This window comes from Myiozetetes cayanensis, unplaced genomic scaffold (genome assembly GCF_022539395.1).
Source record: "Myiozetetes cayanensis isolate MyiCay16 unplaced genomic scaffold, myiCay2020 scf1, whole genome shotgun sequence".
Taxonomy (NCBI): Eukaryota; Metazoa; Chordata; class Aves; order Passeriformes; family Tyrannidae; genus Myiozetetes; species Myiozetetes cayanensis.
In genome coordinates this window covers 121,683,545-121,796,543 of record NW_026086604.1, presented here as the reverse complement: position 1 = coordinate 121,796,543, position 112,999 = coordinate 121,683,545, and the positions used below count along the sequence as shown (strand labels likewise).

At 39.4% G+C, this 112,999-nt stretch overlaps 3 protein-coding genes across 4 annotated transcripts; 2 read left to right on the top strand and 1 right to left on the bottom strand.

Annotated features, from left to right (window-relative positions):
• Window positions 1–2,911: 2,911 nt before the first annotated feature.
• LRRC72 (leucine rich repeat containing 72) lies at window positions 2,912–20,522 on the top strand. Its single transcript, XM_050334328.1, is given in 9 exon segments — window positions 2,912–2,921; window positions 3,557–3,665; window positions 6,982–7,051; window positions 9,473–9,554; window positions 10,771–10,884; window positions 15,169–15,258; window positions 17,209–17,373; window positions 18,587–18,614; window positions 20,130–20,522. Coding segments are annotated over 9 exon segments (831 nt in total). The 3' UTR covers window positions 20,293–20,522.
• A 1,149-nt stretch (window positions 20,523–21,671) lies between these two features.
• ANKMY2 (ankyrin repeat and MYND domain containing 2) lies at window positions 21,672–44,373 on the bottom strand. Its single transcript, XM_050332800.1, has 10 exons — window positions 44,186–44,373; window positions 40,902–40,966; window positions 34,297–34,435; window positions 32,388–32,486; window positions 30,183–30,343; window positions 29,099–29,313; window positions 27,879–28,014; window positions 25,986–26,114; window positions 25,437–25,578; window positions 21,672–23,213 (listed from the first exon to the last, which is right to left on the bottom strand). Exons 1-10 carry the CDS (start codon window positions 44,250–44,252, stop codon window positions 22,990–22,992), a joined length of 1,377 nt encoding a protein of 458 aa, XP_050188757.1. The 5' UTR covers window positions 44,253–44,373; the 3' UTR covers window positions 21,672–22,989.
• A 203-nt stretch (window positions 44,374–44,576) lies between these two features.
• On the top strand, window positions 44,577–98,595 carry BZW2 (basic leucine zipper and W2 domains 2). Of its 2 annotated transcripts, none has more exons than XM_050332786.1 (12): window positions 44,577–44,729; window positions 62,774–62,838; window positions 69,277–69,453; window positions 70,555–70,658; window positions 73,937–74,002; window positions 80,587–80,722; window positions 83,428–83,537; window positions 85,157–85,327; window positions 85,800–85,946; window positions 90,062–90,200; window positions 96,362–96,484; window positions 98,138–98,595. In XM_050332786.1, exons 2-12 carry the CDS (start codon window positions 62,781–62,783, stop codon window positions 98,164–98,166), a joined length of 1,260 nt encoding a protein of 419 aa, XP_050188743.1. In that variant the 5' UTR covers window positions 44,577–44,729; window positions 62,774–62,780; the 3' UTR covers window positions 98,167–98,595. The 2 variants fall into 2 exon arrangements, with proteins under 2 accessions (XP_050188743.1, XP_050188734.1); XM_050332777.1 differs by lacking the exon at window positions 44,577–44,729 and adding an exon at window positions 48,386–48,404.
• The last annotated feature ends 14,404 nt before the right edge of the window (window positions 98,596–112,999 follow it).

Below are 112,999 nucleotides of genomic sequence, written 5' to 3'. Positions count from 1 at the left end.
GATGTTTAGTCTTTCTTATTTGAGGTTTCTATTTGTTTAAAGCTACCTAGCTGAAATGGAAGCCACCCACATAATTTTTCCAAGAAAATTAGATATTTGCAATATAATACTTGTACTGTAGTTCCATTCCTCCATCATACATACTACATCTAGCTTCAGTGGTCTGAACAAGCAAAGGCATGCACATAATTAATTCCATGAGGGACAGCTTATTCATATATTTGCACACACAACTCTTGCTCTTTGTGTATCAGTTGCATATAATTTACAATGACTATTTCTGCTAACTTGAGTACTTTGTGTAAATTAAATTCTAAATAAAGCTCCAAGTTTTCAGACATATTTTTTTTGTTGCTTGATCAAACATTTTCTATTGTCCTACATGCACATGTGTGCGTGCACACACACATACTGGAAATGGCTTTTTCTATTCTTCAGCTTGTGCTATGCACTAAAATGGTTATAAAAATAGCAACATGGCAACGGTTGCTTGCACATGTGGATGTCATAAACATTTTGTGTTCCTTTACAGCCAAATTCAATTCAAGGCACTGTCGCAGCAGTGGGCCTGCTCCAGGAGCCGGCACGGGAGAGGGTCTCTCAGGCACCAAGGTGATTTGCAAGTTGCAAGGGAGTAACACATACGGTGTGGATTAGCTGTAAATTAAACACACAAGTGTTTCCTTTATAAGTGACATATATATAGGAGGAATTTCTTCACATAAAGGGTGATTAGACATTGGAATGGACTGCCAGGGAGGTGGCCGAGTCACCATCCCTGGAAGTGTTTAAGGAAAGATTGAACATGACACTTTGTGCCATGGTCTCGTTGACATGGTGGTGTTGGATCACAGGTTGGACTCAATGATCTCATAGGTCTCTTTAAACCTAATTGATTCTTTGATTCTATGATTCCTGGGGCACGATGATGGGTCCTGTCCCCCCAGCCGTGCCCCACCCTCACCCACCGCATGGCCCGCGCTCCTTCCCAACACATATACATAAATGCACACAGAATCTGTGCTTTAAAAAAAAAAAAACAACCAAAAAAAACCCAACCATACAACCATAGGAATGTTGTTTGAAAAAAAAAAAAAAAAGCACCCGTTTTCAGGATTGTGAGTAAATATGACCCAAGGGGCTTCCCAGAGGTATCCCAGTTCCCCCCAGCTGTCACCCCCCAGGGCCTCCCATCAGCCCACCCTGGCCACCTTCCTGAGCCCCAGCTCCCTGCAGAGGTGCCCCTCGCTCACTATGGAGCTCCTTCCCCCAGCACAAGGCCGTGCCTCGATTAATGCCCAGGCATGGGCTCCCATTTCAGTGTTTACACTATATTTCTACTGTGTCCAGTTCTGGGCACCTCAATTCAGGAACAACATCGACATGCTGGAGTGTGTCCAGGGAGAGGCAAGAAAGCTGGTGAAGGGTCTGGAGCATATGTCCCATGAGGAGCAGCTGAGGGAGATGGGGTTGTTTGGCCTGGAGAAAAGGAGGCTCAGGGCTGACCTTATCACTCTCTACAACTACCCAAAAGGAAGGAGTAGCCAGGTGGGCATCAGACTCTTCTGCCAGGCAAACTGTGACAGGACAAAAGAACAGTCTTCAGCTCTGCCAAGGGAGGTTTACATTGGACATTAGAAAGAATTTCTTCACAGAAAGGGTGATTAAACATTGGAATGGACAGCCCAGGGAGGTGGTGCAGATTCTGCCTCTGGAGACGTTTAAGGAAAGTCTGGATGTGGCACTTAGTACCATAGTCTAGTTGACATGGTGGTGTTTGGTCATAGGTTGGACTCAATGATCTCAGTGGTCTTTTCCAACCAAACTGATTATTCGATTCTGTGATTCCAGAGGTTCGATGAGTGTCCTGTCCCCCCCCAGCCCTGCCCACCGTCTCCCACTCCGCGCCCCGCGCTCCTTCCCCGCGGCCGCCCAGCACGGGGCTCTAAGATGGCGGCGGCTGCTGCCGCCGGCAGGCAGGTGAGCGGGGCGGCCTCTCCCCTTCCCTTCCCTTCCCCCGCCCCGGCTGCGCCGCTCCCCCGGCTCCCTCCCGGAATGGTGGCCACCCCTGGCGCGGCCCCTCGCAGCCCGCCCAGCCCGGGAGGTCCCTCGGCCTCGCCCTCCCACTCTGCCGGCGGGGAGAAAGGGGGAGAACTCGGCACCGCCACCGCACCCCCCAGGGGAGGCGGGCTCGGTTCTCCCGCGGCGGCGGAAGGGGTTCGGCTCCCCCGACCGCCCCGGGCGGCAGCGGGCGCGGCTCCTCCGAGGGAGCTGGTGCGATCCTTCCCAGGCACCGCGGCACACCTGAGCTCTGCAGCCCCGCCGGGGCCGCCGGGTCCTGTGGCGGAGAGCCGGGAATGATCGGAAAAGGGCTCTAGGGCGGGGAGAGGATGAGATCTCTCGTAACGCAGTATGCAAAATACAAATTTTTGGGCATAGCCTTCCTGACTTGTCGAACGCGGAACCTGAGATCTCTGCTCTCTGGAGTAGCTGTGCCTTCCCCATTGGCACTCCGCACTCGCCACCAGTGTGTTCCTCTGTGCCGGGGACAGACATCAGCATACTTGGGGTGTCGCTTTTCTCCAGAGGAAAAGCAGCTGCTTTTCTCCAGAGAACACTTGGTGTTCCCTAGGCAGATTTTGCCCGCGTAGACAGAAAACTACAGCCATTTGTCCCAGGTTTTCTCCCTCCGTGACAGCTGCAGTCCGGGAGCCATACCGAGTGCTGGGCAAGCGGCACTGCCCCACGCCCGCTCTGTGGAGCAGCCGCCCTGTGTGGAGTCCCGGGAGTGCCTGGCTGTTCTGCTCAGAAAGTGCCACAGGTCCCGCTTGTTTGCAAGTTAATTTGTGTACATTCAGTGTGCCCAGAACACACTGGAGTGGCTGTGCAGCCAGTACAGGCCACTCTCGACATGCCTGTTGGTGCTCCCAAGGCAGTTTGTTATTTGTAAAGTTGTATCAGTTTTGGGGTTTAAACAATAGTGATCCTAATGGTGTTAGGCCTGATAGCTCATGTACAAAACCCATTTCTTCTTATACATAAGATGCATCATTCTTTTGCTAATGGGTTTCACTGGTGTTAAAAATTAGAACACATCAGTATATACTCTGAAAATAAAAATGGTGTCTACAGTTTTTCAACGTTTAATGTACAAGCAGTGTTCTGGATGCGTAATTTTAGAATGTCATGCATATAGTAGAGTTGCACAGAATGAAGTTGCAACTCTATTGCAAAGTAAACAGTTTCATGTTTATCACATGTATGGGTTTGGCTGACCTGAGTGAGAAACCTGTCAGCAGTCACCATACATTACTTTCTCACTTCATGTCTAGCAACTGTGATCCTCCACAGGAAAAGAAAATCAGCGTTAAGTCTAGCGTAATTGTTGGAGTATTTTTATCAATTTAAAATAGACACTGCCAATTTAATGTCTTTATCTCCCTTAGACTATATTACAGTTTGCAAGGTGCTGTGATAGATATATATTGTTTTTTGGTGTGCATATTACTTTAAGCACTACGTTTGCATATATTGTAATGAATCCATAATGATGCAGTATGTTATACTGACAAATGTACTATATACTGCTAGGCACTAGAAAACCAGCTGAAGATCTGTGGCTTTAAGAGCAACGGGGATGTTATAGGATTGTATCTGGCTAGACAGTAAGTAAAATATGTTTCTCCTTTTGACTTTTGCTAAAAGAACACACAGTAAATTGTAACCTTTCATAGTGCTTTCTGTATCAGATACTTTCTGAGCATTCATTTATATGTGAAATACCAGTAAAATGTATTTGTACTTGGTCCATACATGGACATGCTCACAGTGAAGCACTTAACAGCCTCAGCTCTAGATACACCATCCATCTCCAGCAACCCAGAGTTGCTCCAGGGTCTGTGAGTTCACAGAGTTGTGCATGAACTTCTACTACAGGAGCAGAGGAATGAGGCTTGATGGGCTAATCTCTGCCTGTTCTAACTGGCTTGTAAGGCGGGCTGGAAGGACTATCAAGAAGGCAAATGTAAAAAACACAGAACCTGCCCAGTCTAAAGACTGCCAAATTTCTGACCTCCCTGAAGAAATCTGTTACTGCAACAGCGAAACTCATTGGTAGCACCTTTGAAATTACCTGCATCTCTACTGTTAAGAACTGAAGGGAGGGCAGGGCAACATGAAGTGAATACAAGCACAAGAATGCTTGTTTGGGGCAGGCAGTACTGATCACAGAGCTGATCTCCTCTTAGAGCTTTATGAAATAGCTTGAGATGTAGGGCAGATGAGGAGAAGAAGCCGTGCTGAGTGAAGGAAGGCAAAGCTTTCATGAAGCTGTGGGTGATCTAGGTTGATAGAGGTGTATGTTGTAGTATGAACACGCTGAGAAGCTACCATTGAGGGATGGATGCATGACAGGACACACTTCAAAGTTTTTAGAAAGCGTGCTTTGAATTTCTGGCCAGGGCATAATTCCAAGTGTTGCATACCTGTTTGCAGCCTCGCAACTGCATCTACTGTTAGTACAGATGATATCATGTATGGAGAACCAATGTAGTTTAATAATTCAGGGACAAAGTTTTCAAGGTCCCTGGGTCCACTGAATGAAGAAAAAAAGGTATTATGGAATTTCAGTGTTGTCTAGCCTGTTTTTACTGGAAATCAGGTGGTATTGAAAATCTAAATGAGTCCAGTAGTATGTTTGAATTTCTTATCACATCTCCTGATTTACACTGGGAAGGTATTTGATGCTTTGTAAAAAGTAAACGTAAAACATGTAGTTGCTGTCAAATTTCTCTTAAATAAGTATTTTAGAAAGAAGAAAACGTGAAAATTAGGGGGAAAGTTTAAATAATGAGAAAATTACAAGATACCTATATATTCTAACCAAGACAAAAAAATTACCATAATGCATATGCGTAAGAGAATTAAGACTGTGGTCTTATTAGGCACATTTTCTGATTTTAAATGCTTGAATGTATGCCCTTGCTGTCTATGAAATATTTTTTTGTATAAGTAAAAAGAAACTTTCAGATGGCAGATATAGAAGTGATATGTCTTCCCATGAAACTATTTTGAGACAGATGATGCAAGATGGCTTCTTTGATGATTGGAGAGAAGTGAACTTCTTTTATTCTATACCAACTTATTTAAACTTGAACTTCAGCCAAACTCAGTATCAGATCATGCCTCCTTAACTGTTGGTTTGACATATTTTTCTGCTCGCTGAAATAAGAAAGTGAAAAAATAATGATTAAAGTCAATCAAATAAGAGGGAATGAGTTTATATTTTTAAAACTTTATTCTTAAAGGGACACGAATCAATGTAAATTTGGACACTGAAAGCTGTCATCCTAGGAAAACTGATTAACTTAGCAGTAGGTAGAAAAAGAGAGCTGCAGGCCAAAAAGGATCAGTTTATAAAAGACATACAAAGTTTCGAAGGCATCTAGAAAGGGACAGGCTCTTTTAAAATGTTAGAGGAATTAAGCTCTACCTGGGGCAAATTAAATGCCTTAAATACTACCAAAAAAAACAGATCAAGGCTTGGAGGGAGTCAAAATGAGGCTGTTACTAGACAGGGAGTAAAGCCAATTGAAATGTAAACCTGTAAACTAGGTGTAGAATGGCAGTGACAAAGAATATGAGGAAATTTTGGCTTTGCTACCTGAAAAGTAGTGCAGGGGTGTACAGGAGAATTAGATAGTAGCTCTGTAAGAGCTCTGTATGTCCTGTCAACAGTCAACTGCCTGTCTGTGCCACTTGCAGTAATGTCTTTTCTGGTTACTTGTGACAATAGACACAAAAGTGTGTATTTGCAGAGTTAGTTTTTATGGATTATCTGAAGAAGGTGAATAAAGTGTTTAACGAAGTAACAGCATGGGATATTCTGACTTTTAGAAATAAAGACATTAAATAAAGGACACTAAAAGTACCGCACCTCAACTTCACAGGGTTTGCTTTTGACAGACTTATTATTTTCAAATGCAAGATCAGAAAAGGTGTCCACCTTCCCTTTGTCTGTAGCTGGAGGGTGTGTTGAGAAAAACAAACAAACAAAAACAACATGGGAAGCTAGAGACTAGGCTTCACAAATAGAAAACAAACATGGTTTTAGGCTGATGATGTGAGGTTAATTTTTATCCATTCTGTTAGTTCCTTCTGAAACACTGGTCCCAGTCTTGCAACCCATTAAAATGCACAAGGAAATTTTTATTATGTCAATTAAAATTTGTCATATAAAGGTCATCTATAATTATTCTAGTGGAAATTAAGAATATTTATTTAAAGCAATGAAAAATAGAGATGAGCAATTAATGAAAATTACTCAGCAGCTCAGTTATATTCTGTGTAATTTGTTATTTATAGTACACTAACAAGCTCAAAGTGCTAGATACACAATTAAACAAAAAGCCCTACTGGCACATGGGAGAGTTTCAACCTTAGCGGATATACTAAGTTTATGTGAGAGCAAGAGAGGAGTGAGAAAAGGGCAAAGATTTTACAATATGCACTAATATGAAAGATAATAAGAGATATGCTTTGATGTGCTTGTGACTGGCTTCTGTTGGCTTCTCTGGGACTGTGGCTGGGCAATCCCCACTGCACCTTCAAAGCAATTTTCCTTTTAGATTTGTGTCCCCAGGGTGCCAAATTTCTCCTCCGGTGTTTTGAGCAGGATTTCCAAACTGCAAAGTACATAGCATTCAGACTCCCTGAGAAAATAGATGCTATTATGGAAAAACAATTAATTTATCACTTGTTTTGTTCCCATTTCTTTACCACCTACTGCCTTGTTATGCTTGCAAACGTGTAGAGTGCTTACACTGTCTCTACCATCTTGTTCTTTGTGTCTTTCTCTGCTATAACTTCTAAGGAGTGTACCTTTTTAGTCTTTGTGTATTATTTATAAAAAAATTAAACAGTTTATAAAACTATTAAGCACTCTTGTTAAGAAATTTGTCACTCTTTCTTTTCTTCCACCAGAGGACTAAGAAGTATCCCAAGTCTCTCACAGTTTAATAGGTTAAAGTATTTGTGGCTTAACAACAATAAGGTAATAAGATATTAATTTAAAGAGCAGAAAATGTATCTATGCTCCTTGATTATTATTTTGTAATTTTTTCTAATGTAAAGTATTATATAATTGTGAAGCTAATAGATTATTTTTAATTTCCAGGCATATTTTACTGTCAAATGTGAAAATATATATATTTTTTTTACATTACAAAGTGTAAGCTGATATATTTTCCTTTAGATTCACATCAGGTTTATAAATGGTGTTTATTTAAGAAGCTGAAGTTCTGTGCTAATTCCTTAGCAATAAAAAGAAAGCAGTTCCCAGTGTAGGTGGTGTACCCCGCCTAGGAGAGCGGCAGCTCCTGGAACAGACCGAGGGGTGATGTGGCTGTAAGATGGGAGTGGACAGCAGTAAACACGTAGCTCTTGTTTCATGCCCTTGCAGACATGCAGAGTTTATTTCCTGGCAGGTAGTCAAAGTGAGGCTCCTGTCTGCCCTCATGCACACAAGGGTGACATAAAACTCTTTGAAATGAGCTTCTCCCTGTGCATGGGAAGCAGCACTGGAATTCTCAGGATGATGGGATATCTGCTGCTGTTAACACAGGTCGTTGTGCCACCTAAGCTTGCTGGATTTAGATTTCCAGGCAAGCGGTTAGAGTGGGACTACATGAATTTCTCTTGTTTGCAATGGAGTGTATGGCCCTAAATCAGCTACACAAGCTATCTGCCTTACTTTCTCCATCTGTGCAAATCCAGATTACAGCATTTATTATATCTTGTATGGGTTTTGAGACAATGTTCTGTCAAAATCTTAAGGCAGTACAGTTTCCAGCCAATTGTAAGCATGTTGTATGTTACACAAAATCATCTTGACCAGTAGAATTATCTGATTTAGAAATCTCCATATCCAATGCCAACCATTATTAAATGGTTGAATTGAATCTAAATTTTCACCTTTAGCCACTAGTAATTAAAAAACAAGAAAAATAATAAAACCCTAAGAATTCTAACCTGCTTTGAACTATCTTATTTTACAGTAGTTTACATGACTTTCAGAGTGAGCTCAACTTCTTAAAACACCAGAGTTGCTTGGTCAGGTAAATAAGTAGATCTGTGAGCAGCAGAAAAAATAAATTTACATTCCATGTCTCTTTGGAGTGTGTGTATATCTGCTGCCCCAGGCTAACATCAATTATATGGCATCTTATGTCAACTTCATCAAAAGATCTGTGGTTATCCAACTATTTTCAAAAAAAGCAAGAGTATAAATACATTAAAAGTCTGAACACAGATATAATAAGGCTTTTCCTTGTGTTTCTAAAGGACATTAAAGAATAAGAAGAAATGGCCTGATGACTAAGCAGAACTAATCTCGCTGACCATAAAAGATGGATCAATCTGATTTTTGCCCGGATCTCAGTTTCCTACCTAAGCAGTTTTTCTATTCAACTTGAGTGGAGAAGCCACTCAGTGGCTTTTCTTCAGAGAAGTTTCACTTAAATGCTGTGATAGAGGAAACATATTTTTCTGTACTCAATAGTTTTATCACAAAAAAAGTAAATTTCAGGTGACCCTAAAATCAAAACTTGTCAAAGATAGGGAAACAGCACTATACAAGTGAGTGGAAATACGTCTGCCTTATGCTCTTCCTTCCAGCTTTCAGATACTGTTAATGCACAGAGCAAAGCACTTTTGTTTTAGCATCAGTGGCACAATTCAAGGACATTCTCCCACTAGCAAATTTGCACCACAGAATTCAAAGTAGTGTCAGGAATAAAATTTCACTTGATGTTCTTGCATTTAAACTGTAGGATAAAAACTTGGGCACCATTAGTAGTTTGTTATCTCACTGCAGATACTTTACCTTGCACTGGAGGCACTGAGCTCCAAGCAAGGGGATGTGATTTCATAGGGACCAACAATGACTCTTTATGGGAATACATCCATGCATATTATTTGTCCTGTAATTGTAATTGATTCTCTAAATCTGATTAAATGACATTTTTGGAAATTTAGAACAAATATGTGCTCTTTGGACCAGCTGGTCAAGGAATAATTTAAAAACCAGATACTGGATTTATTCCAAGGATATGTTTCAGGAATATCCTTAACCAGCATAGAATTATTATGTCCTACAAGGGTAAATAAAAATTATTTCAAATGTAAATAGAAGGAAAAGAAAATGTGAAAGCCAGTCATTCAAGGAAATCTGTTTCCAAATAAAAATACTAAATTTGTAGTTCAAAAAATTAGGTAAGGCTGTACTGCAGGTATTTGATGTGTAATTAGTATTTCTAATGAAGGTTCAGCTGTCAAGAGAATCCTTAAACCAAGTGTCTTGAACGGAAATATAAGAAACTACCTATAGTTATGCAGTTTTCCAGAGACCATGTTTATAATTCTCCAATATTACATTTAGATTGACATATAAAAGTTTACCTAACTCTAATTTCAGATACAAGATTTAACTTTCTTGATCAAAAACTATTGCTTGACTGAACTCTACCTCAACAATAATGAACTGACAGATATATCAGGTACCAATATTCCCTTTTTAGGTTGTTGAGCAGAGGCCTATACTTTCTTTTCTGTGCATTGGCATTAAAATTTAAAAAACTTGATCATACCAAGTAACTTATTGGTTGAAAGCTCCTATTTATGCATAACAATACATGTTAAGTATTACATATTTAATTGTGCCAGAATACTTGAGTAGCAGTAAGGTGGTACATTCATCGTGGTCTAAGAGATGAAATGTCATTCACTTTATGTCAGGCAACTGTAAAATATTTTTGATCTTACATGCACATTTCGCATATTGAGAATTTATAACCAGAAATGTTTTGCAAAGTTACTGCCAAACTTATTTTATTTCAAAATTGCATCTGTCTTACACTTCTATTTCAGTTTTGCTTGTTGTTGTAGATGAAAGTGGCTGTACCAGACTCCTGAATTTGTGAACAAAGAGGCCAAAGCATAATAAACTTCTGTATATTTTAGACATTTTAAATGTTAATACTTTATTTTTCTCTGTCTCTCTAAAATGCAGGGATTAATGATGTTGATTAGTTTCTGTGAGATTTTCAGAAAAATTAATCTTCAAAATACAAACATGGATAAAAGAGACAATACAGATGATAACAAAATGTGGGTAAACACAAGGGTATCACTTATAGGGAAACATGGGTAGGAAATATTGCCTAGAATTTGGAAAATGTGACATCCAATCCTGATGTGGTGTGAGGATGTGAACAAATAGCCTGAGACAGCCACAGCAATATTTTGTAATAACTTTTTAACACGTTAATTACTTGAAACTGAACTATTTTCTAAGGAATTCACTATTTATTATTTGAGAGGCAAAGGGTAGTATTAGTGATATACTATTGTGAGTCAAAGAATTAGGTCAAGGAAGTGAATTAATCAAGGATTACTGGGATATAGGAGGAAGGAAGGAAGGAAGAAGAGAGGTTGCAGTTGATGCTGATTTGTTGATGCAAGGGTAATGTGGGCAAATGGAAAGAACTGGAATGAAAAAAGGCCTGTGTTTAAAGGATGTGATTTGAAATATGAAAGGGATATTGAATATCTCTAATTTTTTTAAAAATTAATATCTCATGCAGTGTGTTACCAAAAGCAAGCATAGATAGATAACTAAAATATCAAATTCAGTGTGCAGCATAACAAAATAATTATCTAATAGAAGCAGTCTGTTATGGTGAGAATGATTAATTATTTTTCTTTTCATTTCAGGTGCTCTGAAACACTTATGTTCATTACAGATTCTGTTTCTTCACAACAACGAGTTAAAGAAACTTGGCAAAACAGTGAAGGAATTGAAAGGAATGATAAGCTTGCACACTCTAAGTAATACCTTATTTTGATTCTGCAGAAGAACTTTTAGTTTCTTACCGGGATGTTTCTAGTCTGTTTCTGCATCATTTGCCAATAGCTTTTGAAACTAATTATCAGTTTCAACCAAATTTGACAAATTTGAAGAAAGAGATCTCTAGGACATGAAAATTCCACAAAGAGTACCTCAACTGAGAAAAAAAATGCTAAGTGAGTTCAGAAGTTAACTCTTTTTGGCCCCTGACTAGCCAATATCCTGGATGAGTAGCTTGGAGGGTGTCAAAGCAGTTTACTGCTGCCTCTTTGTAAGGTAACACAGGAGTACAGTGAGACTGTTGTAGAGGTAATGTTTAAAAATAGGTGTTATTGTTGTTGAGAGTGTGAGTGATAGGTCATAGAACCCAAACTCCTGCCTCGTTAATTCTGTTGTTTATAGAACTCCCTCTCTGCATCCCTTTGGCAGACTGTGGATTTCTAGAATCTAAGAATAAATGCACTTAGGTATTCTCCACAACAACATTCTTATGTTAAGTGGCGTATTTTCTGATGCACTGGCTGGAAGTGAAAACAGCGCCATCTTGAAGTTTCAAATTAAGTTACACAAGACATTGTTGACGCCACTACATTACAATGCAAGAAATAGCCTCCAGGGAAAGTAGGATTATGTGCTATTAAGATACTGAACATGAAAATGCAAGCAGTGTTTTCCGTGGCTCCTAAAGGAATGTCAACACAGGTCATGACAGACGCTCAGTACTTGGAGAAAACAGGAAACGATTTTCACACCTTAGTGACAGTTAAGGAGGTGAATGTCACCAGGCCATAACACCTCCTTAAGCATTCAGAAAACTGAATGTCTGATTGTGGGAAAGGAGAATATGACTTAAAAAGTACACTTTTAATTGAATTTGACACTGGGCCATAATTAAAAAACAAATAAAGTGTTTAGGAAGACAAAGTGTCAGCCAAATTATATACAAGACAGGAAAAATAGTCCATTTAAGAATGCAGTTGTTTGAAGTGATTAAGCAAAGTCTGGACGGACATCCTATGTATGAATGGTGCAGTCACTTGAATTTAATGTTAGCCCTACAAATTAATAAGGAGCTTCAACAAGCACAGGAAGTTTGTTGTACTTGTTGCAACCATCTGTGGGAAATACATAGCAGATAGTTAAAGTGCTGCTGAGTTATTATGAATGGCAGTCACAAAGGCACAGTGAAAACTGGGTGCAAATTGGACTGCCCACCACCATAGAAAAGCGTTTGAAGGAGCAATCAAACAATATATAGAATATACCAATCTACCCTAATTAAAAAAAAAAAAATGTTCAAAGATTTGTACAAGAGTAAACACTAACAGTGGAAGAAGCTTAATAATCTCAATAACCATAACTTTAAAGTAATTTCTTCTTTACCTTTGCAGTCATGGAAAAATTGTAAATGGGTTTGTTTCAAGAAGATTTAATAGTAATGAGTTCTCAAGTTACCAGTACTCTATTTATTTCATAAAATGCACTGTCATATTTGAAGTAAATTACGTCAGTAAATGAACAAAATAAATTTTAAAAGTCTTATCCTATATATCATATTACTATATAATTTCTATGCCTCCTTGCAATATTAAGAAATATGAAATGGATGCAGAATTTGCATTGGGTAGCTTTGAAAAGGGCTGTGCCCAGAACTAACTTTTATAAAACAAAACCAGTGACAGTTCTCACTGTTATGAGGTAGATCTTTTTTATTGCGAGACAATCTGATTAAAAAAAACCAAAAAAAAAAAAACCAAAAAAAAAGCCCCAAACACTTGCTAGCCTTCAGCTGAGCTCCTGGATGCTTAAAAAGATTTTATAATTTTGTAGCTCTTGGGGACAACAGAACTATTAAAACACACTATTAGTGTTCACTTCAGGAGTAGCATCCAGCTGCCAAAATGTTGCATTTCTCTTCTTAAAGTCTCTCTTGTGATTTTTAGCCACTGCCTGCACTGGATGTGTAGCAGAACACCATCCTTCACCTGGCCTTTAGGGAAGACACTCAGCTTCGGAAGATTTACTGCACGTGTTGCTCACAACTGCAGCCTTTGGGAGACACGGAGGGTTTCTTTATGGGCTCACCTTGTATTCACGTCTCCCTTTTGGAATCCAAGGTTTTTGCTGTGTACTCTGTAAATTGTCTCAACTGATTTATTGCACTCAGCTGATAACATCCTGCTGCTAGACCTCAGAAAACTCTGTTCTTCACTATGTTTCTGCCCCATGTGGCATAGGCACACTGTTTTCCTACACTCCAAATAGAGAAAACAGACAAAACCATGGAGGAAGAAAGCATTATCCCTAATTTGTAGAAGTAAAACTGCATGACCTTGACAAGAAAGTAGATAGCTGAGCCAGGAATTAATCCCAGATGTTTTGTAAAACAAGACCATCTTGATCTGTTCAATGGCTGGATTTAGTGTAAAAATAAGCAAAAAAATTCACATTCTATAAAAAACCCCTACAAATCAGTGTTGATGAGGAGGGACGTGATCCAAGTAGCATTCAGATTCACAAGTGCTTAGCATCAGTCCTGGTCTGTGCCTTGGAAAAATCTTTTTTGAATCTTTATTTCATTCCACTACCAAACATATCTATTTTTAGAGATCTTTCTGAAACATTTTTCTCTCTGGAATGCTATTGCATATTTTCTTGTCTCAGGAACAGAACTATCAGATATATGCATAATATTCTTTCTGATCAACACTTTCTGGAAAAAAAATAGCTATGTACTACTTTGTTCAGTAAAAATGGAACTTTCTTTTGCTGCCACCTTGTGGGTTTCTTACTAATTTTAAGTCAGTGACTTATAAAAATTTGTTTAAGAATTAAAATATTTTAAGTTCTCTTCTAAACACGTGAACAGGTGTTTTCTGTGCAGGAGATACCAAAAATGCCTGTTCCTGCCTTACTGCATCCTCAAAATAACTGCTAAATCCCATCAAGCACTGACCTCCCTTTGGCAGTCATACTTGTCCTGAAGAAAATGTAATGGCATTTTATAGTTTAGAAATCCATGTGGAATATTTTCAGACTTTTTTCTTCTTCTAGTATCTCTTATTTGCTTCTGTAGTGCCATCTTCCTCCCCCCCAACTGCTAAAATTACATATAACAGGATTTTTTACCCTAGAGTGAGTATTAGCTACAGCCTCTCCTCAAAAAGAGAAAAGCAGATCCGTGCAGCAGAAGTTTGTCAGAATTGTAGCAGAATTGTCAAAATTATTGATTTTAAGATTTTTTTTTTCTCTCCTCTGATCTCAAGGTGGCAGCCTCCTGATTATTTTTACTGTCTTAGAATAACAGCATTTGGTAAAAGAGAAAAATAGAATTATTATGTCTTTCATTTAGAAAAAAGCCCCACCCTACAACACTTGTTTGTTTGTTTGTTTGTTAGCTAACCTGGAAATAAGGCAGTTTCTATTTTAATCGATCCTAGATATCACAGTCATGAAATAAACTGATTTGGCATGTCAGCTAGGTAAGTGTTCCACCTCTGGCAAAGCAGCAGCACAGGATTGATACCTGTCTCTGTGTTGCAAAGCTTTGGCTATACAGGTAAAGTGAACCTGAACATAAGCATTCTTGTCAAGTTGCTAATGGTCTTTTGTAGCTTAGTATCTCAAGGAAAGCTGCTGGGGACCCATGTTCTGAAGAACTTAGATTGCATTAAACATTTTACTCTTAAGTTTCTTGAGTTTTCAAACTCATCATCTGTCAAAACATCACAAGACTGGGTATTTTATATTGTGTCTATGGGATAAAGCACCTTGATATCAGCTCTGAAAAAGCCTTAGGTGTCCTAAAGCTCATCTGATTTTAATAACTCCCTCCCCCTACAACTTTTATGTCTTACCTTTAAGCTGTCACACTCAAAAGACCACTGTTATTTAAAATAAACATCAGCTAAAAATACATAAGAAAATCAAAGGCAAGCACCTAGTGGAGTTTTTTTCTGTATATCTTAGAAAACAGAAAAAACCTCAGAGGTTTGGAGTGCATGATGACACCTTTACTCAGTTCTTGCCTGTGTTGTTTTGCATGCTCTGCAATAAGCCAACTTGAAGTCCATATTTAGTTATTTCATGCATGTAAAGAGATGGTGCTTTGTTTGCCCAGAAGAACAATTTGAATTTGATAATATTTTGTACAAAATCTTTGGCTCCTAGTGATCTTTAATTTTCTTGCCTTGCAAAGTTTTTGTTCTTTCGCTGGGTTTGGTTTTTTTGTGATGCTGTTTGTTTTTTGTGTGTACATTTTGCAGACCTATTCCAAAACCCTCTGGCATGTGATCCAGACTACCGGCTTTATGTGATTTACATCCTTCCTTCAGTTCAGCTCCTTGACAGGAAGTGTAAGGATTGCTTTCCTCTTCTCACAAAGCATTGACAGTTGCTTTTGATTTTAATCAGTTTGGAAAACCAGGTGAAATTATCCTGCCTGTTCTTTTACATGCATTTTTTGATAAAGTGAAAGATCTAATGAGCAGATACCCATTTTTTGCAAGATTTGTCAAGTAAATAGAGTTTGCATGGCACGAACAGTTCACTTTGTCAAAGGCTTTTGATTTCTCTCTTTTCAAACCGTGTATGCTCTTCTTGCATCTTGGTCTATTTGGGTAAGACAGACAAAAGCCTATGCTTAGAAACATGTACATACATTTGTGCATTCTTACTGTCGTATTCACATGGGTGAGTGTGTTTACTTAGGTATGGATAATATCCTCAGCCAACTACATGTTTCTGTACCGTTTAAATATGCACATTTCTTGATTAGGAAGATTCAGGCCATGCTTTCAAATATAAATATTCATAAATCATCGTGAGCTCTTTCACAGATTGCCTATTGTAAATTCTACAGGAAAAAAATGTCTAAAGAATAGCCAGATGTTAAATCAGCGAATCCATAAACATGTCACAACAAACCCAGAAAATCACCTTTGGCAATTTTTGCCTCTGGTGTTGGAAAGCTATGTGATTGGCAGGAGGACTAAAAATGACTAGAGAGCCCTGAGAAGGGGGTTGATTCCCGCCCCAGCTCTACCTTTAAGAAAGTAGCAAGGAAAAACAGGGCCATCTTGAAAACCTGCTCCCAGTCTCTAAGAGAATTAGGACGTAGGACTTGAGCAAGGCAGATGCAGGACATCTGCAGGTGCTGGAAGACTGTGCAGCTCTGTCATGAAGGAGAGCTGGTGGATGTGCCACAGGATGTGCCAGGGGTAGATGAGGAGCTGCTGGATCTGACCACGTGGCCATTTGCTTACACTGTCAGTTTGCACTGGTACCTCCAGTCTGGAGTATTTGGTCTCGTGTTACAGCTGTGCTTAACACGTCTGTCAGACTGTGTTACTAATGATCACTTTAGACTGGGGAGTGATGAATGAAGCTTAATGTACTGAAAAATATGTGTTGCATTTACATGTCTAGAAACACTTCCATAAAACTTCCTGGACTTAATCTCCTAAATACAGTTCTACTGTAATCAGTCCTGGATTAAGCCTTGCAATTATTTGTATCAACCTGTATCCTGGACTACCTACTTAGTGAACTATTTCTCTAACATTACAAAGCTTCTTCACCATCTGTGGAACGTTACCACAGCATAGTCCTGGCTGTCACCTTTACACGAGACATGTGCTCACACCTGTTACCTTCAGGCGTGACTACTGCAGTTCCTTCCTAATTGGTCCCCTGGACACCATGACTCCAAAACTTCCCTGCATTCAAAATGCTTCTGCCAGTTACTTGTTCTAAAGCTTTAGCTCACTTCTGTTCCATAGCTGAAGTCCTGGATTAGTATAAAGTTCACATAATTGAAGTTACCATCCCCAATTTGATTTGACAACCTTAAACTATTTGTTTAAAATTTAAAATTATTTTAAATTAAAGTGCAAAACAGGAAAATTTCCAGCTTTTTTCTTGATTGCACTCCTAGAGTTTTCTCTGTAATTGACCAGTGGGAATTGAACTGGCCTTAAACCAGGATTTGGTTTTGCTATTCATAAAGAAACTTGAAAATCTTTACTGACTTCTGCAGTAGATCTCATTTAAGTAGTAGAAAAGTCTAGCTTTTTAGTTTATTGGTTTAAAACTTGTGATCCTACTGCACTCAAAATATTTTATTGTACAGGGCTTCACTCTAAAGCCTTAGAAAGTATCACTCCGTGTTCCCCTTTTGAATTGTTGTGAAATGATGTAACTTACACTGCTATGGTTACAAAACTCCCGGCACTAAAAAAGTGAATCACCTTTTGCATGCTGCCTTTTCAACTGGTAGAAAAAATTTTTTTATATCCCCTTTACAGTAGTTACACAAAGAGAAAGGGAATCAGCATTTCATCTTTATAACCCTGAAAGGTCTCTGCTCGTGCAGTCCATAGCTTTTGGGAAGAGAGTAAATACACCCCTGGGGGCTCCACTGGGATCCAGAAGATGCATTCAACCAGCCAGAAGACTGATAATGCCCTCAGGTATTTAGAATAATAGAAGGAAAAGCATACATTTTAGGTGATTTTAATTAGAAACAGGGTTTTTTCATTCATCTGATAAGAAGTTATTGGTTTTAGTAATTAAATATAAATGCATCAGGAACTCAACCAAATTGCTTCGTAAAATAGTAGTAGCAGCAACAGGAAACAAATGAATCCTTACACTGAGAGTACTGATGAGCAAATAAATTCTAATCACTCCCTGTAGTTACAGAATTACCTTTAAAGACAGATGAATAATTAAAAAAAAATGTTTCCCCAGTATGTGTCTTGTGTTTGGTTTTACTTTTATTTAATTTAAAACATCTCAATACACTTCTAGACCAGTGACAGCATCATAGACTTTTGATGCCCTCTAGTGCTTTCATAAAATAATCTCTCAAAGAAAGTATTTTCTTCTAGTGTTTTAAATTTTATTGTAACTAGTTTTATAAGCAGATTCCTTTTTAGGCTTTCAAAGCTGAGAATATTTTAATGATGTCTTATAATAGCATATAAGGCAATTTTTAGAGTTCTTAAAACATTCAGATCTGGAAGACAGCATGACCTTGGCACAAGAAAGCAGGTGAATACCACCAGGAACCTTTTGACATGTACTGTATCACAATCCATAGCAGACCTTGAAATCACACACAATCTTGTCTGCTTTTTTGATGTTTAAGATAAGAAAAACAATATTGTGCATAGGTGACTGAAAGAATAGCATTTTAAAAAGTAGTGTAGATGAAGTTTGGAAAGTAATAAAATACCAGCAAGTTTTTTTAAATATATGTATCACAATAGCAAAGCTGAAAACAGTGTATTTACAGTAATTTTGGAGAGGTTGGGAAAAGGAGGATATTTGATAATATTTAATAATTTATTTGTTTTGCTGATGATTATCAAAGTAGGTGTACAGTTGTCCTGATCTCTGCTATGCAATCATTCACTTAATAGAGACAGTGGCATCATTTTCTGTGAAAGAAAAAGGGCATGGAAATGTATGCCTATGGGGAATAAGAACTACATAAACTTAAAAAAATTCCAACAGGTACTTGCTCCCACAGTAATTTAATAAAAGGTGATCTTAAACATTTCAAATCATCTGCTAGTTTTCAATTAATTTGAACATGCAAATTAGGATCAGGATGGTAATCCTGAGCTACTCAAACTGCTGTACAGCCATTAATATCTTAATTTGAACTTTTTGTTATAGGTTGTGAATTTGCAGATAACACAAATAAGTAAGTAATGTTTTTGATTTATTTTCCTTTTGTCACTCTGAAGCATTTACTGAATTTCCTCTTCTGGTGCCTAAAAAAATACCCTAACCAGAGAAAACATCCAGTAAAAATGAGCTTTCAAGAAAAATGTCAGGCCTTCGTATTTAATATAGTTGCAACTGTATACTATTCTGATGAGATAACCTACCTGCTGGTGTCTGAAATTTAATATTGAAAGGTATTCCACGTTTGGAAGTGGGTGCATACAACTGCCATTTATTTGTAAGATCAAATACTGATCACTAGAAAAAACATGCTCTAAGTATTAGAGCATCAGAATATCTGTTCTGTATTATGGCCCAGAAAACATTCTCCTGAGTGGCTGTTCAAAAATACATTCTCTCTGAAAAACATTGCGACTTGAAGAATAAAACTTTTTTAGTCTGTACTTGATTTTTTTTTATTCTTTCCAGTTTCAAAATCATGGAAATAAATGCAAAACTTACCTCTGTTATCTCTGTTGATGGAGGCAGGAGAAAGGTTGCATTTGATGTGATGACACTGCAGATGCAATCTTTATATGAGTAAATTTACAGACTTTAGATGTCAGGCTTGGTTTTACTTTCTAGCTTTACACATGAAAAGATTTGAAAGGAAATAATAAAACCCTACATATCCTATGTATCCTTTGACAGTACTGAGTACAGCTATTTAAAATCAAGCTAATCTGTGTTGAAAGATTAATTCTTAGCTGCTTTCAGTGGAGTTAGCTGTTCTCATTGGTAGAATGGGTGTACGGCTTCCTTGAGTCTTATTTATGTACGTGCCAAGGCTTTGCAAGGTGCCTTTTCATGACCAAGTGCATTAAACTCAGTGTTTATAGTCCTGGGGTTCATATTAGGTGTGTCTACAGCCACACCTCTAAGAATTAAGTTCTTTTAAGATTAAGATTTAATAGTGTATCTGAGTTGGAAGGTTTTGGTCTAACACAAAGTCCTCCTCAATCCTACACTGACGCGCATCTGCCGCTTTCCTCTCCCCGACTACAGCTGTGGCAGGATACAGGAGCAACACAAGCTCACAGTGTGCTGGATTCAGAGCTTGGAGAAGGGAGATTTGCCTGAGGGCTAGTTAAAAGATCCACAGCAAAATAAATGTGCATTTGCATTAATTGGTATCAAATTGCTTGAATCATGTCCACTGAAGCAGAGCACTAAAAGTACACAATTATAATTTTTGTGGGAAAAAACTGAAAAATATTGTTTTGTTGCAATTTAACTATAAATGTATTTTAAATAATTTATACCTGATTTTTTTCCCATTAGAATCCTCTGATTCTGACCTTTTCTCATTTTGTTTTGCTTTTCTGAAATTTGGTAAAAGAAGAAAACCTTCTGAAAATTTTAAATTTTCAAATCCTCAGTGTTAGTGTCATCATGACTGCCAGCTTCACTTTCTACACTGTGTGTTGTATGTTAGTTCCAAAGTAGTTTGGAAACATTCAGATAATGGACATTTGCTGTGTTCTTTTTGCAGAGTACCATTTGAGAACCCTGAAGATGCAATTTTAGTACGGGCAATGACAAGATCTCTAACAGAATTTTCCTTTGTGGACTGGAACAAGGTAGCCACCTGTCAAGAAAGACGTCTTCAAAATAAAGCAGAAGCCCTTGAGAAGCTGACAGTCCAATTTAGATGAGTCCTTTCTTCCTTAAGGAAAAAACAGTTCCTCTAGGGTGGAGCCCCATAAGTAGGTTAACACCTCTATAAACAAGTACATGACAACATGCATCTAATTAAATGAATTTCCAGAAAAAAACCTGTGTAATATAGTGAAGAATTAAGATAACAAATGAAAAATGTCAATGTTACAATAAAAGTTGCTTGAAATGCAATTCTTAGCATACTTTTGTTATCAGAAATACTAAAGCTAAACTGCATGCTAATTTTTAAGAAACTAAGGATAAATATTTTAATTGCTTATAGTGCTGGAGAATTAAACTTATCGTGTTCTCTAACATTAATTTGCCTTCTTCCATCAAAATAAAGATATGAGAAAGCAACCATTAAGCTCTTCTCATTTCTGAGAGGCATTCAAGTTTCAATTGGCTAATTTGTGTGCTGCTTGAATGTGCCGGAAACTCCTAGTCATATGAGGATATGCATTTGATCCCAATATAGTGGATCCATGAGCTCTTAAGCATAGTGATGCCTCTCTCTTGTCTGTGGTTGCTGATACTCTCCCAGGATGCAGGCCTGTGCTCACTTGTCATTCTGGAGAGACAGGACTTGCCCAGGACACTGCCCCAAGACTGCTGGACTGGTTTAACTCTCTTTTATAAGCACGCGGGTCACATGGTGCTGGAGCATTACACCTGACACTTTTGGCTTTTAAACCTGTTACCAGTAAGGAAGCCAGTGGGAAGTGTGTATATTGATGGAAAATAATACATTTCCTCACATATTTATCCCTCCATTCTGCCACAGGCAGTGATGCCTTTTAACACATCAAAGGCCTTCTTTAGCCTGTGACTTGTCCTGTGAGTCCATCCTTCTCTCCTAAGTTACCACAGAGCCTCAGAACAGTCTAAATTGGCAGGGACCTCTGGAGATTATCTAGTCCAACCCTCCTGTTGAAAGCAGGTTAGAGAAGAGGGTGTCTGGTGGCCTGTCAAGGGCAATCAAATATTTTCAGTGAGTGAGGCACCACTGCTGAGAGAATGAAAGTTGGATTTGTGCTGTGGATTTTAGCACACTTCCAAAACCCTGACCCTTTTGCCCTGAAGGGCTGGCATTTTCAGAGACTCCTTGAAGAGCAACACATCCCTTTGGGCCCCAAATGCTACATATGGAACAGGGAACCAGCAGCACTTCTGCATTCCCAAACCCAAGAGTGGATGGTGACTACAGCATGACTCCAGATCTAAGTTCCAGGCAGGCATCTCTTGCTTGCCAATTGTCACAAACTTAAACTCGTACACTCAAGCTATGGGAGGTCCCTGAATGTCACATGAGAACGTCACCGTGTGTCCCAACAGGTGTTACAGACCCAGTAAACAGAACTGTCACACAGACCCCTTCTTTTAAAAAATTTCCCTTTATTCTTCACAATCTGCTAATCCTTGAAATTAAAACACAGGTACATTCCCTGCACAGGTGCATTTATGTATCCTCACTTGTACAGTTTTCAGAATACTAAACAAAAACTTTTCACATATTAAGTAGTAAAAAAATTAATAGCTTTTTCCCTCTGTTTTGAGGAGGGTCCTTACTCCTCCAGCTAGAAGAATATTGCCATGTTCAAGACACCAGTTACTCAGCCAACAATAAGACAGTCTCCAATTTTGCCATCCTTATGCAGCAAGTGATATTTTCTGTTGTGCAATTCCCACGGATTTCATGAGACACAGTAATAAATCTGAGTGAAAAGCATAGTTATTAAGGGAAGCTATTTTCTAGATCTGGTATTTAGCTGAAAGCCAAAGTGAAATCCCAGCTGTATCAATGCACACATGAATTTCCCCATCTGTGACCAGGTTCAACATGAAAAATATTAAGCATTTTTTACATTTATGAAATAATTCATTAAGAATTCATAAGCAACATCTGAGTGTACTCTAAGTTATTTTTACCTGAAAACTGATTTAGAAACCATTAATCTCATCAGTCAAAATACTTTGAGTCATTCTGGTCTTCCCTTCATTAGACTTTGGAATATTTCTGACCAAACCAATAGTGAAATAATACTGTTGAAACACAAATTTCACCATCAGCTTGAGACACCTGAAACAGTAGTTTCATTTACTAAAATTGCCACAAAATAGACACTATTATTGTGCTCTCACTAGCCAAAAATATTTACAGTAATGCCATGAAAAGTTGAGAGTTCAGATGAGTATCTTCAGAAGTTTAACTGCTACTGAATTCCTTCATATAAAGCTTGCTAAAGTGGTGAAAAAAGGCAATTTAACAGTTGGTTTTCCAGTGCTTTTAACTACAGATCTATGTACTTGCAGGAAGAAATACTTAAATTACAATGAAAGTAAATTTTAGGTTCTGAAAACATGAATAATCCAAAAAAAAGCTTTTCATTTTTCTCTAAGTGGTTCATTAACCAGAGATACTCATAGAATTTCACTAGGCTTACTGCTGGTATACATACAGATGGATCTATGCCACTCTAGCTTTTAGCAGATAATAAATACCTATTTTGATAATTTACAACAGAATCTGGAGTATTTATAGACAAAGTAGCCATTATTTCATCTCATGATGAACAGAGACATTCTGTCTTTCAAAGGAAGTCTTGCATAAGCCATGATCTAAGAACTCAGACATGGTCAGCATAAAAAATGTTTAGTACCCTTGAGAATCCTCAGTCCCTTCCTACCCTTTCTTACTCCTCAGACTCTTGAATGTTCTGAAGATTAATGTCAGCTGAGACAGTCTCACTTTCCAGTGGACTTTCAGGGTGCAGGGCTAGTGCCTCCATCTCTTTGGTAATTTCAGGTTCTTCTGTTCGGTCAGTAGGATTATTTGGATCAACTCCTTTTGTAGGATCTGGAGCAGGATCTGACTGTTGTTCGCTTGTAGAACTACTCTCTACTAGTTGCATTTCATCTAAGCAGAAGAGAAATCACACAATTAATAACTGAACTCATTTGCAAAGCAAACATTTTCATTCCTGAAGAACAATAAATGGTAGGACACTTTGCATCAATTACAAATTATTAATTTAACCAAACTTCATGGAAAACAGACTCAAACCACTAAAGTTCTGTTTAAGTTGGTTATATATATATAAAGGTTACTCTAAGTAACCCTACCTAAAGCTCTCATTAATTTATCTTCAATTTTGCCACACTTCTTTTTTAATATACAGAAGAGCAGAGTAGAACACTACAGTTATTTTGACTTTCAATTCAAATGTGTTTATTGACACTATTCTTGCCATAACCTTTTCAAAGAATGGCTGCAGGCTGGTTAAACACAGAGTGCAGGTGAGTTTGGTTTTTAAATAAAAAAGGCATGTATGTGACTACGTAGGAAGCATTTTTGCATGTAACAGACTGAAGAAATGATCTGCTAATAAACAGTTGACCACAATGAACTTTGGCTGAAGTGAGTCATCCTAGAATTAAGAACTTGACTGCATGGAATGGCATCAGCTATCGTACCTTTACTTCTCAAGCAATGTTTTTGGAGGAAAACCATTGTTAAATGACTTTTTGCCCTGATTCTGCTAAGTAGGGCTTGTGTGCTAGCAATTCTGAAAAGCACGAGGGAAAAGCCTAATTGAGACCAGGAGCAGTTAAATCTTGGTTTCTTCTTGTTATAATTGACAGTCAGCCAAAAATTCTGTCACAGCCAGCCACAACCCTGCCACAAGACCGTGGCAAAGCCCTGCCAAGGCCTTACATGGCTATGGAGCTAACGGCATTAAGCACAGGCTGAAGTGTGGACTTCCTTAACACTCGCCCTTGTACACTGGAAACTCTTAAACTCTTGGGTTTGCCTGTAGTTGCAGCTGTGGCTTTTTTTTTTTTTTTTTTTAATTTTTAGTTTCCTTATGTACAGTATTTTAGGGGGTTATTGCTAACTTTCTGAAATAAAATTGTTGTTGATATGAAGTGCTCTGAGACAACAGCATTTATGAGGTGACCTGAAGCTCAGATGAATTCAGTGGTTTGCTCATAACACATAATCTGATAAGGTCTATAGCGTGCTGGCCATACACCTGAAAAAGTTAATGAAGATTACCATGTAGACAGCGCAGTAGCAACATATCAGAAAATGTTAAATTCCCTTTTTTGGAAGGGAGGGAAAAGAGCAATCCACCAAGATCCTGTCCTTCCCTCTGAAGAGGATGGCACCTGGCCACCAACTCCTTCAGTAAACATGAACCTGCACGTGTGTGTTTGTCACCAGTGCGAGGCATCACTGCTCACAGCTCATTATGTTTTGCTGTACTGGTATGCAATATAACCAGGGATTTCTAGTAACCTTGCCTCCAGCTTCTACAGTCATCCTGATGCCATGCAACAGCAGCTCTTGTTATAACAGGATCATCACAGGAAGCTGTTGAAAACTGCAATTACTACTAATTTATTAGTATTTGATGTCCTACTATAGTCTTTTGAGTAGAGCTGAAATGAATTGTAAGACAAGTGTGATTTGCTCAAGGCACTTCTACAATCCCTAAAACAAGGGAAGGAAAATCCAGTAAGTCTAAAAGAGAAAAAGTGATTTTTCCTATTATTTCACTTAGATAAACATTGCATCAGACTTGAGTTACGGGAGGTGGCAATACAGCGTTTTTCCTGTTATTAATTATTTGCTTCTTGAAGGGAGAAAACCACCATGAACAGTTTAAAGACTAATGCTTGCTTACTTCACATTCTAAGTGCACAACACAACTCAATACTGTGATTATGAAGAGAAAGTATTATGGTAGAATTAACAGTACATTAACCTTTAAAACTGGAAGGATCAGATTGCTTGCTTATTATCCAACTTGCCCTAACACCTCCAACAACACATAGAGCAGCACAAAACTTCTGCATGAGCTTGATTAAAGATCTGGATTTTGAAAGAGTGCAGTGTAATTCAGAATGCTTTAGTTGCAGAATCCTGTATAACTGTAGTGTTAAAAACCAGGATTAGAATGTACACAGTGTATTGTAAATTGAAGACTAGAATCCCAGCAAACGCAGGCTTGCTGTTATGTTACATCAAAGATTTTTCTCCCAACCTCAGCTGTTACAGTTTTAAGACCTGTTAAGTTGCTCTATGTGGTGCAGTTAATGCACAATTAGCTTCTGCAAGCAAACTAAAGATTCTAACCTTTCTTTTGCTTCTTTTCTTGTTTCTTTTTCTCTTTGGCAGCTTCTAGTTCCTGTTTCTCGTGAATTTCCTTCAGAGTCTTGCAGACTTTTTTGTGGGTAAACCAGTGTATTTTCTGGCAGTTCTGGTCACAGTACATCACCTGAAAGTTACCAGAGTTATCAACTAATTTTCATGCACTAAAAAAATATACAATATTCTTGCATTACTTAGTACATCAAGTTACTCTCTATGTATAGCACTTACGGGTATTTTTAAGCAAATTGTAAGGTCATATGGAGTCATTCTAACCTATGTAAGAATCTATAAAGAACAGTTTGTTTTATTAACTCTAAACATACAGAAAATTTACTCTTTCTTCATTCTTAAGCATACACACTTGGAAATCCCAATACTCCTACACGTGAATTTCAAGCATCCTTCCCAGAAGTAGATGGCTTGAACATTTTCAGTGCAGGCACCCATGCCACTCCTCCTAAGTCTACACAGGAAATAGGCAACCACTCAAAATTCTTAGCACCTCAATGGCACTATTTTTTGGATTCTTACCATTTTACATACTGAACATCTTTTGTCTGCTCCCTTTCCCCCACAAGTTGTACAGAATTCAGCATCCACAAAACCCACTTGGCCAGTAATCGCTTGTGTAAGGACAGAAAAAGCTGTAGGGTCAGAGCCCTGAAAGACACGACAACAGGTGGTAATGAGATTAAAAAGAAGCACTGTTGCAAACAGGGACACACAAGGGAAAAGCAAAATGATTGGACAGGCTTCTGTCTCACTGAAGCTGCTGCAGCAGCAAGAACATAAAACTAAATCACAGAACTTCACAGAACTTCAACTAGCATGCACAACTTGACGTTCATATAGTTAGGTAAACTTCTGTATATGAAGTTAACTTAAGCCCTCAGCTTCTGTAGAATTTACTCTGTAACTTACAAATGATACTATTAATGAAGTCAGTGTTCTTTACACACAGTCATCCACTTGTAGATCCTATGAAGCAGATTTCTGCAGATCGGTCTGTGCTGGCACATACAAAGATGTTTCACTTGCCACTGATATACTGTTGTGCACTCAGATGCTACTTGAAATGTTCAAAACAATTATTTGCATATTACTATTTAGATCTTATTTGCAATTCTTCCCATGCAATGCAAGCAGTAGGATTTAGTATATTTTATTGGTAACCATAAATTAAGACTATTCTTTTGGACAATAATGTAAACATTAGAGAAAAAAAATGCCAAGTAAATCCTTAACCAGCTCTAAGTAAATCCTTAAACCATTAGACTACCATGGAATATGCACAATCATAACTCCTGCGACAACACTGCGATGCCCAGACTGAGTCCAAGTACTTGTGCACTGACAAATGTCAAAGGCTTCCCACCAAATAAAAATTATAGCCTCTCCTCCTTTCCAGTTCTACATAATGGACAGAAATCCAATGGAATAAACAATCATTTTTTTAAAGGCAGAAAAGGCTGCAAGCTCTCCTAAGTGAAAAGGGATAGGAAGGAAAATGTTTGCTCTAAAGCAAGTCATAATGCATCACGATGGCTTATGTTTTCACAGTGTTCCTGGCTTAGACAAACAGCAAAAATTGCACTAAATCTCAGGATATTTTAGCAGACCTGGAGCCACTTAAGATGGAGGCTATTTTTAATTTACTCAGCATAATCCAAACACGTTGCAAAATCATTCCACTTCCCCAGCATTTGTGGATACAACATCTCGCTCTCAGAGACCAGAAAGAACATACTTGAAAAAAAGAACAGTAACTCTTGAAAAATTTATTACGAAGTAATAAGTAGTACTATAGTGTAGTGTGTTAGCAAGAGCACATGAGGAAAACTGAAGTTAGATTTTTTACTTGTAATTTTGATTTCCTAATTTAGATATACATGTTGCTGCACATTGCATCATCCTGCCTCTCTCTGTGATAAAAGGAGCCTCACAGAATGTTTTTTTTTCTGCTATCATATATTACCAACTTTTTGTGTACAGTGGAACTAATGAATGCATTAAATCTAGGAAATTATTCAATCTTAAACTGAATTTAGACATTGTGAAAAAGAGTGCAAGATAAGCTTCATCTGTGTCTGAATCTACAATTCCTAAAAGTGAACTGGCAGAGAAAAACTGAACAGATGTCCCAGAAAAGAAAAAAAAAAAGCTCTGAGACAAGAAACAAATGGCTTCAGTTTTCTTTAAAAGCTGAGGTGTTTAAGCATTCATTATTGGCACATACCAGTTGAAGCAGTTTAGAACATTTTCCTGCAATATGTAAATCAAACTCCAGTTAGCCATGAAGTTCAGGGACATCAAAAACCTGGGCTTAATATAACACATTGCAGAAGCTGAGAAGAGAAAAATGGCTCAAACTGAATTTACTATGCAAGGAGCTTAGAAAGCATTTCCTTAATAGGAAAAACTTACTATTTCAACAGGAGCAATACTTCTCACAAGCTGCTGGAGCAATGTAGCTTCACAGTAAGGAAACTTGCGGATACTTTCTCGAATTAGCTTCTCTTGATACACAGGGAAACCATCTTTATCTCTCCCTTTTAAGAGACTAAATTTTTAAAAACCCAAGTAAAATAAGAAATCACAGAGTAAATATTCAAGAACAAACACACAATATGCTGTACTCTGCCCTCTTTCAAATTATACAGAACTATTACTCAAAATAAATTGGCACCTTCATACATAGAGGTGTCCAATGCAAATGAAATTATTTTTATTCTAATGCACAGTCATTATGAAATACACAATTAATAAATGTATGCTCTGCAACCACAACTTAGTAATTCAACAACACAGAGAAGAATAGTAATCTACAAGTAGACTAGGATCTACATCTGACTAAAATATCAAAATGCTTCGTGGTGTTTAAAAATAAGCATTGTAAGAACAAACACTGACAAATACACAATACTTTAAAGTGCAAAGTCTGCCTTACTTATGTTTAATAACATGCTATAGTCCTAAACACCTCTGTATTTGTCTGGTTTGCTCCTACTTTTTTATATGCATCACTAATAAACTATTTGATTTCACTACATGAAAGCTGACTCCTTAATTTATTTTCAGAATCACACACGATTTCAGTAAAACTCCACGGAAGTCTATGGGGAATGTGATCCTTCTACAAGCTGGGTCACTTTCTTTGATATTTAAGATCAGGCAGCTAGTTTTGTAACTGAGTAGATTCTGAAGATCTGCCTAAGTGATTTAAGAATCCAAGTCTCTGGATCCAGTCTATGGGATTTGCAGTTCTCCATTGTTTAAGTGTTTTTGAAAAAAAATCTCACCCTCTATGACTGCTGGAGAGCAAGATGGCACAAGAAATGCTTCCAGATGATCCACATCAGACGTGGAGAAATTCTATTTTCAAGCCTATCACTCCCCTTTTTCTCCATCACATGTTGCTGCCTGCTGCTTCATTGCGTATGTGAATGCCAAGCTCTAACCAGTTCCAGCAGAGAGCTGGAACTCTAGGAATGTTTCCTTTGTACCCAGGAAAGGACAGTGTCACTTCAAACACAAAAAAGGGAGTCAGTGCCACCCTGAAGTAAGTGAAACCGGGATTATTTTTTTCGGTGTCTGTAAAGCTGGTGTGCACTTGTGCCTTCAGACCTCTCTGTAGAAATACACACCTTTTAATTAGCCCATCTAGTTTATCCTCTCGCTCTTTTAAAAATGTAATACATTTCTGGAAGATGCAACTGATGTAGTGCATTTTCATAGCAAGTACTTCATTCATATCTTTCTGCTTCATACATTTCTCACAAATGAGATCCAGAACCCTGTAACATTTCTGCAGTGCTTCTACTTCGGCCAACAGAGGGTTCTCTTTTACCAGCAACACGATCTAGGAGAGAGATTGAAGAAAATGTCATCCAGTTAGGAATGAATATTTTTAAACTTGTGCATTAGCATTAAAGCTTATACAGCTCATTGTAGCTAAATTGCAGTGGAGTTTCTAATATCCCTCTACTTCCTTCTTAGGCAGTCTTCCCTTTCTTTTTTTCAGTCATTATTTAGTATTATTATTCAGTATAATGTAATTCACAGGAGGAAACAAGAGGAAACTGTATGGTCCACTCACTAAACGAGCTGCCTGTCTGTTATGTACCACAGACACGTCATTGGCAACTGTTGATAAATTCTAGACTTTGAATGGCAAGCCTGAAGAACTTGTATTTTAATTTAGGTGTATTCATTTCTCTGAACTACACTGGAGGAGCAAGCAAAAAGACATTATCTTCAGCAAATGCCCTGCAAAGTAAAAATAAATGTTCTCTTGCACATACTTTCAGAAACAGCAGCAGGGGTAGATGTTACTATGGCAAACCAGTGATGAAGGTAGGAAGATACACGCTGAGAAAAGCATTGAGAGAACAATGAGATTTTGTTAAGACAGGAAATTGTTCTGTATTTTCACTTCAAGTGGGGCTAGGAAAAAAAGCCAAAAAAGAAAGCTATTTATGGTTATTGATGTAAGAAACTCTCTTCACTTAAAGGTGTTAGTTCAAGATTCTCATGCATACAAACACCGAAATAGACTAATTTTTTAATCATATCTAAACATTGAACCTGATTCTTCCTCATTTCAGAAGCCTGTGAATTAGTGGATAATGCTTTTGATCTAAGTTGGACTATCAGAAGAGCTGAATGCTTCCTGACACAAAGAAACAGCTCCCATGCCAACAAACACATACAATTTACGTATTACTCCACCTTAACGGGATGCATGTTGGTAGTAGTAATAATTTTATGCAGAGGGCCAGCTAATTTTACTGGCAGTTTTGGTTCTTTATCTAAGCCTTGTGGTTTAGTATAGTAGTCCAGCCTTTCACGTGGAAAGAAGTTGTTGATGACGGTCACACAGTCATGTTGACCTAAAGGCACACAAGAAAAAAAAAACCACCAGTGAAATAATAACCAAAAAAAATACCTAAACCCAAATCTGATAGAAGCATTATAAGTGAGAATCACCCACAAAGGAGCTTTGCATGATATACTCTGCACTGAAAACAGGCAACTCTTGTCATTCTTTCATGTGTAGATTTAACATTCAGCAAGTCTAACTGACTGACTCCCAGCAGGGAGTGCCCTCATGAAAATCCATTTTGAAAACTCTATCTCCTTCCTGCATCCTCTTTCCCTGGTAAGCCAAAAATTAAGAGAATAGGTATTTCTCCCCCAAGTTACACCATACTAGTAGTCTCATACTGGTGTTAAAATTTTTCAAGAGAAGTTCCTCCACTTTGTACTTTTAAAAATTAATAACATTTGCATTGAGACTTGTAAGTTTTCAGACCCGAAACAGGTAGTAGTGTATTAACCTAAAGTGGGAGAAGTTATAAGAACAGAACATGCTTAAAATTTACCAAAACTAAAAGGACTGTGATGAAAGAAACAAGATGAGAAAAGTTACACCCTCTTGTTTTCTACTTCTGACTATATGATGGATTACTTGGCTCCAGGGAAAGTAAAACTTATCTTCTTTAGTTCAGGACCACATTCTTTAAATTGACTGATTTGTCTTGGCACTAATCCTATAATCAGTACAAGACACAGCCAATCAAATTCCAGCATTTAAAATCCTCAACTCTTTTAGAAAAGACAGTTCTGAGCTAATAGAGCACAGTGTAAAACAAATGACAGGGGAAGAAGTATCCTCACTTCCCACACACAGACAGATGAATTAATGTTGATTGGACAGAGAATAAAAACCCAACAGTAGTAGATTGCAACATTCAGACTTTTACAGAGTAGTGTATCTCAGAATGCCTGAAAATATTTATTCTACCTTGGTGCTGTGATGAGATTTTAAACAAGAACTCTCCAAAATTATGTTGGGAGATAATATTCCCCACTCACTATTAACTCCATCCAGCACCACTCTGGAAAAGACTCTCCAAATCCAAAGTAAAATTAATAGAAGTAAACTCGAATCTCAAGTGAGCAATGCCACCCTTTTCCTCTTTACAAGAACAGAATGAGATAAGATGGAAATTGAAACCTAGTACTAAATCACTACTCAAGGAAGTAAATCTAAATGGCAAGATAGGCTCTTGAATCCAGAACACCTAAAGGCCTTGCAAGGGAGTTCTAAAGCATTGAAACACCATGAGAACGTTGTGTTTGAAAGAAATTACAGGTCCTCATTTTTGGGAAGGCCACCTGAACAGCAATAGCCGTGTCATTAAAATGACTCCACTTTGCCTCATAATATTTTATCGATTTTCCTTGCTAGAAGTAGAGAAAGAGTGGAACATTAATCCAGGAATCTCCTAGTACTGTCAAGGTGGGTAAAAAAAAGTAAAAAAGGTTTATAAAAACAAGAAAAATAGACAAGAAAAAGAAACATAACAACAGAAAAAAAAGCCTGTTGCATCTTTTGTTGGGGATAACACTGCATACTGGAATGAGAAATCTTTTATCTTGTTCTAGTGAAGTTCAGGTCAATAAGCAGTGACTGTCTCAGAACAGGTTCCAAGTCTTCTCCCTCTCCCAGATGCTGAGGGAGAAGGGCAGGTAGTGCCTCCCTGCCACCACACAGCATGCAAGTGGCAAAGCTCAGACCAGAGTTCCTCAGGTCATTCCTTCCCACAAAGCTCCAATTAGACACTTTGTACTGCACTTCAGACACCCCCAATGTTACCAGCTTCCTCTTACTATTTCCAAAGTGGCAACACTGCAAAAACTTACACACTCGAACAGCAGCATCTGTTCTCACAGGTAAGATCATCTGTGTTTTTACAGGCAAGGGAATAGAACACAAATTGACTCTTATAGGATGAGATGTGGAATAAAAAGGCCAACAACTGTGTTAGTTCAGAATAGGTCATTAAATAATATTTCTTCAACAAAAAACATCAGAATCTAACATTTTACTTCTTTAGGAATTTAGGAAATGATAACAGATTTTCACCTTACCCACAAAAGCAGCCATCTGAGCTGCTGTCCTTCCCACAGAGTTGACAACATCAGTTTCCGCTCCAGCCTCTAACATCATCCAGGTGATTTCTTTATTTCCTGAATTTGTAGGGAAGATACAGGGAATGAGTAAGGATAAATCAGAACTTGTCATTATTTATGCTTTAGAAAAACATGGACTGAATTTCTTAAAGACCGGGCATAACACTGAGGGAAATGAATGTTCTTAATGTCATTATTTAAAGACTGGATTAAGAGAAAAGCCCAGTGCTTATTTATGGTTCCAGAGGGCATAACTCTACTCTCTGTAATGCCCATTCAGCTCCCCATGGAGCTTATGGGACTCGTATGTGTGTAGCTACACTGGAGCTCGGTCTTTACGGATAGCAGTATACGAGGCAAATTCTGCTAATCTAGTTTGACAGTTCAACTACATTTGCTATTCTGAGAAGAAAAACAAATTCAGGATTATGATGTAGCAGGAGCACAGAGAAGAGAACAGATTGTTCCTTTCTCTACAGTGGGAACTGGGTGTTCAGACTGGGCTAAATACCAAGTAAAATGCAGCTAAAATTTGATGGGAAGATTAGATGACTTAATTGGTGCCCTTCAGAGACTAATAAGGACACTTGCCACCACTTGTGTTCCTTCTGCTTTCAAAGGTATTCTTACTGTATCAGTTTTAGTGTGGTGCTAAGGACAGAAAAGTGAATATAAAAAGGGGGTGGTGGATGAAAATGAATGTTTCTGGTTTAAAAACAAAGTCATTGCGTCAGTAGCGCTCATGTACCTTGTGTGCTCACAGATAACAGACCTTAAAGTCAACATTCAGAAGCGTTCACACCCAGGATGACAGGTTAAAAGCTTAGCTGTGAGAAAATGGTAAAAGTCCAGCATTTTCCATAAAGCTGCAGTCATTTAACAACCTCAAAGTGTTTGTTTTCATCTGTCTTCTGCAGCTCTGATATTGCTCAATGCCACAGAACATTTCCCAAATCTTTTTACCAAAGTTTCAGCAGAAAAGCAATCTGATGATCCACTTAGGATTCAGATAAACACATAAGCCTTTCTTTCTTTTATACTTAAGATGAAAGAAAGCAGTTTAAACTCTACCTTCCAGGAAATCTTACTTCCTTAGAATCTCATTTTTGGGAAGAGATAAGTGGCCTAGTAAAGAAGATACTTAAAATAACTTAATATTCCCAAATCTAATCTTTTCCCCAGAAGGAACAATGTTTTAATGTACTGTCTTTTTCTCACTCAAGGAAATAACTGTTCCTGTCATCAGGGAAAAAGGAGGAAAGCTGCAAAACACCATTTGAGACAGGAGAAGTTATGTACAGCTATAAGCACTCTCATAAGAAGAAAAAATAATGCAAAAGGAGAGGGAAAACTAATGTGGGAAAACATGTTTTTGAAACTTACTAAATACATTCTTAAAAGCCCAGAAGATAATGGCAAAAATAATGTAGGAGAAAGACAAAATTTGAAAAATACTGGATTGGTTTGAGAAGTCTCAAATATTACAAAAAGCTATGGATTTGTAGTGCTACTAAGGCAGTCTGGTGCAGCAGCTTTTTCATTGTAACACAGTGTAAGTAAACCGAATGTATCCCACTGCACAAGAAGACTGTCACAGAAAACTGAATTTTGGGATCTGTAACAGACAGGACAAAGACTGAATGCCTCAAAATGCAGAAAAGAATCAACTTTTAAATGAGTCTGAACAGTAGCTCTCCTGTTCTACTGTCCTCATGATTCTACTGGTCCTGACATATTGCCACGGTTCACATAAGTAACAGTAAACCTGAATAATAAAAGCCTATCAATATTTCCCTTTAAATTATTAATTTATGACAAATTAATCGATGTCATAAAACCCAGTGACCCCAGTTCAGTAAGAAGTTACCTGAAAGCCCAGCGAACATCAGGGCAGTGTATCCATGCTCATGTTCATTGCAGTTCACATCAGCTCCGTGTCGCAGGAGCAACCTGCACATGTCCACCTTCCCCTTGTAGGCTGCGTGCATCAGAGGGGTCATGCCATGCTGGCAAAGCAAAGTGGAAGCAAGGAGCACACAAAGAAGAATGTTACGTCTCTTGATCTTCATACCACTGATAATTTTTACTTGTACAGGCATGTTCAGTATAACTACTAAAGCCTCACATAATATTTAAGTTATAAAAACACTCACAAAATTTTCATAAAAATATATGGTTACTAACATGAAGCAGATTTGCCACTTTCAAGTCACTTTCCTGATTATGCTGTGCTATAGATTTGAAAACAGTGTTGAATAAATGAGAACCATTTACTGCCAATTTCTCATTGGCCTTTTGTGTAAGACATTAGTGTTAAACACAACTAATTCTTCTGTTAGCAAAAAAGGCTTGTTTTAGAGAACTTGTTAGGTTCATACGTGATTTCTTTTTTCCCCCTGCTGCTGCTTGTATGATAAGCAACAAAAAATGAGGAATAGGCTCTTGTTTTAAACATTACAAACATTTGCAGTTTCTGAAACCCATCTTCCTCATCTTTAGTCAAGATTACTGGTAATTGTGCTATCCTCCTCTCCCACTTCTCCACCTTTCTGGCATTGTGTCTATGATCAGCGAGAGCTCTGAAAGCCCTTGTGCAGATACAAACTCTCACTGGGCTTTAATAAGCACAGCCTCAAACCTTGCTGTTGATCAACTGCTACGGTACAAAAAAGTATTTGCTTCAGCAGGGCAGGCACTGAGGTTTTATTGGAGTTGTGCTGGTGTAATTATAAATGTAAACCTGGGCAAACCTCAGGGGAAATTTTCAGAACTAGGGTGAACTGTGAGTGCAGGCTCTCTCCCTCTCCAAGGGCAGGGAGAAGCACATTTCTGTTTGAGAAAATTGCATGACATTCCATTTTTAGAATTTAATATGCTTTTTCCAATATGCTGCTTATTTTCACATAGCATTGAGTTAGGATTCATGTTATCAGCCAAGACACATTAATTGCCCAAGAACACTCCAAAACTGACTACATGGGAGCATGCTTTAGTTTGTTCCTGAAGGAAATCAGAATGGCATTTTGTTCCTTTTTTGCCAGTCAAGGCTGGGTACAGGAATACACTCATGCACACCATTACTGCAGCTCTGTAAATGCATGGTAAGGTGATACTTACTCTGAAATAATGTAATTGTCAGTTTGAGCCTCAATATATTCCTTGTTTCATTTTACGATAGCATAAAACTTAACTGAGTTTACTTTATCAAAAAAATTCTAAAGGTGACGGAAGTTGGTAAAGTTATAATTATAACAATTTTGAAGTATTATATTTTCATTATTCTCCATCCTAACTGAAAACAATAAAAAGTGATTACTTGATGTTTCATATTCTAGCAACTCAAATAGCTTGGTAAACTGCATTATAAACTGCCACTGAAGAAACAAAAGACCTGAAGAGATCACTCCACGAACATGAAAAAAATTGGTTTTGCTAGGTTTCACTTGGGATGCCACAAATGCTAAGACTTCCTAATATATAAAATATACTATATGACATTTCATTATGTTACATCAACAGCAATTTTTAGGGGCCAATCCCATAAAAATGGGAGTCACAGCACAGATTCGCCTCCTTTAGCAGCACAAAAAGGCACTGCTGTAAGGGGATACGAACACAATGTGGTTTTTGAGGAGAGAAGGAATTTTTAGAAAACAATTACTTAAGTTTTGTTATATCTCAAATACCAGTTGTTTCAATTAAGATCTGAAGATTATAGGACAAAGGAAGGAATTGGGTTTGGTTTTGATCATCCCCTCTTCCCAGAAAACTTTTTTTATAATCCTTTGATTCAATTTTGGAAGTGTCAGGCTGTGGTGTGGATCAAAAAAATGCATCAAGTAGAAAATATGTGGACAGTTAACAGAAAATTGGATGTAAAGTCACACTAATATCAGCTTTGCACATTCACAGCAAACAAAATAGGGTCAGGCTAGACACAACCTTATCCGAAATAGCTCAGTGTCCTGTATTATGTCCCTACACAGAAACTGAAATGACGGCAAATATTTTTCTAATCCTGAATGTCAAAGACAGGTCCAACAACAGTATGTTTTCTCACAGATGACATTGGGATTGTCAATACAACACACTTATAAGACAAAACTAGCAGATGGTTTATTAAGTATAGAGATGAAACAAATTATTTATCGTTCCACTATGGTATATCACATGAAGAATTCCAACAGCTACTATATAACATTTTTCTGACCAAAATTCTGGCCTTTGAACCCCATTCCCTAGGACAAGAAGGAATCCTTCCCAGTTTCTAATTTGTTTTGCAGGGATGTTACATGGTAACAACTCCAGTCTTCTGCAGGGCTGCTTCCTGCAGGCAAGATTTGGAAGGCAGTCAACAGTCACATGCACAAATAATTTTAGCTACAGCTATGTATGAACTAATTAGAATATGAAATGCCGTTCAATGTTGATAATAGCTTTAGTTCTTCTGCTTTACAGTCATTCTGCTCAACTGTTGGTTTCACATCTGTAATGCATTTGATTCCTCTGATGATCTTTCAGTTCACCTGAAAGTGATGAAAAGCTAACATCTACATCAGTCACCAACATGAACTGAAACCAGATAATTCTTAATAGCTGTTGAATTTTCTTTGGTTTGCATATTTTGAAGTACTATGTAAAAACCACCAAAAGACACAACTCTTTCTCCTCAACGAAGGCCCAGGATCTGGGCATTTTCTGCCATCATAGGATGTTCATGATGGAATAGCAAGATAGATTAACTGAAGAACCCTCTGCTGAACATAATCAGTACAAGTAAAGCTACACACATCTCAGACGCTAATAAGCAGGCCACTGCTATAATTCCTGGGAAGTGTTCAGTTCTGTAATTAGCATATAGAAGGGGACTGTTTCTAAAAGATGTATTACAGAGCTAACAGCCGAATTACCAAACTAGAGAAAAAAGTAAAGCTGCTAATGCCAGATGATAGTTCTGTATATAAGAAGATTATGAATGACCTTATAACTATTTTAAATACAGAAAAATTGTGAAGCCTTTTCAGGTCAAGCCTCTCTGCTTGATCTGCAGAAAACAGGGCACAGTAGTACTACAGTGCTCCTTTGCAGCCTTGACTGTCAACATGACCAGAGGAAACTTCCATGGCTAGAAAGCCCATGTGCTTCCTCTAGCCTATCTTTCTGTATGTAATAATCTGAAATATCTTAGCCACGCACTGCAAACGGATGGAGTTAAGTCAGCAAATCGCCAATGTGAAGTCACAACACTATTAACAAGCTCTGCCCTCTCAGAGGAAACAAAAGTTCTGAACACTTTCTTCCATACTAAGTTTCCAAATTAGCAACCACTCCACGTGAAAGAGGACAATAAAATGACTAAGTGGGATGCATTTAAATTAAATATATTGGTATTTATTTTGCATTAATTTCCATAGCCCATCTATTTGTCCTAATGTTTTAGGATACCTCAGCTTAAATGTCCCTGAAGTTTTAAAGTTGCCAAGCTGTTAAAAACCAGTTCTGTGAAAGAGCTATTATATTTCTTTGCTTTCATAAAGACCGGGATTAAGCCTAAATACCTTTTCTTTCTTCATCTATCTAAATCCATAAAGAAACAACAACAGAAAAAATTATTTAGTCAGAAAGGGTGCTGAGAAAAAACAGGACTGTATCTGCTGGATACCTCCAGCCTTCTGGAATATGGCCATTTGTGAAACTCATTTGAATAAAGTGATCTTATTCTGTGTTCCAGTGACTTATTGCTGCCAGCAGAGCCCTGCAGATAGCAGGAGGTGAAGGGTGAGTGAGTCTTGGCACAAGGAAAAGCAAGCAGACTTAGACTAATCTTTTATTTTTAAATACACATACCAACAGCAGAAGCAATGCTGAAATACAGCATCAAGCTCATGCCTACATTTTTGAAATAAGAAGCTGAAACAAATGGAAAGGATTTGGAAAAGAACCACAATTATAGCTCAATTGCTGCAGAAACATAACTTTAGGCAAGATACTTAAAAGGTCAGTGCATCTGGAAGATGTTAAAATGTGTCTTGGTCCTTGTCTAAAGGTACATAGAGAAAAGACAGCTGATTGTCAGTAGTTTTTAATCTAGAAGAAAGCAGATCCAAGCAGTTAGAATATATGGTCAAAACAAAAATGAAAGGAACAGCTTATGTGTTTATTTTTTTAACATTAGGAAGAACAATATGTAACAGCCTTTTTCTGGATGTGCTGTGAATTTTTATTAAATTGTGGAAATTATTAAATTGTGATTGAATGCTTGCTGTACCATAACCACAACTAGAAGAGAGAATTACATTAAAGATGTGCTCATTCTGTGGATTCTCTCACTTACAAAGGACTTTAGGGATGGAAATGAGTTCCCAACTGAATTGTGCTCCCATTTCAATACCAAAGCATTCCATTTTCAGGGCTGTTTCCTTACTTCTTAACGTTAGTAAAATAAGTAACAATAATAATATAAATATTAACGTGAACTTCAGGATAAACAATTAAGGCCACAGAGAAAAAAAGTAACACCTGATGCACTGAGAGCAGTCTCCAGGTGTGGTGATGTTGAATAACAGATGAAGGTAATGTTTAACTGCGATTTCACACACTCTTACTTTTGTATAGATATTTGAATAACACATTGGAGCAAAAATGGCTTATAATAGAAAAATTCTAAAAGTTGAGGTAAGATGACTGATGGATTTAGGAATCCTAAACAAATCTGAACTCCTTCCTGTTCAACATGCATGATTACATACCACTCTTGGGAATAAAAAGGAGATGGCAGGAAGTCCATTGCATAAACTTAAGTGCCTTGTATTTAGTCAGATGTGAGCATTAGGCAAGTATTGTTAATACTATTTCTTCTTTAACAACAGCTCTGAGCATAGCTCAGTTATGGTTTCTATTAATAAACCATATCCTCTTGACAGTAATCCTGTATGGTGCACTAATACTGCATCAAGGGTGCAGTCAGCAATTCACTACAGGAAAATCTTTTAATGTCCATATCATAAAACACGCTTGCAAACATACTTATATTGTATCTTGGGTTCCTGAAGTTCACTGTAAAGCTTAGTGTGACGAGTTTGTCAGAAGCTTATTGGAATTTATGTAGTGGAAATTAAGGTTTAAATATTTAACTGTTATTTAAGAGCATTCAGCAAATGGATCTGTTGGCAGCACAAAAAAGGCTAGCAACATTCCATGAAGATACCTGGTAGATTAAGGGGCAATTTTCCTCCATTCAGAATTCATGGGACCACATCCACAATACCCTGTCCAATTCTGGGTCTACCAGTGCAACAAAGACATGTATAAATAGCAGTAAATTCAACAGAGTACCAGCAACACTCGGTGGGAACTCGAGCACTTGTGTGGTGAAGAGAGGCTGAGGGAGCTGGGCTTACTCAGCCTGGAGAAGAGATGGCTTTGGTGGAGCCCAGGAGCAGCTGGCCAGAGCCAGCAGGGAGGTCACTGAGAAGACAAACCCTTCTGTTATGGTGGCAGGAGGGCAAAAGACACTGAGTCTAAGTTGAGGTTCTGACATAAGGGAAACACATTTTCACCAGAAGCACAGTAAGGCAGTGGAACAAGTTGCCCAGAAATACTGTGCAGTCTCCATCCTTGGGGGTTTACAAGGTCAGACAGGACAAAGCTCAGAGCAACCTCATCTGACCTTGGAGCTGAAGCTGCTCTGAGCCAGAGGCTGAACTAGAGCCCTCCTGAGCTCCCTTCTGAAAAAAACTCCCTTGTGAAAAAAACCACAAAGTGACACTTGAATTAAGAAATTACACACGGATTTAACATACATGATGGGGAATTATGGTTTTGCTTGCATGTTACACTTCTTATTAGTGCACACTTTAGAAAAACATTGTAAAAAGGAAAAAGAAGATGAAACATATGAACATTCCACAAGGCTCCTTTCTCCATGAACTTACTCCCACCATCAGGCAACACTTACTTAAGTATTTTATCTTATACATGTCCATCACACCTGCCTCTGAAAAGACTGTTTTCCCCTTTTGATCTAGCTATTCACTCTCTCAGTATGTTTACGGTTTGGCACAGATGGGGTTTTGGGTGATGAGACCAAGCACAAGATGGGGGAAGGTATTCTTTATCCCCACTGTCTGCTGCAGAGGACCTACAGTTTGGTGGAGGTGACAAGAACCCAGGGACCACCTGCATGTTCTTGCTGCAGTATTTATCTTACCTTACAGACACCAAAGTCCATGCTGGAAATTGAGAGAAGATACAAATAGTGTAGTACTTTAAGTAAAATTAATCTTTAAACTTTCTTAAAAAAAACAGTAATAACTCCTCAAAGGCTCATTATTCCTCAGCTGCAGTCTGGCAATATCTTCAGAATAACTCTGACTTCTACGAGTCTGTACAGCAATGATATTTAATAGGAAGGCCTTCAGACCTAGTATTTTCCTTGCTAAACTCAGCGTAATGCTTATAGTTTTGCTGTACCTCATCCAAGCAATTGACACGGACATTCTTGCTTCCCAGTAGTCTTCCAGCCTCATCGGTGTTTCCTTAAATTTAAAAAAGGAAAAAGAAAAAGACAGAGATAGAAAGGGGAGTGAGAAACAGAATAACCTGAGAATCAAAAGGAAAACTATAATTTCCATTCCCCATTAGAATCAAAATCTTTGTAGCTTAACCACTTGGGATGTAGATCAACCACCCATAAATCAACTGCACTTGGTGAAGAGGCTTAGGAATAAACAGTGTTCTGTTCTGAAAGTTAAAAGGCAAGAAGTCACAACATGAACGAGAAGTCAGAGAGCATGTACCAGAAGTAAACATTCATTTTTTGTGAAGTAACTGATCTACATAAACAAAAACAGGACACTAATACGTCTCTTCATAAACAGCACCAGAATAATTCTGAGTGAGTACAAAGACGCTGAGCATTTTAACACACTTTGACTTCTTTGGGAGCATCTTATGTCTAAAAGAGTTATCTAAGTTCTCCCAAAAGGGAATTATTTATAAGACTTTCTGGTCTGAATGAAATATGCTTCATCATTTACTCACATCACCTTTCCTGTTTAAATTTGAAATTTGCAACATATCATCACTTCCCAGGTCCACAAAAGTGGAAGGAATTTGCTTTTGGTAATAGAGCATAGAAGTGGAAAGGACAAGGGTCAAAGTAGCTTGATCACTGACATTTCTAAAAATTGCCAAATACATAAATAGACTAAAGTCTTGAAAAAAAAAAACAAACCTGCAAGGAAAAACAAGCTTCAACTTTGTATTTTCAATTTGCTACAAGAATCTTTTTGCTTAAGCCACAGGTCTATGAACCTTATTTAAAGCCCATTGAAGGACAATTCACTTAATATCAACGCAGCTTCTACAAGCATTCAAACAAATAGAAATGAAAGAACATTCAAAGACTCTGAGTTTGGGGAGTTAAATCTATTGCAAATTAACAGAAACTTCTGATCACTGAATCAATCACAAGCACAACTCTTTCAGCAGTGGTGTGCTTAATAAAGATAAGCATTGCACTCCTCATTTTAATGACAGGATTCATGCTTATCTTCACTACATCACAAGGAGGTGCTCTTCCAACAAATTTTCAGCAAAGCAGCTCTTGCAACTTCACTTTTGGCCCAAAACCCCATTACAAATAGTATCAATAATTTTTTTCATCAAGCTTTTGGTGTGGTTTAACCATACTACAGGTTTCTTTCTTCCTTTATTATTAATTAATTATTTTAGGGAAAAAAAGACAATCACCTGAGTCATCTCACACACTTGATAGAGACCCAGTCAGGGAACTGTCAAACAGCCTACTCCCCTAGACATATATTTATTCTAAACATTGGGAAGCTTCTTAAGACCTGGAGAAATTTTCCAAAAATCAACCCAGCAAAAGAACGAACATCAGTAAGAGCAAGTCTTCAAGGGGTGATCTTCAAGTAAATTTCAACACAAGCAAAGCAAAGTTACATTTACAAGTCCAGAGTTCTCAAACACTGAAGGATTTCCAAACGTGACACTGAACTGCTGGAAACCAGACTTCTAGAATTGTCTAGAGCTACAAGTTGGAGCCAGGCTGCTCATGGTGGTGCATGGTAGGAGGCCAAGAGACAACAGGCAGAAGTTGACAGAAAAGGAAGCTTCAGACGGGATACACAGCGAAAAACATTTTCACTACAAGCCCCAGTAAAGCAGAACAGGTTGCCCAGAGATACTGTGCAGTCTCCATCCTGGGAAGTTTTCAAGGCCTGAGAGGATAAAGCCCTGAGCAATCTCATTTGACCTCACTCTTAATGTGTTTTGAGCAGGAGGCTGGCCTAGAGACTTCTGAGGTTCCTTCCAACCTGATTCAGCCTGTAACTGTAATCATAAGCAATCAGGTAAGTTAGACAGAAGTGCCTGCAAGACAAAGGCCTGAAACTCTGATTAAAGCGTCTGATTAAAATCAGACTAATTTTGATTCACGATAAATTCATTGCTGGCTGTCCTATGCCTATGTCTCTGACATGGAGCAACATTTTAATATAACTGAGAGTGAAGCCTCAAAACTACAAATAAAATTTCTTAAGGGTTCAGTTTGCCTGAAAACTACATATAGAAATGCATGGGACACATCAACTGTTTTTAGCTTACCTTTAACTAACGATCACCAATCATGACTTTAAAAATGCCATTTGGAGTATAACTATTTAGACAGGGCTGTGAAATTCAGGAAACCCAAGTGTTACAACAAGTATGACAGAAGGCATGACAGAAATCCCCCCAGCAATAAGCATGTGTGCCACATAGTGCAGTGAAATCATGACACTTGTGTGAAATGCAAAGCCAAAGAATCACAGAATGGGTCAGGTTGGATGGCACCACTGTGGGTCATCTGGTCCAACCTCCCTGCTCAAGCAGGGTCATCCTACAGCACATTGAACAGGATTCTGTCCAGATGGTTCCTGAATATCTCCAGGAAGGGAGACTCCACTGGGCAACCTGTTCCAGTGCTCGGTCACCTGCACAGTAAAAAAGCTCTTCCTCATGTTCAGGTGAAACTTCCTGTCCATCAGTTTCTGCCCGTTGCCTTTTGTCCTATTCTGGACACCACCGAGAAGAGCCTGGCCCCAACCTCTTGACACCTTCCCTTCAGATACTTTAGACATTGATGGGGTCCCCTCTCCTCTCTCTAAGAGAACAGAAATAAAATAGTATAAGGCATAAGAGGTGCACAATACCCTGGACAAGCTCGAGTTCTGTTAATTTAAGAACTACCCGTCTGCAAGGACATCCTGCTTTGACAACTACACATCGGGAAAACCGTACAGCGGGCTAGAGGACCGGATTACCCCCAAGAAAACTTTTTGTTTGTTTTTAGCAGATTGGTTAACACTAATCATTAGGCAAATGTCAACAGGCAATACTAATATGATGTAAGCTTTCCCTGGCAGAGCTAGATCCGCCCAGATGAGCTTCCCCAGCCCCACTGCACCGCACCTCGACCCTCACTGCATTCCCTGCGTGACACGGGCCTGCCTGAGAGGGAAGTGGACCAAGGAAACAATCCTCTTCCAGGCAGGGAGAAGGGTGGCGGGGTGCGAAGGCGGAAAGGCAGGCGGGGCCCGGCGCGGAGTCCCCAGCGCGGAGCGGGCCGGGCCGGGCCGGGCCGGAGCGGGGGCAGCGCGGCCGGTAACGGCGCCCCACGCGGGAGCCTCCCGGGGCACGGCCCGCGGAGCTGCGGCCCAGGGCCGCGAGTGGCGAGGGCCGGGCGGGCTCACCTGTGGCGATCACCGCCAGCAATTCCTTCTCCTCCGGGCTCAGGTCGCCCTTCCTGGGGGGAGCCATCGCGCACGGCAAGGCGGGACGGGCCCGCACGGTGCCGGCAGCACCTCCCGAGCCCCCGCCCGCGGCACCGCCCCCGCCCCGCTCCTCGCGGCGCCTTCCGCCCGCAGCCCCGCCCTGCCGGGGCCGGCCGCGGGCCGAACCATTCCCGCCCGGGCACGGGGGGCACTGCGTGCCGGCCGCCCCCCTCCGCCGGCCGCCCCTCTCGGCTTTACCGCCGAGAAGGACCGCTTCGCTCTTTTCCCTCATTTTCAACTTGAGAAATGTGTTCTGCTTTTCTTTCGTCTCCCTTTTTTCGGTTCTCCGCTACCTCCCCTCCGTTTCCCCCCCCTCCCGGGGAGGCGCCAGGAGTGGTGCGGGCGGGCGGAGGCGCCCGTGTGTCAATGTGTCCGTCCTTCACTCCTCCATTGTCTCTCGCCGCCGCTGCCGCCGCCGCGCCCGCTCGCCCTCCCCGCCCCGGACCACGCAACCACCCGACAGGTGCGGCCGGGAGGGGAGAGCGCCAGGCGGGGGTCGCGCCGGAGCCCCGCGGCGGCGCTGCCCGTGGCCGCGGCTGCGGTGGGGCAGCTCGGGGCGGACGGGCGGGCGCGGCGGCCATGGCGGGGCAGGGCGGGCGGCGGCACAGCCCCGGTGCCGGGGCAGGTCCGCGGGGCTGGAAGCGCCGCCGTCCGCGGGTGTGCGGGGCTCCCGCACGGGCGGCGCCGCGGCCGCTGCGGGAGGGCGGCGGTGCGCGGTCTGGTGCCCGCCGGCTCTTCCCTCCGTGGTCCTGCTTTCCTGCCTTTTTAAGGCATCGAGCTATGGGGTAGTGGTTGTTTTTCTCCCAGGCAGGAAAAGCGGTTTGTTCGGCTGAAGCGGCCGAGTGGAGCTGTGGCTGTGCCGCGGCATCGTGTCTCCGGGAGGAAGCGAGCGTTGATGGATCGGGAATGGAAGTAACGAGCTCGGGGTGTTCAGAGCGGTGCCTTTTGTTGGCGCCTTTCTAAAATTAAACTCTCGGTGGAAAAATGATCTTTGTTACGGATCCAACTTTCCACTCCTCCAGCTGAAGCTCGGTAGGCACTAGGACGATCCTGCGGATCTTCTCTAAGGGACAGAGGCTGAGGTTTAACATCCTTGGTTTCTACCTGTTTGTACCAGAGGGAAAAGCTGGACCCTGATACTTGATGCTGACTTTTTACCCTCCTTTGCCCTACTCTTCAATTGATATTTTTTGTATTCTTTCTTTTAAGGAACGCGGTTTTTTCCTGTAACTGATTTTTGAAGGCATAGGTTTATCAGCAAGTTGATTGTTTTTCTTTCCTTAGTAGTTGCAAGTCAGCTCGTGGTTACTTAGATAATGGAAATTCTCTCTCAAATACTAATCTTGTTCTGCATTTTGACATCTGTTAATGGCTTGACTGACTTTCAGAAATTGTGAAGTCCCATTGTTTGCTTCCTGGTTCAGAGAAGAGCATGCTCTGAGTATAGTGGATCTTCTTAACTATTGGGGTACAAAGCCAAAATGTGATACACTTCTATGTAAAAAAAACCAGCAAAATTATGTTTTCATGATTTTAAAAATCATGGAAATACAGTATCATACCACCGCCTAGTTTTACTTACATCAACAAGTGTAAATCACAAGATACGTGTACATATTAAAAATTGCTTTGTACTTCAGATTATAACAGATTCCCTTGAGGATTTTTTTTGTGGCAAAACAAAAATACCTTGAAGGAAATATCCTCAAAGCATTGCCTAAAAGCAAAAGTGCTTTTAATATTCTGATCCAGAAAAATATCCCTGTGTGGTGCTAACAGAAGTCTGTCACTGGCTCAACATGAAGGCTGAAATTAGGGTTTAAGTGTGCTTTTGTTGGTTCACAGCAGGTGTGACTTTTACCTGCTGTGAACAAATTTGTGGTATTACAGTGCATTGATAATGTCTGTGGCACTATTAAATAACAAGTGCATTCAAGCTTCCTTTCATATTCCAAAATAACCTCCCCAAAACCTGTTGGGCATTCAATGTACAAAAGTATGCATATTACATTCCCTTTTTTTAAATATGAAAATGTCAGTACTGTCATTGCACCCTAGCTTGCAGAGTGAACAGGCAAACAGTTTTTCCTTGGCAGCGTCGCTGGAGCTCACTTTGTGAGTAAGGCTGCAGGAGTGCTCCATCTGCAAGGGTAATAAAATAACACTAGTTAAAAATGTTGCTCGCTCTTACCTGTGGAAGGACTGTATGACCTTCAGTCCTGTAATATGCAGGCATTTCGCAATCTTTAGTTCATCCTTGTGAGATTGTGATGAGGTAATAAAGTGGTGTTGCCTCCATTTTGTGAACATAATCTGAAGCATGGAGGCAACAAGTGATTTTTTTTTTAAGGCAGTGTAGGGAGTGAGTGCCAGGACAGGGAACTGGAACATGAAAATGTAGGTTCTGTACCTTTGTGTCTTGGCCCTTAATGCATTTTCTTTTGTCTGTTGCATCTGTTTGTTTTACATATTTAAGTTGTGGGTATTACTGTTTGGTAATTAATAATTTACATTTTGGATATTACAGAGGGAGAAGGGAATGTTAACCTCACTGTGACTGAGGATGTTTTTTAGATTTTAAAAGATACGTGTACATATTAAAAAACCTCTTATTTCCTTATCAGGTGATATATGTGATACATGTGATTTGTGAAAGCAGGGACCAGGGGTGACATTTTTCCCCGGTGGTTTGCTGGTTCTAGTGTGTGCAGGTGTGTTAGTGGGGATTGGTGATGGCTACTGTTAACAGTGTATAGGTGATCCTAAATGCCTGACACTTTCTGCAGTTGTCAAGAGCAACATTCATGCAAGAAAATATCAAGGATTTCTTTAATTAAGGAACATTCCTTTTTTAGTGAATGTACAAAACAGTAAGCTTTTCCTTGGATCGAACTGGGAGAGAAGAGTGCCTGTGCCCTGGAGAGTGACCATGAAACGCTCAGTCTTTGGACATAGAGGAGAGGAAAATGAAATGTTCAACTGGTTGCACTGGTTTTAAGCTGCTTTCTCTCAAATGACCAACCTTCGCTTGTGTCTTGGAGGCTTGTTAGAATTATGGCTGTGTACTTTGCTGCTCTGTTAATGGTAGCAGGGGTCAGATATCCTGTAGCCTCTTTCTGTGCCTGGGCCTCTCAGGATCAGAAACCTGGTCTGACCCACTACATTTTATCTAGGGGAAAGTAAACGAATAGGTCAAACAAGTACTCATGTTTCTGTGACTTATTCTCCAAGCTTATATCTCACTGGGTCACAGCTAGGGATTTCCTCAACAAAAAGTGGTGTCTCTGTGTTTACCTTTGTATTTGATAGCCTGTGGTAGGTTTTTTGAATCTAGGTAAATTGTGTGTATGCATCATCCTGTGATTATAACTTTCATGATTGCTTGAAAGAGGACCTCTTTTTACTTGTTTTTGAACTTGCCACTTCGTGGTTTCCTTTGATCCCTTAACCTCCAGTTCCTGTTTTGGGAGACGATGAGTCCTGTCCACCCTTGACACGCAGTCATGCCTTGACAGAGCTGTATTATCCCTGCCATTGTCTTTTCTGAAGCTGAAGTCTTAGGATTATTTAGTCATTCCTATGTAAAAGCCATTTCATATGGTCAAGTGCGTTTTTGTGAAATGGTTCTGTCTCTTGCATGGCCTGGACTATAGGAAATCTCCTTTGAGTGGAGCTGAGCTTTGCAGACAGACCCCCACTGGGTTTTGGTCCTGCTGTCTCCAATCCTTATAACTATATCCTGGCCAAAGTTAAGAGGATCTAATAGGATTATTCATTTAGATCAATTCAAGTTCATGCAAGTTCAAGGATTTTTTATTGCTAAAAACATCCTCTGTTTTTTCCTCTCGGATCTCACAAATCTGTGGATAGGTTGCTTCCCCCCTCCTTATACAATTGGCATTGTATAACTGACTTCCTTAAGTATTTTTATTTTATTTTAAGTGGAGTTTTTTTCAGATTTCATCTGGTTTTGGATCTCAGCACAGCCACTTGATCTTTAGTGTGATCTGTCAGCATTGCTCAGGCATGTTTGTACCTGAAGGTAGACTATAAAAAGACCACAAAAGAGTAACTGAAACTGGGGAGCACCCGTACATGTTGGAACACAACTGGTGTAACCACAACAGCTATACACAAGGTATGCCCATAGCTAAGATGTGTACTGAGACATGGATAGATATTTTCATCTGCTGCCCATTCCCTGTGGGACCTTGCACAAAGTTAGGCTTTCTTTACACTCTGCAAAATCTGAGTTATTCTTATGTCAGATGGAGATCACTTACAGTAATTGCAGATTCATGATAGCAAACTAGCAAGATTTTTGGTTTTAGTCAGCCTGTAAGAAGGATGGATTGCCTCTGGTGAGAATTAGGAGTGAGTACAAACAGGTCCGGCAAAGGAAATACTAGACACAGCCTGGGACTGAGAGGTTGGCCAGGGATACAGGAAGGAAGCATCTCCTGTGATGTCCTGAATCTCAAGGAGTTACACCCTTCTACAGCTCCTTCAACTACCACAGGCAGAGCAATTAAATATGGCTTTGGGGTTGTAGTCCCTTGTAATAACTACTATTTCATCTGTTTTCCTTACATGTGTTTTCATGCAGAAAAAGAAGTATAAGCAGTTCAACGGTTTGTAATTTGCAAGCTAAAGTAATCCTTTCATTTTAGGTTTTGTTTCCATAAATAAAATCCTCTAGTTCTCTAGAAATGTCTTTAAGAGGGAAGATTCATTCAGTGCATTCACATTAAACCTTAGTAATTTTTCTTCTGATAAAACACAGGGTTGAAATCTTGGGAAAATACTACTGAGCGTTAGCAGATACAGGGTTTGTCATTTATTTTCACTACCATTTCATCCATTGAACAATAGAAAATTAGCAAAACAAAGTATGCTATTTGTTTTAAATGCTGAAGAAGTCAACCCTCTAGAAAGAAGAGGTGATGGTGAGTTTCTTTTCAATCTACAACCTTCTCTGTATGTACCAATATTGATATGAGTTTGGTATGAGTCTTTTTGCTATGTACCTCTCTGAGGTCTGTGTTGTCAAGTCACTTCTGTCTTAAGTCTACTTTGACTACATTGTCTTAATATGTGGTTTCCTGTGTCTGGGACCTGAGGATCCCAAAACCATCAGCCAGTGCTATGGGAGCCCAGTTTTGTGCTGTTGAATTCCATATTCTACCAAGATGTTTGTGTGTTTTTTCCCCTGCATTTCATGTGGAAAGAGGCCCCAGTCAGGGTGTCCCCAGGGCCACGTGAATCTTTGGCTCTGCCCTTGAGATTTATCATTCTGCACATCAGTCTCAGCTCCCTGCACAGCATATGGAAACACCTGCTGCTTCTGTGCTCAAGCACATGTGCAAGGTCTTTTGGCGGGTTTTGGGTTTGGTTGTCTTGTTTTGTGGAGCTTTATTAGAAGGCTTCTTGAATTCGAGAAAGGGAAAGCATACTCATAATTCTCTAGAGGAGCCAAGGGAAGGCCTTTATTTTGTCAGTTTTATTCCTATTAAAATATTTATTTGTGTATGCTGAAAAGTGCCTTTATTCAAATGGGCCCTACCATCAGTATGTCAATTTATTTGCATTGCTGTTGTGCCTCCAAGATCCGTCATGATGATATTGGGCTGGTTGTTTAGTGACCTACGCTGCAGAATTACCAAGGCATCGGACTGTCAGGTCTCTCCTGTGAGGAAGTTGGGTGATTCTTGAACTTTTATTTGTGAGCAGTGGTCCCCAGCTCCCTGAAGCTAAATGTGTCAAACCAAAGCATTTCATGAGTAGCCTGTTTGATGCTAGGATTAGTTCTAGTGCCCTTCCTAAGTTGTATTTTGTTTCGTTGGGTATAGGAAGGCCTGATTCTGTCCCCATTTTCCTTTGTTCTGTCAGTTTAAACAGCTGTTGACCTTTTCAGTGGGTATCAGCTCTGCAAAAGCGGTGTTATGGTATGAGGAGACAATGCAAAAAAGTCTTGTGAAGCTGAGGGAGAGCAGAATGTTGGTGATGGGAATAAGAGCACTGTCTTCCTAATGCCATGTTCCCCATTTATTATTTTCAACATACTTGTTACATTATTTGTTTATAATCCCAATATAAATTACTACGTTTCTGTTGAAAAGTAGGCTGTTACATTACTGAATAAACTACCTTAATTCGTGTGCTTAACAATTGGTTAATAAAGGCTCATATCAACATATTCCTAATCTGAAATATCGACTTTATTTTTGAAGCATTGTCAGAATAGCAAAAACACCCCCACCTATTGCAAAGCCCCCAATTGAAAGTCATATTGAATATCTGCTCTCTTCTAGAATTAAGAAGAAATTAATTTAGGTTGGCACTTCTGCTGCCTTTGCATTTGTATCCTCCATTAGCAAAGAACATATGACAGTTCAACTCTACACAGAGTATCAAATTAGGAAGAGTAACATTTGAGGCGGGATGCAAAGGTGTTGGCCTCCATGACCTTTAGCAGTCAGTTCATTGACTTGGAGAGTTTGGCTGTGTCCATGATTGAACAACTCTACACTTTGGGATTTAGCATCAGTTTGCTTTTTAAAATTAGAAGGTTTTTTTTATTTTCCTCATTATATGATAGATGCAGTAGCTGTTAACAGTTTTTCAGTTGTTAAAGAGCTTCTGTTCCTTTTTAAAGGACAGGCAGTGTAGCACTGAAAGGTGTGTGCCCCTTTTCCACTGGAAGTTGGTGTATTTTGTAGAATGTTTTTCTAGATTGACATTCAAGAGCCCAAGGTTAACTGGCATATCCTTCTGAAGCCTCAGAGAGACCAGCTAAGCCTTTCATTGTGGTTTCTCTGTCCAGAAAACAAAAATCCTTTAGCTGTCTCATTAGTACACCTTTTAAATTCTTCATATCTTACATCCTCATAGGAAGTGAATTGTAGAAATCTAACATAGCTGTTACTGGAGTTCTTGCTCTCCTATGTGTAGATAAATATGCATACACCTACAGATACACATTCCATGGAAGCTTTATTGTGTTATCTGCAAAGTAGGTTGCTGATATTGGTCTTTCCAGTGCATGAACAGTGATGCTGCAAACAAGGAAATAGATTTCCCTATTAATAGTGTCAAATAGCATTGTGTCGAGCTGACATTGATACAGTCCAAACAACCACAAAGTGCACAAGTGCTTTCTCTGAAGGAAACCAGGCTGTCTGGCATAGTGATGTTTTATGCCCTTTAGAATAAAGATACTAAACCTATTCCAGTTAGAAATCCGTAACTCCTGCAGTGATGTTGGCTTCAGAAACTGGGTTGGGTGTGGGTGGGTGGCTGTGGTCTAACACTGAGCCTATTCTCACAGCATATTTGGGGTACACTGGATTTTGCAACTTCTCGGCCAACAATGAAAATTCTGTGAATCATTTCTGAAAGATAAACAAGCAAGTCTACTGGATTAACTATAGAACTGAATAATATACCAGTAGTAATTGCCCTATGGTAATTTTGGGTAGGTAACTAAACTCTTAACTGTGCCTGAGATCTTTATAGGCGTCACTGACTTTCACACAGATGGCCAATCTGCAGGTGTGAAATTTGATCTAGTTCAGATATCTGAGAAGTGCCTAAAGCTGAAGTTGTGAAGTTGTTCACCCATTTCACTCTAAGATGGATAAGTAGATTATTTTAGACTAGCTATTTTCTGGAAATGTTTGTGTTTCTCCTCATTTTCTGGAAATGTTTATGGTTCTCCTTATGGTGAAAAGAGGCAAGGATTGCAGGGTCAGACTGAGGTGTCTGTTGCCGTTAATTTTTAAAGCTGGGTCAAATGCACCCCATTTTTGGGTTCTGACAGTTGGCTGTTTGTTTGAGAAAAGTGGATATGGGTTTTGGCTTAGCTGATTGCCTTCTGAAATCATGGACAGTGAAATAGGTAGTGATCCTCAAACCCAATAGTATCAATTAAATTGCTGGGTTTTGTGTTGAACTGAGCTGACTGACGGCTGTCCGTGCTTCCATTACCAGTGCGTGGGCACAAAGTGCTGCAGTGTATCCAGCACTGCCTGCTGGAGGGATTTGCTGCCCCTGTGATGGAGTGGGGTAAAATATTACATACCTGCTCTGATCTACACCTGGGTGAAACAGATGTCTTAGTAACTTCTAGGTTCTTGTGATGTGATTATGCTGTTAGGAGATGACGCTAATACTGGAAAATAGATACAAATTATTGATGCAACTGGCTAGTTACTCTATTTTTTTCTAGCTCACGTCATTTGCACTGCTACTTAATTTCACTTCCTTCCATGGCAATGTTTCTTAATTCCGATATTTTGGCCGCCTGTGTGTATAAATGTATTTTTGAGAACCGAGTTTTCATCTGATTGCAATTATTATCAAAATTGCATATAACTTTTTGAGAAGCAAAACTATTGTGATGCATTCATAATAACCATTGTTTGCAATGTTGTGTTTAAAGATAGACTGTGAGTTCCTAGGGTTTAGTTTGGTGGAATTCAAAGTCTTCTGAGTCTTGATTACCAACAAAGACATATTCTTGGGTTTATACATTTATATTTTCAGGTAAGTGTTGCATTTAATGTCAATTATGTCTAGATAAAGCGTGGAAAAAGATCAAGAAAAGTGAAGTTGAACTGTTAAAATTGAGAGATATGCTGCTTTGAGCACTTCTGTGTCTGTGCTTGTGTACCAAAATAAGGGAAACATGATTGCTTAGCATTTGAGTTTTTCATTACCAAACCAGGACTGATCTCCCTGTCCTGCTATGTGAATAGTGTCAGAATCCAATACTCTCTGATCAGCGTATTTTAGATATTCCACATGTGGAAGATGTGATGTTCAGTATCTAATTTCATCACCTGGAGACAGTTGTTATTACATGGGATTTATGATTTAGCAGAGTAATACAGATAATGTTGAAAACATAATACAGTTGTAAATGCATGTAACAAAGTAAACCAATTGCAATACACAGTTCAAGCACAATACCAATGTGGTTGCTATTATCAGTCTCTACAGTGCTCACTGGGCACAATGCTGGGCATCCACAATCCTTGGGAAGAAATACTGGGGGGTTGAATCGCAATGTTCTGTACAGACTGGCTCAAAGCTTTTTGCTTTCATCACTGAAGGTAACTAGTTTGAATGTTTTCCCTCATCTTAGAAGAAGCAACCTGAAGTCCTCCTACAAAACTAGCGGTACAACAAGCTGACGCAGGACAGTCCTCTTGGCATTTTTGTTTACTCATCTTCCTCACCTGGCCTTACTCAGTTGCCATCCAGCTCTGAGTGCTGTTGCCATAATACACCCACGTGGAGGATGCTGTCATGGGCGAGTAATGCTTGTCTTGTGTGTTTGTGCATTTAAGAGAGAACCTTCTCGTACCAAAGCTTGGCTTACTGGGAGAAATTTGCCTTTGGTGTAGAGTTGCATTTCTGAAAGTGACCTGCAGTATTGGGTAGGTGTGAAAATAAAAACAAAACAAACAAAAAAAATTGGGGAGGGAGGAGAATGTGGTGGGATAGATAGATAGATAGATAGATAGATAGGAGTCTTCATTTCTTTCTTTCATGCCCTTGTCAAACCCACAGCGATTTTCAAACTTCGAAGGTTTTATCATCCCTGTTTTTAATAGCCCTTGATAGACTCTTCTTCTATGAATTAGTCTAAGAGCTTCCAGGCCTCCCACACAGAGGTGAAGAAATGCCTCTCTGCAGCAAGCCTGCGAGCGCCAGGTATGTGAGCTGCCAAGCAGTGGGTAGGATAATGAGTGCCCTCTCTGTGTGCTCTGTCTGTAATAGTTATTTTTCTGACTCACCTAAAAAATAGTTGATTGTGTAGGCACCGCACGCCATGTACTGTTGGGTGGGCTTTGTTTCTTGTTTTTCCCAACACCTATTGGATATGAATCAGTATTTATTGCCATTGAATTTTCTTAGCTTGATCTGAGAGGAATTGTACCCACCACTACCTCGAAAATAACTGCAGGTTGAAGCAGTCTGAGCACTGACTGCTTTATTCCTCACTCCAGGAATTTGTTCACCAAACTAGTGTGTTCTGTCAAAATGTTCAACCTGCTCTGAGGAGGAAGGAGTCACAGGGACCATGGCACTGCTTTTGGGATGCAGAGTGATACAAGTCAGTGATAGACTCCTTTTTTGTCCGAGTGAATGCTGCTAACAGCATGATTGCTGTTAGCTGATATGTTTGGAATACTTGACGTGGTGCAAAGCGTTGTGCCCTTTGTGTCATCTCTTCGTGCCAGAAAGATCAGAATTCAGATATCTGGAAGCTGATTCAATTTCCTGTAGGTAGAAAACTGTGCGTTACCTTGGTGAACTCCTTGCACCATGCTTTGAAGAAATAATTAGGGGGGTCTAAATTGAAACTTGCTTGAAACAGTTGTTCTGTCAAAGCCAGGGCCTTCACCATGTGCAAGTGTGTAGGAGGTGCTGGCTATTAATACATCCCTCCTCCAATTACTGTATTTAGTTCATGAAATAATAAACTGTTAGCAACTGGGAGGCATTGCTTTCTGGAGAATGCAGAGATTGTATTTATTTATTTTTATTTTTTAAGCTTAGCCCTTGTAATTTTGAAGGCAGTTTCGGGTTTTCAGGTGCTGCACTGCTGTGTCCTCCTGCTCTTGTTGCAGTGGCCTTTATTACTGAACTGTTTCGTATTGTCTTGTATCTGACAAAATTCACTGCTTGGAATGAAGCTTCTCTGTTAATTCTTTTAACATGTTTTCTTCCAAATACTTGTTTTTATTGGTTTATTGGAGACCTGGTTCAAGGGGACCCTATAAAGTAAAACTCCATTAATGATTTTTTGCAGGTATACTGTGAACAGTGACTACTATAGTTTCTTTGCCAAACGTTAACGAAGGCTTGAGCTAAGTTGCAGCAGTACCTTTTTAAAAATATTTTTGCAGAATTTCAGCTGTACCATTTTTCCTATGGTGAAATCATCTCTACTGCAATTGCTGAGACAATAATTCTTTTCGGGATAAACAGGACATCCAATGTCCCTCTGAATTCAAGAATCCTGTTCTAACATTTACACAGTCCATTGAAAGCAGTGTCTTGTATAAGGAAAAAACCTTGTTAGCTTTGGAAGAATATTGTCTTCCTCTTGTTTTCTCAGTTCACCTGACCCGGATCTCTGCCAATCCTTTTTATCTCCTTCGTTTTCTAAGAGGTTTTCCTGTTGCCAAGGCATGCAAGCTTGGAGCTGGATGACTAGCCATCACCTTAAAATGAATGTTAATTGGATATGAATTGATCTGTAGCAATACCCCATCTCCATTATCTCAGCCTACTCCAGTTAAGAGCACAGCGCCTAAGAGAGCTCTCAGCAGTGAGAAAAGCTCCTACTAATACCTTGTCCTTGAAGAATTACATCTAATTCTTCCTCTTCAGTTGCTGAAAGAAACCTTGTTACTGCAAGACAACATTATGTGTGTCCGCCTATGTGATTATTTTCTTGACTTGTATTTCTACCTGTCAATTATTAAGATTTTTTTGGTCTGTTTTTTTTCTTTCACTGACTGTGCTATGACTTTTGCATTTTTCATATGGTTGCTGGTTACAACACAGAGAAGTCCTTTGTCTCGGTGCTTCACTTTACAGTTCTCTTGACATTGTGAAGTGCATCTGGAGTGCTTCGGGAGTCTTATTCATCTGAGCCACTTCTGTAGAAATTTTTAGTTAGTGACCTAAAAAGTACCCAATCTCCTGAAATAGGTGCAGTGAGGTGGATCTCTAATGCAGTGTGTGATTGTGCATTCCTTAATGGCAGTGGGAAGTAGGATTTTTTGACGGTTTTTCAAGAAACATCTTTCTATGCATCCCAGTTTAGCAGTTAGGTGATGTGATTTATGGTGCCAACTTTGGTGAGTTTGTCTTCTCATTTTTTTTCTCAGCTTAGAATCGTGGAATTGTTTAGGTTGGAAAAGACCTGTAAGATCATTGAGTCCAGCCATCAACCCAGCACAGCCATGGCCCTCACTAAACCATGTCCTTAAGTGCCACATGAACACATGTTTTAAATACCTCCAGGGATGGTGACTCTACCACTTCCCTGGGCAGTCTATTCCAATACTTCACACCCCTTTCAGTGAAGAAATTTTTTCTAATATTCAATTTTTAAACCTCCCCTGGCTCAACTTGAATCCATTTCCTCTTGTCCTGCTACTTATTATTTGGAAGGAGAGACCACGTCCTGCCTTGCTACAACCTTTTAAGGTAGAAGAGCAGTAAGGTCTTCCCTCAACCTTCTTTTTTTCAGGATAACTGCTCATGGGCTGCTTGCACAATTCTTGGCTGGAGAAACTTGCATGAACACAGGTTTTTATTTTTATTTAAGGCATAGTAAGTTTCATTCTCTTTAGGTATTTGTTTGTACTTCCTGCAGAATGAAACTAATTCCACTGGTTTCATGTCTTTGTTTTCTCTCTCCCACGAGGCATACTAATAAAGGACTAGTACTTTTATTGGAATAGATACTTTTTACTGTGGAAAAACACTGTTCTGTGATGAAAAAATAAACATTTTAAAAAAAATTAAGTGCCTTGAGAGCTTCTAGAAGGCTCATTTGGGAAAGACAGGGCATTCAGTGTGTGTTGAAAACTTGCTACGACACTGTCTTAAGATTATGTACGTGATAGCCATTGGTGAACAGGGCATGCTTCCAAGTATGCAATCAAAGGTATTTTCAGCAGTAAATATGTGGATTAGCAATATGCTTATTTCATGTAAATATTAAAACACAAGGTTGATGTATTTACCCTGCACATCCTTACATGACTCTTCGTCCCTGCATGATGCTGTTGAGATCGTTTGTGCAATAAAATCAGTGAGGGGATTTTAACACAGTGAGAGCCTGGCTCTGGCTTTACTGTACCTAATAAATGGCACCTTAGGAATAAAGATTTCTTAAACATTGTAACAGGGGGCAAAACAGCACGATAAACCTGCCAGTGTTGCCCTTCTTGGTGCCATGGTTGAAGTTACAGACCTCTGCCTTAGCAGTGACTACTTAAAAAAAACTCCAAGAAAGAGTCAGAAAATACTGATGAAACGACACAAGTCAACCTGCATAGAGAAAACCTGGTGTGTCTCACTAAGTGTATAAGCTTGGTCTTGCCGTCTCCCCAGATGTGCAGTGAAGGAGAGGAGAGGTGTCTTCTTAACACCGCTCTGTTCCTGTTCTGAGCACTTGGGACCCTGGGAAGCAGAAAATTGAGCTGCTTATTTTCTTATTTTTCAGCAGTATCAAAAGTGAGCTTTTAGCAGGAGATAGGAAATATTGGAACTACTCTTCACATTGTGGGCTAGCTGTTGTACTGCTTTGAATATGGAAATAAAGCACTTTTCTTTCTCACCGACCAATCCTGGGAAATGTCGGGAGCTGAGGTGGATTTCAGAGCCTTATGAGGGTGCAAAAACTGTATTAAAGCAGAAAATGCTTCACAGCTGTCTCAGCAGTGAACACTGCAGCACCCACGTAAGCTCCATGACCAATGTGCATTGGGATCACTTGCCACACCCGGGTGTTGGGAAGTGCCTGTGGAAAAGGAGGACTGTACGAGTCCCCAGAGGGACTCAGTGTCCCAGTGGAAAGTGGGAAGCCTGACGGTGATTTGGTGAGAACTGGTGGCTGCATTGCATCCGCTCTGTCTTGTCGTCCCCTCACGCCGCTTTGTTCCTCTGTGCTGGTAATGATTTATGAGGTTTCCACCTACGGATTTGGTTAGCTCATAATCTAGCTGCCTGCTGCCTTCCCAGAGAGCAGAGACAGCTGCTGGCTGTGTGCTGACATGCCACCTCTCTGGCAGAAGTGCAGGGGCAGCTCTTCCTCTGTACTACTCAAGTTTGGTTAATTTGCTCTTAATGTAACTTTTTAGCTTGCTGCTGGAAGAGGAAAACCCTCTTTATCCTGGAAGTGTAACTGAGAGGATGAAATGCCCAGTAACACTGGTGAATGAAAAAGACCCAATAAAGCCTTTTAAAGTCCTGGATAGCTTTTGGTGAAAAGGAAAAGATTGCCCTTGATTTGTGGGTTGGGGTGTCCTTCATAGCAACTCTCCCCATGCATGCTTCTGTTTTATTTGACTTTGTGATGAGTGTCCCTATCTTACATGATATCTCAACAAGGGAAGGAGATGGAAATAATTCCTGCCAAGCATCTGTTCCTGTGAAAGCTGGTGGTGCTGTGTTGGTGGTACTCTGGCAACTCTCTCCATCACTCTGTCAGTCAAATGCCATCGGTGCCAGTCCCCACAGCAGCAGCATCCTGTGGAGCAGTGCTGCCAAAGCCGCCCCTCCACTGGGCTGCCCAAAGGGTCACTGCTTGCCCCCATGGGCTGTTTTTAGTGCTCTGTGTACATGGAGTCATAAAATCTTGGTAAGGAGTTTAATAATAAATGGTTGTTCTTTTTCTTACATTGTCTGGCATTGATTTGCCTCTCTCCATACCTAGGGCAGTGAAATTTCAGTGCTGTGAAACAACTGTTCCTGAATTCATCTGAGCATGTTAATGTTTGAAGAATCTCAGGTGATTCTGAGATTTTGGTTAAAAGAAGTATAAAATGATGCTTAGAAAAATCATGTTACTTTGAATAAAGGTTTTCAGTATATTTTTTTCTTATTTCCAAGAACAAATGTTTCCAATATTTTAGTGTGGTAGAAACTTCAGCCTTACCAAGGCTTTAAATAATTCAGGAGTTAATCATCATAAGAATTTCCCTGTGGTATGGATAAAAGACTGCATTTTTCTAACTTGTTAAGCAAGTTGATACTTGCTGAAGTTCTAAAGTAACTTTTACTTCATCTGTTGCAAGTTTTGTAAATTAATTTTATTAATTAATTCTGGATTTATTAATTAAAGCTGTCACAGCTTTTATTAATTGTGTGAGAAGGATTGGTCGATTAAAGCAACTACTGTATAATATATGTCTAGTTATCTACAACTGTAGATGTCCCTCGGTTTTATTTTAACTGTTTAGGGTCTTTAATGTGTAAGTGAAGAGCAGCAATAGAAAAAGCTGAGCCTGTGGACTTCAAGCAGTCTCAGGAGAATGTACCAACTTATGTATTTTTAAAGTATGAATCTGTTTTATACAAGCCTGTTAACAAGAGTGGGAGTGGAATTTGGGAGACTTTTAAGTCATGCATTTTTTTATTTTCTGATAAATTTTGTAGCTGAAAGTTAGCAATTAGCAGGCTCAGACCTTTGTGGGTTTTATGAAAAATTAGCCATTTTCCACAGTCCGCACTGGAGTGTTTTGCCTGGTTCTGTACTGCTCTCTGACAGCTACTTGAGTGTCAAGCAGTAATTGGAAGTAAAGCTTCCATGGCTGAGCTTCTCCCATCTTCTGTAGAGGAGTGGAGTCTCTGAAAGGAGTGAGCTATCGTTTTCACACTGGCTTGTTTGCCTGCTGAAATTCATATGAATCCTGGAGGATGTTGGGCTGCAAGATCCAAGTTTAACTAGTGGTTTGGGTTTTCTTTTGCAGGCTATTTCTTTCCTACCCCTATCCATCCGTAAGTTCTTCTGTAACCATTACGACTTTTCTAGCTGCCATTTCAAAATTTGCTATTGGCTTTGGACTGCTCAGATGCCATACCTTTCAGAATGGAGAATATGTGTAATAGTTTAAGGTCTTGTGATTTCAGGGTTTTACAGCTACATGACACCTGGCTGCACAGGCTGCACCCTGATGCAGTCAAATGTGCTCTGCAAATTTATATGCTGCCACCCTGAATTTACAACCTTCAACCATTACTTTTGTCCTGTTGTTGGTGTGCTCTTGATTTAAAAAAAAAAAAAAAAAATGCAGGCATCTATTTTGGTGGCAACAGCACTTTAAAATCTCATTTGCAGGAGCTGCTGCTATTTGTATTATAGATACATCCTGGGCTGTCATATAGATCACTGGGTTGGTTTTGCACAGCCTCATACTGCTGTTTCTTGATGAAAGATCCTGAACCAGTGCTTGAGGCAGTGCCTTATAAAGCCAGACCCTCACTGTAGCAGATTAGAGCACAGTGCATGTAAAGCTAAATATAGAAGAAGGCGTATCCTGCCTGTCTTCCTAGTAATTAACTATTAAAGAGTCTTCTCTGTTGCACCGAACCTCTAGTCATTAAATCTGCCACAAGTGGTGGGGTTTACTTTAACTTCTTTTTTTTTAAATCTTGTTCCTATCTGTCTTAAAGGACATGCTTTATATTCCCGGGGAACAAGTCATGCTTGATAGTCATGCTTCAGGTGTATGCAACTCTTGCAGTTTAAAAATACACCGCATCAAAGAGAAGTCTGGTGCTAAAAATTTAGCATATGCATTTCTGCCTCTTATGGGAAACTGGGAAACTGTACCAATATGGCTACGTTGAAGGCTTTTGTGTGTTCATTAGGGAAGTGGGCACTGTGGATCCCAGCCTGATGACATGTTTGTGCTCTGGAACATCTGTGACAAGCAGATTAATTCTTACCTGCTGCGTTGCTTGCTTGACACTTTCTTTCCAAACCTCTTGGACTCCTGCCATCTCTTGGACATTTTAAGACCCAGAACAAGGTGTAAGATGTCCAGGCCAAGTATAAAAACAAATCAGAAATGCCTAGGCAAATGTTATAGATCAGTCTCTTTACAAATAACTGAAGGTCAGAAAGACAAACCAGACAAGTGTGTCAAATCTAGCCTGTCACTGGCTAAAGGCTGGGCTGTTGCTTATCCCTATAGACTGCTAGATTATCTGCTTAATTAACTTGTAAAGCACCTCCTGTTCTCTGCCACCGAGACAGCTTAGGAGGGGAAAGAGCCTTTTGGGCTCTACTGTGAAGGGAGGCTTGGGTCCTACAGCACTTTAAAAGATCCCACGATATCATGGTTTGCCATGTTTAACTCTCTTTGCAGATGAGCAAATCATTTTTCCAGAAGGCTCTTTAGTGTTACAGTTGTTTCAAAATGCTCCTTGGTCTGTTAAAACTGCGAATTTAAACCTCAGTGATAAATGTGAACGTCTCAGTTTAGCTGCTTATTATATCTGTGTGTTTTTATGACTTGCAGGAAGCAAACCCTGTCTTGACTCTGAACTTTACTGGCTATTTCCAGTGCATGTGGGCAGTTTTTGGCTTTGGATAAGTGATAAGCCTACGCTAGAAAGCAGTGGTTTGCCAGGTTAACAATTTGAAATGCTGCAGAAGTGGCCACCTAGGGATGCTGCAACTAGAAGAGGTAGTCTGTCAAATAGTAACACATTGTATAGCTGAAGCATTGTTAACAGAGTTAAATGAACTTTCAGGGGTAGAAAGAGCATTACTTGGATAGTAATGTGTGATTGGTGGAGTCTTTCTAGCCATGAAGCTTGAATTTCTTTTCATTTGTGGTAGGAAGAAATACTGGAAATGTATGTACTTTTAAACTAGACTTGCAGAGTCTACAATGAAGAAATAGAAATAATACAGATTTTTTAAGAACTGAGGTTATTAGAAGAACATGCTCAAAGTCTTGCATGGGAAAGCTTAATTCTGGGTGAGCAAATCATACGTAACAGTGTCCTAATGACCGGCAGAGTGTGAAATAGGTGGCCTCTGAGTCTCAGGGCTGACACTTGCTGTTGGCAGGACAGGGGGATGACCTGTGATTATTTCTGCATGCAGCAAAACCTCCTTTTATTCACTGCTGTTTGCATTCAGCTTTCAGTTTAGCTGCTCTTCGTGGAAGCTGTGTCTGTGTGATTAAACTGACTATATCCAAAGCTGAAAAATAGTTTTATTTTCTTTAGATAATATGGCATTAATATATCAACCCTTCCCAGATTTTCTGACATAGTGTGTCAAGATTTGCCGTTAAGGTCTGAAGTCATACAAGCTCAATATTTTTTACTGTTATATGATGTGCCACGTAGCTCCTTAACTGAGTATTTATGCACAAAGTTGATGGGGCAAGGGATTTTCTGATCTTTTATTATTTCTACAAAACCCACCTGCTTTTAAGAACTAAATGTTATTAAGACTTTGATTGGGATTTGATGGTTAAACCATTGTAATTATGGTTAGACCACAAAATCACATCTTTAGCAGGACAATATGTAGCCCTGGGATCAATCTGTGTGCTGGAAATGCAGGAGGGTGAAACCTGTGCCATGATGAGCCCCACCAGGATGGTTCTCAGACTTTTGCCCCAGTGGCTTCTGTGCCCGCAGCATCCCCAGGAGCTGGGTGAGGAGTAAGGGCGGCGGCTCCATCACCTTCCTGTCCAGGTTTGAACCTTCAGGGTTTTTTACAGAGATACCAAGAGCCAGGTTTTGGGAGCAGCACATCTTGTCGAAGTAGTTCTTGGATTGTAGTGCTCTTCATCTTTAAGATAATGTGAATTACTCTTTGAATATGCATTAAGAACTTTCTTGCCCTTTCACATGTTGGGATTTTACTACGATGAGTGTTTATTTTGCCTTTAGACTAAACTGTTGTCTGTAAATGCCAGAGTAAAATTATTTTTCCTTTTTTTCTTTCTCCAGAAATTTTATGAATAAGAATCAGAAGCCGGTGCTAACAGGCCAGCGGTTCAAAACTAGGAAGAGGGGTAGGTTACATTATATTTCTTACTTTATTTTCCTGTTTGTTAAAATGACTACAAACAAGGCATGTGGAATAGTTTAAAGTTCAATAACGTTAAAGTTTTTCTCCCCTTCTTTTCAACCAGGTCAAGATTGCAGATGTTATATCTAACTAAGCTCTATGAATTTTATTATTTTCACTGTATATCTTAGGACTTTATTTAAATTTGTGTTTATTAGCTATGAGGTCTTATGGAAGCCTCAGTTAAAAATTGCATTCTGAGTTTACAATATATCTACAGATAAGGATGAAAACTTATTAGATGTTTGTTTTGCATTTTTCTTAAAATCTTATTTTCAAGTAAGAAGGCAAAATACAAGCTTTTATTTAAGGATTGTGTAAAGAAAATTATCTGACTTTTTGGGGTTTGATTTTTGTTTTTATTTCTTTGACTAAAATCAGTGTTACGTCTGTGAATGAATCTTTTATCCCTAGAAAAGAATTCTCTCACCTTCCTTCTCCATGAGATGGTCAGGTCATCTCATTGGCTCTACTTTCTGTAACAACAGACGTCAGAAAGCTCCTTTTGCACAAATACTTCTTTCTGCTGTGTTAGTGTAGTCTTTTTTTATTGTTAAAATAAAGCAATTACCATTGTGTGAGTCCCATTTTACTCATTGTGATACTGATTTTCTGTAAACATGACCTACACTCTTTCCTTATGTACAATAAGTATCAATTTTTTAAAAAATAAGCTGTATGGTGCTAATTATGCTGGTTATCCAGGTATTCTGTACAGTGGGTGTTGTCCTAATGTGTTTGGTGATAATATACTCAGCATTCATTTGTCATGTTTTAGGTGGCTGAGATTAATGCCCAACAGTGTGAGGCAGAAAGCAAAAATATGTGTAATAAATTAATTTATCTTCCCCCACCAAAAAAAAAAAAAGTCTAGTTTATGAAAAGAAAGCTCAGAGTTTTTACTGGTGTCAAAGCATATTATTACATCAGACACAGGTGAAGATCCTGTCTGTCATGAAACAGACTTCTTCTGTCCTAACTTCCCTGTTTCTGATCAAAAACTAACACCTGGTCTTAATCTCTTGTGACAGAAAATGTAAATAAGAGCATTTTTCTTAGTGTGGTTGAGAGAAACAAAAAGAGTTGGTAGGTTTTCTTAGAAAATTGCAAATTCTGTCATGAGTCTGAAGAGCTGAATGAATGAGTGCCATGAGATCTAGGATGATCACAAAGCTTAGAAGAGAATTGCAAAATAATTTGGTGTCAGACACATTAAAAAGCAGTGCCAGCTTTCTCATCTTTACTTCCTTGCACCCAGCACTTCTTCAGTTTGTTTGACTGATGAGGTCTCTTAAATGGAAAGTGTATTTTTTATGATGCATATACAACATTTGTAGGTATAGCTAATTAAAAAAATAAACCAGTATTGTTTGTAATTAAATGTCACGATGTTCCAGTAACTAGTGGGATTAACTTTCTAGCAGCATAGTCCAGAGCATTATTCCATAGGAGCTGTACACTGCGTTAAGCAGCAACCATATAGACGTAGCTGGAGGAGTGCAATTAACAATCCGTAAAGAATTACGTCTGTCAGGTTCAGCAGTGAAAGCAATGAGATGTGCACACCTCTGGATTGATGCCATGTATTTTTTCAGTCTAGGTCAGTCAGTTGTGGTACATACATTATTTGATAAAATTGTCTCAGAAAATGTTCTCTTTCTCATGAAGACTTTCAGCCCATGTTTTGCACTGTGGCATAATGGGTCCTAATACAGATTTGGTCTTTGACTCCTGTTTAATACAGGCAGTAATTGGAATAAATAAAGAGATCTGATTTGTGTTTCAGTGTTTATCTTTTAGATTTCTATTACAGTGATTGGGAGTGGCACTAGATAACTCACTGACTACATGGAGGAAGGAAAAGACATGGTATGGGGTCTGAAAGATTGGGGGGGTGGGGTTTTGGTTGGTTTTTTTTTCCCGAAAGATTACTTAAATAGAATTGTGGATATTAAATAGCTTTAATATAGAAATTTTAGTATGCAAACATTTCTTTTTGTGCTCAAAGCATAAAATCTCTTCTTCAAACACGATGGGATCCTGGTTGCCGTAATATCTGAATAGCCTGCTTAGAAAATTGTGGATACTTGTTTCTTTTTAGAAGCAGAGGGTTTGAAGAAGAGAAATGTTTTCCAAGTATGTTTATTCTCCTCTGTGCATATACTTGTTGTATCACGGTAGTGTCACAGACTGTTGTGTCTTGGACTTAGACTAGAAGATAGATTAGGCCTTTTTTGATGACTTTCAGTATACCAAGGGATCCTGAAATGTCACCCAGGTAGGACAGAGTGCAGTAGCTGTGGTTTGACCACGACATTTCAGTTGTCAGAGACTGTTCTCTTGTGTGTAACAGGCAGGCAGGTAGCAGGGTCTGAGATGCACAGATGCTGCTGGCAGTGTGCTGGTTGAGAAACGACTGCTTATTTTTACCGGTTGACTTGTGTCCCATGATACTCCTTTTTCCCTTCTGCAGCTCCTTGGAGTGCTGCCATATGGGGAGACAGTGAGGTGTGACACTGCAGTCAGGCATCTAATAAAATTAATTGCCTATATGAACTCTTACCACTGGTCAGCTAGCTGCAACTAATCTCTGATTGTGAACAACTTCTGAGCTTTCAGAGAACAAAAGAGGAAGAATACAATGTTTTTTTCTTTAAAGTTTGAAACTGTGCTTAGTGTCTAAAATGTTTTTGAGAGAGGACCATGAAGGAAGAGCTTGTGAATCCCACTCTTTCCAGTTCTATTATTTGACCAAATGAAAGGAATAAGCCTTGCCTCCAGCATATGTAGTGGCAGACATGAAAATCACTTTAAAAAGATTTGAAGGAAGAAATGATGATGTTAAAGGAAGAACAACATCAAACAACATCCCCTTGCAAGGGAGGGAGGCATCTCGCGGTTCCATATCAAGGTTTCAGCAATTTAGGCAAAGAAAGTAGTTTTGTTAGGTCTCAGTATAATCTCTGTACTTGTTGAATAGTGCTGTTTTGGTGAGGATCAGCAGTAGTTGGCATCTGGGCAGTACTTGTGTTTATGGAGCAGATACATGGGATGCAGACTGCATTGACTGCATGTATGTCTGCAAAGTAATGTCTTTGTGTGTTCTGAAATGGAAGAGCAAGAAATAGGAGTAGCAAAAAAATGCCAGTAGCTAGAAAAGAAAATTTATGTATCCAGACAGTTGACAAATAACGAGCAAGACAAAAAGCTTCACAAAGCGTTACACAGGACCAAACAGTGCACATTGTCTGAAGTAAGCTGACAGGCAATACCTGATACCTAAGTTTATTCCTATGATAGAGATAACATAGGATTAACATATGCTAAAAAAATGGCACAAAATAAGCTTAGCAAAATGATGCATAACACTTTCAGGAAGAAAATTATCTAGTAAAAAGTCAATATTAACACCTTTACATTAAGATGAAGTAAGAAGAGGGTCCAAACAAGGCATCTTTTACTTCCCACAGAAATACAGTTGTGGGCCTTCTGTTGAGAAGTTAAAATTCATTCCTAAGGAGAGGGGTATAAATGTACTTTGTGTTTTTCTTAGAAGCAAAAAAAAGGATATAAGGATCTGGGAACATGGTGAAAATGAAAAGCTGAGTATAGCACTGCATCACTGGATATTGTGTGCATCACATCTGCAAGCTACACCTGCATCTGCTAGCCTGTGATTGGAACTGTGCTTGTTTAGTAATTATGCTTTTGACAGCTCAACATACTGTCACCCCTTCTTGATGATGGCTTCTTACTCACCCTCTTGTACTACATCAGCATATTCCTCTTCAGCACATTAGCTTGGTAGGAGAATGTTTCAGTAAAATTATAAATCATTTTTCATGCAATGAGTTCTCCTCCTGTGTAAAATTTTTAGATTGTGATAGGCAAGAAAATAGTGGGGTACTACAGATGAGAGGAGGACTTCTGGGGCAGGAGAAGAATATTTAAAAGAGTTAAGAAATACTAATCATGGTGTTTGTATTTGTACTGAGCACTGTATACCTATGATACCAAGCATATAACAGCTTTCAGTTTAAATGTGAACATCTTAAATTTTTAGACAAAATACATTTGAAAGAAGTAAAACAGGATTATTTTTTTAACTCCTCTCTTAAGACTGAAACTGTTTTCTTGTTGGTTGATGTATCACTGAGCTTTTTTTTCCTACCTTGCAAGTAATACATACTTATTTGATAATCCAGAAGAGAATAATTATACTCAAATACTTGTTTAAGGGTGGAACTGTCTTTCTTCTGTGCAGATAAAACTGCCTGAAGTACACATACTGGAGAACTTACACTTCAGTAAAAGACTGGTTTGCTTGTGGGTTTGTTGGTTGCTTTGTTCTTTGTTTCAGGTTGTTTTTTGTCCTTCAAGTTGGAAGAGAGCTGCAATTGAGTATTTTGTAATAGATCTGATTGTTCAGATGCGAGTCCAGTAGTATGCTTCCCTGTAGGCATTTCCCCAGAGCAAAGACACATTCTTCCATTTTCCCCCTCAACCCTCTCTGGTTTGTCTGCCACGAGCATGCCCTGCAGATATGAGAGGTGGTTGCTCTGATGGCAGACTCCAGATTTTCATCATAGCTGAAGTCGAGGTAACACAGCTGAGAGACAGAACGTCTCCAAGGTCTGGTGTGAAGTAAAAACCTGGGAAGAAGTCATTTGCACTCCAGAGAAGGGGCATATTAAGTAGTGTATTGGATTATGAGAGCGTGGTAGGGGAGAATCTCAGTTGGCACTGTGGTTGTGTGCATCACTTCAGGATAAGCTGGGTTAGGAGCAGATGGTTTCATGAACACATATATGGGTGTCCATGGAGTTGAAGAATCCTCAGCTTTGGTCTGAGGATGTCAGATTTTGGAGGATGGGGAAGCAGTCCCCAGGGGAGATGGGAAATAGTAAGTCATTAGAAGCTAGGCATAGCAGGGGATTTCTGGAAAATAAGGGGACACTACAGTTTTCCAGTGCTTCATGCTTGACGGGCAGCCTTTGAACTGCAGTTGGATGTGTGCTGCCAGGCTCCTTGGAAGGACAGGCTTGACTAGTCATCTGAGCTTCCCAGAGGCCTGGGACACTGAGTGGAAGGGATTGCTTTGTGCCTTCCAGGTGTGATTGTTATGGAGGAAGGGGATACATTGCAAGTGGTGGAGAATGTGCAAGTGGCATACTGAAGAGGGTAGAATGAGCACACCCCAAGTGCATGCAGGGGAACAAGGAGAGAGCAAGTTTTTTGTGTATTAGAAATAAAGTTAATTAAAGTAGAAAGTGTGTGGAAAATAGTTGTTGCCATAAGACTACTGTGGCAGGAGGGAAGAGATTGAGGAAGAAGGCCAGGTCTCTTAACCAGTTCTCATTTATCTTAGTAATTGATTGATCCAATTGATATTTGCAGGTTTTTCAAGAACTTGTATCAGTATTTGTGTCAGCAGATGATAACAAACCTTGGTTTTGAGTGCACAGAACAGTTCACAGTTCTGTTTCTGAAGTTCAGTTAATTTGACAGTAACAGGCATTTCATACGTGCCCTTAATGTAAAGCCAGGGCCTGTTTTCTTAAGAAGCTTCAAGAGGTAAGCTGTTAACAGCCTGCAAGAAAAGGCAACAGAAGGCATGGGTAAGTCTACCTAGATTTATCTGGAAGTTGCAGTTATGTCTGTTGTGACTAATGACATTGACATAGGGCATTGTCTGGGGGTCAGACTGTACCTTAATGGAGTTCAACAGGGGACAGCTCTAGAAAATGCAATGTGAGCGCTGTGTTTCTGTGTTCCTAGTGCTGCTTAGATCTGTAAATATGAAAGATAAATTCTTGGTTACAATGTGTTGCCTGGTCCTAAATGTTTATGCAAAAACTAGCTTTAATAATACCTTGATCTCTTTTCATGAAGACTTGTCTTTTTGAAAACATAGTTATTTAGATAACCATAGTTATTTAAAGAAAAATAACAAAAAATGAAAAATGGAGTGTTCCTACAGTGACATTATGTACACATAGCTGACATTCCCTTCACTCAGCTCTCAGATTTAGCAATGCACAGTGATATACACATATGAGATAATACCTTCAAGAAGAGAAGTAAGAGTATGAAGTTGGAAAACAACTTCAGTAGTTGTTTTTCCTTTCATTTATTTATTTATTGTGATATGTTTGTGTGTGTTTTGGTGTTGGGAGGTGAGGAGGAGAGGGAAGTAAGGGTAAACACTGAAGAATTTCCAGAGGCAGTACAAGCCAAACAAAAGAACTTTTGTTGTGTTGACCAGAATGAGAAGAATATATTTAAGTGCCGTGGTCATTTCAGTTGCTGTCCGAAACAGAATTTTAACAGACAGTTTAAAAACTGGTTCTCTTCTTTTCTTTCTCTTTTATCTCTGTTTCAGATGAAAAGGAGAAATTTGAACCCACAGTCTTCAGGGATACAATTGTCCAAGGCCTCAATGAAGCTGGGAATGACCTGGAGGCTATAGCCAAGTTTCTGGATGCAGCAGGCTCACGTCTCGATTATCGCCGCTATGCTGACACACTCTTTGATATTTTGGTAGCTGGCAGCATGTTAGGTAACCTGCAGAGTATCTGACAGAGAATTTTGATGATCAGCCTTGCTTGCCTAAGATTCTGTCTTCCTCTACAGTGGAAATTATAACCTGTATTACAATTTCACTTATCTAGACGCTGCTTGCATCTCGTATCTTAGCACTGTTTGTTGTTTCTCATGCAGTAACACCTCGTCACTTGATGGATACTGCTCTGAGAAGCCTTCAGTCTGAGCTAAACCAGCGTATAATTGCAACACTGAAAATGAGAGATACACTAACTAGGGGAAACAGAGGGACTTATTAGCATAAAAAGGCTAACACAGCACTCTGGCTGTTGCAAATCTTGCTTTGTAGATGTTACAACAAAGGCTAGCTGAGAGGAGAAGTGAAGGGTAATGAGGAGTGCTTTATGGATGTTTATGGGATATTTCTCCCAGGTATCAGTGGCAGCTTTGGCAAAAACATGCCTTTCACCTTCCTCTGTGTTTTGAATAAGTTGGCTCCTTTTACTGGTCATGTTGGTTTGATTCCTGCTTCCTGCTCTTTGGTATGTAAGAAGAAAAGATGTTTTTGTAAGATTTGAGGTAATATAAGAAAGAAAAGCTAGTGGAAACACCTAGGTAAAAAACTCTCAACAAAATAAGCTAGTGTTTTGCATGTTTACATGAGCCTGCTAAGCATTAGAGGAATTAGTAGGATGTTCCAAGTCCTCAAATTACTAACAGAGTGCTAATACTTTTCTCTTTGGAAAGGATTTTCATTATTGTGGTGTTGAAAGTAGTAGTTAAAATACGCACAGGGGTCGTCCTCCAACCCATGCTTATTTGATCACTCTCGGTGCTCTCAAAACCCACTGAGATGTGAGTGAACTGAATCACTCAGTCCCATGAGGTCTGTGTGATCTGAGGTGCAGCACAGTGGCCAGGTGTCTCTTCTGTCAGATGCCACCACACCTTAGCAAAGCTTGTTCTCTCTTTTTTCCTCCTTTTCATCTTCTAACTCTTACTCTGGCCTTTTGCCTTAGTGATACTAACATAAGACTTACTAGACTTATTAAATGTTGCATATAGAACATCCTCTAAAGTAAGAAATCATTCCTTGCATTTTTTCCCTTTCTTCTAGCTCCTGGAGGCACACGCATAGACGACAATGATAAGACCAAGATGACCAACCACTGTGTATTTTTTGCAGATGAAGATCATGATGCCATCCGAAATTATGCTCAGGTCAGTAAAGGCATATTTGATTACTGTATTCCATTTATGTATCAAAAGGGATTACAGTGGAACATCTGCAGACTGTCTAGGCTGCAGTAGGCTAGTTATAGGCCAATTGAAAATCCAGTTAATCAGTAATCTGCCCTAACCTATACATTTTAGGTAAGAAAACAGGATGTCTAAGATAATCCTATCACAGTTGGCAATGCTTTCTTTTACAGAAAGCAGTTTTGCTTATCTCAGTCGGCTGTTGTTTGAGTCTGTTTCTGGACAACACCCTTATTATTTTTGTTGACCTTTTCTGTATGCAGACTGAAAGATTTGTATGTATTTTTAGAAACAAATGAACTGTATCAGAAATACAGCTTGTGTCAGCAATAGTGTGGCCAGCAGGATGAGGGCAGTGATCATTCCCCTATACTTGGCACTGGTGAGACCACACCTCAAATCCTGTGTTCAGTTTTGGGTCCCTCACTGCAAGAAAGACATTGAGGTGTCAGAGCACATCCAGAGAAGAGGGCAGATGGAGCTGTTGAAGGGTCTGGAGCACAGGTCTTATGAGGAGTGGGTGAAGGAGCTGGGGCTGTTTAGCCTGAAGAAAATGAAGCTTAGGGGTGACCTTTGTCACTCTCTACAACTACCTGACAGGAGGTTGTAGTGAGATGAGGCCTGGTCTCTTCTGCTGAGTAATAAGGGGCAGGATGAGAGGAAATGGCCTCACTTTGTGCCAGGGGAGGTTAAAATTGGATGTTAGGAAAAATGTCTTCGCTGAAAGGGTTGTGAAGCATTGGAATAGGTTGCCCAGGGAAGTGGTGGAGTCACTGTCCATGGAGGTATTTAAAAGATGGATAGACATGGTGCCTGGGGACGTGATTTACTGGGACTTGGCAGTGCTGGGTTAACAGTTGGGCTTGATAATCTTCAAGGTGTTTTTCAACCTAAACAATTCTGTGAAGTATAAAAATGACAAAAAGTGTAAAGCTCATGCCTCCAACCTTGAGTTGTGTGACTAGTTAGGAATTGGGCATATATTCCAAGAGCTTTCATTTCTCCTACATATGTGATATACGGTTTCTTCTTGCAGAAATAAGGCTTGCACAAATAGGCCTATGTGAAATTAACACAAAAAAGCAACGAAGCCTAAAACCTTCTTGACAAGAAGCTAACTCTTTAGTGGAAGATAATGATTATATGAGAAAGTACAATCAGAATTCTATGGAAAGTTCAAATCCACCATTCAATTCTGGATACGAGAGGAATGGCATAAAAATGCCATACCACTGCAACTCCCATATGTCAGAAATCTTTTGTTAACTAAGTAATATATTTATCTTTTAAAATAACTAGTTTTTATTGGAATGCTGGAGACAGCAAGTAGAAGCATAAACACCACTGTCCCTGCTAAGGTGTCTAGGATGGCAAGCTGCTGGAAAGGTGCTTGGTTGACTTCAGCTGGTGCTGGGATCAAAATCTGCATCAGTAACAAATGTTGGTTTAGTAGCAGAAAACTCCTTTAAAAACACATCTCTGATAATCTAAAGAAGTGAAATATACTTATTTTTGGAAAAAGGGTCAATATTTCATGTGCATCAGCTTTATCATTTCTTAAAACAGGGTATTCTGCTTCAGGAAAATCTGTGTTACTGGTAAAAGCATTGATTCTGTCTTCTTGAATTTTAATATTTTAATGATTTTGTAACAAAAATTGGCAGTACCGGTCCTCCAAGAAGAAATTTAAATTTAAAGTGGAAGCTTGCATATTGGAAAATGGAAAAGAAAGCTTTACTTCAGGATTTGAAGCAGTGGAATTTTCAGTGTATTCTCCGCATTTCAAACCAAAAGCCAGCAAAATAAGTCAACAGTTTGTAATTAATGCCTGAGGAGATATGTGCCAGGTTTTTTTCCATGCATAATGGAAAATAGAGTTCTTGTGCTATTATCAAAAAATGGAGTTTATCTACAATAGTGTTTAGAACTTCCTTATCTGGAAGATACCTAGAAGGTAATTTCTTACTCTGATTCTCAAATGAACCAGTAGTGTGGGTTTTTTGTGGATTTAGTCATGGAAACAATTAGAAGAGTGAAAAGTTGTCAAGTAAAAAGACTAAAGCTAATGCTGATAGTTTAGCAGATTATTTGCATATCAAGTGTACTTCTGTCATTTACAGGGACTTAGGAAAATATACAAAATTTTGTTTGGAAATATGAACAAGGAAGTAGCTTACATTTTCATCTTGCACCTTATTTTATTAGAATTTTTTGTGTCTCTCTGCTTCTCAGCTTAGCCACAACTTGATTTTTCACTTGTTCTGAGCCAGAATACTTCCCTTTAGGATGTTAGGATGTATTTGATGTTCTGAAAACTGAACTGAAACATTCTAAGCTTAATTCCCCCTCATCCATTGTGGCAATAATGTCATTTGTTCTCCACATAAACCTTATTACTTGTGACAGTGAGTCATATGTTTTGTGCTTTTGTACAGTAGTGTGAACAATTATTTGTTTATTTAATTTTTTATCTCTTCCTTCGTTACCTTGAATGCACTTTGCCGCTGTGCTGCTGCTGGTTTCATAATCTGTGGTCACATGATGGGAAACAAATGGTGAAAATTGGAGAGCAAGTGTTTCCAATAACATAATTGTTGTAAAAGCTTTGTTGAATGTTCTTCCTCTTTCCTTGGCAGGATTGTGTTTTGTTGTAAACATTTATGTGAGTTGATTTGCAAAGATATTGCATCTGCTGAAGATGCCCAGCATCCTGACTGCCTCACTCCATCAGCCTCAGCTGACAACTTCCCCAGAGCTGCACTGCCAAGGGTGCAGAGTTAACCTCCTCCTCCTTTCCCTTGCTTTTGATCTATGGATAGGGTGAAAAATAGGGTAGGAATAAAATTTTGAGAAATGCAAAAAGAAGACTCTCAAACTGCAGTAAATTCCCTGACTCAGGTATCGCTCTGTGAAGCAAGAATCTCAAAACTTATATTTTTCCATTTGTGGACAAACTGATAGAGAAGAACTGCAGAAATACCATTCTACAAGCTGCTTATTTCCTGGAAACATGTCTAAAGAAAACTGTGCAGTGGAATATTAGAATGTGAGAAGCCAGCAGTGCTTTCTACATTTCCTTTCCTGCTGTGGAGATAGTAAAATGAAAAAAATGTCACGGATTAGTCAAAAATAGGCTTTATGGATTCAGTAGTGGCAGTGTTGTTTCCCTTTGCCTTTTCTTGTAAAGAAAGATGGCTGCAATTGTTACACTTTTTAAGTAAATCTGTGTTTCTCTTTAGGTCTTCAATAAACTTATCAGGAGATACAAATATCTGGAGAAAGCATTTGAAGATGAAATCAAAAAGGTAATGATGATGGAAGTCTTTTCTGGAATGTTAATATTTTCTACCCTATTTCTTATATAAGTGTTCATGTACAAATCTGTTAGGTGTTTTATTTAGCTCTACTGGAAAAGAGGATGGAATCTACAGGAGGGCAGCTTTACTGTGCAAATTTAGCTCTGTGGGAATACTGCAGGCAGCACTTGATGTAGAGTATTTCTGAATTAATGATTCCTTTGGTTGGTCTGACTAAACTCACCTTATTTCAGTTTTTTTGTGCAGAACTTTGGGGTATAGTTCTTAAAGAGAGGTGGTGTTAGTGTCCTGCTAATAGAAAAGTTTTTTGTGGTTTTTTTCCAAAGAATAAATGCAAATCTGCTGTGCAGAATGTCACTTGATGTAAGAGTTTTAAACCAGTCCTGCCTTGTGGAATGAATTCTAATCACAAGTTTTTTGTATTTGAGACCAGAGATATGTGCAAGAGAAAGTAAGTCCTCACCAGTGGCAGAGTGCTCAGGATTTGCCTGTTAGACTGTAGGGGATATTTGTGGATATTGCTTTGTTTTGTGATACTGAATTCTAAAGAGACAGGAGAAGCCAGGATAGAAGTGTTTGAAAAACAAAATACAGATTTCTTTTGTCTATTTTGAGTTCCTAGTAACAGATGTAAATATCTTTTTCTAATGGCCTGAAGGAGTAATGAACACTGTACTGTACTGTAACTTAACTGGCATGCTGATTATGGCAAAACCTGTCCTGTGACTAAAATACCATGTTTGTTAAATGTAAAATTGTGTTTCCATATTATTTAGACATCAGAAAGCTTGCTGTAAGGGTCAAATAAGGGTATGCCTGGAGCATGATGCCTCACCACCACCTCTTGCAGCTGAATGAATTTGGCTCTGATTTATGCATTCTTTCTCATATAGGAAATTATTTTTACACTTGTGGCCAGCATGCCTATCAACTGATGCTGATTGCTCAGTACATCATTCTAAAGACCTAAATTTACCTCTATCCCCGCACAAATCTAATGTTCCTGCTGTTAATTACTATAATCACTGACATGAGAAGCGCTGACTCACAGCATTCAAGTTTCAGAGCATGTTCAGCATATTAAGCAAATGCCATGTCAATTCAAGCCGCCTCCTCTCTCTTCTGTAACTCGCTTTTGGTTTTGAATCCTCTGAGTTTAAAAATTCACATCGCACACTTACTGACAAGATGAGACTGTGGTTAATACATAATAATTTAACTCTTCAGTTGAGGAACTGAAGTGCTTCTGATGTGAAGTTTAGCCATATGCCAGCTTGAAAGAAAGCAGTAATTTTGGGTGCAGTATGACTGGAGCCATGCCACTCATTTAAAGCCATTAGAAACATTCTAGCCATGGCAGCAGGGGATCAGAGCGGGCTTGTTCACCTTGCAGACTGCCTCTTATGTACATGCTTTTTGTATAATTTTCAGTGTCCTATTACATCTTGTATGACAAATCACAAGATGAGGTTTGCGTAGTAGTCCTAGGCTGATGGGAAATTTTTCCTTCAGCCCTTCCATCACCATCCATGGCACCAGTGTGAATCTTGGTGTGGTTCCTGGGAGTTGCAGGGTGCACTCTCTCCTTAGTTAATGCAGTTTATTAGAGAACTAAAAACTAAGAAGGTGATTGTGAAGGTGTTTGGGCCTGTGCATTGCACCTGCACTGCTATTGCCCTTAAAACCCTTGAGACTGTTTTTAGGTGGCTTTTGCTTACCTTCTCTCTCCCCCTGCTTTGTGAACCCACCAACTGACTGTATTGTCATTTATGAGTCTGCTAAGTTTTTAACTAGTTAGTCCTTTAATCCCTGTGTACTTGTGCAGGAGTAGCTGCCCATAGAGGGCCAGAAGATAACATACATTCATATTTTTAGAAGGTGTTTCTGCAAAATCAAGTAGTTCAAAGACTCCTGCAGTTAGTGGTGGTTAGAAATGCGAGAGAGTGACTCCTTGATGTTTTTTCATGGGTCACTGTGCCAGGAATGAAAGTGATTTTTCTGGCATACTCATTAGACAGATAGAGCACTTGGGGGGGAAGTAGCTCTTCTTGCAGAAAAAGGCGTGCTAAAAAACCAAGGCAATACCAGCAGTTTCACTCTTAAGAAGCAGATGGTATCAGTGGGACTTCTCTTTCAAGAGAGATTATCTTAAATGGCAGTATTTGCACAAGTATTTGTCTTCTAGGTCATATCTTTGCCATCAGGACACCATTTTCAAGCATCTTTCCCCTTTTTGTCTGGCTATAACTTTCAGATGTTTTATTTTTTAATTCCAAAACTTACCAATTATTCTTTTTTCTAATGGCATAAGCAAACCATATCCCTAAAGTTTTACATCTAAATTATTTTGTGCAAGTGATTTCAACAGAAGACAAATATGTTTAAATGCACTGCTCACTTGCTGTTTTTTTGATGTAAGCAGCTTAAGTTCATATGAGCGTTGCCCAGTGTACTAACAGACCTATGATAACATTTTGGCATAATTTTCAGTAAAATTCTCAGTTCCAAATTTGTGTTTATCTTTCTTTACATATGTATTTCTGTTGAGGTCAGTGGTTGAAGAATGCAATATTAGCTGTATGTATAGTGTCTATGCATGTTTAAATATGTATAAGTTCTATATAGGTTTTTTTATTATCAAAATTGGGATAAAGTACAAGTAAGTTTAGTTTTGGTCTTAACAGCGGTCAATATTACTGAGTCATGTGAGGACATTGGAACTACTGAGAGATGTTGTGATGTCCTTTATTCTTGTTCTTATTTTCCTAATGAAAGAACCATAAATCAAGCTACAAATTAGGAAATAGGAGGAGAATAACCTTCTGAGGTCAAATGGGGAGTAAACAGAGATGCTTTAAGTCATCTAAATGAAAGGCAAGAGTTAGTCTACAGACTAATATTACCTGCCTTCTCCATTGCTGACAATTCAGTGCTGTCTACAGATGTGACAAACTGTCAGCAACAGACCAGTCCAGATAATGAAGATATAAAAAGACACCACACTCCCTGTGTTGGTAGAGTTCCTTAATTTTCACTATTAAGACGGATCACAGGAGGAAAGCAGAAGGTTTTCTTGTTTGCTTTTTAATGTTGTATGTGTGTCTTAACTTGTGCATATCTTTTATGCCCAAAATTTGCGCTTAAAAGACAAAAATAGCATGGAACAGCACGTTAGGTCTGGCCTTGTACTTATTAGGTATTCTGAACTCCCACTTACATAGGTAGGAGTTCTTGTAGCTATAACAGAAATACAAAATTGTGAGCCAGAATTGCTCTTTATATGCCTGGAATCAGTCAGTATCTCTAACTAAAGCAGCAATATCCGTGCTTGGCTAACAGCAGGGAAGCATCAGCTTGGAGAACGTTCTGTGGGTGGTTGGGTACTATTCTGAAGTGACTTGGACATTTTGTGACTTCCCTGCTGAGGTTTGTAATCGTGATGGTAAAAGAAGAGCTCTTAAATAATCAACAGTAAAAATCTGAAATAACAACTTTGGACTGAGATTTTTGTTCTTTTTGATGTTTTTGAAATGGGTTTATGAAAGGTTTTGTTTCTTCCTATTACCAAGTCTCCCCCTAGATTAGACTATGTTTCACAATTGCTTGAAAATATAGAATAATATCCTTAAATAGTAGAAAATTACAAGTCTAAGTTTGAACTGCTTTTAAAAAATAGAAGTAAAAGAAAAATTATGCTAGTAGCACTAACCGTACTTTAGATAGTAAGAGATGTGTAGAAGATGAGGGTGCTGCTTAAAACATGCTGCAGTGGGGTACACCAGAAACTACATTCATGCCAAGAGACTTGCAAGGAACACATTTCAGAGGAAAGGGAAGAAGATAAGGCTGCAAACTGCGTAGATGTGTGATTTCAGACCTTCCAAAACATTTGAACAAATACAGATTTCTCAAAAATAGGCTTGATAAATTTTTGGATGTCCTTCTCATAGAATCCATCTCCACCTTAGACTGTGTAACTCTGGCTTTGCAGATGGATTTCCTGACATCACTGCTTTCCTGACTCAAATCTGGCATGAATGGGTATAACTGTGCATGATCTGCATGTTACTGGCAAGACCTAATGAAGGTTACAGCTCAGAAGTATGTCAAAACCCAGTCTGTCATGTTATAGTGATCAGTGTGGCCACTTTCTAATCAAAATCCTCATTTATTGCTTATATGGAAGCAAAAGAAAAAAGTTAAGTAGGGTACACAGAAATCTGAAGTTGTTTGTTAACAGTCTCAGTACTTACAGCAAAGAGCAAAATTCTGATATTTTTTCTTGTGCAGATCTCATTTTAGTACAGTGTTGTTGATAAAGCTTGTATAAAGAAAGCTTTAAATTCCCAGGCTTCCATTTTACACTGGGTTTATAGTGAAATTCTGTAAAAATATTTTCAGTCATCCCATTAAATGTGGCCCTGGAGTTCCTTTACCTGCACCATTTATATGCACCAGTTAGTTGCTGCATTTGGAAATACAGCGCACCACTTGTTTCTCATTCATATATTTAGAAACAGTAATTCCATTCTTCTGCATCCCAAATTTTTGTATATTTTTTGGTTGAGTCACAGTTTGTTGAAATAAACTTACACCTTGCGATTGTATAGTTTCATAATATTTCTTTTAAGCTAAAAGTGCATGTTGCAGTCAGTTGGCTCAAGCCCAGTAAAAAAAAAAATCCCAAATGATTTGTCTGTGGCTGAATCATTCAGGCCTGTGTAAACTGTAATTTAAAGCTGATGTTATTACGTAAGTACTGCCGTATGAATGAGGTCTTTTTCAGTTCTGTTCTCTGATACAGAGCAGAACTATTCATAAAAAAATGCATGAGTTGTAATAACTTCATTAGTTATCTGGATTTTTAGAACATCACTGCATTCAGGAAGCTTTATAGTTGATAAGCTGCTTAGATATCTTGGAGAAGATCTCTCCTGACTATGGTAACAAACAAGCACAAGTACATGTGTGGTATTCTGTCCCTTTGTATGGGTAGAATCTGGTAATTAAGAAATATGTGTAATGTGGAAACCTAGTGGGAATTTTCCATCAAAACAAACTGTTTTGCTTTGATTGCATTTGTTGCTCATTTGGAAAAGGAAAAAGGGTGTCATGACAGCAGAAGGTCGTGACACCCTTTTGAAGGATGTAATTTCTTCTTCTTTGTGAAGAATAAAATTAATTCCTTTTTAACTCCAGAAAATCATATCTGCAGTATTTCTTTTTTTTCTTCTTTTTTTCTTTCTTCTTCTGTGGTGGTGGTAAATTTGTAAGCCAGCATCTGATGGAGTCAGCAGCCTTTTGCATTGAATGAAGCTGTCCTTTGTTGTCTCACCTCCTTTTACGCATCATCCATATTGTGATTGCTTAATCACATGTTAAGAATATATGATTGTTAAGAGTAATGCCATTGACAAAATCTCATTTTGCACAACTTTTTTTCTGATGTAAAGGAAGAAGTGTAATGTACTTCATCGCTATGTTCTCAAGTCATTCATCTTAACATATGAAATTGAGATTTTAAAAATAGAGGCTTAATTGCCAATTTTAGACTTCTAAGAGGTATATATGTAGTTCAGATCTTCTAGCACTTCAGATGATAAGACTTGCATTTTTTTTCCCAAGCTATTTGTTTCTCTTGTAATTAGTGGTGGGAATGGTAAGGTCTTAAAGCAGCTTGTGTTTCTGTTAGCTTCTGTCCTTTGTCAGCTTTATTGAGACTGTCTGAACTTGAAATACATTTCTTATTTTAGCCAGTAAAAAATCTGTTGTAATTGTGCTGTGTTCCTGTTCCCAAAAGAAAACAGGAAACTTTCTCATCCTTTTATTGTTTCCATGAGTGATAGTTTTTGAAAGCTAGAAAATGAACTGCAACTCTGTGTGGCTTGGCTGGAACTCTGAAGATGTGAATAGGCAGGCTCCTGGCTGTGATTTCTGTGCATCTCAAGCCTGTAGCAAGCACTTTTATCTTTACGCATATATAAGTGTATTTGGAGAAGACAGGTCTTTTCTACCTGACTAAGGTCATATTCCAGGTAGAATCATAGAATGGTTTGGGTTGGAAGGGACCTTAAAGATCATGCAGTTCCAACTTCCCTGCCATTGGCAGGGTCACCTTCCACTACACCAGGTTGCTGCTCAGAGCCCCATCCAATCTGGCCTTGAACACTTCCAGAGATGGGGCATCTACAATTTCTCTGGGCAACCTGTTCCAGTGCCTCACCACCCTCATAGTAAAGAATTTCTTCCTAATATCTAACCCTATTCTCAGTTTGAAGCCATTCCCCCTTGTCCTGTCACTACATGCTCTTGTAAATAATCTCTCTTTGTATTTCTTGTAGGCTCCCTTCAGGTGTTGGCTTGTGTCCTTACAGAAAGTAAAACTACAGCGGATCAGTGAAATGGCACTGCCATGCTTCAGAATAGATTTTGGTGTGATTGCTTGTGATTATTTGTTGTGGGACTTTTGAGAAATAAAAAAATTAGATTGTTAATATTCATCTCTACCTGATATCATTGCCTGTGCCTCAAATATGTGTCTTTTTTTTTTTTTCTCCTTTTCTGACCCACAGCTCCTGCTGTTTCTTAAAGCCTTTACTGAGACAGAGCAGACAAAACTGGCAATGCTTTCTGGCATCCTGTTAGCCAATGGGACTCTTCCTGCTACAATTTTAACAAGCCTCTTCACTGACAATATAGTCAAAGAAGGTAATTTTTCTGTACATTTTCTATTACATTAGCTTTTTTATAAATGTATTTTAATGCAACATAATATATATGTAGCAATAAAATGGAAGTTAGAAACTTGTGACTGTACAACAGAAATCAGTATTTCAAAGCAGAAGCATATACAGACAGCAGTGGCCAACTTTCTTTGCAAAGTCTAGTAAGAGTGCAGTCAGACAGAGAAAAAAAGCAACAAATAGCAAAAACAAACCCCAAAGGATTTATGTTTTTATGGAAGTCTACTTGTGTGTGCAAAATTATAGAATGTATGTATTATTGTGATAATATAAAGGTGTGAAGTATAACATCTATCCCAGAGATACACCTGCTAGCATTTTTTCAAGTATTGCCAATATCTTCTGCATGTGAGTGGGAAGTGGGACAGAGAGCACATGCAGGCCAACGGGATATTGCAGAAGAAAAAAAAATCAGTCCCTCATTTTGCCTTCATACTAGTAGTGATCAGTGATTGATAAACTTTCCCATGCACTTGTATTTACCATATGCTGAGTATTACCTGACGTAATTGCAAATGTGCAGTTTTTGTGACCCTTTTTTTGGTTTTGTTTAAGAGTTATATATTATCTAAAATGTATTCTAACTGGCATTCAAAAAAATTATTCTAACTTCTCATTTGCAGTATGCTAACCATTACATTCGTTTTCTAAGTGCTGCAGAAAGAAAAGCCACAGCTGCAGCTTTGCTCTGTCATCGCTCACAGCTTTTGAAATCAGAATTAAACTAGGAAAAAATCAAACAAAAGCACATAATCCATGTTTTAGGGTGATTGTCTCCAATGTTTTTAAATTAAAGTCTTCCTAGTTATCGGAACACAAGAGCCATCTGAAAATTCAAATTTTTAAAAATCATGTAAATTTTTATGTTTTAAACTTAACATTTTAGGAATACAATTCTTATTTGCATTATGAACTTAAGTTTCTAGGAGCCCTCAACTTATATCAGGTGCTTACACACAGTTTTGGTTCTTGGTTTGTATGTACTAAAAGTGTACCTGTGACAGCATTTGAGGAAAGATTGTTCAGTCAGTGTCCTGGAATAGATATTGTATGGAAGAATAATGAAAGACACAAAAATAATTGAAAAATGAGAAAAAGAGCAAGGCAAAACACATAGATCACGTATGAATAAACTTGAAGCTTTCCTTGATTTACAAAAAAACCCAATACTGCAGGCAAGTAAGGTTATGAGGAAACAATGAGGTGAGCTGAGGGAGTTGTTGATCAGCTTGGTAATTGTAACACTGGCAAAGAATTGGCTGGAATTGAGACCAGAGTGGACTGTTGAGACAGGAGATCTAACAAGTTTGAGCACAAATTTATTTTCAGATTACCCTATTTCAGTGTTGTCATTACTTTTACTCTCATATACAGATGGGAAACAAGGATGTCCTTTGTGAGTTGCTGACATATTTGTAGCAGAGACAGAGAAAGGTCTAGGCCATGGTGGAACCTCATCAGGGTTTGACCATGAGTAAAACCAGAGCAAATGCAAAGAGCAGCTAATGGGGTTGATCAATACAATAAATGGCTGAAGTTACTTTCTGCAAATAGGAAAAAGAAAAATCAAAAAACAAACAGAAAAAGAGAAGAGCTGTTTAAGGAAAAGACACTTGGCAGCACATGCATAGGGTATAGGAACTGGCCAGTGATAAATTTGGGCAGTAAATTAGAGGCAAGTTTGAAAATATGTGGGTAGTGAAGCCCTAGAACAACCTGAAATACGGATGCTGGCATAAAACTTACTTAGGACGTGAATTAGGACAGTGCTTGGTGACAGAGACCATTCCATTCAATTTTGGAATTGGGCACACAAGCACATATTGGATATCTTGAAGTGTGTTTGCAGGTGGAAGCTATGCCTAAGTCACCTATTGGTTGACCAGGTTTGTGAGTCTTTGTTGGTATGAGTGTAGTACTGATGAACATAACTGATCTACCAGGAGACCTTCCTCAAGGATGAGCTGGATCTCCATCTCTGAGACCTTTCAGCTTCCTCAGCTCCCTGCATTTGCAGACAAGAAGCTGGAGCAGGGCTGTGGTGGAGGAAATAGGAGGTTTTGCCTGATGGTTTATTATCTCCCCTGCTAGTGGAGGTTTGATGTAATGCACAAAATACTAACTTGTGCCCTGAGGAAGGAATTTTTCCACTTAAAATAGTATTTGTACCTGGTCCTACCAGCTACTAAATGCCTCCTAGGAGGATGTAGTACAATTACTCACCTTGAAGTTGCAAAGTTACTTCACCCTATTCTGGGGCTTTCTAAAAAAAAAATAACCAACGTTTGAAAATCTGTTTTTTCAGTTCTTATTCCAGACTATCCTTTATTGTTTTGTGCCATTGTTTCCTAACTGATTTAATGCCTAATTTACTTTTGCATTGGACTCAGTCTGTGAATTGAGAATGTAGGAAAAATAATTGCAAAGAAAATCGTTGAACAATTGAACGGAGATGGGGATACAGAATGAAAAGATTTTCAATCTCGCACTCTTCAGAAAATTAGTATTGCGTTAAAGAAAAAAGCCAAACATTTAATCTCTGCGTGTTTGGTCCTGTAATCATAAATGCATTTTTCTTCCATACTCTTGTAACTTTTTTGTAACCGTCTAATTCTTACAGTCAACTCTAATTCATGTTGAAAATTGCTGAAACCTACTTTTCTCAAACAGGGATTGCAGCCTCTTTTGCTGTAAAGCTTTTTAAAGCATGGATGGCAGAGAAAGATGCCAATTCTGTTACCTCTGCTCTAAGGAAAGCCAACCTTGATAAGAGATTGCTAGTAAGTACAATATATTTTCAATAAGCTTTATGTCTCCCAGGGAAAAAGAAGGAAATAAAATGCAGATGGTAGTTTGCTGTAAGCATGTTAACTCCCCCTCAGACTCTGTTAGCGTTTTTAAAATATTTTGAATCACAGCAATATTGTTATGACTGTAGCATTGATACAGGTTCAGGAATATTAAATATCACATGCTTTTACATTCTGTCTATTTTTCCTGTAGTCTAGTGCCTTCTGAGAGACTGTATATAACTACTGCTAACAAAACACACATCACCAGCAACTGGTCATGAGAAGTTTATTTTTTTAAATATATTTTCCTTTTGTAAGTAATAAATAATGTATAAAGGATTATTATTAGAATGTAAATTTCTGAAGCAACAGTGTTTAAATAGTATGGTGAATGCACAGTAAGCTAATTTTCTGCTGCACTAGCCATCTGGGTAGCATAAATGGTCCTACAGTGATGACAACAGGCCTAGTAGGTGCAGTGCAGGAAGGTTTTCAGCCTTTGGACTCAAAACTGATGTTCTAGGTTTGCAGCAAGGTATTGAGAGAATATATGAATATATAGCAATCTCATGTGCTTTCTCTCACAGTGTCTCTCTGAAAATGAGTAGGGATTTTTTAAACCTCAGAAAGATTGCTGCTGCGATAATCCAATCAAATACACATCCTGTGTAGCACTGCCTGGAGACTCAGCGGTATTTCCTGTTTCTGCTTCAATAATTTATAATTAAGCAAGTATCTTTCAAAAGTGAAGCAGCTTTCCAGAGCCCTTCAACTCTTCAATTTGTATTTGATTTTAAGAGTCCAAGTCATAAATAATTTGCCATTAAGCTGGGAACTGAGCTAATTACGCTGTTTATTAGAGAGCGGTGAAAAGCAAACTGCATCTTATTTGTATTTCAAACTTGACCGACTTAAACTTTCAGCTGTTGACTCTCATTATGCTGCTGCTGTATTAAACAACTACAAAGTATCAGATGATGTTACCTAGCATAGATGCCTTGGTAAAACTGTCGTCTTAATCTCATTAGTCAGTAAGTAAACAGATGGAGGGTCTCTAGCTTCTTTGTTAAAAAAAATATGCCATCCATCCCACAGATCATTGTTAAGACACCAAGAACTGAGTGGTAAATAAATGCCGTTGAATCCTTGCCAATATGGGGCATTTGCTATAGCAATTTTTAAGAATAATTTAAACTTTTCTAAGTAGCTGGACTCTCATAAATTGAGAGCGTCTTTGAATTAGACATACCTACAGGAGTTAATGTTAACAGTACATTGTGGATTTTACGATTTTGTTAAATGATGCATTAGTGGTAGGCGAGGGTACCTGGGCCACTTATTGAGTATTGCTGAGCATATTTTTCTTTTGAGATAAATATGTGGACACACTGGGAGGGCATGGTAAACATGCTGTGCATTCCCTCCACTGTAATGAAACATAGCAATATGAATGAAGTGTTAACTTTTCAGTGTGGATACAAGCATTCACCTTTTTTTAAGCGCAGTACCTGGTTGTTCCCACTGTTCATTCTGTAAAAGGTTTCTTCCATTCTGTCAAGAGTTGTAGTTGGTTATTTATTAAACAGAGAACATTCCTGTCTTTTTAGGAACTCTTTCCAGCCAACCGGCAGAATGTGGACCATTTTGCCAAGTATTTTACTGAAGCAGGTCTAAAAGAACTCTCAGATTTCCTTAGAGTTCAGCAGTCACTGGGGACTCGTAAAGAACTTCAAAAAGAACTACAAGAACGTCTCTCTCAGGAATGCCCAATTAAAGAGGTAAAAGTGGTTTTTTACAACTTCTGTTTATATAATCATAGCCAAAGACTTAAATCAACATTAGGTAGAGAGGAACAGATTTCCTCTGTTTTGCTCATAGATTTCCTCTGGTTTTCTTTAAATTATTTTAATTTATTCATCTGTTCACTCTGTGCTTAAGGCTAAAGCAACAAAATATCCTCTGGATTTACAAGTGCAGCTGGTTATGGGGTGGGTTGTTGGTTTTTTTTCTGTTCCCTTATTCTTGAGAAAGTATTTCCTTTAGCTGCATTAACTGTTTGATTGGAGAGAAGAGACTAAAATTGTAGTCACGTTACAGTAATGTCATGCTAAATTCTTCCTTTTTATTATTCTTGTTCTGATTTTGTTTCTTATTACTTCTACACCATGGTGTTACTTGTAAATGACTGCAAGTATTTGGAAAGTCAGGAATTTCTGGTTCATTGAAAATGTCACTTATTTCCTGCTCCAGGTAGTGCTTTATGTAAAAGAGGAAATGAAAAGAAACGAGCTGCCAGAGCCAGCAGTGATCGGTCTCCTCTGGACCTGTGTCATGAACGCTGTGGAATGGAACAAGAAAGAGGAACTGGTTGCAGAGCAAGCCCTCAAACATCTGAAGGTGTGTGCCTGGGAAGGAAGTTGTGAATTATCGATACATCCTATGGCTGTCAAGTTTTTACCTGTTTAAATCCAGGAGATGTAGAGTTTTGAAGGCTGAGCACACCAAGCATTCTGTGTAGTTGGACTTCAATCAAATGAATGCAAAACTGAGGTGGTTCAGATCACTGAGTGTCCTGAGGCATTCAGTGCAGAGGGCCAGGGGAACTGAGGTGATCACAGCTTGAGCACCTCTCTGTTGTGCTTTCAGTGAGGCAGATCCCAAGAGGCTCCTTGCACCGGGGACAATGCTAACCAAGTGCTGGGATTCAGCCTGCTCAAATCTGATGAGTAAGCCTGTAGGAGCCGCCTTTGCAATGTCTTTGCCAGAAGCAAAGACATTTTGGGAGCATGGTGAGGTGGCATCTGTGCTGGCTTTGCACAGATCTGGTTAGATCCAGCCAGGAATGCTGAGGCCAAAATCTGTGCAATGGTTGTTGCCATTTGGATACTCAGCAACTTGTCAACTACTGAGCCAGAAGCTGGCTTGGGACTGTGTGCAGTGTTTAGTGTGGTTACTCTCTGATCCAGGTACTGTCCTTGTGGATGAGGGAATCATCAACTGCATGTTGATACAAAAACTCTCAAGATTTTGAAGTAGGAAAAAAACCAAAAACCAATGAAGAGGCATCAGTCATTGCCATTGTTGGTATTCCTCATCTAAATCTGAAGGAATTGTGCAGTGCAAGACTCTTGAGCTGAGAACAGAGGCAGAGAGGCTTTTCACCAGAATTACTCCCTTTAAGCTGGTAAACCATGACCAAAGGAATACTCCCTCATAGCCAGGGCTATAAAGATTTGCCCTAGGACAGAAGCAATCTGGTCTTTATTCTTTATAGTAAAATAGGTCTTTCTTTTTCATATTGGATGTCTCTCCATACTTGGGAGTTCCCACATTGGTTTAGCTCCTACTGCTGCTGTCCTTTCATCTGAATTTGGTTTCTCAGTCAGTCATCCTAGAAATGCAGCCGCTTGGGATATTATGTAGTCTTTGATGGTAAGATTGAATGCCTTGAAGTTTTCTCAAGTGACCCAAATAGCAGTAGAGATGAGATAGTTTCCAGAAGGAGGAGAGACATTGTTTTTCTCATTCTTTTGATGTAAAAATTGATTATATCTCTTTGAGTTGTAACAAAGTATCCATTTAGATTTATTGTCTAGTGCTGCAGGGCAAATTAAGAAACACTTTCTGGAATATTTAAACATTGGGAAAAGAGAAACATAGCTTGCTTTGTGCAAATATTGGTGACTGGATGTTTAGTCCTGTGCATCTCACTGACCCAAGCCATCAGCTATATATGTACTCCCACTGAACTAGGTAAGGCATCTTGCCTGAGATAGGCAACTTTCTAGCTACATTAGCTACTTTCTAAAAACAGAGGATGAATTTGTATGGGGTATTCACTATTTGCACTTACAGGTAAGATTTTAATAGAAGCAACAGAAATAAAAATTTACACTTTGATAGCTACTTCTTTTACAGTTCAGTGTTCAAAAATTAGCAGCGTTTGTTTCACATCCTTCCTCAGGATAGGTGGAGACAGATCTTGGATTCTTCTCTTTGGGCTCTCAGCTGACCCAATGTGTGAGCCAACTCCAGAAACTGAATTAACAGTGTTAGCATGATACAGAGCTTAGTTCTGGGCCCTCCTGTGCATCGACATACCAGGATACAATCAGGGGGTTGCTTTGATCTGGTGGCATGAATCAGGATATGTATAAACGCATACTTCATGTGCGACGTGTCAGATGGTGGGATTTATTCTTGTATGGCTCTAACTGACAGATAACTTCACAAAGCACATCCCAAAAGCTTTGACATCTGGGTACCAGTCCCTTTAATTTATTAGATTTCTTTTAGTAAGCTGTATGCGAAGCACCCCTGAAAAGATGTGTCAAGGCAGAATGTTGACCTAGTTTGCAGACCTTAAAAAGCCTTGCTGGATGGGTGGCTGCATAGTGGAGGAGGTGGACAGCCATGAACCAGTATACTCAGGCAGTGCAGTAAAAGTTCAGCTCCTGCCAGTCCATATGGCAGGACTGGCAGGAGCTGAACTCAGGAGGAGACAGGGCAAGCTGTTCAGCCCTGAATCTTATGGAATAAGCTGCTCATCGTCCCAGTAACCTCACTATGACACTGGACATAGCTCCTAGGCCACCTCCAATGCAGAGAAGAGATGTTCTCCATGGGTGGGGAGAATCCTCCAGACAATTTTCACTGGAGGCAAGGCTGTGGCGAGTTCATGACACTGCAGGTGCTGACCCACTGCTCCCTAACCTGGCACAAATGGAAAATAATGCCACTCAGCTCAGCCAGCTATGAGAGGAAGCTAATTTTATAGATTCTTCATCATTTAGACATTGCAAAACTTGTAACTGTAAGTCTGTACCAGTTGAGAGGTGAGTGAGGAATGCTAAGGGAGTCAAACCAGATGTGGAAAAATGAAGATATTTTACTTCTAAACTGAAAACATAGGATTTTTGTTAGAAATTACTTAATGTTTATAGACAGCAGCACTTCACAGATATATGGATGGTGGTGAGTTCTGCTGAATAAACCAACTGCAATGTATATTGCCCTGCCTCCCTGCAACAGCTGAATGCTACAAGGGCTAAAACGGGAAAAAGAGCTACCCAAAACCTGCACAAGTTTTTCAGTGCTTTTACCAAAGCAGAGACATTGTTTATTAAGATGTGGCTATACTTACCAGAGGTTGAAAAACTTAGCCTCTGGTGTTAGCTAGATCTTGCCATTTCTCATACGTAAGGGAGTTTCTTCCAGAAGTACTAATACTGTCTGCCTGCTTAGCTGCTCGTTACTGTTGTTGTGTAATTTGTTACTCTCTCTCTGTCTTTAAACTAATAGCTGATAATTATTAAAAAATACTTTTTTGAACAACCTTTAAAATTTCAGTTGATTCTCACGCAATTTAATAGTTATTTCCATGAATCACGTTGGGTAAAACCCTCAGGATTTAGCCCCTTGTGGAGAAGTGCTGAAGTGTATATTCTTTTAAACTTGCCCATCAGTGATGGATAATTTTTTACCTGACCAAGACCATCAGCAGCCCTGGTCTCACATACCAGAACTCTGTGATATCAGGCCATTGCAAATCCAGCTGAAAAATGTCAAACTGGGTGTTACTGAAAACAGCTAAGAAAGGCTGAGCTGATCAGTGCCAGAACAATTTAAATGGTGACATTAATGTATATTTGGCCTGGGGCTCTAAAGATCAAGGGTAATTTGTTTTCCCTTCATCTCTGAAACATGCTCTTAATATTACCTTAAGATTGCCCTCTTAGCTGGACTCATCACAGGCTAAGATGACAGGAAATCAGAGAGATGTGGATAGAAACACTAGCTTTTAAGGAAGAGTGAACAGGATATGGTCCTTTAATGTAATTTTTAATTTTAACATCTGAAATAAGAGGGGAAAATTGTATAACAAGTAAGTTTTTGCTTTATCTTTTATTATATGAATAGGCTCCGGGAAAAGACAATGAAAGGTACCATTACTGTCTTGTCAGAGTAACATTAGCGGTTAATACTGTACTTAGAAAATGTTGCTCTTTACCAAAGAAAACGTTGTCATGATACTCTTGATTGTGGTAATGAGAAAAAATAATGCTACTTGATCACAGTTCACTTGGAATAATTTAATTTATTTCAGTTTCCTGGGACTTCTGAAACCCCTATGAAAGTAGAGATTTTTATTTTCATGCATTTCATCCTGGGATATCTTACATTATGAACCTCAGTGAAGCATCGCTTCTGAATGAGCAGCATGCTACCATGTGAAATGTGTGACAGCAGTACTCCCAAACTGTGGGCTTCATAAATTTATTTTACAAAATTCAGTATTAAGTGGTACTGAATTTTAGCTCACAGCATGCAGCACATGCTAGAAAAACATGTGTATGCATTGTATGTGTTTAAGTAAATACAGTGTGCAAGTAAATCCAAGGTTTCAGTGGAATAGATTTTCAGGGATGAAATTCATGATGCATATTTTAAAAAATTCTATTTATTTTTATTTTTAGTATACTGACTTATTTTTTACCCTCTCTTCCTTTCAGCAATATGCCCCCCTGCTTGCTGTGTTCAGCACTCAAGGCCAGTCAGAGTTGATTCTTCTCCAGAAGGTGCAGGAGTACTGTTATGACAACATTCACTTCATGAAAGCCTTTCAGAAGATAGTGGTACTCTTTTATAAAGGTAAAAGTCTATATCCACTGTTGTATTCTGTGCTTGGATTCTCTATGCCAACCACTGTCCTATGATGTAACACCACATATTGCTTATGAGAAGGCTGTGTTGGAGTTGAACTCTGAAATACGTTGTGCTTTGATAGTTCAAAGGATTGTGTGGCAGCAGGAGAAGCCAAAACAGGCCCTTCTCTCTCTCTGTTGCTCTTATCCCATAGTCAAGAAGCATGAGCAGGATCCAAGCACTGTCCAGACTGTTCAAGTGCAGTTTAGTCTTTGTATAAAACCAGTTCTGGGAAAACATTTCTATAAACTTCTGTCAGATGTAAAAAGTAGATTAGAGGTTGGTTTTAAGAAACCTTTGAAAGTGCAAACCTTCTTGTCAGGAAGATGTTTCAGGGTTTTGGAGCGGGGTTTTTTCAACTCACCCCTTGCCAGAAGGAGCTTTCCTTTTTCTTCTTTCCCTGCCAATTTCTTACAGGTGCTATAGTTTGAAAGATTTCATTTTTATTGTGAAATTGACTTCTTCACAAGTTTATTCTGATCAGGTTGTCATAGAGACTAATGGTCTTGCACTGCATGTGATGGGTGGGCGCCAAACAGTTTGTTCTGACGTTCTTGCTATAAATAGTTGAAGAAGAAAAATCAGGAGTAGAAACCCATTGTTGATCTTTGTTCACCCTGTTAAGTCCAGGTACATGTTCAAGACAAATAAGTTCAGACTGTTAAAATAATTTCATGGTTTCAGAAGGCAGAAGGAAGAAGAGGAATCACGTGAATTTATTTCCATCCTTATGACAATACAGTGTGGCCTCAATGATAAATGAAAAGGCTGTACGCCTTGTCCCTCTGCCCTGAAATTCTGCAATTCCTAAATAATATTAATGAATGTAGAACAACTTGAAACTGCAATCTGCAGCAAGCACTTTATTCAGTTTTCTTTGGAAAAGAACATTCACTTCAGACATGATGAATGAGAGGCATAACTGCTGCGCACTTAGAGCATAAGCGATGGTTAAACCAGAAATAGTCTTGTGTAGGATTGCCTTCAGAATTTTTGTAGATTCATTACTGGGTTAGCCTGCAAGAGCAACCCTGACATTCCAAAGCATTTAAAAATTAGAAAGATAATAAATTACTGAATTGTATATTAAACATCCCATCTACTCTGCTCACCCCACGTGCTCTTGTTCTGACTCTGGAGATGTACTTGAGCAGGTTTGTTCGGAGGTATGAGAAGATTTTAGCCTCAGCACTGCAGGTGCCACAGTATTGTTTAGGATTCACCTGATGTCTAGAAGAGTGTTTGGAGCTACTGTATGGCCTGTTGGTGGAAGTTGTGAGTTCATCATGTCCAGAACGTGCAATACACGCTGTGCCTGTATTCCTGCTTGAAGTATCTGGAGCAGGCATGCAGCAGCACCTGCCTCTCTGCCATCTGATGCAGTTATGCTGCAGTCATGCTGCAGTCATGCAGTGGCACAGCTGCCAGCCCTTCCTGGCCCCATTTAGGCTGAAGCTGGCTCTGTCCTGTTTGGCAAATGAAATCCTGCCTGCTGGAAACCGCTCGCCCAACTTTACAGCCACTGCCAGAGGGCCCTTCTGAGTGCTGGACACAGTGAGGAAGGAAAACAGTCCCCTAAAGCTGCTACTGTTGGTGGTGAAGGAACAGCAAACCTCCATCCATGTTCCCCTTCCTGTTTTAATGAAATGTAACCTGCATAGGATCTGGAGAGGTTTCAGGGTACCTAATGACCTTTTATCTGGTGACAGATAAAGGTATCTGAAGTATCTGTGAACAGGCTTTCTACCAGCATGAATGTGGACAGTTTGCTGCTTGTTACTCATTGTGAGGGAGTGCTTCCTGGGCATGAAAACAGTCATCTGTGGTGGTAGGCACCAGATGCCAGTAACATTTTGACAAATTTAGTTCTATGACTACTCTCATCAGCATGTCCAACAACGTGCATGTCAGTGCTTTCCATATTTCTATCATAAAATAGCCCTTGGATTCCTTTCTTGTGAATTACCTGGAAATACTAAACATATTGACAGCTGAGGCTCATTAGCACCTGGAAGGTCTTGGAAGCCTGTGGTGTTGACTTTTTTTTTATTATTCTGTCTCTAAACAAGAAGGAACTTCTTCCCTGATGGAAACCCAAGCCCTACTTTCCCTTAAGTAGTAGCAGCTTCTTACCAGCTTGTAGGTATAATCTGCAAAAGCAGTTATGTAGTCAGTTAAGGCTTGTTGACATCATTATTATTATTATTATTATTATTATTAGTCTACCTTTGTGTTCCTGATACAGTATAGAGAAAAATTAGCTGTTGTCGTGACTGTAAGCCCAGAGGGACTGGATCTACGCTACCCTAACTCTGCCGTAGCTCAAACCAGGACAGCTCTGCTGTTCTGTACTGATCCCCAACTATGATGTTGCTTCTCTGGTTTTCGCTTAAAGCCAGTACAATTGGTCATCTGCCATCTGCATTTTGACCAATAATCTAAAAGCAAGTTGTAGAATAAGACTTTCTGAATTCTTTTGAGTGATACCCAAGGAGTTTTCCCATCTCCTCCTATGTGTTGTTTGTTTGTTCATTCTGTGTTGCAGTGTGCTTTGTAACTGTGGGTAAAACAAGCACTGTTGTTATTGGGTTACATGCTATATATCATATTCACCTGTTGAATCTCCTTTTAGTTTGTGTCCGTCCTTAAAATTTGAAATGTGAAATCGATGCTATTGAAATTAATACCCATTCCTTTCATGAGAATCAGAATTTCACCCTTTGAACAGAAAACACAAAACCTCTGTGTACTTTTTTTTTTAGAATTCAAGACAACATTTATAAAATACAAAAAAAAAATTGATCACAAGTACACATGAAGTAAGACTGTTTTTGGCATAATTAAGTCTCAGATATACTCTTTTGCAGTATGGAGATACAGTAATCAGATGATGCAGACTGTCAAGAGATTCTCAAAAGGCAGGAATTCTGCAGTTACATGAATGGAATCTTCGCGTTCCAATTCATAGACAAGTTTTGTTTTTTGGTGGATCACAATAATCTTTAAATATCTTCATAATTGAAGTCCTTTCTTGTGGTACTGGATGCAAAATTTTCCTGGGAAAAACCCAAAACAAACTATAAAGACCTTAATTATACTGTGAGTGACATTCCTTGCATTGAAAGAACCCTTGCCCTAAGGCTCTGTTCTCCCAGCTGAGTTAGCTGCAATAGAGTTGAATTTTACAGATTGATTGACTGCGTTGGCAGCTGCCAGGGTGTGCTTTTCCCTTTACTGCCCATGGCTATGTGGTTTGAGTTGAAAGCAGAAATTCATTTGAACTGGGTGATTGAGTACAAAGCCGAGACCTGAACTTCAAGTAACTATCCAGTTAACCCTGAAGTAAAGACACTGGGCTGTTCAGTCTTTTTGCTGTGCAGCTTCTCCCTTTTATGAGGGACGTCCCTGGAGGCTCTGGCTGTGGGTGGTTTGAGTGGCACTTGGCTGCACCTGCAGGAAAACCAGCTCTCTCGGGCTGACATCACCTGGGAAAATGATGTGCAGTGAAAATGATGTGCACACGCCCACAAACCACAGTGTTCAGCTTCAGCCATTATAATATATCTATAATCAACTTTAATGAGGAATAACTATATATATACAAAATGAATCATTCCCTTCATCCTCCTTCCATTTTTCCCCAGTGTTCCCACTGCTTCAAAGCAACCTAGAGGTATGATTAACTACACCCTGTCCTGCAAGATTGTTGGATTGAGCATCTCTGTGCTGACAGGAGAATGTCATTCCTTATGACCAGTGGAGGCATGAATGTATTACAAATAATATTTCTCAGAAATGAGAGTTGCAGTTGTCCCTTTTGTAGTTCAGTACGTTTTTGTCTTCCCTGTTAGGGTAGGAGGTTTATTGCTTTGGAGTTACATACAGGCAAATTTTTCATCCTCCAGACTTGGAATATTTTAGTCTTCAAGATACATGTGAGATTGCATGCTGCTATTATCAGGTTGAACTTTTGGGGAGGGAGGGAGGGAGGGAGAAGTTCCCCTTTCCTCTTTGGCAACAAAACCATTGAGCTTACAGACTGCAAATCAAAAAGCCAGACTTAAATCCTGTTACTCTTGAACTGAGCTATGTGCCCACCGGCTTCCTTGTACAGTGTCATAATGTGAACTGTAACACAGCAACGGCTTCAGCAGTTTCTTCTATACAGCAACTTCATCCTTGTAAATGTCCACAGTACTCCACAACTTGAGCTGGGGAGGGGATTGCTCTACTAATTGTTGTTGTTGGTTTGGGGGGTTTTGTTGTTTGGTTGTTTTGGGGTTTTTTTCTGAAATCTCCCATGATTTTCTTTGCCAGTCCTTAAGATTCATAATATGTGTCATACCCTGTGTAACTTTGCAGGTGTAGTTGTGTGAACTTCAGGACTCTGTGGTAAATATAAGCTTATCACATGCATTTCACATTAAACTGCAGATTCATGAGCCCATGTTAAATATTTTCAGGTTTGCTAAATTAAAATCCAGATTTGTTAAATACTGTAATGCCTTTGAGCTGTTGCTAAAGACTACTGCAAGTATTTAATACAGTGTGTTAAAAACCTCTCTCTTAGCTCCAGCATTTCTGTAACATTGGGAAAGTTCTTTGTGGCAGGTTGTGACTTCAGAAAGGTAGTGGCTTTGTGTGCCACTTGTAGGGTTCGCTAAGCACAATTTATATGTATGGAAAAAAGCCTAGAGCCAGTAGAGTCCTGTTTTCCCTGCATTTTCTCTGCATTACTGCCAGTTGCAGCAAACTGGAGAAGAGGTTTTATTTTGGAAAAGAGTCTGAGAGACAAGGAAATTTCCAGTCACGTGCACCTACTAAATTCCTGTTTTTCAGGGAGACTTCAGTTACTGTTGGATGTCTTGGGATAGTTTTGATTAAGTTCAAACGTATCCCTGTTGCTTCCATCTGTTTATTATTCAATAGCGTATGTGAAATGTGTCTCCTCTGTCTCATTTGATCAGATGCTTTGGGGTTCTGCTGTCATTTATTTCAGTTGGTCTTCTTCCCTTCCCTGCCACATCTGCTGTAACTTGAGGCTGAAGCAGAAGGTGGTGGTCAGGGTCGGTGCTTTGGCAAGCAAACACCCAGTGGGTGGGATGGCACTGAGGAGCTCAAGGAAGCAGTGAAGTACATAAATGCATTGATTTTGCAGAGCCAGGGAGAGTAGTTTGTTCAAAGACAAAAAGAATGGAAATTTTAATGAGGTGTAGAAAGCTGTCTTTAGTCTTTTTATAGAACACAGTTTGATTTTTTTGTTGTTGATGTTGTTGTTTGTTCTTGCCTCTTGCATTACATAACTGCCAAAATGCCATTGTCGATCCCAGATTTTGCCTCCGCAGCCATCAATTACTGAGATACTTGGCTTGGCTGGATCACAGGAGCTTTGTCCTGGGGCTAGAGGTCTGTTGCTAGACCTAAATTTGCGTCTGTTGGAAACAATAAGTGTCCTTGCTATTTATTAGTATTTCTTTATTCTGAATTGTACTCAGCCTCACATTTCCTCACTGACTGCTGTTTTGTCCCTGATGCTTGTCAGAAAAATGTCAGCTGTGCTGTCCATCCAAGCCAGTCCCTTAAAATGGGTGGTCTGAATAGTGAACTTAAAACTTATTAGCTGAAAACCATATAAAGCCTTTAGAGATTGAAAAAAATCCCTACTGGTTGTCTTTTTAGTGTTCAATCAGGAGGTGTCTGTTCACTCACATTTCTAGAACCATGCACAGTTCTGCAATACAACAGCAAGAAAGAGCATGGTAATTCTTACTGTGGTGACTTCCAAGATGTGCAGCCTGATTATTTTATTTGTTCTATCTAACTGATTATGTGGTATATTTAAAACAGATGAGTAGAGAACTCTTCTTTACAGAAGCACAATATTTATTACTTTATTTTAGGCCTAATACATTACATATTTTATTGCATTTGGAACCTGTAATATGTATCAAATATTCTGTATTTGTAGCCTAATATAGATCATGCAAAGCTTGTTCCACTGCGATCATATTAACTTATTTTATGCTGCCTTTAGCAGATTTCAAATGAGATTTTTTTCAATGTCTAAAAAATATGTTGATTTTTACAAACACTGATCTGTATTTCAGCTGATGTTCTGAGTGAAGAAGCTATCCTCAAATGGTATAAAGAAGCACATGTTGCTAAAGGCAAAAGTGTTTTTCTTGACCAGATGAAGAAATTTGTGGAGTGGCTGCAAAACGCTGAAGAAGGTACGTGTTCATTTGAAGAACTGTGGTAGTCTCTTTACAAAACAATTTTATTTTTTCAGATTTCAGTTGTACCAGGCATATACAGGATTTAGAATAGAAAACAGCAGGCACCACTGTCCAAATTGTTTCTGGACAGGCTTTAACAACATTTGCTGCTTTTTAGTGATTGTGGTATCCCTGTGAAGTCCTTTAATCATCAGATACCACTTGTCTGTAGATAAGATCTTTAAGCTTCTGCAGGGAGGAACTCTGCACTGATGACAAGGTGAAGTACCTTGGTCTTAGGCTGCACAACCAAACAGTTTTCTGTCTTGGTGTGTCTTCTGTGCTATTACCATGTTTAATGGCAACATGAACTAACAAGCCTGCCTGTGCCATGGCTCTTGAAACTGGGTTTAGCTGAATGGTCAGACTGAGATTATGTGATCTGTATCTGCTGCTTTAAAATGGTTATTTGGGAGAGGAACTAGTTTCTTTAATCCCTAAGTTGTTTTTTTCTCATGTTCCGCATAGGCAAATACTTTGGCTTGTACTGAATATGTAAGTTATCTTTTTTTTGCATGGAAAAAGAATTCCATATCAGTTGGGAAGATAAATCCATGTGTAATAGATAGAGATAGAATTATTAGAGTTCATTTGAATCCACTTAATATAATTAGTTTTATAAACTTGGAGGGAATATGTAGTAATGCCAAGGAAGAGATAAAACTTTGCAGCAATTCACACATTCAGGTAGCAGTATGAAAATGGCAGCTCCTTTTACACTTGAGCTTTTGGATGGGCAATCTTGGTCTAATTAAGCAATATTTTCCCCTTTTAATTTTCTGCTTGTATGCCTTTTGGCTGCTCTTTATTTTTATCCTTTCCTGCTTGTCCCTGCTGCCAGATGTCCTTCATTACAAAGTCCAGTACAAATGGAGACAAAATGTTTCTGTAGGAACATGCAGACCATGTTTACTCTAAGAAATCTGATCTACGGTGTAGTATTTGTTGGCAGTGAGCCCTTTCCTGTCAGGTGAACACAGACAGAAATACAATATGACACAAAGTAGCTTTAGGTGACAAAATCACCATGTGTATTCCTATTTCTAAATTACTTCTCCTGCTGCTTCTACTTCTAAATTACTTTTATCTTATGCTATGCAAATCATAAAAAAAAATTGTTTTTACAGGCTTCATACCTGCTGCAGGGTAACACCACTTCTGCCTTTCTAGATAGTCTGAATGATGATGCTGAGTGATATTTGCAGAGCAAATAGTTTTAAGGGTGCTTCCTGGATGATAGCAGTACCGTCTACTCATAGAGATTAGAAGAGTGAGCAACTGCTGATCCTTTATTAAACTCAGCTCAGATGTGCATTGTGTGGCTCTGCAGATGAGGGCCAGAATCATTCATAGCAATGTGGTGAAAATTTTAGTGACAGATCTGTAAATGAAGAGCTCTACTGTGGAGGGCAGCAGAGTAGACCTTCCTGTTCTGAAGCTGTGTGTTTGTTTCTGGCTTACTCTGTTTGATCTGCCAACCTTTCCTAGGAAGTACTACATGCGATGAAAATTTTCAGTTTGGAAGGATATCTTGTTCTTTTTATAGAATAACTCACATCCCTGTCCTTGTGCAACCTACATGAAGTGTTTTGCTTTCTTCTCTTCCAGAGTCCGAGTCTGAAGGGGAGGAGAACTGAGACGGTTCCACAAAGCACAGTCTCAATCTAGGTTAATGCCAAATGCGCTTGGAAATGCCGTACTGTTCAAGCAAAGAGGCTTTACTTCAGTGTCATACAGAAAACTATAGACTAGACTTTCCTTTTGTTTAGAAGAATAAAGGTTTTTAATGGAGCCCTGAGGCATTAGATGCTTTACTTGGGACTCTTACCTCTGGCTCATTGTACACTAACTTAGGCAAAGACATCCAGCAAGGAGCCATATAGAAAAAGTGAAATTAAATACTTATGGACTCCTTTTTATTAACGGTCTTTTTCAGGTACTATGGTATATGAACACTCCAATTTCTGTTTATAGAACCGTTTGGTCTGTGTTTGTAGCTCAATATTGGCTTGTGTATGTGATTTGACACCACCACATTTTTTTGAATAAATGGCTTTTATATCTTAGTTTTGTGGTGCAAAATTGTATGCTTTCTCAATTTGGCTTACCAAAGTTTTTATCATTCTTCAAGTGAAAGTAACACAAGAATGTGAAGAGACAGTTTTCATTCTTCTTACCCAAAAAACCAGCATCTGTAGTTAACTGGGATCACTATCAAACCTTTATTCCTGTCCTTCCATATAACTTTGGACAGATTAACCAAATTGCATAGCAAGTGTTGATTCATTCCATTAATTAATTCAAAGAAAATGTACAGGGTCAAATCTGTGGAATTGCAGTTTTGCAGGTACAATTTATGTGAATGATAAGTAGAATAATGTGGTCTTCTCAGTTCCAACTACACTCAGTTACTGGTGATTGCTGAGTTTTGCAAGAGAAATCATCTCATTTTAGAAGTATTAGCTTCAAAACATTCACGACCAGAAGTCATTACATGTGAAATCTGAAATTTATGTACATCAGGATTAGAAAAGACAGGCTGGTATTCATAGAAGGGAAAAGCATGAAAGAGCATATTTAACTAATGAAGTGCTGTATTTTGTCATTAGAAGCCAGTAAGCTAACAGATAAAACAGATTTTTCTATGGCAAACTCAGCACTTCATATTAACCCCAGGTCTCTTGTCTCAGTATGTATCTGGCTTTTACTGGAAACAGCAAATAGCAAGTGGAAATCAAGTGCTGTTGAATGACAGCTTTTCATCTAGAACAGCATTTATTTTTGTAGCAGGTATTGATCTTTGGATGGGGAAATATGGGGATATTTCCAGTAACTTAGAGGAAACCGTAAGATAGTCATATTAAGAAGTAGAACTGATGCATTAGCTGTGTGCTTTTCATTTTGGCCTTTGTTATTACAGAAAATAAATCTGCCGGGCACGACTGTCCTGGGACCATCTTTTCACAAACTCTGCAGCAGTGACGTGGCAGTATTGAGTCATTGATGTGGAGCCACTATTGCTAAAACCATTTCAAATTCAGAATTGCCATTTTCTGAGGTACTAATGAATATTTAGCTTGGTGTATGTAAAACCACTTTTCTGTATAATTTGAAACTTGGACTGACTTCAAAGGTGCCAATCTTGAATAATATAATGTGCGTGCAGTGAGACTGCCAGGCAGAGCAAGGCTGGCTGCAGGCTGGCTGGACCATCTGCTGGAGACAAGGATCATCGGCAGCAGGAGGCACTCTGAGGCCAAAGGCAGCAGATCTGGGGTGCTGCTGTGACTCTGTCACTGCCATACTGCAGATTTAGGCAAAGTTCAGTGGGATCCACTGCACTGCATTGCAGGTACCTACAAGCCAGGCACGCGTTGAGTTGAGCCTGATGATCCTTATGGGTCCGTGCCAAATTGAGATATTCTGTGATGGCTGACGCAGTTGTCCCAGCTCCATTTATAGATGTTGTGTTGGAGAGAAATGAGTGTTTTTAGCTCAGGGCCGCTGGCCCAAGCTGAGACTTGTGAATTGGAGCAGGGTGAGGAGTTGCACTTTGGGCTGACAGGAGTTGTCCATTTTTCAGTCACACATCACCCAAAACCCAATGTCTTCTGTGCTCATATCATATCTAATGTGTAGCTCCTCAGAGCCCCTATCAGCTTGCCCACCCCCTCCCAGCAAAATCATTACTTACTAAGTGTTTCTGTTTCTGGTTTTCAGGAATTTTCCCCACCTAATCTCTGAGATCAGTTCAGATGGGGACTTTCAATGCACATGTGTATTCTTTCATCCAGCATTTCACATGTATGCTGGTAACTGAACTAGGTAGGGGCACAAATACAAATAAATCTGGTTTGTATCAGACTGAATTTCAGTACAAGTGTGTGTAATGATAAGTTTTTTTCTCAAGAAACCTATGCTTTAGAAGCCAGGCAGAGATTTTGATGTGACTCTCTTCAGGCAAAGTGCCCTTCCCTGGAAGCCTTCAAAGAGTCTGCATTTCAGTTAAAAATGTTCCCAATCCAAAGCATTTCTTCAACACAACCCTTGATTTAGTGTTTCTCTGCTAGAGGAATGAAAGCTATAGTCAGCACTAAATATATTTTTCAAATAAGGAATCAGTCTTGTAAAAGTAAAAAGATACTTCATAGAAAATGTGTTTCACATAATGTATTGCATTCACTTTTGAAACATCAGTACAATGTCAGAACTGTACATATATCTTTTACTTGACAATAAATTGCAATAGGGTACACTTCAAAATGGGAATTACTGAATTTGAAGGTGATTTTTCCCTTCTGGTCTCTCCCTTCTGAAATCATGCTGAAGTTTTAACTAAGAAAGCCAATTAAATTGCTTTAAAACATTCCTCTGATGTGCATGTGCTCTCCAGGAGAGGGACCACATCATCACTGGGATTTGAGTGGCACAATTTTATTTCAGGACAGGTTGTGCACTTCAGCAGTGACAAACCAGCTCTTCAAAGCCAGCAAAGAGTGAGAAAAGGTGGCCCAATCCCTTACATTCAGTGATGTAAGGGTGGGTGTGGGCTTGCTGTTTTGAACCCCTTCTTCAAAACGTGACTTTCCTGAACCAGCTGTTTCAGGCCTAGAGTGGTTGCAGATGTTAGGGAACATGGTAATTCAGCCTTGCTGAGTTTGTCTAAACAGCAGGTGGAGAATAAAACCTTTCTCTCCCAAGCATGCCCTTACTGAGCCACTGGTAAACTGCCTCATAATTGTAACGGGTCCCCTCTGGCACCTCAGGGGCTTTGCTTTAAGCTCCTATCACGTTCATGGACAAAAGTAACTACCTTTAAAATCACAGTTGCACTTAAAATGGGGATTATCTAAAATAAGGTTTGTAGGCTGAGACAAAGCAATCCTTTCTCAAAAAGAGCCACAAATAACATTACACGGGTAATTGCAGCCAACCAGTCAGCACTCACTCAGCTGTGCTGGTTATTAAGAACCAAAATGAGGACAAATTATGTAAGTATATATTTTCCCAAAAAAGCCGTATCTTTTGTTTTTGAAGGGGGGAAAAGCAAATCATCAGGGTTGGCTTCATCCACTTTTCCACAGGCTTTTGATTTTGTTTTTGCTATGGTATTTTAAGGAAAAGTTAGCTCTTGCTCCTTACCAGCCACATGGGCCTTTAGAGCTTCATGTAAATGGAAACAAATCCCAGGAGGGGAATTTATGCCAACACCTGCGGAAGACACAATTCGGGCAGGTGAGCACTCCCGAGCTGTACACATAACCTGTATTTGGCCCATGTCACACAGTGCTGTGGTGGTGTCCTAGATGACCTGCTCACTTGCTATTTTTTCCTGTCGGGAATCTGATTAACAGCACTGTGGTGGCCTCGGTTTCCTCCCACAGAGGCCTGACAGCTCACGTCACACCACACACTAGCAGGTTCAGATGCTTGGCCCCCTCTGGCTCTCTCCAGTTTACCAACGTTATTCTCTGATGAGAAAGAAGTCACGAGATTACCAGGGACCTCGTGAGCTTTACCAGGAGCTGTGCAGGTTGGACTCTCACCTCACCACTGCTCCCTGCCACCTTGGGGCACCAGGGGCCATGCTGGGAGAGCAGTGTCCCTAGTACTCATCTGAGGAGATCCGGATTAGAAGGAGAGTGAAGAGTGTGTGCTTGCTTTTCCACTGCCTCTCCCACATGAATGCAAGAGAGAAATGCACTTGTCCATCTCAGCCATCACGAAGCAGGACCACACAGATGGCTCTGTTTTGCAGACATACAGGACATGTCCCCTACCCACTGAAGAGTCATTGCTGGACTGTATTTGCCAAGATCCACCATCTTCTCCCAGTTAGCATGAGAAAAGAGACCAGTGCTGGAGCTGCTAATATGACACAGCTGCAGTCAGGCAGGTAGCATTTTGGTACTTGGATCTGTCACTCTCATGGCTCCTGGCTCCCAGCAACTCAATTACCTTAGCCCAAGTATCTTATTTAACAGTTCAGTGTTAATGACTGCCACTTCATCCTACACTCATCACAGCTTTCTACTAGTGAGTGGTGTTACAAGACTCAAGTGTCTGCTTCCATACTGTCCAGCACCCTTCATCCTGCAGGGAAACTGCAAACTGTTCTGGAACTCCACCAACAGGGAAAACCACACCCTGAACACCAGATTCCTCTGATTTAGGAAAACACGGGAATAAAAGAAAGATTAATTCAATCCAGAATGAACAAATGATTGTATCGTGGCAACTTCATAACAAGAAGATGCTTTTGCGTTGTAGTCTCTTCCAGTACATCAGTTGCCTGAGATTTCTCTGTTTATTTTTCCCTGATGAAGATTAGGAACATTGCTGACAGACCAACATAACACTGTCCATATCATTACTAGTTATTGCTGGGATATTTGCATAACACTGACAGCTATAAATTATGCCAGAAGAAATAACAAAACTGTGTTGTTGATGTATCCAAGGATATGACTAAAATAAGACTTTTAGCCTGGCTTATGTTATTAAACCCACTAGTCTAGTTGGGAAAAATCAATAAGCTTTCAAAAGGTCCAAAATAGAAGCAGCAGCCTTGAAAAAATAAAAATCAGCTGAGAACAACTGATCTAAAATTTAGTTAGATTTGTATCAATAAGACCCCCTGAGAGAAAACAGATGGTACCTGTGATACTGCAGGAGATTCTAAAGGGAAATGAGAAGGCAGATAATGTAGACTTTGTGGAATAAGTAGGACATGTCAGTAAAAGAAAAGGTTAAAAGTTATCACAGACTCTCTCTCTTTTACTGTGTTGATCACCTGAAGAAGTTTAAATAAAGGAAATTCAGACTTCTCCACCTTTGCTCAAGGGTATCGGCCAGCACTGCACTAGCTAGGAAGAAAATGGTATTTATTATGAGGCTTGGTGCCCATCCCTGCATTGAGTCTGTCCCTATGATCCAGGCACTGAGATAATGCCAATGCAAAGGTATCAGCTGAAAGAGCCTGGAGATGACACTTACACTTTCACAACCAGACATTTTTCTGGTGTCATAGAGATGCAAGCAGTGTATGGACAGATGTGGAAGATTGCGCTTTTCCTACCTTTGGGAAAAAAAAAAAGTTTTCTGTGGTTTTATCAAGACTGTGGGATTCGGGGGTTGATAGAAACAACCTTGTATTTCTTCCTGTTATCACAGACTTCATATCTTCTGCATTTTGCTTTGAGCTTAAGATATTGGTGAATCCAGAAAACTCTGAATCTGTAAAAGCTGTTCCAGAAGAACCCATTAAGGCTGATTTCTAACTAAAGGGTATGTCATCCTGTCCCCAGCTGGGAATGTCCTGAATTCTCTCCCATCAGAAACTACGCATAATTCAGTAAATCCAACATGGAAATGCCTTCTCCCACACAGATCACCTCTCACCCTGGTTTCTCACCTTCCTCTTCATCACAGGTTGGCCCAGATTTCCAGAAAGACTGGGAAAACATTTTGTGACCTTCAGCTAAAATTCTGGACCTTCAATCAGAGCTCTCTGCCCTCCCATGCTGCTGAAGAGCCTGTGCAGCAACACATCCTGCAGCCACTCGCCTGGAGGAAGGATCCCCCCTTTCCCAGGGCCCAGGGCAGTGACCAAGTGCCATTGCTTCAAGTCCCCTCTTGGTGCCCCTCCAGCTGGCACACAGCCTCTCTGCCAAACCCAGGGGAAGCAGAGCACATGAACCACATCTGGCACAATTCCAATGTTCCTCAGGGAAATCTGCGTTGAGTGCTAAAATAATCACAGCAGCCCAGACTTGTAGGGATGCAGTCTCCAGAGACACCAAATAGGCCAGTAGCTTGTCAGGGAAAATGCCAAAAAACACTGCAAAGACAGAGAGGGAAGTAGCAGTCCCAAGAGAAGTACAGGACACAAAAAGCAGGACAGAGAGATAATTCAGAATACTTGTATCATTCAAGGTCATGTGTGTCTCTTCTGCACCAAACAGCAAGTATGTGCTGCTCCTCTTACAGTCACACCCAGGTCCCTGTTACTGACAAGCAGAGACTGCTTTATCTCAATTTTTTTTTCTTCTATTTCAGCTTTCAACTGCATTTTGTGCATAATCATGTTCACCTTTACCTTTGTATGTTTTCTTAGTTTTTTGTGTGTGGGTTAGTTTTAGTATTTTTATAATAACTGATTATTTAGTTTAGTGATTTGTGTAGCATTTTTGTCAACTGAATTTTTTTTTTTTTTAAGAAACCTTCCTGAGACAGCAGCTCATGATGCTCCTTTAAAGTGAGGGACTCTTGGGGCAAAATGCAGCTCAGATGATACAGGCACGCATCTGGATGACTTATTAATAAAACAATTCTCCCTTCAAGGACTAGAAGAGCAAACAGACACTTGTTTATGCTCTGCCTGTGAGCAACTTCACCTTTTTACATTACTAAACTTGAGTAGGATGGATGAAATGCAAGAATCAGATGAAGGCAAGAAGAATCAGCACGGATAAATCAAAGACATGAATATATCTACTAAAGAAGTCCTAAAGCAACTGGTTCTCATGACCCTAAACTCCAAATGGCTTCCACAGGGCCTGGGAGAGGTCTGAAAGCTTTAAGCAACATAGGGACAACTGACTGAAGAGAAACACATGGTGGTGCTGATGCTGCAAAGCAACCCTGAAGATTTAACATGAAAAAGGCACAGAGGAAAAGTGTGGTCTTCCTGGGAATATTAATCCTCAGAGAGGAAAAAAAGGACAACTTCTTCCCAAATCAATGGAACAATCCACTAGGGACAATTTTAATAGTATAGATGGGAATCTAAAAGTAAACTAGAGGAAAAGCATTAAAGCATGGCCTTCTACAAACATAAATGAGAGATTGCCAGCAGAGCAACAACCTGCCAGTCTTGCAACAGTGGGAAGGTCTGAACCATGCTGTAGACGACATGTATGCTGGAATTTTGTTTCCATACTGAAATTCATGCTAATTGTTCTCACAAGAAGTTACTTAAAATATCAGGAACCCAGAGATATTCTGATTCCCAAGGGTTCCTACTCCACCCCATAAAATGGAAGCATTGGAAATTAAGATATTGCCTTAAAATGACCCAGATTCCCCAATCACAACCAGGGACTCCTTCTAGGTTTGGAGAAATATTTGGAGACCCTATCATTATGTTACTCAATCACCTCTCACCAGCCATGTTTCACTGCTGTCTAGCCTGTAATGAGCAGAAATACATTCTTCTTTCAGAGGCAAACAAAAACCAGAAATCAACCTAGCTCGGGAATATAGTATTAAACAGATCTGATAGAGCACCGCGAAAAAACCTCAACTATTGAATAAAATTATCAAGTATGCTCTGCTCCACAAACGCAGAGGTGCCTACAGGATTTGGTTAGTGCAGGGCACATGCCTTTGACACAGGAATTTTGGCAAATAAAAAAACCCATACAATTTAAATTACAAACTGTCTTGGCAGTTAAGGATTTACCCAGTGTTTGGAGTAAACCCTCTGAGGGATCTTCTGCTTTTTTATACCAGACCTGTGACCTTCCTAGCTCAGAGATAAAGAAGACAATTAAGGCAGACATCAAGACACCTGGAAAGGCTGCAGGAATTCTTACAGCAGAGACTTAGGGGGCTGAAGCTGTAGTGTCTGAGCCCCATCACAGATACAGCAATGGGAAGCAGGAAAAAGAGACCTAAGTCCACTCCTTTCTTTCTCAAAGAAAATCTTAGCACCAATAGTCAGAGTTGAGACTAGAAATAGACACTAGCCTGTTGCTGACAAAGAGAGGGCCATTAAGACTGTCTGACTTTTGCTGACCTGCTTCTATCACAATATCACTTGTATTAGCTGATAGCACATAATATCTTTTATCACTCATGCCAGCAATCCCAATGAACAAGTGCAAAGCAGCATCACAACACACCCACAGGTGTCAGTGCTCCAGATCTGTCTGTTCCTCATATGAGATTGCTTGCTCTTCCTAAATTACATAAAGAAATATTTCCAGGAAAAAAGCAGCCTTCGAGAGCACTTTATTCAGAGTACACAATATTAATTTAAGGCTGGATCCTTTAAAAGGTGGGTTCATATGTAACATGGTTTGCTAATGCTGAAGCAGCCTTGTTTTTCATCAGCATCCCAGTTATTTATTTGTCAGCTGTTGTGTCTGTCTTGGTGGCATCAACAAGACAAGCAGCATCAAGCATGCTGCAAGGTGCCATGACTTAGGCTGCTATAGGGAAACTGTGCCATCAAGTTTCAGTACACTTCTAGAAGAAAAGCCACTCCTGTGGCAATAGGCTGGCAGCTTCCAGAGCTGTCATCTCTCACTCATACACAGAAGGTGAAAATAAAACACAAGATGGTGTCAAAAACACTTTCCAGCTGATACTAGGAAGTAAACTAATTATTTTAAACGTGAAAACCCACCATCATTTAAAATTTTCAGCAGAATTAAGTTTAGATTTACCTTTAGATTTGATTAGAAGTCAGTGTACATTCTGTAAAGAACAGTCACTGCAAGTATTCTATTTAAGGATTCTTCAGTTATTCACTTAAAAAAAAAAAAAAAGAAAAAAATAGAACAGTATAAAACTCGCTGTGTCCCTTCTTTAGTCCTAACTGTTTGCTTCTCTTACTTTCTTGCAGAACGGTTCTTTATCCCTGTGAAGTACACAATTAAATGGAAACAGTATTAGCACACTGGCAGAACACTCTTCTCTGTGTGTAAACTGTACGGTAACAAAAACTGCATAGAAAAAAAGAACAACCCAAAGCTAATACCTGCCCAATTCATATAAAACCATTTTCAAGTGATGGCTGTCTTGACCAGCACCAAGTAGAAACACAAAGCCCATAGTTCCAAAAGGGCAAACCATAAATTGTGAGGGCAGGTTGGGAAGGCAGGCAATAAAAAGAGGCAAATCTTAGGACTCTACGAAGAAATTTTGGTAGAAGATAAGCCATGCCCCATCAGCTTTATCTCTCCTTTAGGGAAATTGTACCAAGTCAATTTGACTGATAGAAAATTCCTGTGTGCTTAAGGGATTAATTACTTATTGCAGATACCAATATCTGCCTGTCAGCTTGTGTAATGTCCCTAAAGCAGAAGTTTTGGCACTGATAGCAAAAAGCACTGACATTAGACTCCATAAGCAGCTGTAGGATAAAATATGAAGCTAAGTTTAAATGTATAAGCATATATACTGCTTGGTTTACATAAAGTCAGAAGTGCATTCCACACCAAGACAAATGGGCTGATTTTCAAAGTGTTATGTCTGCTGCTGTACTGGAGCTGGATTTATATAGCTCAAGAGCAAAGCAGAAAATTCAGAATAAGCATGAGACTTCAGGGTTTCACTGTCAAACTCTGGATATCACCTGACACTCAAAGTAACAAACAAGGTTTCTTTCTTTTATTTCCTAGTTACTAGATACCCATTCTGCTGTTCATGTCATCTGCTTGCAAGAAGACTACTGGAAAATAAGGAGCTGTTCTTATAGGATGAACATACTCTTGAGCAACTCGTGTTGCTTTAAATTTTTATGTGAGGGCCTGATACGCTTTTAGTGCTGTCAAGGGAAAGGACCAGATGATGAAACTGCTTCCCAGCTTGTCCCCAGCTTGTGCACAGATGATGGTGGTGATGCAGCAGAACTGGCTGGCAGGGGCAGGTTGTTCTCCTAACTAAAGAGTCATAGCTTTTTCTTTATGCTCCTCACGCACACTCAGAAGTGCTGCATCCACAATACTGGCAGCTCGTGGCTGTAGGTCTTCTCTTTGCAAGAAAAGAAGTTAGACTGTTCTAATAAGGCAGCATTTTAAAGAAAGATGACTTGCTAAGGGCATGTATTTTTATCACTGAACCAACTGCTTCAAAATGTATGTCAGGTGTCTAAATTAGCTATGACACTGGTTTAAGACCTGCTATTAAGAAAGAAATTAAGTTCCTTAAATTTACCTTCTGAATTTTGAGCCGTTTACTACTCATGTTTTCAAGGTTTTGCTCATAGCCAAATCACCCATTTCTGAAAGATTCTTACTCACCACAGGACCACAGCAGCTAACTTTACCACAGCTAAGCCACACTGATGGAGCAGAGAGAGTACACTGACTATGCGTTACATAAATCACGGAAGGAAACAACGGATACAACAAAGCTTGGCGTTCTGCCTTTATCGTGTGAATTTGTTTCACCTGGGGATTGCTGCCTTGAATGAAATGTCTCTATTTTCTCACAAGCAATCTACCCCACATTAGCAGGATGTCAAAGGAAAATACCAGCTCATGATGTCACAAGGGAAAAAAATGACTGTTCTGGCTCCTAGAGAAATGACGTAGGAATGACAATGGAACTGTGTTTATTTAACCTACATAGAAGAAGGCTGGGGGTAGATCTGACTACAGTCGTCCACTCTCAGAAAGGAGTTAGAGTGAAGACAGAACCAAACCTCTCAGATGGACACAGCAAAAGAACGAGGTTATGGTCACAAGTTGGCAGCAAGGTTAATTCTGATAATGGAACAGTTTTCATGGTGAGAGTACTCAGGCACTGGAACAAGTTGTTGTGGCCCTTCATCCTCAGAGATGTTCAAAATTTGACTGAACATCTCTGACAAAACTGCTTTGGCTTTGGATCAGACAACCTCCAGAAGTCCCCTCCAACCTGTGCTCTCCATGGTTCTGTGACAGGCACATCACAACTTGTCACGCAGCTCACATGCACAGGAGGAGCAGTGACACAGCCAACAGACAGACCTGGTGATCATCACTTAACAAATCAGCTTACATCAGAGCCTTGGTGCTCAGATTTCTTTTGTAATGCCCAGCTTTTCTCCCCACCCTTACGCTCCCACTGTACAAGGTCTTGCTCAAACCATCCTCTAATATTGTGCTATGTACTTGTAGCAGACTACATACTCTGGATTTCTGCTTCTTAGGATGTCTTGGAACTCTCCCAGGGAATCACCTGGGAGGGCATTGGGCAGACAGTATCCATTTTCCCTTTAAACCAAAACCAAGGGGTGATGGTTTCCACTTAAATGTGATAAATAGCAAATCTTCGGGATACAATGGTAATGAGAACCTGCAGCAGACATAACATAAAACAAATAAAACCTGCAATTAATCTGAAAACTATTTACTCTCCCACTGCTTACACCCCACTGTTAATCCACAAGCATTAACATGTCCCATTAATCACAGTTATTGTCTTAACTTGTATTTGCTATTGAAGTTCACTGGGTTTATTTCAGACCTGAAGAACAGATGTGGCCATGGGTCAGGTGCCAGCATATTGCTCTGACCCACTTCCTGTGAAAATAGAGTATGATACACACAGTCTTCCAGAGGCTACTTTTCCAGCAGTTTTCCACCTCTCCAGAGAGACACGTGAGTGCCTTATACATAACAGGACAAGTAAGTTTGGATTTGTCTGCAGGAAGCACTAGATTGCTTCACCTCCTGTATCTAGAATTCGGCCTTTTTCTCTTCTAGACTTCTCTAAAACCAGCCCAATTTCAGAACATTGCCAAATTCTGGTCTTGAACAGAAGGACTGGGCTTTAGGTCAAGTCTTTCACATATACTACTATTCAAAATACCATTATACTGCTATTTTCAGCCTCTAGTTGTTTCTTTAATACATTAGATGCAACAAACTCTCCTTATCCTAATCCTCTATAAGCTTAGTTAAAAATGGATTATAATGTGCCGAAAAGCGATTCCTACAGTTAAGATCTTCAGAAATACCAACACCTAGGTCCTGAACCTATAAAATGAGTATTTGTCTCTGACTATTTTTAGCAGACTGATCTCTGAAATATGCTTTACTTTTAAAGTCTGTGTCCTCAGGGAATTTTAGCTCTTTGTTTTGTTCTTTTGTTTTTGGTTTTTTTTTCCTCACCTGTCTGCAAACATTAGAAGGAAAAACTGCACCAATCCTATATTTTGTCTGGTAAGTGCTATTCATGAGACAATTCAAAAGACATGGGCATTAACTGAAATAACAAGTAGACATGCTATTGTTACACTCCAATGTTATTTTCAACCACTGCATGGTAGATCTGGTGGAAATCATAAAGAAAGGCTTAAAATGCAAGGCTGGGAATCTGGACACTCCATCCAGAGCAACAGTTTTGCACTTGGCTGTAACTGCTTTTGCCTGAATGAGTCTCTCTTCTAGGTAGTTTTCTAACAGCAGTTTAACTCCCCAGGCTTAATCTGGGAGCTTTATGCCATTTGGATTTTGGTCAGAAAGTTTGCCAAAGAATAGATTCATTATCTGTCTCTCCAAGAGCATAGATGAACAAACCATTATTTCCTTTGTAACCACTTGTTAGATTTATTAAACTGAACATGTGCTATGCCTTTGTGCTTTTGGAGGAGCTAATTTTTGACCTAGTTGTGGGTTGCTCCAGCCATGGTACTTAAATGGCCTATTTTCCTGTCCTAATTTCCCTTTCTCAATCTACAATGCTCCAATGCACTAAAAAAAAAAGAAAAAAAAGAAAAAAAAAAGGCTAAATAATTTTGTACATTTTTTCTTCTCTGTAGAGAAGTACCTCCAATCCAAACAACACAGACAAGTTTATTCTGTATGCCTGACTTGTCTCTCCACCATGTCTGGCTCATAATGATCATCGTGAAACACCACCACAACACCTTTGTGTCAACCTGTAAGACGGCAAAGATTCACCCAACAGCTACACCTACCCATGTGCTATTCCTCACTGCCTGGTGCCAGAAAGGGCTTCTTTAAGGTGGAGGATGGGATGGCACAAGCACAATAGCACTGCTGGGAACTAGTTTTGTTCCAGGAAGCAGGGAGGACATCATGACTGCACGGAAACAACATGGCACAGCCAATTCATTACTAACAGGTCAGGAAATAGCTGGGGTATATCCACAGGACATTTGTGCTGAATTAAAAAAAACCAAAAAAACCCTCAATTGTTACTGCAGATAACATCTCAAGTGTATGTTTTATTGACTTCATATGTTTAGTCATAGGTTAGTGACAACTAAGGTGACTCACTGACATGACTCAATAACTGAGGCGTTTCAGGTGACTGAGATGACTCAGATTTCCCTGTTCAATGACACAAGAAATGACAGGACATTGGAAACTCTACATCCACTGAGGGACACGGTTGATGATAACCAGCATTTTACTTCATAGACTTTGTTGACAGATTCTACAGTTGTCATCAAACTTCAGACATACTTAACCGGCCCAGGGACAGGAACATGATTTAATGGTCAACTGCAAAGGTAGGATAAGACCTTTATTTACTCCAAGTTAAGCCAGGTGAAACCCTGTCCTTTTGTGTGTATACACTATTCACCTCAAGCCTAACATCTAAATATGTCAACTGTACACAATAAATACTATTCATGGAAACAACTGGCTTTTTTTAACCCTCTTTTTCCCCTCCCTGATTTTGATGTGCATGAGAGAGTTCATACAAACAACAGGGAAAGAAAAATGACTTTGCAAGACAAAGAGTGAAATAAAATACTCAAAGTGCTGTCAACAACTCATTGTAAACTTGGGAAAAAATAAAGCGATAAAAATCAATTTCTGCAAACAATGTTTCAATCATAGTGTTTCAGACATGCTATAATAGTAGGGGGAAAGAAAGGAGGTCCCATTGTCTTAAGATAATGTATATACTTAAGGAGAATTTTGTATATACTTGAGCCTTTACGTTTCAAGCTTGTGCCTCAGAAGGGATACAGACATTACGATTTCAGACACATAATAAATAACAGAAACCAGCACCAATCATGGGGCCACAGGCTACAGAAACAGAAGTGATTTGCCTACAAGCTGAGTTTGCATTCATATTGTTTCAGCAGAAGGCCCCATGCAGAAAACCTTCTAAAACCAATGCAGCTGATGTGAGTTTACAGGGAAAGGAAGAGTAAGCTACCCAAACAGCTTCATTTGAAGCTTTGACTAGTAAGAAGTGTGCCAGCACTGAGACCCAGTAACTCTGTGTTTTCACTCCCCTTTCCCTCTGCAGGAGTGTTTACTTTTTGTACTGTCTTGTAAGTGCACATCAGCAGCATAACAAGTGCCCAGTGTACTCTCCCCCCGCTGCAGTTTCCCATGAAAGAAAGACTAATTCACGCTGTTTGTAGCTCCTCCTGTTGCCAGCAGTGCCATTGAAACACACCAAAGAAGGTCAGGAGAACAAAGACTGTGCAAGGAAGCGGAGAATAAGCATCAGAAAAAAAAGTGAGGGAAGAAAAGGAGAAGGCGTGTTCTGCTCTTGGTTATGTCTGGCAGCTCCGGATTCATGTAGCAGATGGGAGTGCAGCATTTATCCCCTACAGAGATAAAGGCTGAGGATCCTCAGTGAGACTAGCTATTTAAATAATCTTAAAAAAAAAAAAAAATCAAATAAACACTATCTATGTTTTCCCTACAAAGTGGGAAAGGTTTCCCTCCAACTCCAGGAGACCCTTTCCATAACTAACAAACT

What these genes read in the sequence shown, in the direction of transcription:
- BZW2 (XM_050332786.1), top strand. Translation starts at nt 62,781, where the DNA reads ATGAATAAGAATCAGAAGCCGGTGCTAACAGGCCAGCGGTTCAAAACT. An exon ending in GGTAGCTGGCAGCATGTTAG is followed by an intron (nt 69,454 to 70,554) that starts GTAACCTGCAGA and finishes CCTTTCTTCTAG; the next exon opens with CTCCTGGAGGCACACGCATA. An exon ending in ACCTTGATAAGAGATTGCTA is followed by an intron (nt 83,538 to 85,156) that starts GTAAGTACAATA and finishes CTGTCTTTTTAG; the next exon opens with GAACTCTTTCCAGCCAACCG.
- ANKMY2 (XM_050332800.1), bottom strand. Translation starts at nt 44,252, where the DNA reads ATGGCTCCCCCCAGGAAGGGCGACCTGAGCCCGGAGGAGAAGGAATTG. An exon ending in CTAGATGGGCTAATTAAAAG is followed by an intron (nt 28,015 to 29,098) that starts GTGTGTATTTCT and finishes TTAAAAATTTAG; the next exon opens with TCTCTTAAAAGGGAGAGATA. An exon ending in AGAAAAGAAGCAAAAGAAAG is followed by an intron (nt 23,214 to 25,436) that starts GTTAGAATCTTT and finishes TCTTCTGCTTAG; the next exon opens with ATGAAATGCAACTAGTAGAG.